This window comes from Schistocerca serialis, chromosome 4 (assembly GCF_023864345.2).
Source record: "Schistocerca serialis cubense isolate TAMUIC-IGC-003099 chromosome 4, iqSchSeri2.2, whole genome shotgun sequence".
NCBI lineage: Eukaryota > Metazoa > Arthropoda > Insecta > Orthoptera > Acrididae > Schistocerca > Schistocerca serialis.
In genome coordinates, this window is record NC_064641.1 from 456436727 (window position 1) to 456580905 (window position 144179).

The following is a 144179-nucleotide window of genomic DNA, read 5'->3' on the forward strand; positions in this document are numbered from 1 at the left end:
ATAAGTGTTACTTCTGAAAGTAAAATACACTCCTGGAAATTGAAATAAGAACACCGTGAATTCATTGTCCCAGGAAGGGGAAACTTTATTGACACATTCCTGGGGTCAGATACATCACATGATCACACTGACAGAACCACAGGCACATAGACACAGGCAACAGAGCATGCACAATGTCGGCACTAGTACAGTGTATATCCACCTTTCGCAGCAATGCTGGCTGCTATTCTCCCATGGATCGTAGAGATGCTGGATGTAGTCCTGTGGAACGGCTTGCCATGCCATTTCCACCTGGCGCCTCAGTTGGACCAGCGTTCGTGCTGGACGTGCAGACCGCGTGAGACGACGCTTCATCCAGTCCCAAACATGCTCAATGGGGGACAGATCCGGAGATCTTGCTGGCCAGGGTAGTTGACTTACACCTTCTAGAGCACGTTGGGTGGCACGGGATACATGCGGACGTGCATTGTCCTGTTGGAACAGCAAGTTCCCTTGCCGGTCTAGGAATGGTAGAACGATGGGTTCGATGACGGTTTGGATGTACCGTGCACTATTCAGTGTTCCCTCGACGATCACCAGTGGTGTCCGGCCAGTGTAGGAGATCGCTCCCCACACCATGATGCCGGGTGTTGGCCCTGTGTGCCTCGGTCGTATGCAGTCCTGACTGTGGCGCTCACCTGCACGGCGCCAAACACGCATACGACCATCATTGGCACCAAGGCAGAAGCGACTCTCATCGCTGAAGACGACACGTCTCCATTCGTCCCTCCATTCACGCCTGTCGCGACACCACTGGAGGTGGGCTGCACGATGTTGGGGCGTGAGCGGAAGACGGCCTAACGGTGTGCGGGACCGTAGCCCAGCTTCATGGAGACGGTTGCGAATGGTCCTCGCCGATACCCCAGGAGCAACAGTGTCCCTAATTTGCTGGGAAGTGGCGGTGCGGTCCCCTACGGCACTGCGTAGGATCCTACGGTCTTGGCGTGCATCCGTGCGTCGCTGCGGTCCGGTCCCAGGTCGACGGGCACGTGCAGCTTCCGCCGACCACTGGCGACAACATCGATGAACTGTGGAGACCTCACGCCCCACGTGTTGAGTAATTCGGCGGTACGTCCACCCGGCCTCCCGCATGCCCACTATACGCCCTCGCTCAAAGTCCGTCAATTGCACGTACGGTTCACGTCCACGCTGTCGCGGCATGCTACCAGTGTTAAAGACTGCGATGGAGCTCCGTATGCCACGGCAAACTGGCTGACACTGACGGCGGCGGTGCACAAATGCTGCGCAGCTAGCGCCATTCGACGGCCAACACCGCGGTTCCTGGTGTGTCCGCTGTGCCGTGCGTGTGATCATTGCTTGTACAGCCCTCTCGCAGTGTCCGGAGCAAGTATGGTGGGTCTGACACACCGGTGTCAATGTGTTCTTTTTTCCATTTCCAGGAGTGTATAAGGAATTACACATGGCAGTAGAAATTCGTCACAGACCATAAAACTGTAGTACTCTTCTTTTCAGTTGTACTGCTATTCCTCTCTTCTGTTGTAGCGTCTCATTAGTCTAAACCAGTGTTTCACAACCTGGAGGAAATTATTATCTGAGGGTAAAACGAAATTTTATGAGGGGTAAAATCAAAAGGTTCAACTGTCATTGGGTCACTAAATCACTTTGAACTGAAAAGATCATTATTATTATCATTGTATCATAAGACTGTAGTACTGATCACGAAAGTCACCAACAACCACTTTTTTTGTTTCTAATACCAGCATTACCCGCGATACAATGTCATGGACCTTATAGCTTGTGAGACGAATGTATGAACATCTTTCTCAGATAGTCTATCCACGAGACACATACTTTGTACCATGTATCTATGACAGTAAAACTGAAGCGCGCACACACACACACACACACACACACACACACACACACACATATATATATATATATATATATATATATATATATATATATATATATATATATATATATATATATATTGATATGGCGCGCGCCGCTACCCTGTGATCTTGTTCAGAGCGCGCACTGTAATCGATTATAGTTCGTTGTCCTGGTGCGGGTGGCGCTCCGGCGGCGATTTGCTATGACGTCGCTGGCGGAAAGCGAGAGGGTAGTTGGTTTTCCGGGTAGTGCACGGAACGTGAAGTTCGCTCTGCCTGACCGGTTAGTGACCAGCGCTCAGGTTGTTGTGCCTCGCAATATGAGCAGAGTGGTCTGGGGCGGAGGTGACTCGCCGCTGTGCTGGCCATGCGGTGGTGGTTAATTGGAGTCGGCGTACTTCTTCTTCCTGCCTGTGTGATGTGGAGGTCCGGTGGGGTCCTGTGATACTCTGGCCCGGAGACAACTAGTTGCTGAATTTTGGAGTCGTCTGCGAGGTTAGGGTGTTAGCTCGGTTGGCTCTTCAGATTTTCCCCTGGAAGCTCCAGCAGCGGTTTCTGAACTTTTCTGATGTGGGACGGTGTTGTTGGAACTTTTTGCTGTGTGTGTGACTCGTTACGCTAATTGTTGGTACTAATTTATTTACTCAACTGGAGTCCAGCCCGGAGTTGCATTCATGTATGGTACATTTGGCAGTCGATGTGTTAGGTAAAGTCTGCCTAAGAAGGGCGGTTTTGTACAGTATATACATAGTGAATTACTGCTGCTTGGTATATGTGGTCTTCCGGGACCTGAACAACACGATATAGTCAATTTGGTTATGTAACAGCATTTAGTGGTATATTCTGTATTTTTTTACTGTGTTATTATTAACTTGGTGGAAGAGTCGCGTTTGGTGTCGTTAAGGCACTTCTAAGACTGTGGCTTGACTATTCATGTGCGCTTGGCATTTGTTTCGTTTTAGCAAGCGAGAATTGTTTGAGATTTGTGTGTGTTGGCTTCCGGCACTTATTAAGAGCGACCGAGTTAAAGGCGCTGTGGTTATCATGCGCTGTCGGGATGTTATACTGTATTTTTGAATTTTATCTTGTGTTATTATCTGTCGTGTGTTGTAAGTGATGGGCAGTTGTGGGAGGCATGTCAGGGAGCTCTCAGCGGTTTATTTCGGGGACCGTTTCTAGTGGGAAGGCTCCGAAGTGTTGACAGCTCGCTCGTCTGTGATTGCGTTGGGAGTTGCCCTCGCCCTTTGGTTGTATCAAATTATTATTTTGTTATTATATTTTTTGGTTGTGTTGCGCTTCTTTCATTTTATGGTGCCAAGCGCCATTATCTTTCTCAAAGTTTTTTTTATATAAATCATTTTAAATTCTAATGCCAAGTTAACTTATTATTGGATTTTGTCTTTTGGATAAACCCTAAAAGCACTATTGTAAAAGGTTCTTGATTTTATGGCGGAAAGCCGCCGTTATTGTTTCTAAAGCTCACTCTTTAACCATTTAAGTTTTGTAAGTTATACTGACCTTACGACTTATCTTAGAAGAAAGATTAAGGAAAGGCAAACCTACGTTTCTAGCATTTGTAGACTTAGAGAAAGCTTTTGACAATGTTGACTGGAATACTCTTCCAAATTCTAAAGGTGGCAGGGGTAAAATACAGGGAGCGAAAGGCTATTTACAATTTGTACAGAAACCAGATGGCAGTTATAAGAGTCGAGGGACATGAAAGGGAAGCAGTGGTTGGGAAGCGAGTGAGACAGGGTTGTAGCCTGTCCCCGATGTTATTCAATCTGTATATTGAGCAAGCAGTAAAGGAAACAAAAGAAAAATTCGGAGTAGGTATTAAAGTCCATGGAGAAGAAATAAAAACTTTGAGGTTTGCCGATGACATTGTAATCCTGTCAGAGACAGCCAAGGACTTGGAAGAGCAGTTGAATGGAATGGACAGTGTCTTGAAAGGAGGATATAAGATGAACATCAACAAAAGCAAAACAAGGATAATGGAATGTAGTCTAATTAAGTCGGGTGATGCTGAGGGAATTAGATTAGGAAATGAGGCACTTAAAGTAGTAAAGGAGTTTTGCTATTTGGGGAGCAAAATAACTGATGATGGTCGAAGTAGAGAGGATATAAAATGTAGGCTGGCAATGGCAAGGAAAGCGTTTCTGAAGAAGAGAAATTTGTTAACATCGAATATAGATTTAAGTGTCAGGAAGTCATTTCTGAAAGTATTTGTCTGGAGTGTGGCCATGTATGGAAGTGAAACATGGACGATAAATAGTTTGGACAAGAAGAGAATAGAAGCTTTCGAAATGTGGTGCTACAGAAGAATGCTGAAGATTAGATGGGTAGATCACATAACTAATGAGGAAGTATTGAATAGGATTGGGGAGAAGAGAAGTTTGTGGCACAACTTGACCAGAAGAAGGGATCGGTTGGTAGGACATGTTCTGAGGCATCAAGGGATCACCAATTTAGTATTGGAGGGCAGCGTGGAGGGTAAAAATCGTAGAGGGAGACCAAGAGATGAATACACTAAGCAGATTCAGAAGGATGTAGGTTGCAGTAGGTACTGGGAGATGAAAAAGCTTGCACAGGATAGAGTAGCATGGAGAGCTGCATCAAACCAGTCTCAGGACTGAAGACCACAACAACAAGTTATATGACTTTGTCGTTATTTAAAGAGATTAGTATTGGCAGTTTAATAAATTGTGTACAGAGTCTGCTGTTTGGATATTATTGGGTGGAACTCCTTGGATAGTTGTCCTATAAGAAAACACATTTCATATATATATCTTCTCCGAGTTGTGGGTAGTTCCCGCTATAGACCAGACATTGCTTCATTATTCACTTCGCAATAATAAAATAACTATTTGACAGCAGGACACTATAGCAACTACTTATTTTTAAAAACGTGTGAAGAAAGAAACACTGGTGACGATCTTGCTACTGTACTAAAGTTATGAAATTTATTCGTAATTTCGAAAGCTTTTTGACTTAACTGCATTAGGTACGAAGATATTACCTGTTGGTGACACATCAACGTTTGTGCGGACCGGGACTCGTATCCGGAAATATCGATGCGGCACAAATTTTCATGTGTCCACAACAGATAATATCTTCGTACACAACGCAACCAAGTCAGAAAGCTTTCGAAATAGCGAATAAATTTCATAACTGTAGTGCAGTAGGAAGATCCTCACCATTGTCTGTTTCTACAGACATTGTTAAAAATAAGTATTATAAGGTTCACGGGCAAACTGACAATCGTAATGCTAACGTTGAATACGTTTGTCTCCTTGAAACTCTGTGGCGGGAATCCAAGTATAGTTGCGAGCGATGGGGTTACAAAAAGTAAGACAGAGGAAGGTTTGGGTCAGTCCTGGAAGCTGCTCGGATAGACGGATAGGCAACCGCTGGTGACAAGTGAGAAATCCACGTCCGGGTCCCGGTCAGTCACAAATTTCCATGTGTCACCAATAAGTAAAATCTTTGTATCTGATGCAGCCAATGTCAGAAAAAACCATAGTTTCGAATAAATTTCACAGCTGTAACTATACAGTGGCTACTACACAGCTGTAGACCCTACATATTTATTATTATTACTACTATTATTATTGGTGACAGCAGTCATAGCCGGCCGGTGTGGCCGAGCGGTTCTAGGCGCTTCAGTCTGGAACCGAGCGACCGCTACGGTCGCAGTTCGAATCCTGCCTCGGGCGTGGATGTGTGTGATGTCCTTAGGTTAGTTAGGTTTAAGTAGTTCTAAGTTCTAGGGGACTGATGACCTAAGACGTTAAGTCCCATAGTGCTCAGAGCCATTTGAACCATTTGAACAGCGGTCATACACAAAACAATGGCGGCCTGAAGTCTTCCAGTTTCTGCTATTTCAGAAATAAGAAGACCAATAGTGAAGTGATTGACAAACAGCACGAGTGCTACACAGTGTGGGTGCAAGGTGAGGGTGAAGCAAGTGTCGCTAGGGGGAGGAGTGGTGCATAGGAAGAATGTTTTGTACAAGTCTCTCCCCCCCGATGTGGATTGTCAGCTATCATTTGTCTTTGTCCCTTTTAGAAATAAATCTTCAAAAAGGTACGCTTTTTTAAGTTCAATTAGGCGCTGATGCTGATGTTGTTTGTCGGTGAGGTGACAGAGCGGTGAGGGGCGGGGGAGGGGGGTGCGGGTAGGCGAGTGGGAGTTGAAGAACTAGCCAAAATTTCATTACATTCAGGGGCAATCGTCTCAAAAACGACCCCATCCTTTATATTATGGCTCAAGGTTTTTCTAACCCTGTTTTTCTAGCTTTTTCTAACGTCGTCCATGTTTCTGTTTCCGGTGATTTCTATTCGTAGAGACGTACAAGCGTTCTGATTTGACATGTATATCCACACATTTTAACTCAGGTCAGTATCATAACCCAGTCTTTATATGAGTGCATTTAGTTACGTCATAACCGAACATACCTTTGTCTTTATCGCATTTTACCGCTTGCGACTCTGATTAGTCTTCATCAGAAGTAAAAATACAGAAATGAAAGAAGTATTATTAAATATAAAAATTTAGTGTGTTATATACAGAAAAAAATAGAAATACACAAAGAACTTGCTAAAAAAAGTAACGTGTCGGACAGTCGCTCACCTCGGGCCTATGACATCAATCGTCGCGCTTATCTTGCGTCCTGTTTCTAACATGAATCAGTTATGTTCGTAGAGGGCACATGAGCATGTTTGCCTTGCATGTCTGGAAAGTACTTTTAAACAAAAATTATGTGAGAAATTGTAAAATGATTATTTTTTATTTGTTAAATATAATCAACCACAATTTTGAGTATTATAACAAACTGGGGCTCCATGCAATGGCCATCAAGCCAGGCGGCCATTGCTCTGGCTGGCGCCCTTGTCGAGAGCCTTCGTTCCGAATAGGCTCTCTCATGACGGATATCTGGGGCAGGGAGAAGACTAGTTACCAGCGGGTGGCTCTGAAGTGCCGGCAGAGTCATCAGGCAGACATAAATTTTTCTGTGCAGACCATTTTGAACCTAAGAACTTCGCCACCTTGCCTTATAGCCGAAGGAAAACGAATCAAATTAGCTGCAGAAACTTTCTCCTCTGTTCCTGGTTTGCACATGGACTGATGAATGGTTCTTTATATTCACTAAGTCGATGTTCTTCGTGGGAACATTAAAAATCTATTTGCAGAAATTTCTACATTCAGTAAATTACAAAGTTTTTTCGTCTTAATTACAACAGTGAATCCTACGGAGTTCAGAGTGTCATTCCCTTGTAAAAAACGCGTTGCTGTACCTTTTACCCTAACACGTCATATCAGCTGGCATGGTTCATTCTTTCTCCGGGACTTAACGCTGAATGTGGATAACAAATCATGCGAAAACTTGGGTAAATGACAGGTACACTTTGAAACTCGTCTATGTCGAGGCCCCTCAGACGATAAGGCTTAAATCGGAGTATTCATCCTCGGCTATTAGGGGGATACTTTTCCCAAGAATTTCAGAAACATAGTTTATCTTTCCGATTATGACGCCGTATTTCCCACCCTAGACGCGTCGCTTTAAATTCCAACACTTTGGACATATATTTACCCCTGTACGAACAACCGAATTTGTAAAGATCGTGGTTGGCTGCTTCATGAAAACTCGCTATGTGACCGATCACCGTTCTTTGTCAATTGGAGAGACTATCGACTCACCCGATCCTCAGAAAGTGCCACCCTAATTGCGGAACATAAAACCCAGAAACTTAAGGTCTCCGATCGCATCTCAGTTTTTGATGTTCTCAAAAAGTACTGTTGCTTGTATCCCGTCCCAGCTGTATTAACTTTCACCAGTACTGTGTCTGGGTCAGCAGTAGTACCTTGAGTAGTTAATCCCTCCATTCCTACAACGTAAATTCGTCCATGGAGCTGATAAGCACTCCGCCCTTATTCGTGCAGCAGCATCTTTGGAGACCTCTGCTTCTCATACCCTGCCACAAACGCAGCAGCCCCCTCCAGCGTCTACCAGTGAAAGAGCTGCAGAAATCTACACGTTAGTGATTCGATCCTAGCCAGTGACCGAAGGAGCCAAGAACTGCGTGTCCCCAGGTTGCCATCTCCTCTTCAATTTCTACCCTCAGAGCGAATAAGCCCTCAGAAGATTTCCATCCCTTTAAGGCAGTTCAAGACAAGAGAGGCGCCAGATCCTCCCCAGCCAGGGAACTCCGAACATATGTTTGGCGACACGGTGATCCTGGTGCATGACCTGACCTCCCGGTGGCTTCGCACCTGGCAGTTGCGCCCTTAATCTGATAATTCAGTGGAACTACAATTGGTATTACTGCCGTTTGCCAGGACTATCACAATTAGTGTTGTCCTTTCTGTGTTTTTCTTGCTCTCCAGAAAACACATTCCACTGATGATCGTTCTCCGAACTTTCAAAGTAGTCATGCATTCTTTTGAAAGTGTACTAGCCCTGAGAGAGCATATGCAAGCACTTTTAACTTGGTTTGCAAAGATGTCGTCGATGAGTGGATCCCTCTCCGTATGAAACTGGACCAATGGTAGTGAAAGTGCGAACAACCCCAGCGATCATCACTAGCAATGGTTATTTACCAGGACACTTGTGAAACTCGAGACGGCCACCTTAATCCGAAAATTCTCTCGTCACTTTCTGGTGACCCTTTCGCCTCCTTGTGACCACCCGACATACCACTCACGACACTGAGGTTACAAAAGACCATTTGGCAATTGGATACCTCTGCCGGATGTTACGTCCCTTCTCTATCAGACTGCATCGACGATGTTTTCAGAGACGGGATCATTTTCTATCTTCATTTCTATAGGTCCCCTACAGGGGCGGTGCGACAAAGACATTGTAACAGTCATTTAGGACCGTTGAATGGCCCTGCAGTGTTTCAAGCGACATTCTTCACAGACCACACTAATCACTTTTATGTAGCTCCATACAAATGCTTGCAACCTAATCAAATACAACAAAAAGGAATGCTTAATGCTCTACATCTCCTACTTGGAAACGCAAGCCGCTTGAACCCAGGTATATTCCAAACTCTGCTGTCTTCTGGCATTTCTTACCTAACTGCCTCTCGTGCGTATAAAAGATAAGATTGGCCCTGTAACACTGAATTATATAACGAACATTTCACTTGCAGCTGTTTCAGAACATTGGTTTGTCTTATGATATGGTTCCAGGCCCTGATTTGATTCATTACCTAATGACCTTCAACCGTATTTGCCTAGAAGGTGTTTCCCTCCGTAATGGAGAGATAGTGTCATCTTAAACCAGTCGAATACGCAATTTCATCAATAGCTATCGGCTGCTTAGCCAATGTGCTGTGCAAACTGTTTGAAAAGATGGAAGACCGAGTACAATGTTGGGTTTAAAATTGCAGGACGCTGTGTCCCACTGTCAATCTGGTTTCAGGGGAGGATGGGCCACAGCCAATAATCTGGTGAAGTTGGAAACAGTAATCCGAAATCTCATAACATTTTCTTTACGACACCGCTTGGTGATATTTTACTTACCATCCTTGACTGGGGTTTTCGAAGCTCACTACCGTTATTTATTCATCAAGTTTAATCCCATTAATTGTTTCGGGCTAGAGTTGGTACGTTGCTCAGCTCCTCCATGGGTTGTTACTCTCTTCTTCAGCACTATTAACGGGCTAGTGACCTCCATCGATTCCGGCACTGCATGTTGACCACCTTTGTATTTTCTATAGCTCCGAATCTGTAGCCTTGGCTGAACGTCATCTTCAGGGAGCCAACCGAAGGGCTTTTGACTGAACCATTCCCTATGGTTTCCAATTATATCCTGCTTGGAGCGCCAATTTTCCTGACTCAAAACTCGGAACAATTTCTCGGAACTCTATTAGGACGTTGCGTAGCCCCAATTTTTGGGATTCCTCTTGGATAGAAAGCTGACTAGGCTGACATGATTCACATTTGTTACCCCAAGAAGAGCTGCAAGCAAAATACTTTCCTCTTCCTCATCCACCTCGTGAGGTGCAGATCGCTTTTTTTTACTCCATATTTACTGGGCCTGGATTGCGGCTCAGCGTCACCTTGGAACCAGTACGTCTTCAGGTAGTGAGTGGGAATCATACCTTTTCACAACAACTCCAGCTCGCTTCCGAAATCTGGCAACTCCTGGTAGGAAAACGGACTGCGCTGCGAAAAAGGAATAAATGAATGCCCATTCTCCTTCACTATTGGCAGCGCGGTAAAGCAGCAGTGCCAAGAAAAATAAAAGTACTTAGCTGATGGCAACAAGTCGTCACGCAAATCGCACACGGAATCAACGAAAGCAGGACATACTGTCCCCTTTCAACTTTACACTCGACGTATATTTGTTTTGTGCAAATAACTGTAATCCAATACTTGGTTTTACCTCCATGTGATAAAATATCAGCATTCCTTCTAGACCTGTTTTAAAACTGTCATTTGTTACTTTAAGGAAGTTCTTATCGTCTGTAATTCCCTCCAAATTTTATTAGTGTGTTTGCTCAGTTAAATTTCTGGGCTAGTCTCTGAAATAATGTTATCAGCGAGGTCCGTTTTCTAAGCGGCTCGCATACAATTTCTTTGTCTCGTGTCAGATTTTATCAGCTTCTTGCTTTTCTACCTGGTGTCTATATTTAAACTGACGGTGTTCCGAGTGCTGCAGTGTGGTCTGTATACATCATCAGACGCTGAAAGATGGTAGGTATGTTTATTAATAGGTGCGTTCGTAGAGTATGCTGAAAAGAGTAATAGTTCAACTTTCTGCCAACCGGTGCAAATATGGCATTGTAAGCAGTCAGAATGTGAAATGTTTTCTGTTTTGACGTCAGCGTACTGTTTCTCGCTCGGCGACGCGTGTTAATTTCTTTTGTGAAGTGACTGTTGTTGTAATGAGTTAAAAAGGCTGATGTTTTCCGTACGAAATGCAATTGCTGTTAAGAAGACACACTGCTGTTAAAGATGCTTTATCAGAACGGCAGCAGTAGGAGCGCTACATTGCGGGAATATCGCCGACAAAAGCAGCTGCAAAGAGGCCCCATGTCAATAAATAGGCTCAAGAATATGATCAAGAAATTTGAAGAAACAGGTGAATTACTCGTAAGTGGTGCAGCAGGGAAGGGGAGACGGCCTATTCCGATGGCAGTTGTCGATGGAGTTGCTGTAGCTGTAACCAGCCGTGCAGCACAGACCTCAAATTCTACAGCCACTGCTCCAGCTGCGTCACGGCAATTGTCTCTTCCCCGGTCAACAATTCAAAAGATTTTGCAGCACATTGTACACTTGTTTGCCTACAAGATTCAGAACGTGCACCAATGATACCCCGAGAAAGACTACAGCCCAATGAGTCTGCTCTTCGTTTTTTGACATGATCGATGGCATGGGGCTGGGGAATATTCTTTGGATGAACGAGGCACATTTTACTCTGCACAGCGTCGTGAATGCAGAAAATTGTCGTATATGGCTTACTACTCCTTCACATATTGTGCAGAAGCATCCACTGCTCTCAGCTTGTTTGACTGAGTGGTGTTGTTTCACAAGCTCATTCATTCTCGGCCCGTTTATCTTTCGGTGAGATGATACATCGCCAGCCTCTTAGATGTACAGTGACGTCCACACGTTATAAGGACATCCTTGTGCAATACGTGATTGAAGCTTTGCGAGAACGCAACTGTGTCCGCAGCTCTATTTTCATGCCTCTCATGTCGCTTTCCAGGTCGAAGATTTGCTTCGATAAACCGTCGCGAACGACAACATCGTCTCTAGGCAATTTAAAGATGTATGGCCTTCCAGGTCACCTAACCTAAATCCTAGTGACTTCCGGTCGTGGGGATACCTGAAAGATCGTACCTGTTATGGATGTACCCAAACTCTTCCTGATCTGAAGGAAAGCATACGACAACTTATCGGTCTGATTACACCGAACATGTTGCAAGCAACTGTCGACCATGTTACCTATCTAGCTTGTTGTTGAATTGGGAGGTTGTATTGAATACATATTGTAACTTGTGCATGTATCCTAATCAACGTTCCAGATCATGTGTTCGATCGTTCCTCCCCTTTTCCTGCACCCACACTTCATCCTGACTATTTACAGCCTCATATTTGCACCCGGTGGCACAAAATGGAACTATTATTTTTTTCGGCTTACTTCGTGATCACACCGATTAATGAACACAGCTGTGACGTTTCAGCGTCCTGCAATGTATGCAGCCCACACTGCAGCACTCGCAACACCATCAGCTTAATTATAACCCCAGTATGTAATTCATATTCGAGCAATGAGTAAGTAATTTTACGTCCCTGTTTTCCTAATTCTGATATTTTGTTACTTTATATTGGTTAGCTCTGCGAAACTCATATGTGACTCATCTGCGTCTTTCTTGCCTTTAGATCTACATCTACGTCTACATTTATACTCCAAGCCACGTGTGTGGCGGAGGGCACTTTACGTGCCACTGTCATTATCTCCCTTTCCTGAAACTTCCTGGCAGATTAAAACTGTGCCGGACCGAGACTAGAACTCAGGACCGTTGCCTTTCGCGGACAAGTGCTCTACCAAGGCAAAGGTCCTGAGTTCGAGTCTCGGTCCGACACACAGTTAAAATCTGCCAGGAAGTTTCATATCAGCGCACACTCCCCTGCAGAGTGTAAATCTCATTCTGGCTACCTCCCTTTCCTGTTCCAGAAGAACGACTGCCGGAAAGCCTCCGTGCGAGCTCGAATCTCTCTAATTTTACATTCGTGATCTCCTCGGGAGGTATAAGTAGGGGGAAGCAATATATTCGTTACCTCATCCAGAAACGCACCCTCTCGAAACCTGGACAGCAAGCTACACCGGGATGCAGAGCGCCTCACTTGAGTTTGCTAAACATCTCCGTAACGCTATCACGGTTACCAAATAACCCTGTGACGAAACGTGCAGCTCTTCTTTGGATCTTTTCTATCTCTTCTGTCAACCCGACATGGTACGGATCCCATACTGATGAGCAATACTCAAGTATAGGTCGAACGAGCGTTTTGTAAGCCACCTCCTTTGTTGGACTACATTTTCTAAGGACTCTCCCAATGAATCTCAACCTGGCACCCACCTTACCATCAATTAATTTTATATGATCATTCCACTTCAAATCGTTCTGTACGCATACTCCCAGATATTTTACAGAAGTAACTGCTACCAGTGTTTGTTCCGCCAAAGATCCTTCTTTGTATGTATTCGCAATACATTACATTTGTCTATGTTAGGGGTCAGTTGCCACTCTCTGCACCAAGTGCCTATCCGCTGCAGATCTCCCTGCATTTTGCTGCAATTTTCTAGTGCTGCAACTTCTCTGTATACCACAGAGATGCGATGCTTGAACTGTGTGCTTCAATCTCTCAGCATTTAGCGGTCATCTGAAGTAGCAGAGAATGCAGTGACTACCACTCAAGATAATGACTTAGGGGCTTTGTTTTGCTCTCTAAATTTGCAATTTTTTTGTATGAGTAGTCGAATTCTTGTCAACGTCTAAAATGGAGCAGCAGCGTGGATCAGAGTCCACATTAAACCGAAGGTCCCCCTAGATGGCTAAATCACTTCAGTGGTTGGAGGAAGGTAATAGCATACAACTTAAAGTAGGATCATGCCCAATAAAGGGCTGTGGTGGTCAAATCTATATTCGGGTTGACGGCAGCATTACATTTTACATTCGATCAGTTATTTTTGCGTGCTATATTGCGCGGTGGACGAGTTTTTATTGTAACTCTAGCGTTTTTGCGGTTTTAAACTTCGCAGTTCTTCATAAACGAATTTTATTGTGTCTTTAAGTTTGTCTAACTCTACATGACTCAGCAATAAGAGCTCAGGAATTTCTCGTTTTGTATTTAGCTTCCTTTATGTTTCATACATGTGTGATATTGGATGAACGAGGGACGGAAAAATATGATTGGCTATATTCTGGATTCATGCTGAGTGTTTCACACTCTGCATATGAGTGTTAGGACTATATCTACAGAAATTGTGGTAATTGGTACGTTAATATGTACTCATTTCAGTGTGTTTTTCCTCTGCGTCTAACAGTCTTCCCACAAACACATCACAAATTTACTATCGGATGCTTTCTGCACCGTCTAACTGCGCCACGAAGTGGACTGTGTCTATCAGAATAGACTATCTGTTTTGCATCCATATGTCTACACTATAATACCTGACCTGCTGTCCAGAAAAAAAAGAAACTTCAATGACTTGCTTGTGCCATGGCTTCTTGGAGGTACTAACCAACCTGAAACCTTCCTACTCGTAACAGCTATAATTATAACTCTGGAAATGAAGTAAATATTGATCTAGTGTTGTTCAGTACACTGTTCTGTGAGTGGAAATTTCTGCACTTAAGCCCCAAATACCGTGTATATTTGTCGTCACTGCAGCGTAAGTCCTCAGCTGTCTGTGAGTGTCCCTTCATTTACAAAGCAGTGTTACTGACATCTCTGTCTACTTTTGCTGTAGCACAATTACTATGAATTACATAAACAGCACGTTTTCGTGAACTGCATTAACACTTATGAAAATTGCAACAGTAAGAACCATATAGGTAACACGGGTTAGGGTAACAGCAGAATATATTTTTATTATAATTACTATACTCTGATGGGAAGGAGAAGATTTGGGTTTGTGTCCCGTCGATGACGAGACTATTAAAGACAGAGCAAATCAAACGTTGATGTATCTCACATCAGCCCGTATTGAAGCCTACCAGTGAAGTTGTCCTGACCTGCAACTTCAGCCGCCAGTGTGGGAGGAGCCGAGAAGCCAAGCAGAATCGCCAACTGATTCGGATGACTAAACAGCAGAATCGCAAACATTCTTTCTGTGGGCTCCGCGGCCTAAAATACAATCCGTGGAACTACCCGGCTAAGTCGCTCAGCTGGAGCCGCTGGAGACAGCTGCTACTTCAGCCGGTAGGTCTCCGTTGGTCATATCAAGGTTTCCAGTGACACAGTAGGCCTGCTATAAGCACGTGGTTGCTAGAGTCCACTCGTGCGAACTCATAACCCAATAGTCTTCTAGGCTCGGGAACACTGAGCAAAGACCTTTAAGCAGTAGGGCCCCACTCTGTTAGACGAGAAATTACTACAGTCAGCCCCGCCTCCATCAGACGCCTTACAGGCAACAAATGTAAATATTATTTCTACGAAAAACGGCTAGGAACTCCCCCGCCCCTCCCCCCCCACCCAACACAAGGGAAAATGAGCACGTTTCCCTATGCTCTCAGAAATCTGGCTCGCAGAATTGCCCATCTGACCCCACGTCAGTGAAGAGTGGAGAAGAGAGATCCTAGCCTATAAACACCAGTGTTTTTTTGGACAGTTTTTTTCGCCGTTAGTTAAGGCGAACGAACCCAATGACATGTGACCACCAGCCCAACTCACAGAATAAGCCAGTGTAGGAGAAAAGACTGTTTTGTAGCATTCTGTGGAAGTCTATGCAGTGTTATGCGTTCCATCTGCGGCTTTAAACTATCAACACGAACAAGTCCGTATCTGTTGCAGTCCCATGCCAAGCTAATACTATATTTAGTTTCAGGGTGCGTTATAGCTCTACGTGTGGTATGGCAGTTATTCTGGAGTCTCACCACATGGTCCACTGCCCCCTCCTCACACCATTTATCTCTTATCCACAGGTCTACATAGGTATGAGTCTCGTAACAGCGTTTCCCAAAGTATTGCCACTGTCACGATATCACAAGCTCATTTCAAGGAGACCAATCATTCTGCTCCATCGAACTCATTCAGAAACTGATATTGCTCAAATGACACTGATGAGACATTTCAAAGAATTTCACAGAACTTCACAGAATGGGAACATGATTAGTGAAACTGAACAGTTCAAATTTCTAGGTGTTCAGATACATGGTAAGCTGTCGTGGAAAGTCCACGTTCTGGATCTTGTTTAAAGACTTAGTACTGCCACTTTTACTATTCGAACGGTATCTGAAGAGTGATCGTTCGACACGAAAATTAGTCTGCTTATTTTCATTCGCTTATGTCGTATGGTATTATATTTTGGGGTAACTCTTCCCATTCTAAAAGGATATTTTTGACTCAGAAACTGGCGGTTCGGGCAATAAGTGGTGTAAGTTCACGAACCTCTTGTCGGTCCTTGTTCACTAGTCTGAGTATTTTCACAGTGGCCTCTCCTCTCTCTCTCTCTCTCTCTCTCTCTCTCTCTCTCTCTCTCTCTCTCTCTCTCTCTATATATATATATATATATATATATATATATATATATATAATATTCCTTACTGTCATTTCTTGTTAACAATATTAGTTTACTCCAAAGAATAAGCAGCTTTCATTCAGGTAATACTCGGCAGAAATAAAACCTCCTTTTGGATCGAAGAACTTCCTTAACTCTTGTGCAGAAAGGTGTGCAGTGTACAGCTGCATCCATTTTCAATAAGCTACTACTCGAATTCAAAAATCTTAGCGGTAATCCACGCGCTTTCAAATCGAAATTGAAGAGTTTCCTCATGGGTCACTCCTATTCTGTCGAGGAGTTCCTTGAAAAATTTAGTTGATTCTTGTTGCATAGTTGATTGCGTTTACTTAAACTTATGGGCTGACTTTTTCGGGTTCATAAACATTTATCTTTATCTGTTATTATTTTTATGTTGTAACTTCATGTACTGACACGTTCCATGACCTTGGAGATTTGCTCCTCAATCTGGTCCTACAGAACTTGACGCGTAAATAAATAAATAAAAACATTCAGAAACTACCACATCGTTTTGCAGCCTTTAACTGACAACCCTTGGGCAAACACTGACCTTTCAGGTCACAAAAGACGGAGGACTCATTAAGTTTCTCCACATCCTCCGACTCCAGTTTCATTCCCGCGCTTTTCTTTCTAATAATACAATTGAAGGGCTTCTTGGAAAAACAGCATTGTCCGAAAACCAATTTTTTGGGAAACGAGACGAAACTCTCCACCATCATAATGCACCGATATATGTGGAATTTCGTGTTGCGTAGGGATACGTTCACCCATTAAGAAGCATCACATGCATTTATAAACACATAAAGTATTATATTTCACACATGAAAACGAAAAATACGATGGACATATATCAATTATACTTGAAAAACACCGATATAATAAACATTCTTTTTTTGCTGTGATGCATTCATAAGCGTAACAATGCATCACAAAAATACCAAAATGTCATTACACTTGAGTGCTTATTATATGTAATCATCTGTGGCACAATTAGACCGCACACTCTTAACCAAGAAGTCTTTAATACCATTTCGGCGAACTGAACCTGAAATACACACAGTTTACATTCTTAGAATAGCTGCTCATTCATCACACACACTGCTATTGTCATCAATGTCAGCCACTTCATTGTTACCTTCAGGTGCCATGCAAAGTTTGTTATAAAATGCTCTGTTGTGCTTGCTCAAATATTAAATAAAGGTGTGCAGGTCTGCAATGTTGGCTGGTGGTAATGGTACCTTACACTGTATGCTGCTTTTAGTCCAGTATCCGGTAAACATGGAACGCTACTGCGAATGACGCTAGTCCTCCACGAACCTTAATATGTATCTCTGAGTTTTACAGTTGGACGTCTCTGCTCTCTTTGGAACATTCTCACTCTTTTAATTTCCATTGGAGGTTTGTGATGATTCAGGAAGTATGGGGCCAAAGTTGCTGTGAAATCAATGAAATCGCTATATTGCGTTTCTTGTGCATGAAATGTTGATGGATTTTGTCATGATCTCGACATTACTTCCATCCAGTCATTAGAGATTCTACTGCATTCACTTTTCTTTTCAGTTTTTCAATGAGGACGAAGTTTTGGTGATTGGGAGGTAGTCATGTCCCCGTATTGGAAATAAGTACGTTATGCTACGAAACATTTTCAAGACATGCACTAGAAAATACAAGAAATACACCACTACATGGTTTCTGTCCTGTCCAGATGCACCGTCACTTATTACAACCAGATGTTCAGAATCGTAATTCAAATGTTTTGCGTAGGTAAATAGCGTCAACGTAACATCACTAGCTACCTTTTTCCCCGTCTGTTTCGTGATAAGTAAATATAGTAGCTCAGTCATAAGCTAGGGAGAGTACACCAAAAACATAATAGCAGAGTTGCCTGGAATAAAAGACAGCATTGGATTTAATGTGTGATAGTGGAAGGTTTTGAATATAATCGATGCTAATGCATGTCACTTCATTAGATTGGGCTTTTGCCTTGAACTTCCTTTTTTATGTGAATGCTTCTGCTTTGCGCAAGTGAAACCCCTTCTCTCTTCTCAACTTCTGTTTGTCTTCCAGGGTCAACTGTGGGTTGTTAAAGGTCTGTTGCAGCAAATCACAAAACATGCATATTTCCTACCGTGGAAAGCCGAACTTAATGTTATGATTGGAGAAGACGTGCCAATACAGTCTCTGAGGAATATTAATGTGATACTGTGGTAGGAACATTCTGTGCACCCTTTTCACTGACATACCTTCCGGTGACATTTCACGTTGAGACTGTGGGACTGGGTCGGAGCGAATAATGAGACTGCCGGAGAGAAAATGATTTGATGTGGAACGTGATAAGATCTGTTGCTACTTCCGGGTATGCATTAGGCTGGTTGTCATGCTTGCCGCCAATATCTTTGGGGAATGTGTCATGAACTGCCAAAGACATTTGAATTCTGCGCACATGCGTGTGAGTTACGCCATAAGGCTTATAAATGCTTTCAGACAAATTGGCATATCCTTACCATCCAACTTCACGTTGTATGTATAAGTAGCACAACGATCTTTGCCACTGGATTCTACACCACGTGGACGACTTTGAAATACACGATGCACATGAATCAGTCCAGACAAGTGAAAATCTAGATCATTTTTGTTTTTCAGTGTATTAAGCGTTTGCATGAATCAGTTTATTTATTTATTGTCCCGTGGGACCAAATTAAGGAGAAGTCTCCATGGTCATGGAACGAGTCAATACATGAAATTATAACACGATATTAGAAACAGATAAAATGAAATATAAAAAAACATTCAGGTGACAAGTCGTACGTTTAAATGAAGAAAATCAACAATTTAACACTGGAATTTGCTTAATTTTTTAGCTCTTCCAGGAGCTCCTCGACAGAATAGGAGTGAGCCATGAGGAAACTCTTCACTTTAGACTTAAAAGAGTTTGGGCTACTGCTAAGATTGAGTTCTTGTGGTAGCTTACTGAAAATGGATGCAGCCGAATACTGCACTCCTTTCTGCACAAGAGTCAAGGAAGTGCATTCCACATGCAGATTTGCTTTCTGCCTAGTATTAACTGAGTGAAAGCTGCTAACTCTTGGGAAGAGGCTAATACTGCTAACAACAAACGACATTAAAGAAAATATATACTGTGAGGGCAATGTCAGAATTCCCAGATTTTTGAATAGGGGTCGACAAGACGTTCTCGAACTTACACCACATATAGCTCGAACAGCCCGTTTTCGAGCCAAAAATACCCTTTTTGAATCAGAAGAATTACCCCAAAAAATAATACAATACGACATAAGCGTATGAAAATATGCGAAGTAGACTACTTTTCGTGTTGAAGTGTCACTTATTTCAGATACTGTTCTAATGGTAAATAAAGCAGCATTTAGCTTCTGAACAAGATCCTGGACATGGGCTTTCCACAACAGCTTACTATATATCCGAACGCCTAGGAACTTGAACTGTTCCGTCTCGCTTATAATATGCCCATTCTGTCTGATCAAAATATCGGTTCTTGTTGAATTGTGAGTTACAAACTGTAAAAACTGAGTCTTACTGTGATTTAGCATCAAATTATTTTCCACAAGCCACGAACTTATTTCATGAACTACATTATTTGTTACTGTTTCAATATTACACACAAGATCCTTCACTATCAAGCTGGTGTCATCAGCGAACAGAAATATTTTTGAATCACCTGTAATACTAGAAGGCATATCATTGATATAAATAAGAAACAGCAGTGGCCCCAGCACCGACCCTTGGGAACGCCCCACTTAACAGTGCCCCATTGGGACTGAACATCACTACCACTCTCAATATTGCGGAGAATTACCCTCTGCTTTCTGTTCTTAAAGTAAGAGGCGAACCAATTGTAAGCTACTCCCCTTACTCCATAATGGTCCAACTTCTGCAGTAAGATTTTGTGGTCAACACAGTCAAAAGCCTTCGTTAAATCAAAGAAAACACCTAGCGTTCGCAACCTTTTATTTAATCCGTCCAAAACCTCACAGAGAAAAGAGAATATAGCATTTTTAGTTGTTAAACCATTTCTAAAACCAAACATTTGACAGCAAATTATGTGAATTTAAATGCTCCAGTAACCTTGTATATACAACCTTCTCGATAACTTTAGCAAACACCGATGGCATAGAAATAGGTCTAAAATTGTCAACATTATCAATGTCTCCCTTTTTATAAAGTGGCTTCACTACCGAGTACTTTAATTGGTCATGAAACCGACCACTCCTAAAGGAAATGTTACAGATATGGCTGAGGACTGGGCTAACATACATTCTGCTAGATACCCCGTCATATCCATGAGAGTTCTTGGTCTTTAGTGATTTAATTATTAACTCAATCTCCCTCTTGTTAGTATCATGGAGGAGCATTTCAGGTAAGAGTCTCGGAACACTTTTTTCTAAGAGCGCTATATGATTCCCTGTTGGGACTAGGTTTCTATTTAGTTCACCTGCTATATTCAGAAAGTGATTATTAAATACTGTACATATATGCGACTTATCAGTAACACGGAAATTCCCACTACGCACTGATTCTATATCCTCAACCTGTCTCTGCAGACCAGCAACTTCTTTTACGACTGACAATATGGTTTTAATTTTATCCTGAGACTTAGCTATTCTATCTGCATACCACATACTTTTTGCCTTCCTAATAACATTTTTAAGCACCTTACAATACTGTTTGTAATGGGCTGCTGCATTTAGATTTTGTCTGTTTCTAACGTTTTGATATAATTGCCACTTTGTTCTACAAGATATTCTTATCCCTCTAGTCAGCCACCCAGACTGCCTGTTTGTGCTAGTACCCTGTTTTAAACGTTCTAATGGAAAGCAACTTTCAAAGAGCATGAGAAAAGTCTTGAGAAAAGCGTTATATTTATCGTCTACTGTATCAGCGCTATAAACATCTTGCCACTCTTGTTCCTTTATAAGGTTTACAAAGGTCTCTACAGCAACTGGATCAGCTTTCCTGAACAGCTGATGACTATATTTAACACATGTTGCAGCACAAAAATCTTTTAAAGTTAAAATTTGTGCATCATGATCTGAAAGGCCATTCACCTTTTTGCTAACAGTATGCCCTTCTAGTAATGAGGAATGAACAAAAATGTTGTCTATGGTTGTTCTAATGTTCCCTTGCACTCTCGTTGGAAAGAATACGGTTTGCATAAGATTATATGAATTAAAGAGGTCTACCAGCATCCTCTTCCTTGTACAATCACTTATACAATTAATATTGAAGTCACCACATATAACTAACTTTTTGTATTTCCTATAAAGTGAACCAAGAACCTCCTCTAGCTCTAACAAAAATGTTGTGAAATCGGAGTCTGGGTTTCTATAAATAACAACAGTTAGAAGTTTAGCTCCGTTAAATTTAAGCACACCTGCACAACATTCAACACCTTTTCAGTGCAGTACTTTGAAACATCAATTGACTCAAATGGGATGCCGTTTTTCACATACATGGCTACTCCCCCACACCGCAAAGAGCTCCTCGAAAAGCTGCCAGCCAACCTGTATCCTGGTAAAGGAAGCCTCTGAATTACCTCCTTATTTAAGAAGTGTTCAGATATACCAATCCCCCAAGGGGTCCACAACTCTTTTGTGGATACGTGCGTAGCGAGCACGGGACCCCGAGCTAATGTGGCCCTCCTTCCTTTCCGGGCTGCATACCTTCCTTTTCCGCATCCTTCCCTAGACCCCATCTTCGCCCCCCCCCCCCCCCTCCCCTCACCACTGGCTCTTTCCTTCCCTTTCTCCCCATCTGGGAGTATGGTTTGTGCCTACGTCCGGAGACGGATGCTCGTAAATTTAACGCATTCTTCGCCTTCCCAGCTTGTATGTCTTCATCCTTCCTTTGTCCTTCTCTTTTCCTTCCCTCTTCACTTTACCCTTTTCTCCACTGCGGCGTTTGAGACCTTCTTTCCTTTCGCTTTCTTTGTTTCTCCCTTTCCCTTTCTTCCTCCCTGTGCGTGTCTGAAGGCCGACCCACGCATTTTCGTGCGTAGCCGGTGACGGGGTAACGCGTAATTCCCCGCCCCGGGTAGACAGGTAGGACACGTACGTACCCCCTGGTAACGGCCAGGCCCAGGGAGGGGTGATTACCCGACCTGATACCTTCCGAAAGTGCCGATTGGTCCCTCCGTCCGTTTGTCGGGAGGTGTGACCTGAGGTGTGAACAATCACCTAAGGCGGGAGTGCCCTCAGAGAGCGCCCCCACAAGGGAGGAGCGCGCCATCGGAGACGCCGGTAATCATGGGGGATTCTTCTGCAATGGTTTCCTCACCTTCCACTATGTCTGCTCACAAGCGTAAGTTCACTGAGTCTCAGCCACAGACAGTTCTTCCATCGTTGCAACAGTTCCTTGTTGTTTCTCGGTCTGACGAAGGTCACGACTTCTCCACGGTCAACCCTTTCATTATTCAGAAAGGTGTCGACGCAATTGCAGGTCCTGTGAAGTCTTGTTCCAGATTACGGAATGGCACCTTGTTGGAAACAGTCACTGCCCTCCAGGCACAAAAATTGCTGCTTACTTCACTGCTCCACACCTTCCCTGTCCGGGTTGAAGTGCACCGCACTTTAAATTCCTCGCGTGGAGTCGTTTATACACGCTCCCTTGATGGATTGTCTGACGAAGAAATTCAGCACTACCTGTCTGACCAGGGCATAACGGCTGTTCATAGAGTTATGGAAAGGGTTGACAAGAACCTCATTCCAACCCGCACTGTCTTCTTGACATTTGACAAAGTTCAACTCCCATCGAAAATCAAAGCAGGCTATGAGATAATATCCATTCGCCCTTATGTCCCAAACCCTACGCGTTGCTATCGGTGTTAGCGGTTCAATCACACCAGCCAGTCCTGTTCCAATCCGGCCAAATGTGTTACATGTGGCAAGGATGCCCATGAGGGTGCTTGTCCACCTTCATCCCCTCGCTGCATCAACTGTATGGGTGACCACGCTGCTTCCTCTCGAGATTGCCCCGTTTTTAAAGACGAAAAGCTCATCCAGGAAATCAGAGTGAAGGAAAAGGTGTCGACCTTTGCTGCTCGAAAATTATTCGCCAGTCAACAGCCCACCGTGCCTCAGACAGGAAAATACAGCACTGTCCTTGCTTCTCCTCGGCCAACAAAAGAGGCGGCCATGCAGACTTGTGATCTCACCTTCAGTGCCACAATCGTCAGATCGGCCAGCGCAAAGATCACCCGTTCGACCTCACCACTTTCGCCTGCCCACTCTATGGCTCACCCTTCATCGGGTTCTGCTAAGTCTCGAGTCCAAAAGTCAGACATAAAGACTTCGAAAAAAGAGCATACTCGTGAAGATTTTTTACGTACCCCAACTTCACAACCATCGGTTCCTCCTCCATCTAAACATCATATTTCCAAGAAGGCTACTAAGAAACCCAGTTCATCTCTTTCTCCACCAAGGCGTGTCCCATCTACAGCACCACCTGGCGGATATCGCCCTTGGCCGTCTTCTGTGTCGCCGAGGTGCACTGCTGGCGGCCGATCAACTGGCCGATTGCTGGTGGCAGGAGCTGCTTCAGAACAACCTATGGACCAGGATCTCCTGCCTTCGGCTGAATGCTAATCCGTATTGTCGGTCGCAAGCTCTGAGCAGTCGTTGAGTTGACTGCAACCTTGATCACATTCCTCCATTTTCTGTTCACCCTATGTCCATTATCCACTGGAATATCCGCGGCATTCGAGCCAATCGGGATGAATTGTCGATCCTCTTACGTTCCTACTCGCCGGTCATCTTCTGTCTTCAGGAAACAAAGCTGTGTCCCCATGACTGCTTTGTTCTCCCCCATTTTCAGTCAGTCCGATTTGATCTCCCTTCTGTAGATGGCACTCCAGCCCATGGAGGACTCATGATTCTTCTCCATGATACTCTCCATTATCACCCAATCCACTAAACACTTCCTTCCAAGCTGTCGCTGTCAGTCTTTCCCTTTCTGGATATACCTTTTCTCTTTGTACTGTATACATTCCATCATCCACACCAATGGCACGAGCTGATCTCCTTCATCTTCTTGGTCAGCTTCCACCCCCCTATTTGCTGGTTGGGGACTTCAATGCCCACCACCCGCTTTGGGGATCTCCACATACTTGGCCACGTGGCTCACTATTGCTAGACGTTTTCCACCAGGCGGATCTAGTTTGCCTCAACACTGGGGTCCCTACATTTTTGTCTGCCTCCACGACAAATTTCTCTCACTTGGACCTTTCGGTCGGTACTGTTCCGCTAGCTCGGCGCTTCGAATGGTTTGCCCTTGACGATACACACTCGAGTGACCACTTTCCATGTGTCCTTAGATTGCAGCCTCAACTGCCATATATGCGCCCGCGACGCTGGAAGTTTGCCCAAGCCGATTGGACACTTTTCGTCTCTAGCGACATTCGATGATCGTCACTTTCCCAGCGTCGACGATGAGGTCACACATTACCGACGTTATTCTTACAGCTGCGGAACATTCAATACCACGCACCTCCGAATTGCCCCGGCACCCCCCCCCCCCCCCCCCCCCCCAGTTCCTTGGTGGACCGAGGCGTGCCGTGACGCAATACGTGAGCGGCGACGTGCTGTTCGCGTTTTCCGCCACCATCCTACTTTGGCCAACTGTATCCGCTATAAGCAGTTCCGAGCCCGATGCCGTCGCGCGATAGCAAGAAGGCAAGCTGGAAATTCTTCAGTAGCTCATTTAACACCTTCACTCCCTCCTCGGAAGTTTGGAGTCTGTTTCGACGCTGTTCTGGCGCGCCTAGTTTCTCCCCGGTCTCTGGGCTCACTGTCGCGCATGATACATTAGTGGACTCCGTCGCAATTTCTAACTCATTGTGTCAGCACTTTGCTGAGATTTCGAGCTCTTCAAATTACCCGCCAGCGTTTCTTCCAAAGAAACGTGCAGCGGAAGTGCGACCTCTTGCTTTCTCCTCTCCAAATCGCGAAAGCTACAATACTGTTTTCTCCATGCGGGAACTCCAACATGCTCTCTCTTCTCGCTCCTCCGCCCCAGGACAGGATGGTATCCACGTCCAAATGTTGCTGCATTTACCAACCCATAGTCTGCGTTACCTCCTTCGCGTTTATAATCGAATTTGGACTGAAAGTACTTTTCCCAGACGATGGCGGGAAGCTATCGTCGTTCCTGTTCCGAAACCTGGAAAGGACAAACATCTCCCCTCTAGCTATCGCCCCATTTCTCTCACGAGTAGTGTATGTAAGGTTTTGGAGCGTATGGTGAATTGCCGTTTAGCTTGGTGGCTGGAGTCCCGAAGTCTTTTAACACCTGCCCAATGCGGATTCCGAAAGCATCGTTCTGCAGTTGACCATCTTGTTGCTCTCTCCACTTATATCATGAACAAGTTTCTCCGGAAACGCCAAACAGTAGCAATATTTTTTGATCTGGAGAGAGCATACGATACCTGTTGGAGGACAGGCATCCTCCGCACACTGTTCTCTTGGGGCTTTCGAGGTCGGCTGCCCCTTTTTCTTCGCGAATTTATGGCAGAGCGCACATTTAGAGTGCGGGTGAACACTACTCCCGTACTTTCTCCCAAGAAAACGGGGTACCCCACGGCTCCGTGCTGAGTGTTGTACTGTTTGCCATATATCCAATTATGGATTGTCTCCTTCCTGATGTCTCAGGCTCCCTCTTTGTGGACGATTTTGCGATCTACTACAGCTCTCAACGGACCAGCCTTCTTGAACGACGTCTTAAAGGATGTCTCGATCGCCTCCACTCTTGGAGCATCGAAACCGGCTTCCGTTTTTCTCCCAGTAAGACCGTTTGTGTTAATTTTTGGCAACGTAAGGAGTTTATTCCACCCTCCGTACATCTAGGACCTGTCAACCTTCCGTTTTCGGACGTCGCTAAATTCTTGGGTCTTATGTTTGACAGAAAACTGTGCTGGTCATCCCACGTTTCCTATCTTTCGGCTCGCTGTCTGCGATCCCTCAACACCCTCCGTGTCCTGAATGGTACCTCCTGGGGAGCGGACCGAGTGGTCCTTCTCCGCCTCTATCGCGCCTTAGTGCGCTCGAAATTGGACTATGGAAGCATAGTTTACTCCTCTCCTCTGCTCGGCCGTCTATTCTTCGGCGTCTCGACTCTATCCACCACCGTGGATTACGTTTAGTGTCTGGAGCTTTTTACACCAGCCCTGTGGAAAGCCTTTATGCTGAGACTGCTGAACCTCCGCTGTCCAATCGGCGAGCAGTCCTTCTGAGTCGTTATGCTAGCCATTTGTCTTCCATGCCTGCTAATCCGGCCCATGACATTTTTTTCGACGCCTCCTTTGATGTAGGGTATGCAGGCCGCCCCTCCTCCCTCCTACCACCGGGAGTCCGCTTCCGTCAACTGCTCCATTCTCTTTCCTTCCGCTTTCCTAAAACCTTTTTGACAACTTGGGGTACAGCACCGCCTTGGCTCCGCCCCCGGATCTGCCTGCTCCGTGACCTTTGTCAGTTTCCCAAGGATGGTACCCCTTCACTTGTTTGTCGTCGGGCATTTTCTGCTCTATGTGTACAAATGACGGAAGCCACATTTATTTACACTGATGGCTCAAAAACATCGTTTGGTGTAGGGAGTGCCTATATTGTTGGCGACACCACAAATCAATTTCGGCTTCCCGACCTGTGTTCGGTGTATACTGCGGAGCTTTACGCTGTTCTCCAGGCTGTCCACTACATCCGCCGCCATCAGCGGATACAATATGTTATCTGCTCAGATTCTCTCAGCTCTCTCCTCAGTCTCCAAGCTCTTTACCCTGTCCACCCTCTGGTCCACCGGATTCAGGACTATCTGCGCTTGCTCCACCTGGGGGGCGTCTCGGTGGCGTTCCTCTGGCTCCCGGGACACGTTGGTATATGTGGAAATGAGGCGGCCGATATGGCGGCCAAGGCTGCAGTCTCTCTTCTTCGGCCAGCTATTCAATCGATTCCCTTCGCCGATCTACGGAGCGTTTTATGTCGTCGTGTTGTTCTTTCATGGCACGCACATTGGTCGACACTTCGCCATAATAAATTGCGGGACGTGAAAGCTATTCCTTGTGCTTGGACGTCTTCCTCCCGAACGCGTCGTCCCCCCAGGGGGTCCACAACTCTTTCGTGGATACGTGCGTGGCGAGCACGGGGCCCCGAGCCATTGCAGCCTTCTTTCTCTCCCGGGCTGCATTTCCTTTCCTTTCCCTTCCCCTCCTTTCCCCTCCATACCCCTTTCCCCTCGCCCTCTCCTCTCTCTCTATTGGTGTCCTTGCTTATGTTGGCCCCCGCTATCCTCCTGGTTCTGTTGGTTCTACACTCCGGCTTTTTTTGCGTAATCATCTCCTCCTTTTGTCGTTCCTTGGTCCCCCTCTGGGGTTTGACCTCCATTCCAAAATTTCTCTTCCGTAGTGTGAGCCATTTGGGGAAGAGCACCTTACCTAGTGTCTCCGACGTGTGCCCTCATAGTACATTCCACCTTTTCTTTTACGTCGTTGTCTGATGCTAGGGTGCATAGCCAGCACGGTAGCCAGCCCGTGTGGTGGGGTCGCTATGTACCCTTTTGGTTGAGCCCCCTGAACACACAGGGATCACACTTCTGATACCTGAGCTGTGACCTCCTCATGCATGCCTTGGAGTGGTTGCTCGTCATCCTGGAGCATCGGAACTCCCGGCAATGGCCGCCGTGCCAGACGGCCCTTGCTGTGGCTGGGTGGCGCCCGTGAGGAGAGCCCCTGATCGGAGTGGGTGGTATCAGGGCGGACGCTATGCAGATGAAACGCATACGGGTCCAAAACTCTGGCCGCTCTTCTGCGGCCGTCTCTCTGCGTGGTACTGATTCCTCAAGTGCTGCTTCTCTTGCGCCTTCGGCCTTCCCTTCCGTGGCTACCCCCTGGGAGGAGGGTCAGGCGCGTCGTCTAGGGGCAAAACCTTTCCCCCGTTATCTAGTTTGCACCAGGACTGATGGAGATACTTTCACCAGTGTCAAACCTTTATTCTTTGTGGAACACATTGAAGACAAGTTCGGCGAAGTGGACTCCCTGAGCAAGATGCGGTCGGGTTCGTTACTGATAAAAACTGCTTCGGCCGCCCAATCTGCGGCCCTTCGTGCCTGTACCCATCTTGGCACAATTCCCGTGTCCATTACCCCTCACCAGTCTCTAAATATGGTACAAGGTGTGATTTTTCACAGAGACCTCATCCTTCAAACTGATGAGGAACTTCGGGACAATCTCGGACGGCGGGGTGTTCACTTTGTTCGGCGTGTTCAGAAGGGTCCTAAAGATAATCGTATTGATACTGGTGCCTTTATCCTGGCCTTTGAAGGGGATACCCTTCCTGAGAAAGTTAAGATTATGGTCTATCGCTGTGATGTGAAGCCGTACATCCCACTTCCTATGCGGTGTTTTAAGTGCTTGCGTTTTGGCCACATGTCTTCTCGCTGTACCCAGGACCCTCTCTGTGGTGACTGTGGACGTCCCCTCCATGAGGGGAGTCCCTGTGTTCCCCCTCCTGTATGTGTAAATTGTCGTGGTAGTCATTCTCCTCGTTCTGCAGATTGCCCCGTCTATAAGAAAGAAAAAAAGATACAGGAGTATAAGTCTCTTGATCGTTTAAGCTACACAGAGGCCCGTAAGAAATACGCACGATTGCACCCTGTGTCCATGACATCTAGTTACGCCTTGGTTACATCTTCATCCCTTCCTCCCCCTTCCTTACCCCCATCCCGGACCCCTCTCCTTCCCCCCTCCCCTGCGGCTCCCACACCTTCTCCTCTGGGCGCTGCTCCCCCTCCCCAGCCGGAGAAGTGTCCCACTCCTTCGGCGTCTGCCGGTCAAGGGCGCCTCTCCCGGGATGCCCCTTCCCGGCACCTTCCAGGTCAAAGGTCTGCTGCAGCGCGGCGACCGCGAGAGCCGCGGTCTATCGGCCCCCCGGTCGCCCGGTCTCTTTCTGTTCCTGATCTTGCTGCAGCTGACTCCATTATGCCACACAGCCCTCCTCGATCTCAGCCTGAAAAGAAGAAGAAACATAAGTCCCGGGACAAAGAGCCTCTGGTGTCACCAGAGGTCCCTTCCCCGGCTTCACAACCGGATTCTGACCTGTCGTTTATGGATGTCGCCCCCTCCTTGTCGGTGACGGGTGGGGACCCGGCGGTATGACTGGATTTAGCGTGTTCAGCCCTCATTTAAACCATCGTTCTGTGGTTCTCCAGTGGAATTGTAATGGCTACTATCGTCACCTTCCGGAATTGAAATCCCTTCTTTCGTCCTACTCAGCAGCTTGTGTGGTTCTCCAGGAATCTCATTTTACTGATGCTCACTCACCGACCCTCCGTGGGTTCCGTGTTTTCTGTCGAAATCGGGTCGGACCCTTGCGGGCTTCTGGTGGCGTATGTACGTTAGTCCGTACAGACATTGCTAGCACGTGGATTCCTCTCCACACTACATTGGAAGCGGTTGCTGTTAGGGTCCACTTAGACTCTGCAGTCACAGTATGCAATCTTTATCTCCCTCCTGACAGGACTCTTACACCTGCTGCCTTAACCACCCTTCTTCAGCAACTTCCTCCTCCCTTCCTCTTCCTTGGGGATTTTAATGCTCATCATCCTTTGTGGGGCAGTGCCTTTCCATCTAGACGAGGTCTTCTTATAGACCAATTTATTGCAGACCACGACCTATGCCTTCTTAATGATGGCTCCCCTACTCATTTCAGTGCTGGTCATGGTACCTTTTCTGCCATTGATCTTTCTCTTTCTTCTCCCTCTCTCCTCCCTTCATTACACTGGTCGCCACACGACGACCTTTGTGATAGTGACCATTTCCCGTTGATTATCACGCTCCCTTCCCGCTCCCCGATGGACAGGTTACCTCGTTGGTCTTTCCACCGCGCCGATTGGCCTCTATATACTGCACAGGTCGAGTTTTCTCCCTCTTTGTTGGGTTGTATTGATGACGTCCTACGTGACGTGTCTGCCGCGATTGTTCGCGCTGCTAACCTTGCTGTCCCGCGCTCATCTGGACAATTTCGTCGTCGGCAAGTCCCGTGGTGGAGTACGGCCATTGCCATTGCCATCCGTGATCGCCGTCGAGCTTTGCAACACTTTAAGAGGCACCCATCTGTAGCCAGCCTTTCTACCTTTAAGCGCCTTCGCGCTAAAGCCCGTTATTTAATTAAACAGAGCAAACGGATATGTTGGGAACGATTCGTTTCTTCCCTTGGTTCCACTGTCCCTCTGTCACGGGTATGGGCTACACTTCGCTCTCTCCAAGGTTGCCATCGGCAGTCCACCCTCCCAGGCCTTCACCTCCCAGATGGCGTTTGTACGGACCCATTAGTTCTCGCAGAACATCTTGCGACCCATTTTGCAGTGGCATCAGCGTCGGCCTCCTATCCAGCTGCTTTCCTTCATCAAAAACAGCAGGCTGAAGCTGTCACCTTATGTTTCACCACTTGTGAGTCAGAATCTTACAACGAACCTTTCACTGAATGGGAATTTCTTTCTGCTCTATCTTCTTCTCATGATACGGCCCCTGGCCCAGATTCCATTCATAACCAGCTGCTTCAACATCTCAGTGCTCCACAACGGCACCATCTTCTTCGGGTGTTTAACCGTATCTGGCTCCAGGGTGACTTCCCTTCTCAGTGGAGGGATAGCATTGTGGTTCCTGTCCTTAAGCCTGGTCAGAACCCCCTATCTGTTGACAGCTATCGGCCAATTAGTTTGACCAATGTTGGTTGTAAGTTACTTGAACGGCTGGTAGCCCGTCGGCTCACTTGGGTCCTCGAATCTCGGGATCTATTGTCCCCTTACCAGTGTGGCTTTCGAGAGGGACGATCTCCAATCGATCATTTGCTTCGCTTGGAATCCGCAGTTCGGCAGGCTTTTTCCCAGCGCCGCCATTTGGTTGCAGTGTTTTTTGACCTTCGCAAGGCCTATGACACGGCCTGGCGCCATCACATCTTACTAACCCTTCATCAGTGGGGTCTTCGGGGCCCACTCCCGATTTTTATCCGCCAGTTCCTGATCCATCGGTCATTCAGAGTTCGAGTTGGTACTGCTTTTAGTTCTCCACGGACCCAGGAGACGGGCATCCCACAGGGTTCTGTCTTGAGTGTCCTTCTTTTCCTCATTGCTATCGATGGACTTGTGGCCTCTGTCGGTCCCTTGGTCGCCCCTGCCCTGTATGTGGATGATTTCTGCATTTGGGTTAGTTCCTCCTCGATGCCATCTGCAGAACGGCAGCTCCAGGTGGCTATACGGCGTGCCTCTGCGTGGACCCTCTCACACGGGTTTCAATTCTCTCCTTTAAAATCGCGGGTGGTCCACTTCTGTCGCCGTACTACGGTCCACCCTGATCCAGAGCTCTATCTCGCTGCACAAAGATTGCCTGTGGTTCCACAGTTTCGTTTCCTAGGTCTTCTTTTCGACAACAAGCTCACTTGGCTGCCCCATATCAGACTCCTGAAGGTAGGATGTTTCCGAAAACTCAATGTCCTTCGCTTCCTTGCCCACTCCTCTTGGGGTGCGGACCGTTCCCTCCTCCTCCGTCTTTATCGTGCTCTAGTTCTGTCACGTTTGGACTATGGTTGTCAAGTTTATGGTTCAGCTGCTCCTTCCACGCTGCACGTGCTGGATCCAGTCCACCATCGTGGTATCCGTTTGGCCACCGGTGCATTCCCTACGAGCCCTGTTGATAGTCTCTTGGTTGAAGCTGGGATCCCCCCCCCTTTCTGTTCGGCGGTCCCAGCTTCTGGTGTCTTATGCCCTTACTATCCGTTCTTCTCCCGCTCATCCTTCCTATTCTATCCTATTCCCAGACCATGGACGTCGCCCGCCTGACTCCCGCCCTCGAGCGGGTTTACCGGTTGGGCTGCGCCTTGCGTCTCTTACCCGTGATTTTCGGCTTCCTTCTTTGTCCTGTCTTCCTCGCTCCCTCCCCTCCACCCCTCCTTGGTTAGTTCCTCGGCCTCGAATTCGGATGGATCTCCGCCGCGGTCCGAAAGATTCCATCCCCCCGGTGGTGTTCCGTTCCTTTTTCCGCCAAATTTTATGGGAGTTTCGGGATGCTGTTGTTTTTTACACTGATGGCTCTAAATCTGCTGATCATGTTGGGTATGCCTTCACGTCCTTTGTTGGAACGGAAAATCATCTACTGCCACCCTCATGTGGGGTGTTTACTGCGGAATTGATGGCAATTTCCCGGGCCCTTACCTTTATTAAACAATCCCAACACAACCGCGTTTTGTTATGTACGGACTCGTTGAGTGGCCTTGTTGCTATTGACCGGTGTTTTTCGCGCCATCCCTTGGTCTCTGCCATCCATGACCATCTCGCTGATCTTCAACGTGCTGCTTGTTCCATTGATTTCCTATGGGTCCCGGGCCATGTGGGTATCCCGGGTAATGAGCTCGCTGATCGTTTGGCTGGGGGAGCAGTTACTTACCCCCCGTTTTCTGTAACCCCTCCTGCAGCGGATTTACGGCTTCACATCAAATCCCACTTTGCACAGTCATGGGCCAATTCTTGGGAGGCTACTCCACTGTCTAATAAACTTCGTGCCATTAAGGTGAATCCAGGCCCATGGCGTTCTTCCTTTAGCCTCTCCCGCAAGGACTCGACCACACTGTGTCGTCTCCGCATTGGCCATACCAGGCTGACCCATGGTTTCCTTTTGCGTGATGAGCCACCCCCGCTATGTGGTTGTGGAGCCTTCCAGTCAGTGGCCCACATTTTGGTTGAATGCCCCCTTCTTTTGGCTCTGCGTGCTAAGTACAGACTCCCCCACACTTTACCTTTGATGTTGGCTGACGATTCCCGGATGGTCTCTCTGGTTCTAGGTTTCCTCCGGGAGAGTGGTTTTTATTCTCAGTTTTAAAGTTTTTAATCTCCCTCTGGTGTTGGGGCGGGGCGGTGAGTGTTTGGGTGTCTCCCACTGTAGGCAGTGTTCAGAGATTCCCGATTCACCTCCCTGACCGGAATCCTCTTTTCTTTCCCTTTTACTCTGTTTTTACCCCTTCTTTTTAAGGCTTGGTTAGTTTTTCTATTCCCGTCCGTACTTTCTGCATTATAGCAGTTGTACCTTTTAAGACACAGGTGGTCTTGCTTATGCTGCTTCAGCATAGTGTTGGGTCCGTTCTCTTGCCAACTTCCTTCATTTGTTTTTACTAATGACAACGTGACTGCCCTTTTACGTTTCCCCTTTTTCTGTTTTATTTTCTGACTATACTGAGATGTCCCGTTAGCAGAATGGAGTCTATTTGAAACAAGGGACTGATGACCTTGCTGTTTGGTCCCTTTACCCTCAAACAACCAACCAACCAACCAACCGAACGCGTCGTCGGGAGGAGGTAATTTTAACTAGACTCCGGATAGGACACTGTCTTTTTAGCCATCGACATCTTTTAAGCGGCGATCCTCCCCCTCTGTCCCCACTGCTCTCAGCTGTGGGCGGTAAGACACCTTTTAATTGAGTGCCCCTATTTTACTCCGTTACGCGCCCGTCTACAGCTGTCGCCTGATATATCGTCAATTTTAGCAGATGACACGCGCTCGGCCGATCGCGTTCTCGAGTTTATTAGTGCCAGTGAAATGACATCAGTCATTTGAAGTTTTTTTTTTTTTGGGGGACAACCAACCCCTTTCTGTAGTGGATTTTTAAGCCTTCCTTCTGCTTTTAGTTTCTCCACTTTTTTGAGTTTCGTTCCCATTGCTGCCGGTTTCCATTTTCGGTTTTTTACTGTTTCCTAAGTCACGGACCGGGCGCTAATGACCATAGCAGTTTTGCGCCCTAAAACAAAAAAAAAGATATACCAATAATTTCAGAGTAAACATCTATAAGCAGTTCACTAACTATATCTCTAATACCTTGTATATTTTGATGAAATATACTAATTCCCTCATTACTCGGATACCTAAGCTTTGTCAAAAGTGATTCCCTTGTTAGAGAGACTTCCCTTAAGCAGGAATACCTATCAGCTATCTAAAAAAGGTGCAGCTCTAACACCCACTGCTGCAGGAATTTTCCCATGAGTGATCCCACCAACCCCACCTATGCTGTCACCTATAAGCTTTGCCAACCTCCCCTTCCCCTACCTGTTGAGGTGCAGGCCATGTCTAGTGAAACCCGTCCTGCTGATAGACTCCACCGACACCACTGAAATGTGACCCATGCTTTCTGTCATCAGCGCACCCCCAAGTCTCATGTTATTACGCCTGACGGCTGTATTAAGATGAGGCAGATCGTGACGCTGAAACAGTTCTACGAAATGCACATTCGTGTTGCCAGTCTGAGTGGCTATCTTTTCCAGGTCACGATCTATGTTATACTCCCCATCCCTACCAATACTATTACCAGCCCCACCCACAATCACTACCTGATCCTCTTTAGTAAAATCCCTACATAACCCCCCTATGTTAACAATCACCTGAGCCAACCCTGCATTAGGCTTCACAATGCTGGTGACCTGGTACTCACTCCCCAGCACTTCCTGCAACTGCTGTCCTACACCTCTGCCAAGAGAACTACCTAACAGCAGAACCTTCTTCTTCCTCTTCGACTTTGCAACTGTTCTAGGCACAGTAACTACTGAGGTCTGCTGCATACTTCCTACATCTACAGCTACTAGAGATTCCTCTCCACTAGACTCTAACAGTTGGTCATATCTATTGTAAACACCAATAGTAAAACTATCTGAAAATCTTCTTCTCCTAGCAGATCTCTTGCCAACAGCCAGCTCCCATTCCCCAACCCCCTTCTCCCTCCTCATCCTATCTAGCTCCTCCTGTGCGTTTTTCAACTGCACCTGAAGGGCACAGATCTTACGCTCCTGCTCCTCCATCAACTTACTCTTGCTACATAACCTGCAGTTCCAGGAGAGGATCTCACCAGAATGCCCACTGGCTTCCCCACTGCATCCCCCCCCAGTGAAAATACTTCGAACAAGTCTCAAACCGCAATCCACTACTCACGAACCTACGGCAAAGCCCACACTTCTCACTCATGGTAAAATTTTACTTTTTCTAAGTTCCGCTACTACAATAAGAAGATGTTAAAAACCTGACTACAATAATCACAAACTTACTCTACAAGGGAAGTAACTACTATTATTAACAGTATTAATAAAAAACAAATGTGAATATAACAAAAGAGTAATACAGGAGAAGAATCAAACGTCTAATGACACAGTAACGAAGCTGAAAACAGCCAAGTGAAAATCAAGATCATTTTTGTTTTTCAGTATATTAAGCTTTTGAAGGATATGCCCTCTTCCTTCATGTCCTACCTTCTGAAAACAGTGAAAGGGCGCACACCTGAAAATGAAATCATATTCAATGTGAAGTTATGTAATTCTAATACTACTGTGAAGTGCAACAAACCACACACATTTTCCAAATGAATCAATACTTAAACACAAACAATAGGACGCAAACTGCGCAATAAATGTGTGCGAAATCGTCGTATTTCTTACCTACAGTCGCGCGGTTGGTATGTTCTATCCGAGCCACTGTCTTCTGACGTATCAGCTCGCTAGTATGTCTCTTCCATTTCTTAGGTAAACGACAGTCATAAGCTTCAGTCTCTACATCTGGGTTCATAATTAAACACCCTCTCACACGCAATGTAACCTCGAAGGGCAGCACGCCTTTACGGAAAACACGTCTCTGTTGGCGAGATTAGTTTCAGGGCTTGCCACTATACTGCAGCACTATGCGCCAAACCTTCATGCAAAAGCGTCAGTTGTCCACGACCAGTGCTGTTTTTGCTGGAATCATGCTGGACATAAGCTGTTTTTCCAGAACCGCCTATATTACAACCATCGTTTTCTGTGGGACTAATGCCCTTCTGCAAGACAGAACATTATCATCAGATGCATTCAAATACACACTGCAAGACGGTAGAGTTAACTCAATTTACAAGATTTTGGACTGATATTGTTTTACCGAGACGCCCTTTAATTTTCAGGAGCCTTTTTTAACCCTCTGCATACTGCTCGGTATGGATCGTTGACTATATAGTCCTTTACTTTGGATGTGTAGGAAATATTGTTTCTACCATATGATGTCCCCTGTAGTGGAAAACAGAGTTTGGGCAGGAACTGTGTACTGAAAACTTAGTATTACTTTAATGTAGTTGACGCTTCTGTTACGTGATATAGGACAACTCACCGCTCAATGTGCTGACTCTCTCGCAAGTAAGGAGTAACATACACAAAATGTGTGCTGTTTAAATAGCAACATTATGTCTACGTTAAAATGAACTTGAAGCTATCCTAGGGAAATCCATTTTCGATCACAATGTACGTATTTCTCGTTTCCTCTAACCGATACCACCCACTGAAAAATATTGGGAAAACAGAGGGTATGTATATGGATAACAGGTCATTTACTGGCCATTTACGGTGTCTCTTTGAGACGATCTCAAAGTGATGTAACTTTGCATAGTTCATGCTCTCATATCTGAAACGATTTTGCGAACGGTGATTGCTGCCCTATCTCTTTCCTTCCTTTTACGTCTCTTTTTCTCAGTTGTTTTGTTCGCGGACACACACACACACACACACACACACACACACACACACACAGAGAGAGAGAGAGACGGAGGGGCTGCCCGCTGAACGTGTGCCATGTTCGCCGGCTGGTCTGTTTTATTTATTGCCTGCAGTGGATATCCCCGCCTTCGGAGCTCCAGTTCCTCACGAGAGCTACAGCGCCGACAAAAAACAACAAAGTTGTGAACTCACCGCTCTGGGAGTAGAATTTCAGTGCTTCAAAAACTCAGCTCCGAGAACAGTGTCGTGTGAGAGAATCCCTGCATCGCTGCATTGCAAAACTATTCCACCACGTATTTTATTTTCACTCAGTAGATTTCAGGGCGCGAGGATACACACCAGTACACTAAACTAACACTTTTTTTACGTGTAAGTTGCTCAGTTCCTACTTAGAGAATTCTTCCGTCCTTCCAGAATTTTTCTTTCTGGAATTAAACTCCATGATGGAAGTCATGGGTTTTCGAGATATCTTGTCACATATCACATTAAATGTTCTCAGGGGCACTAGAATATGTAGATCACAGTATCCTGTTTTGTTGCCGCGTCCTACTGAATAAGCACTTCATAAATGAAGACATTATAACAGTGAGTAGCATAATTACGGCAGATTTGTTTAGTTTAGTGTTGAAAAAAATCTCTAAATTCACTCTGGAAATTGTAAGTAACTACAACACAGCGTCTCCTATACAACATATAAATCTTCTAACTGGAACGTAATCCTTCACAGAAGGAATTTCAGTTGACTGAAACTTTTTGCCTTCTGAACGGAATTTTGAGTCAGTAGAGTAAGCTTACACAGATGGTCGAAGTATTGTTGAAATAAACCTAGTGATTTCTATGTAGAGTTATTACACCTCTTTTTCTTGGAAACGAATAATGCAACATATCACAATGAAAGATTTTATACACAAGATCTTTTCAGTTCTGTGAAGAGTTACTAATCATATTTCCCCATGTGCATGTGCATAAATGCAAGGTAGATAATGTAGGATGGATGTGACACCTTAGTTCCTAAGTATTTGCCCGATCTGTCGGTCGAGTCACGTGCTCCTCCGCCCCCTCAACCCCCACCCCCCTCGAATTCCCCTTCCACTAAAGGGTGGATATAATTTTACTCCACCTTCACTTTTAGTCCATTCAGTGCACCGAAAACGAATGATTCCCTTCATTTATTCCTTATTGCTTACCGGCAGTGGCGTATTCGTAATAAAATGCTCTGAAATCAATCCGAATACATATATTCACTGAACCAACACAGCTAACGCACAAGGAGAACAGAGGTTAAGGCATGTCAAAGCTGAGTTGGTGCTGCCGTTCTATGAAGCAAAGAGGAGACACTCAAAGGTTTGCGGAAATGTTGCTGCTGCGTCAGGCTGGTCTGTAAGGCCAGTGCAGATAACTTATTTAAGCGCGTAGTCACCACGGCTGACGGAGTCGTTATGACTCCGACACAAATGGAGAAAGCAAACATTTGAAACGTGTGCACTGACTACGCCGAAACAGGTGAAGACCTATCCATCATCGGGCAAGGTGATGTTGGGAGTTCTTTGAACTACACTGTCCACTCACATTAATGTGACCACCTGTCAGAAGCCTGAATAAACACCTTTTGCAGCGCGGAACGGGCAGGCTGAGAGTCAGTGGGGTTCTGTAAGGTACCAACAGGGATGTCGAGCGCTGCTGACTAATGCCTCGGCCAGCTGTGCTGTGTTCCTCGCTTGGGGATCTGTGGCGCATAAAAACCGATGACGGTTGTCAAACAGATTCTCGATTGGGTTTAAATCTGGGAGTTTGGTGGCCACAGGAGTGCGGTAAACTCATCTTGATGCCCTTCGAACCATGCACGTACACTGCAAACTGTGTGACACCTTGCATGTGCTGGAAGATGCCATCCTACATGTAGAGGTGGACATAATCCCCAGGGATAGATGCAAACTTGTGTTGATCCATTGTGCTCTCCAGAATAACGAGAACACCCAGAGAATGCCAAAAAAAACATTCCCCAGATCATAACACTCCTTCCTCCTTCCTCCGTCCTCAAACCTTCTGACGATTGTTGCAGGTTGTTTATGCTCCATCTGTCTGATGGAGCATAAAACGACATTCAGCTGTAAAGGTCGCCTGTCACCACACAGAGGACGTCCAGTTGCGGTGCTGGCGTGCAAATTCCAGTCTCGTCGCTGATGAACAGGAGTCAGCGTGGGTGCATGAACCAGGTGCTTACGCAGGCCTATACGCAAGAACGTTCCCTGAACGATCGTTGAGAAGACAATGTTGGTAGCCTTTTGGCCCATCTGAGCAGTCAGTTGCTCTGCACGTCTATTCGCCCTTGCTCATATCCACAGCCGTCGTTCACCGCTGCCATCTACAGCCTGTCGTGCAGTATAGTTGCCTCCGCGCCGGTTGTGCATAGCGCCATTTAACCAAGGCGGCACGCAAACAATTTACGAACGTAGATCTTTCAGAAATGCTGTCCACACCTGACCCGAAAGGCAGTTATGATGACCTTTTGGATGTCAGGTAAGTTGCTCCGTGTCCGACAACGATTGCACTGCTTTCCACATCCTGACCTCCCCCCTCCCCGCCCCCGACCACCCACCACCAGCACGCTTTATGTGTATCCTCCAGTGTTAGTGCTGCCCCCTACCGTCTATGAGTGGTTATTGCACGTTGACGGCGCACAGAGGCGGTGACCACATTAATGTAAATGGACTGTGTACCTCACTGTGGTGTTAACAGATCATTCTTGTAATGGGCAAATCCTCAGATGAGCATCATATGGATATCGTCTGACCAGGTTGTGGGGGGCTGTCAAGTCAGGGGTTTCTGGAAGATATTCAAGGATGCGTTTTGCACTATGAAGATGCCCCAGTCATTCTACAAAGGATACAGTCATACGTGCTGCTTCTTTGTTCTATCAAAAATTTGCATCACCCTTGTATTCACCTGGCATGGCACCCAGCGACTTCCTTTTCTTTTTTTGGATGAAAAATCCATCACGTAGCAGGCATTTCTAGAGTGTCAACGAGGTGACGTTCGACGTGAAACTCCTAAATACCCAAACTGTACACTTCTACACAACCAAGGTAACTGTGAAGTCTTCCATTCTTAAGAAACATGCGTCGCCGTGAAAGGTTAACATATAGAGAAGGATTAATACCATCACTAAGATTCATAATGGCTGACTGATTTTTTTCAGGGAGATAATTAAAATTTTAGGACTATCATTCATGTTGTTTGTAGTGCTGATAGGATTTTTATGTCCACACTAATAATGACTTACGTATATTTTCGATTAAAAACAACTGCTAGCTGGTAACATAAGGAGTGCACACTCACTATAATTTAATAAAAAATCGACTCCACTCAGAAAAAGGAGAACTTTATCATAATAAACAACAGAAAATGGGATTCTGCAAATATGTACAAAATGATATGCGGATTAAATATTACGAGATTTATTACACATCAGAGTAAAATGCACATGGTTGTCGATACACACAGTAGGTTAAAGGATAGGGTATACTGAAATATTATGAGAATAAGAGCTGGTTCAAGAACAAGGGGCTCCTACTCTCTGTGATGCAATAGACTGACGATAACGACTGGAGGTCATCATCATCATCTAAGACTGATTATGCCTTTCAGCGTTCAGTCTGGAGCATAGCCCCCCTTATACAGTTCCTCCATGATCCACTATTCAGTGCAAACATTGGTGCCTCTTCTGATGTTAAACCTATTACTTCAAAATCATTCTTAACCGAATCCAGGTACCTTCTCCTCGGTCTGCCCCGACTCCTCCTACCCTCTACAGCTGAATCCATGAGTCTCTTGGGTAACCTTGCTTCTCTCATGCGTGTAACATGACCCCACCATCTAAGCCTGTTCGCCCTGACTGCTACATCTATAGGTTCATTCCCAGTTTTTCTTTGATTTCCTCATTGTGGACACCCTCCTGCCATTGTTCCCATCTACTAGTACCTGCAATCATCCTAGCTACTTTCATATCCGTAACCTCAACCTTGTTGATAAGGTAACCTGAATCCACCGAACTTTCGCTCCCATACAACAAAGTTGGTCGAAAAATTGAACGGTGCACAGATAACTTAGTCTTGGTACTTACTTCCTTCTTGCAGAAGAGAGTAGATCGTAGCTGAGCGCTCACTGCATTAGCTTTGCTACATCTCGCTTCCAGTTATTTCACTATGTTGCCGTCCTGTGAGAATATGCATCCTAAGTACTTGAAACCGTCCACCTGTTCCAACTTTGTTTCTCCTATTTGGCACTCAATCCGTTTATATTTCTTTCCCACTGACATTACTTTCGTTTTGGAGATGCTAATCTTCATACCATAGTCCTTACATTTCTGATGTAGCTCTGAAATATTACTTTGCAAACTTTCAATCGAATCTGCCATCACAACTAAGTCATCCGCATATGCAAGACTGCTTATTTTGTGTTCACATACCCCCCATGAACCATGGACCTTGCCGTTGGTGGGGAGGCTTGCGTGCCTCAGCGATACAGATAGCCGTACCGTAGGTGCAACCACAACGGAGGGGTATCTGTTGAGAGGCCAGACAAACGTGTGGTTCCTGAAGAGGGGCAGCAGCCTTTTCAGTAGTTGCAAGGGCAACAGTCTGGATGATTGACTGATCTGGCCTTGTAACAATAACCAAAACGGCCTTGCTGTGCTGGTACTGCGAACGGCTGAAAGCAAGGAGAAACTACAGCCGTAATTTTTCCCGAGGGCATGCAGCTTTACTGTATGATTACATGATGATGGCGTCCTCTTGGGTAACATATTCCGGAGGTAAAATAGTCCCCCATTCGGATCTCCGGGCGGGGACTACTCAAGAGGATGTCGTTATCAGGAGAAAGAAAACTGGCGTTCTACGGATCGGAGCGTGGAATGTCAGATCCCTTAATCGGGCAGGTAGGTTAGAAAATTTAAAAAGGGAAATGGATAGGTTGAAGTTAGATATAGTGGGAATTAGTGAAGTTCGGTGGCAGGAGGAACAAGACTTCTGGTCAGGTGACTACAGGGTTATAAACACAAAATCAAATAGGGGTAATGCAGGTGTAGGTTTAATAATGAATAGGAAAATAGGAATGCGGGTAAGCTACTACAAACAGCATAGTGAACGCATTATTGTGGCCAAGATAGATACGAAGCCCACACCTACTACAGTAGTACAAGTTTATATGCCAACTACCTCTGCAGATGACGAAGAAATTGAAGAAATGTATGATGAAATAAAAGAAATTATTCAGATTGTGAAGGGAGACGAAAATTTAAGTCATGGGTGACTGGAATTCGAGTGTAGGAAAAGGGAGAGAAGGAAACATAGTAGGTGAATATGGATTGGGGGACAGAAATGAAAGAGGAAGCCGCCTGGTAGAATTTTGCACAGAGCACAACATAATAATAGCTAACACTTGGTTTAAGAATCATGAAAGAAGGTTGTATACATGGAAGAACCCTGGAGATACTAAAAGGTATCAGATAGATTATATAATGGTAAGACAGAGATTTAGGAACCAGGTTTTAAATTGTAAGACATTTCCAGGGGCAGATGTGGACTCTGACCACAATCTATTGGTTATGACCTGTAGATTAAAACTGAAGAAACTGCAAAAAGGTGGGAATTTAAGGAGATGGGACCTGGATAAACTAAAAGAACCAGAGGTTGTACAGAGATTCAGGGAGAGCATAAGGGAGCAATTGACAGGAATGGGGGAAATAAATACAGTAGAAGAAGAATGGGCAGCTTTGAGGGATGAAGTAGTGAAGGCAGCAGAGGATCAAGTAGGTAAAAAGACGAGGGCTAGTAGAAATCCTTGGGTAACAGAAGAAATATTGAATTTAATTGATGAAAGGAGAAAATATAAAAATGCAGTAAGTGAAACAGGCAAAAAGGAATACAAACGTCTCAAAAATGAGATCGACAGGAAGTGCAAAATGGCTAAGCAGGGATGGCTACAGGACAAATGTAAGGATGTAGAGGCCTATCTCACTAGGGGTAAGATAGATACCGCCTACAGGAAAATTAAAGAGACCTTTGGAGATAAGAGAACGACTTGTATGAATATCAAGGGCTCAGATGGAAACCCAGTTCTAAGCAAAGAAGGGAAAGCAGAAAGGTGGAAGGAGTATATAGAGGGTCTATACAAGGGCGATGTACTTGAGGACAATATTATGGAAATGGAAGAAGATGTAGATGAAGATGAAATGGGAGATACGATACTGCGTGAAGAGTTTGACAGAGCACTGAAAGACCTGAGTCGAAACAAGGCCCCCGGAGTAGACAATATTCCATTGGAACTACTGACGGCCGTGGGAGAGCCAGTCCTGACAAAACTCTACCATCTGGTGAGCAAGATGTATGAAACAGGCGAAATACCCTCAGACTTCAAGAATATAATAATTCCAATCCCAAAGAAAGCAGGTGTTGACAGATGTGAAAATTACCGAACTATCAGCTTAATAAGTCACAGCTGCAAAATACTAACACGAATTCTTTACAAACGAATGGAAAAACTAGTAGAAGCCAACCTCGGGGAAGATCAGTTTGGATTCCGTAGAAACACTGGAACACGTGAGGCAATACTGACCTTACGACTTATCTTAGAAGAAAGATTAAGGAAAGGCAAACCTACGTTTCTAGCATTTGTAGACTTAGAGAAAGCTTTTGACAATGTTGACTGGAATACTCTTTCAAATTCTAAAGGTGGCAGGGGTAAAATACAGGGAGCGAAAGGCTATTTACAATTTGTACAGAAACCAGATGGCAGTTATAAGAGTCGAGGGACATGAAAGGGAAGCAGTGGTTGGGAAGGGAGTAAGACAGGGTTGTAGCCTGTCCCCGATGTTGTTCAATCTGTATATTGAGCAAGCAGTAAAGGAAACAAAAGAAAAATTCGGAGTAGGTATTAAAATTCATGGAGAAGAAATAAAAACTTTGAGGTTCGCCGATGACATTGTAATTCTGTCAGAGACAGCAAAGGACTTGGAAGAGCAGTTGAATGGAATGGACAGTGTCTTGAAAGGAGGATATAAGATGAACATCAACAAAAGCAAAACAAGGATAATGGAATGTAGTCTAAGTCGGGTGATGCAGAGGGAATTAGATTAGTAAATGAGGCACTTAAAGTAGTAAAGGAGTTTTGCTATTTGGGGAGCAAAATAACTGATGATGGTCGAAGTAGAGAGGATATAAAATGTAGGCTGGCAATGGCAAGGAAAGCGTTTCTGAAGAAGAGAAATTTGTTAACATCCAGTATAGATTTAAGTGTCAGGAAGTCATTTCTGAAAGTATTCGTATGGAGTGTAGCCATGTATGGAAGTGAAACATGGACGATAAATAGTTTGGACAAGAAGAGAATAGAAGCTTTCGAAATGTGGTGCTACAGAAGAATGCTGAAGATTAGATGGGTAGATCACATAACTAATGAGGAAGTATTGAATAGGATTGGGGAGAAGAGAAGTTTGTGGCACAACTTGACCAGAAGAAGGGATCGGTTGGTAGGACATGTTCTGAGGGATCAAGGGATCACCAATTTAGTATTGGAGGGCAGCGTGGAGGGTAAAAATCGTAGGGGGAGACCAAGAGATGACTACACTAAGCAGATTCAGAAGGATGTAGGTTGCAGTAGGTACTGGGAGATGAAAAAGCTTGCACAGGATAGAGTAGCATGGAGAGCTGCATCAAACCAGTCTCAGGACTGCAGACCACAACAACAACATCTTAATCTCACCCAGCCAGTCTATTGTTTTCAGCATATGATCCATAAATAATATGAACAACAGTGGAGACAGGTTGCAGCCTTGTCTTACCCCTGAAACTACTCTGAACTATGAACTCAATTTGCCGTCAACTCTAACTGCTGCCTGACTATCCGTGTAAAACCTTTAATTGCTTGCAAAAGTTTGCCTCCTATTCCATAATCTTGTAGAACAGACAATAACTACCTCCTAGGAACACGGTCATATGCCTTTTCTAGATCTATAAAGCATAGATACAATTCCCTGTTCCACTCATAACACTTCTCCATTATTTGCCGTAAGCTAAAGATCTGGTCTTGACAACCTCTAAGAGGCCTAAACCCACACTGATTTTCATCCAATTGGTCCTCAACTAATACTCGCGCTTTCCTTTCAACAATACCTGAGAAGATTTTACCCACAACGCTGATTAAAGAGATACCTCTGTAGTTGTTACAATCTTTTCTGTTTCCATGTTTAAAGATTGGTGTGATTACTGCTTTTGTCCAGTCTCATGGAAACTGTCCCGACTCCCAGGCCATTTCAATTATCCTGTGTAGCCATTTAAGACCTGACATTCCACTGTATTTGATGAGTTCCGACTTAATTTCATCCACCCCAGCCGCTTTATTGCACTGCAATCTATTGACCATTTTCTCCACTTCCTCAAATGTGATCCTATTTCCATCATCATTCCTATCCCATTCTACCTCGAAATCTGAAACATTACTGATCGCATTTTCACCTACATTGAGCAACTCTTCAAAATATTCCCTCCATCTGCCCAAGGTATCCACAGGATTCACCAGCAGTTTTCCTGACCTGTCCAAAATACTTGTCATTTCCTTCTTACCTCCCTTTCGAAGACTGCTAATTACACTCCAGAATGGTTTTCCAGCAGCTTGACCCATAGTCTCCAACCTGTTTCCAAAGTCTTCCCACGATTTCTTCTTGTATTCTGCAATTATCTGTTTGGCTTTGTTTCTTTCTTCAACATAACTTTCTCTGTCTACCTGGGTTCTGGTATGTAGCCATTTTTGATACGCCTTTTTCCTTTTGCAGGCTGCCTCGACTGTATCATTCCACCAAGCTGTTTGCTTCATCCTACTTTTACACACTACTGTTCCAAGACATTCTTTAGCCACTTCTAGTACTGTGTCCCTGTACCTTGTCCATTCCTTTTCCAATGACTGTAATTGACTACATTCAACTAACTGGTACCTTTCTGAGATCGCTGTTATGTACTTGTGCCTGATTTCCTTATCCTGAAGTTCCTCCACTCTTATCCTACATATGGACCTGACCTCCTGCACTTTCGGCCTCACAATCCCAATTTCACTGCCGATTAAATAATGATCAGTGTCATCAAAGAACCCCCTGAATACACGTGTGTCCCTCACAGCCTTCCTGAATTCCTGATCTGTTATTATATAGTCAATGACAGATCTGGTTCCCCTGCCTTCCCAAGTATAACGGTGAATGTTCTTATGTTTAAAAAAGGAGTTTGTGATTACTAAGCCCATACTGGCACAGAAATCCAAGAGTTGTTTCCCGTTCCTGTTGGCCTCCATGTCCTCTCCAAATTTACCCATAACCTTTTCATACCCTTCTGTTCGATTTCCAATCCTGGCGTTAAAATCACCCATGAGCAGAACGCTGTCCTTGTCCTTTACTCTAACATCACTGATTGCCTCATAAAAACTATCCATCTTATCTTGATCTGTCCCTTCACAATGCGAATATAATGACACAATCCTAATTTTCTTGCTAGACACTGTCAAATCTATCCACATCAGTCGTTCGTTTACATACCTTATTGCAACTACGCTGGGTTCCATTTCTTTCCTGATGTAAAGCACTACACCCCATTATGCTATTCCTGCTTTGACTCCTGACAGGTAGACCTTGTATTCTCCCACTTCATCTTCTTTCTCACCCCTTACCCGAATGTCACTAACAGCTAAAACGTCCAACCCCATCTTACTTGCAGCCTCTGCCAGCTCTACCTTCTTCCCAGAGTAGCCCCCATTTATATTAATAGCTCCCCATCTCATTACCATTTGTTTGCCAAGTCGTATCTTAGGAGTCCCTGGTTTTTCAGTTAGTGGTGGGACTCTGTCACCTCCAAAGGTCCGAGGCATTTTGCTCTGATTGTTGCCAGCATCATATTTAAAGTACCAGGGAAGCAGGTTGCTAGCCTTACTTGCCCCATTGGGTTTTACCCCTAACGGCTGAGGGACTAACCGGTGGATTTGGTAGTCTTTGCCGTATGAGCACAAAGGTGACCACGACTCAGAATATGTCCGAGATGCCCAGCCTTATTCCAAAGTAACTGGTATCCCGACTGTCGGGACCACTTACTTGGCCACTCATACGTTGCCCGTGGTTCATGAACTAGGACATGACTACAGGAACCCACACCATGAACCACTCTGGAGGTCCTAATGAATCAAATATTAATCTTCCGACTATGTAGCAGTATCGCAATTAGTAGTGAGGGCTCAAACGGGATCACATGGAGAAAGAAGCAAGGTGGACTTGTAGCAAAGCGAGCGCGCGTGCTGCTGAGGGATTCAGTGTAAAATTGCTAAAGTCCTACAATGCCTGAGCCGCAAAATACTGTACCAGTACTGAAATCTCCAGCATGTCGTCGGTAGGCCGGGTCCTGTTGATGTAGGCGCCGTCTTCAGCCGTGCAGCATCTGTGTGTCAACCCCTGGCCTTGAAGGCTGTCCGAGAATTCTAAGTTCTTCCGAAAAAGAGCGACCAAGTCGCAAAACCGTCAGACTCCGACGAAGATCAGACTCCGAATCCCCCTGCCCGTGCAATGCAAGAGCGAAGTCAACAATGCTCTACTCCCTACTCTTCTCTGCGAATCAGCTTTCAGTGCTGATCCCAAAACTCCCCCACACTGTCTTGGAACATCATTCGCGCCAATAGCGACCATTCCCTCCAGTTTCGAGCAGGGTTTTATGACGTCAACTAGCCTCAGTTTAAGTTGACCAATCATGCCTCTGCTATTCAGCTGAGGGCACTGAACTTGCCGTTTGACCGGCTACAGAAACAGCCTGCCTAGACCACCGGCCATCTGGCGCCAAACAGTCGCACCCAGCAGGGCACAGTCCACAAGTATTCTCAGAATCATCAGTCAGTCTGTGCCAGGAATCTTCGTTCCGGACGCGCCGAAACGGTACACACATAAACTGCGGTGACACTCAGACGTCTCGCAGGTCGTTTCGCCCTGCATACAATAGGCGAAACTCGACCGACGTCAGTCGTTCCGTCAGGCGCTTAAGCCTATTGTACGAACCCCTCAGAATTCAGGGAATTACAGTCCCCAACCAGAAACGCAGTGTGCCGCGTCCTCCGATGCTCGCCTCGCACCGGCCACCTGAGGAAGTAAAACAAAATGTTTAGGGTTAAAGGGTACAGTACCGCCCGACATTGAAAATAGGTACAACATACTTCATTATTTTTGTCAGAACAACACATTTTTTTTTGTAAAATAACTCAATTTCAATTAATACAGCGAAGCCGGACGCCAGTGTGGGAAAGAATGACAATTTATTTAATTGATCACATGTGCACTCCCACAAAGTAAATCCCTACATCCAGTTTGGTGAGATCTGTGAAATGAATGAATGTATGGTCGTCTGCTAACTGCAGATAGTGAATGTGAATATAGGATCATCTTTGAGTTGATCCTTTGGCCACCTTTGGTGGGACCAAAGAGATGAAATTTACCTGAGCTTTGAGCGCCTGAAATGTGGCTGACCAATACGGTAGCAAGGTGCTCCCCCACTTCGACAGAGGTGTGAGAGGACCTAAAGAACGGCCATGTTTTGGCACTCTGCCGCTGGATCTTGTGCTGTTAAGACCTGTTTTAGTTGTGCTCTGTAAAGACAAAAGAGTGGAGACATGGTATGCATGTGGAATATTTAAGAGTAGTTTGAAATAATAATTTCTCTATTTCAGGAACTTTTGTGGGGAGAATTAAATGTCAGGCAGGTAATATTAATGGGATTGTAGTAATCTTCGGAAGTGACCAACGGTCACAATGAAACCACGTGTAACAATAAGTTGAAATACTTCCGTGTGCTTAAGTTAAGCTGATTTACTAGCGTGTGTACAATAAGTTGAAATATTTAAGAAATAGCGTGTGTACCATAAGTGGAAATATTTAAGGAATGGCGTGTGCAGGACTTGAAATTAGAGACGAGTACTTCCACGTGGTGAGTACTGTGTGAGTATCAATCTGTGTATGAGACAAAGAATAAAGAGAAGTACTCGTCCATGGTATCAGTTGAGGACTCGCGTGTGTGATGAATATGTTCTTAATATTACTTTGCGTGATATGATTCCGTGTGACGCTAGATTCAAACTCTGAGAGAGAAGTAAGGTGAGTCGGCCGTCTATCCAGCAACGCCACTTGGCTTGCATTGCACAGGAAGACGTGCATGTATCTCCAGAGTTCATAGTAGGAAAGTAGAATTACGAAGTGGGGCAGTGTCGTATGAAACTGGGATAAATATTAATTGAAGTGGGAAAGCTGAAAGTGATAATGTTGTCACTATTCCCTGTGTAGTATTTCATATTGCAGTGTGGTGTATGTCATGTAATTTGGGTATGTGTGGTTTGCATGGGAGAGTAGCGAGGTAGTTTCAAAAGATTAGTGGGTTATGCGTGTTCCTTTTGTACTGCTCGGTCTGGAGGATAGTTTCGTGATGATGATTGTGAGAGTCGAAGTGTGAGATATAACAAAAGATCCACCATCCTACCCAGAAAGTGCGCTGTAGCGTTAAATAATTACGAAACCATAAGGTAGAGAATCACGAATGTAAAGCCATGTCCACTGGGCGGAATTTCTCATGTGTTATTGTTGTAAGTTATAGAATTTGTGTGTTAGGTTATAGAATTTATCGGAATAAATAAGATAGTGAAAAGAAAAACATTGGTGGCCTTTTCCTTCGAATTGTATGTTGTCATGATATCCAGAATTTATAATGTGTGCGCCACTCATATTCAGTGCGATGGCCACGTGTCGATAAAAGCCGTTAAATAAAAAGGAAAGAAAATGTGGTATTGCCAGTGCGTAGTGAACAGTCAGAGTTCTGTAAATTACTGATAGTCAGATGCGTATTTCTGTTGCGTATTATTCATACAGGAGGTTGATTAGTGACTTAATTGTGCGTACAAGAGTTCATATTACTCGATAAATAAGAATGAATCCACTCGCTTGGCAGACCACTCATCTTGCAGGCCTGACTGCTTGATGCCACAGTATGAGCAAGGCATGTGGGTGCCTCTCAAGGAATCAAGTGAAAAGTATATTTTTGAGCTCTCAGTACAAATACTCTAATTACAATAACTTTATTCGGTCTGTTACTACCATGCAATGAAAGAGAACATTAATAAAATTGATGAAAATGAGAGGAGACATGCAAAAGAGAGCATGGAACCTCTCAATGCCTCCGAATGTTTTATGTGTTTTTTAAATATAACAGACTTTGTAATATTGTATACCTTTCAAACAGTGTAAAGCACAGATGAAAACCTAGTAAAAACCTAGCTGGTAAACAAAACGTGAACGAAGCGAAAAGAGCATAAGAAGAGCAATGAGAGAAGCATTCAATGACTTTGAAAGCAAAACTTTGTCAACCGATCTAAGTAAAAACCCTAACTCAGTGACCATACTGGAACCGAAACGGAAGATAACAGAGAGAAGGCCGAAGTACTGCATTCGGTCTTCCGAAATTATTTCACTGCGAAAGACTGTAATACGGTCCCTCCTTTCAATCATCGTACGGATGTCGAAATGGCAGATATTGAGATAACCGATCACATAATAGAAAAGCAACTACAGTCGCTTAGTAGTGGAAAGGCGTCAGGACCAGATGAGATACCTATGACATTCTACAAAGATTATGCCAAGGAACTTGCTCCCCTCCTAGCAGTAATTTATCGTTGATCGCTTGAGCAACGAATGGTACCTGGCGAATAGAAGAAAGCGCAGGTCATTCCCGTTTTAAGGAAAGGCCGTAGGACAGATCCACACAACTATGGACCTATACCGTTGACGACAATGTGTTACAAAATTATGAAACGTGTTTTATGTCAAACGTGTTTTATGTCAAGAATTATGACGTTCTTGTAGAAGGAAAATCTCCGCTGTTAAAATCAACATGGATTCTGCAAACAGATGTCCTGCGAAACTCATCTCGCTCTGTTCCTCCATGACAATGGAAGACGCCGTAGACAATAGCGCTCAGGTTCATGCCGTGTTCTTTGAATTCAGGATGGCATTTGGCACCGTCCCACACAACCGTTTAGTGAAAAAACTACGAGTTTATCGAGTGTCGGAGCAGATATGCGACCGGATTGAGGACTTCCTTGCAGTCGGGGTTCAACAGGTCGCTCTTAACGAAACAAAATCGACAGATTTAAAAGTAATTTCCGGAGTACCCCAAAGAAGTGTGATAGAACCGTTACTGTTTATAATATATATAAATGATCTAGTAGAAAGTGTCGGATGCTTTCTAAGGCTGTTCGCAGATAATGCGGTTGTCTATAACAAAGAAGCAACGCCAGAACGAAGTAACAATCTGCAGAATGACTTCCAGAGAAATGATGAATGGTGCAGGCTCTGGCAGTTGACGCTGAACGTAAATAACTGTAATACATTACTCATACATAGGAAAAAAATCACTACTGTATAGCTACACTATTGATGACAAACCTCTGGAAACAGTATTTGCCATAAAATATCAAGGAGTAAATATCCAGAGCGGCCGTAAGTGGAAGGGCCGCATTAAGCAAATAGTGGAAAAAGCAAGTGCCAGACCCAGATTCATAGGAAGAATCGTAAGGAAACGTAACTCATCAACGAAGGTAGTGGCTTATAAGTTGCTTGTTCGCACGATTCTTGAATATTGTTCGTCTATCTGTTTCCTACCAGATAGGACTGTTAGAAGCGACAGAGAAAATACAACGAAGAGCGGCACGTTTCGTCATAGGATCATTTAGTCGGTGCGAGAGCATTACAGAGGCGCTCAACAAACGCTAATGACAGACTTTGCAAGAGAGGCGTTCCATATCATGGAGAGATTTACTACTTTTTTCTGGGACGAGTCAACTAACCCCCCCCCCCCCCCCCACATACGTCACGCGTAATGATAATGAGGAGAAAATTCGAGAAATTGGAGCCAATGCAGAGGCTTACCGGCAACCATCTTCCCACGCGCTATTCGCGAGTGGAGCAGTGTTGGAGGGCTCAGTTAGTGGTATAAAAAGGATCCTCCGTCACACAGCATTAGGTGGATTGCGGAATATGATGTAGACGTTGGAATATCAACAATTACGAAAAGGATAAATTTGAACTCACCATAAGGACAACACATTATGTTGCAGACAGGCACAACGACAAGCCTTTTACACATTGAACTTTTGGCCAAAGCCTTCTTCAGAAAAGAAAGGAAAACACACACACACATTCTCACAAGCAGACACACCTCGCACGTACATTACCGCTGCACTCAGCCATTTTATCTGGATTGAGAAATGAGGAATGAGACAGAGGCGGGGAAGTACAGATAGTGTTGAGGATCAGTGAACAAAGTTCAAAACCATCGTACAATATGCATTAGATGAGTATGTGCCAAGCAAGATCGTAAGAGATGGAAAAGAGCCACCGTAGTACGACAACCGAGTTAGAAAACTGCTACGGAAGCAAAGGGAACTTCACTACAAACATAAACATAGCCAAAGCCTTACAGACAAACAAAAATCACGCGAAGCGAAATGTAATGTGACGAGGGCCATGCGAGAGGCGTTCAATGAATTCGAAAGTAAAGTTCTATGTGCTGACTTGGCAGAAAATCCTAAGAAATTTTGGTATTATGTCAAAGCGGTAGGTGGATCAAAACAAAATGTCCAGACACTCTATGACCAAAATGGTACTGAAACAGAGGATGACAGACTAAAGGCCGAAATACTAAATGTCTTTTTCCAAAGCTGTTTCACGGACGAAGACAGCACTGTAGTTCCTTCTCTAGATTGTCGCACAGATGACAAAATGGTAGATGTCGAAATAGATGACAGACGGATAGGAAAGCAATTAAAATGGCTCTAAAGAGGAAAGGCCGCTGGACATGATGGGATACCTGTTAGATTTTACACAGAGTACACGAGGGAACTTGCCCCCGTTCTTGCAGCGGTGTACCGTAGGTCTCTAGAAGAGCGTAGCGTTCCAAAGGATTGGAAAAAGCCACAGGTCATCCCCGTTTTCAAGAAGGGACGTCGAACAGTTGTGCAGAGCTATAGACCTATATCTCTAACGTCGATCAGTAAGAAGAATTTTGGAACACGTATTATGTTAGAGTATAATGACTTTTCTGGAGACTATAAATTTACTCTGTAGGAATCAGCGTGGGTTTCGATATAGACGATCGTGTGAAACCCAGCTCGCGCTATTCGTCCACGAGACTCAGAGGACCATAGACACGGGTTCCCAGGTAGATGCCGTGTTTCTTGACTTCCGCAAGGCGTTTGATACAGTTACCCACAGTTGTTTAATGAACAAAATAAGAGCATGTGGAATATCAGACCAATTTTGTGATCGGATTGAAGAGTTCCTATATAACAGGACGCAGCATATCATTCTCAATGGAGGCAAGTCTTCCGAAGTAAGAGTGATTTCAGGTGTGTCGCATGGGAGTGTCGTAGGACCGTTGCTATTCACAATATATATAAGTGACCTTGTGGATAGCATCGGAAGTTCACTGAGGCTTTTTGCAGATGATGCTGTAGTACATCGAGAGGTTGTAACAATGGAAAATTGTACTGAGATGCAGGATGATCTGCAACGAATTGACGCATGTTGCAGGGAATGGCAATTGAATCTCAATGTAGACAAGTGTAATGTGCTGCGAATACATAGAAATAAAGATCCTTTATCATTTAGCTACAATATAGCAGGTAAGCAACTGGAAGCAGTTAATTCCGTAAATTATCTGGGAGCAGGCATTAGGAGTGATTTAAAATGGAATGACCATATAAAAATAATCCTCGGTAAAGCAGATGCCAGACAGATTCATTGGAAGAACCTAAGGAAATGCAGTCCGAAAACAAAGGAAGTAGGTTACAGTACACTTGTTCGCCCAGTGCTTGAATACTGCACAGCAGTGTGGGATCCGTACCAGATAGAGTTGGTGGAAAAGATAGAGAAGATCCGACGTAGAGCAGCGCGCTTCGTTATAGGATCATTTAGTAATCGCGAAAGCGTTACGGAAATGGTAGATAAAGTCCAATGGAAGACTCTGCAAGAGAGACGCTCAGTGGCTCGGTACGGGCTTTTGTTGAAGTTTCGAGAACATACCTTCACCGAAGAGTCAAGCAGTATATTGCTCCCTCCTACGCATACCTCGCGAAGAGACCATGAGGATAAAATCAGAGAGAGATTAGAGCCCACACAGAGGCATACCGACAATCTTTCTTTCCACGAACAATACGAGACTGGAATGGGAGAACCGATAAAGGTACTCAAGGTACCCTCCACCACACACTGTCAGGTGGCTTGCGGAGTATGGATGTAAATGCAGATGTAGAAGCTACAGGAGTGGAGGGCAGGGGAGAGAGAAGCAGCCCTGTGTGGTGAAAAGTGTAGGCATTATACTGTAGTAGGCGGCAGGACAAGGCAAGAACAGTGTTGGGAGGCTGTGGGGGCAAGTGGGATGTGACGGACAGGAAAGGAGAGTAGCAGAGAAGAGAAAAGACTGGTGGGTATGTTGGCAGAAATCGAGGACAATGAGGGTGATGGTTATAGGACAGGGGCAGAAACTGTTGAGTGGAGGGCGTGGAAAGATCGGTTATCGTAGTATGAGGCTGGAATGATTTTGTGATTGGAGACTGTGTTGTAAGAATAGCTCCCATCTGCACAGTTCAGAGAAGCTGGTGATGGAGATGAGGATGCAGATGGCTTGGGTTATGAAGTAGTCATTAAAATCAAGCATGTTATTTTGAACTGCGTTTTGTGGCACAGGGTGGTCCACTTTGTTCTTGGCGACAGTTTGGCAGTGTCTGTTCATCCTGGTGGGCAGCTGGTTGGTAGTCTTTTCAATACAGAAAGTTGTTCAATGACTGCAGCAGAGATGGTGTATGACATGATTGGTTACAGCATATTCTCTGCTCATGAAATCATCCCCTGCCTCAAACCTACTCTCCCCACACACCCCTAACCAACATTTTCTGTCGTATGTCTAATAATCACCTCCCAATTCACGTCCGCTCACCCTTACTGTGCTCGCCCTCTGCAAATGCACCAACCAGTCTTTTCCTCTCTCTCCTTTTCCGCCGCCTCCCATCCTTCCCAACCTCCCGACACTGCTGGAGCCTTGTCCTGTCTGCCCCACCATACAGCTCTCTTCTCTTTCCCCCCCCCCCCCCCCCAACCCTTTCTCTGCTATCCCGCCATCTTCCCTGCCGCCTTCACGATTGCTGCTTTCATTCAGCTCAACAGTTACGGTATGTCTGAATTGGCGGAAGATAGCTATCATATGTGCATAAAGTGAGCCTGCTTGTGGGAATGGGTGTGTATCTTCCTTTCTTTCGTGGAGAAGACTTTGTGAAGGCTGGCTACAAGTCGAAGTGTCGTTCTACATCTCCATTGTTCATGTCTACATATTTATTTCTGAAGATAGTCACCTTGGCGATGAACACATTTCTTCCAACGAAAGATCAGTTGCTACTGTCACTGTAGAATGTTTCACTTTGATGATGGAACCACAACCTCACATCTGCTTGCACCACTTCATCACTATCGACAAGTCGTCAAAAGTGTTCTTTGAGTTTCGGAAAGAGATGAAATTGGGATGGGGCGAAATATGGGCTGTAGGAAGAATGATCGATGACAGTGAACACAAGGCGTCGGACTGTTGCAGATGTCACAGCGCTCGTGTTTGGTCTGGCAGTCTCAAGCTGAAGGAGAGGGTGCTGCAAGTGTGGACGAACTCTTCGAACTCGAAATCAGACTGCAGCATGCCGTTTCTCACGTACCGACAAATAGTTACGTTACACACTGCCATGCAGTGCCTTCTAGCGGCAGAGGGCTGTAGATATGACGTATGAAGAATAAAGATGTAGAATATTACAACGTTTGTTCCGTTTGAGTACCTTTAAGATCTTGCACATAAAAAATTCGCAACCGTTACTCTTCAGCAAGGCTTCGTAGTTTTCGCGCGTTAAACTGCCTAGATGTCACTTTACTGCCAACGTTGCCAACAGTGCAGTTATATAAAGTATGGGGATACGTAAAAACACTCGAGACAAGCAGACGTTACTGGTGGGAGTGCCGCAGGCGAGAGAGGGATTACGTAACAGTCGGTTTAACCGGCGCTGCGGGTGAGGAAGTGCGAGATCTGGGCGAGACTGGCGACATGCAGGGCGGCAGCCAGTGGCGGGCGGGCGGCGCGCAGCACGTGCGGCTGAGCGATTTACGTGGCCGCGGGGCGACCGCCCAGCCGCTGCGCACGCCCCCGCAGTATTTCACAGCACGCGCGGCCGCGGGACGTGCCGGTGGCTCGACACACAGGAAATTATTTCTAACCGAGGACGACACGTGTAACTCGACAAAGTGGTATGGAGTGTAGTGATGGCAGTGATAATGTCTAGCCACGGACGCACAGCTCCAACGTCCTTGGCCCCGTGCTACAATTTTATGATAAATGTGGATAAAAGTGGCACAGTAGTGAGACTTTAACAACAATATAAGTAGGAGAGAGAGAGAGAGAGATAGAGAGAGAACTGCAGCAACAAACTCACACAGAAAGCAATAATTCCAAGAAAGTATCACATGCAGAGGGCCATAGCACGCACGTGTGCTGAAATGTAATGTCCCCGAATTTTTTATGTCAAAACTCTTAAAGATTTTTAAACAAAACAAACGTTATTAACACTGTGGTTCTTCCTTCTTCACGTCATCTGCCATTAGCACTCCGTCTTCAGGCCACAAGTGGCCCATCGGGACCATCCGACAGCCGCGTCGTCCTCAGTTGAGCATGCTGATAGGAGGGGCGTGTGGTCAGCAGAGCGCTCTCCCGGTCGTTATGATGGTTTTCTCATGTGCCACTAGGGGGCCGCGAATTGTAGCGCGTGACGTGGAAATGTGTTAATGTCGGTAAGTGGGAAATAGCGTGCTGTAATCGTGTTTCGAATTTGTACAGTTAGTCCACGCATGGAGCACCCTCTCCTTCAGCATGACAACAGCGTACCACACACGAGAGCTGCGCCATCTGCAACAAACCGACGCCTTGGGTTCGCTGTCATCGACCATCCTCCATCCAGTCCCGATTTGGCCCCATCCGATTTTCATCTCTTTCCAGAACTTAATGCCCTACAGAGGACTTCACTTTGATAGTGATGAAGTGGTGAAGGCAGAAGCGAAGTTGTGACTCCGTCAAACATTCTACAGTGATCGTATCAACAAACTGCTCTCTCATTCCGAGGATCGTGGTCGTCGCCAAGGTGACTACATTGAAAAATAAATATGCATCTAGATATAAAGAATAAAGATGTATAATGTTAATAATATTTGTTTCATTTCAAATGCTTGAAGAGTTATCACATAAGAAATTGTCAGGCACTACTTTCTCTGCTCCTTTGTAGAAGGAAAAGAAATAATAAACCAATGCAGCGCTCACCAATAGAACTCTATTCTCTGCTCTCAAAGAACTCTGATGAGAAGCCTTTCTCTCTCTCTCTCTCTCTCTCTCTCTCTCTCTCTCTCTCTCTCACACACACACACACACACACACACACACACACACACACACACACGTACACTCGCAAATGTATTGTTTCATTATTTCTCATAGAATAAAATAGCCTAAACCGCAATATTTATAATTCCAGTCGTAATTTTCGATTTGTGTAAGATCTCTATATTAAGTTGTTTACGGTTCTAGATGATAAACTAAAAAAGAATAATAGCTGCACTGCAAAGTACAGAAATCTACCAAAATCACAGCATGTGTAAACAACGTATATATCTTTATTTGTTTTCAGTTAGTGAAAAGCAACTTTTCTTATTATTTGATGGAAAGCAAATAAAGAAACTCCGAACCTGCTGTAACTTCATTCAAACATGTCTATGTAAAAAGAAGAAAAGCTGTATTTTGTATCAAAGGGAATTTCAGTTCTATATTTTACACATTATTTGACTTTCCAAAGAAAAAAGCTTTACGGAAATACAAAAATCATAATTGCCATGTAAAACATAGGACTTCTTAAATGCTTAAATTACATGTTACATGTGAAGAAATCTCTACGGGAGGTTGTAGCTTTTACCGTGCTGAAGTAGCAATGTGTTTCTTGTTATGACAGATCGTGGGTGAAACTGGATTCCAGTTAGGTGGGGACTGAATCGAAATATTTACGTTTCAAACGGATTTATACTAGCTAGGAGAATATTTGATACTGGAGTCAGCATTGGTTCGTAATAACCCATCCGCAGTTATCTCGCAAACGGCTACTTTGCAGATACATATCTAGTGAAACGTTTTTGCTTCTGTGATGTTATACTTTCACCCATATCAGTTTACCGACCATGCGCGCATACACACACACAGATTACGCATTTATTCAGCACAGAGATCTACGGACAAAAATTAATCTCATCGGCAAGAGTTAAAATATTGCAGTATATTCCTGTGGCTAGATGATCGCTGCAATCGAATGAATGAGTCGCCACTAGCTAACACACTTTAATATCCGGCTTAAAAACTTGTAGGCTGGAGTCCACAGACTATTCAAAATTTCAAAAGTTTACCACACTTATTTTGTCATCAACGTAATGAGAGGGCAGATCCCCACGTAAATTGGTTATTCCGTTCCATCACAATATAAAATGCACACAGTTAAAATGTCTTGTACAATGACCTGTATGTCACAAGCATTGCATCCGGGTCTCCTCTCTACAGAGTATGAAGCCGTGTGTTACGGGATATTGCCCTATTCGGAGGTGGATCAGGATTACTTAATCCCGTCGAAGTGATCATTATAAGGTGCGATGGGGCCGGATGGCTGACTTCACTGACTGAAGCGTATTGTTCCTCGCTGCCAGCCACTCCTCCATCCACAGCTGCATAACTCTCCGTCTTGACAGCGAAACACAGCTTGCAGGGAATGACGTATTCTGTCAATTCGTGTTCCTTGCTAGCCTCCTTGGCTGTTTTATCTGATTTCCTGTTCCCCAAATTCCCACTTGCTCTGACACCCGACAGAATGAAACATGTTTCCCTTCCCGCTGAAGAACTAGATGGGCGTCCAGTAAGTTTTGAGTAATTTTCCATGCTGGTTACATTTCCTGCAGGACACAGTGGGAGTCGGAGCAGATGAGAAACTCTGAGGATTCCTCATGTGCTCTAAAAGTGAAGTGTAGACCATACGGTTAGCGTAAGTAAGCGTAGTCATAAGTGGTGTGAATAAAAACGAGGTATAGTTAAATCTTGCACGATTTTAAGATGTATCTACACTGTATGTGAATAAACTTTGTACATTCTAATGCGCGAAGATGTATCTTAGCTTTTCCGAGCGGGCTGGATTTAAGCTGTGAAAAAAGAGTGGAATCTACTTTTCACGCAGACAAACATCTAGGTTGTTTGTAAGACGGTGTAAGGCAGTGTCTGCCAGTCTGCATCATAGCGAGTTCCTGCCGGTCAACCACGGAAAAGCGTTATCGTATTCGGTGAGATGTTACTAAGCAGTTACGATTTTAAACTGAAAGTGTGGACTTTTTAACTGAGGAATTTATGCGAATACGTGATGACACACGTGGAGGAGTCTTGATTTTCCGGAAACGGATGGAGGTACTTCATTTTTGTGTGGACGATCCTGGATTCCAGACCGGTATGGCCGAGGATTTTAGAGTCGACCGGACAACAGGATGTAAAACAGTGTACGATTTAGCGATCAGACTAATTTAAAAACTCACTACCGGTTTCGATTCCCGTCTAAACTGCAGGAAATTAATATGTCTATGCTAGAATCGCAAAAATATCTCCCTGCTAACTGTTTAGGTACTTCAGTCTGCACTCAAATAGAAATCATAAAACCGGGGTTATATGGTGATGAATACATCAGTCGCAAATGTTATACCTCTATTAATGTGCAGACCGCCGTAGCGTGCAAGATGCTGGGATACGGAAACGTAGGCAAATTAAAAATATTGTTTCTGGGTACAAGGGGGATACGTGCTTACTTGGTGGTATAGAATATCTCTAAGGTTAGTCACTCCATTTAAGCCAGCAAGAAATGGTGATCAGCGACGATTCAATTTGGTCCAGAGAAAGAGCGATAGTGGAGGCAGCCTTTTGTCAATTGAAGCAACGATTTCCTATCATCGGTTACCGTGTAAGACATTCTTTCAAGAGTGTCCTCAAACTAACAGTAGCGTTTGCAGTACTGCACAACACCTCTGAGCACCTAAAAGATTATTTTCAGTATTATTTGGAGGAGAAGAAAGATACAGAAGAAGAACACGAAACTGAGAGTCCTGATAAAGACGACTATCGACAGACAGTGGAAAAGCAATTGAACCAAGGTTCGTGGTGAACAGAACTGGCAGCACATGCTCTGACTTTTTCAGATGTGATAAGCAACATATAAGCAATACAATTGTAACTGAAAGTCAAGGAATTACAAGAGAACAAGAAAAATATACAAATGCTATTCGAAACAGAAGCTCTCTTGTGATAGCAGGCATAGTTGTTTGTCGGTCGTTGTCGAGAGCAGTCGGATAATTTTGAAATTTTATCAAAAAGACACTCAGGCGTCTGCCAGAGTTGAGAGCGGTTGCGTGTATGAGCAATATTGTGTTGATACACTGCTCTTCAAAACTTAAGGAGGAAATAGATAAAGTAACATTACATATTAACTACATAGTGCAAATGTATGAAAATGCAGGAGCGTGTTGCCGGAGGTCTCCCAGTCATGTGCAGAAATTTGGACGTCATATGCCATGAGCTCAGCGTGAATACAGCACCAGAAGGGGATGGTCCCGTAACACGAGGCAGTTGAAGGAACGGGAAAAGACAGTACGTGTCAATCGCGGAGTCGTTACGGTGCTCTGTCATGGTGTCCTTCATTAAAACACGGCCCGGAGACAACGTCACGACATGTTAATGACTTCACGCAGGGAAGACGCATTGGGATACTGAAAGACGGATGAAATGCGACACTGTAGCCTAGAAGTTTGGTACTGATCACAACATTGCCTCACGTGCGTGGGGAGCATTCCAAATCACAGGCAATGCTGCGCGAAAGAAAGAATTGTTGACCTTGGTCAACACTTCAAACAGCGGTTGCAAAAAAATGGTTCAAATGGCTCTGAGCACAATGGGACTTAACATCTGAGGTCGTCAGTCCCCTAGAACTTAGAAATACTTAAACCTAACTAACCTAAGGACATCACAAACATCCATTCCCCAGGCTGGATTCGAACCTGCGACCGTAGCGGTCACGCGGTTCCAGACTGAAGCGCCTAGAATCGCACGGCCACACCGGCCGGCCAGCGGTTGGAACTGCAACTATGTATGTTTCACAGAACTGCCAAGCAGACAGTCTCGCGCTCCACAGGGCACAGCAACAGCACAGACGTGGTTTCATTACCCGAAGAACAGCACGTTGTGTTCTGTTGACATCCACACTTCGGCGGCACTGTATGCGACGGTAAAGAAGAGGAAGGAAGATTAGGATTTAGCGTCACGTTGACACTGAAGTCGTTAGGGATGGAGCACCAGTTCGGACTGTTTGAAGGATGGGGAAATAAATTAGTCGTGCCCATTCGAAGGAACCATCCCAGTATTCGCCTGGAGCGAATTAGCGAAACCATGTAAAACCTAAATCTGGATGGCCGTACGCGGATTTTCAGTGTGCTGTTTACTGCGTCAAATCTCTCAGTGTTTCGATGGTGTCAAAACATAGCGACTTGACCAAAGAGGTGTGCGGTCGTGTGCTACCCTCAAATGATGGCAGTGTTGCACAGCAAATTCAATTCCCGGGTGTGCATATAAATTTTTAAAGTTATTACTTGGCACAGACGGAAGGTAATCATATCCGACTCATACCGTGGGTCAAAACGAGTATCTGTGACTCAAAGAGTATAATGTTGCAGAGGGCAGGGCGTAGTTCCTAAACATGTCCACATCGAGCCAAGCCGTAATTCATCTGCTCCAGGGCATCCTGGCACTGACGTAACGTGAGAAGGCAAGGGGAACTGACAATAATTAAGACACTACAGTGGTGCCACCGATCGGAGTAGTAATACTGGATGTACCCTCATATGGTGACAGGTAAGAACACGTAATTCATCCATGAATGTTGTCGAACATGACTGTTTTGTTAGTCCAGATGTTATGGTGTGGGGAGTCATAGTGTTGCTTTGGAGTACTGAACCCTAGTTCTTTTGTAAGTAGGCTGTTTATATTTTCTCTATGTAAGTAGGCTGTTTATGTTTTCTTATTGGCAACGTTACGTAGCGCTCAATATGAAAATCACTGGCTGTGCTGTGTGCAGTCTGCGGCTAGTTTGTATTGTTGTCTGCCATTGTAGTGTTGGGCAGCGGCAGCTGGATGTGAACAGCGCGTAGCGTTGGGCAGTTGGAGGTGAGCCGCCAGCAGTGGTGGATGTGGGGAGAGAGATGGCGGAGTTTTGAAATTTGTCATGAACTGCTATATTTATATATGATGATATCAAGGTAAATACATTGTTTGTTCTCTATTAATATCTTTCATTTGCTAACTATCCCTATCAGTAGTTAGTGCCTTCCGACGATGTGTATTATGCTGCTGAGGTATGTTTATGATTAATAGGCTGATGCTATATGAGTTATTTGATTAAGCCACATATCTGTTATGATGAAATATTGAAGAAGTGTCGACGAATAAGGTAAGGAATAATGAGTAGTGATTAGGGACTCTGATTTGTGAAAAAGGTTGTTGGAAACCAAGATTCGCACTTTAAGAGTTATGAAATGTGTGTAAATGCGTGAATATATCACAATGCCGGCGAAAATTTTTTGGACACTGTTATATTTATAGGGTTTTGTTTCTACACATTTGCAACGCAAATTCTCGACCCGTGAAATTTTGTATATGAGACTGTCACAGTAGCGGAAAATGCTGTCGTAAATATTTCCGTAAGAAAGTTAAGTGACCACCTGCACGTAATGCGTCGTGGGCACGCAGCTGTGTCAGACGCCGGGAGAACAAGTCATTAGTGAGTGCCTCATCAGAAGCACAGGTAGAAAAAAAAAAGGGGAGGCCATTTCCTCGCTATTGACATTTCCTTGTTGAAAGCATACTGTGCAGCTCGTAATTTATGATATTTACTAAAATGCCTAATGAAATGATTAGAAACATTTTACATCTATTGTCTTTGTAGTTAAGAGATTACTCATTTTGTTTAATATCTGGTTTCCAGCTGTGTTGCAGCACTGGTTTTATAAAATAAACTTAAATGCATCTGCTAATGTGAACACTTTCTGTCAACAGATTTATTAAATAATTATTTTCTGATCCACATTCTTCGAAAAAGGAGCTCTTGGAATGGAGAGAACAATAAGAAGGGACTAATAACAGTAACTGCATCTAAAATTTTCTTTTCAAGTACATGGTAATATTTTTTTTACAATAAGTTGTTGTGGTGCACCACTTAAATTACTTAGACATTAAGATGTGATTATACATTTCCCTTATCTGCATTGTTATCTTTACTGTAATATTTTTTCTGCTTGAGCTATGTCATGTTTAGATATAAGCTGCTGTTTGCCAGGCATAGTGCTACTGAACTTTAATTTGTGTTACTCTGCTAAGCCAGATTTATTTTTTTGTTGCTGCACATTGGCTCATATTAGTTGTAATGTTGCATTGCTTGGTAATTTAGATTTACTGTAGCTTGCTTTGCGATTTTCCATTTTTTGTATTGCTGTTTATATTAATTGTTTTATGTGCTGCTGCATTGCCTCGTCCCTCAGTTTAGCATCTGAGCTCAGTAGATTTAAGTTAGCTTAAGAGGGGGTAGCCTCTAAGAGAATGAGTTGCGATGAATTGGAAGAAATGCATTGAGAAAACAGGTTTAGGTAGGATTTTCTTGGAAATAAATGTTGAGGTAAGAAATGTGTGAACATATAAATACAGAAAGCATGCTTAGATAGAATTTTTTTGGTGGAAACAAAGGATGAAATAAGAGGAAAGATATATGAAGTTTTGGGTTGGACTGCAGTACCAAATGTTACACTGAAAACGAACCCTGTCCTTTCCTATTGGTGTTATCCCACTATATGTTTGTGTACCCTTGTGTATTTGTTTTCTTCCTGTCTCTGTGTAGTTTCATAGGATTTTTTCTTCTTCTAATACTAAGCTACATTCACTATGATGAGGAATACTGTTATCCTCAAATATAATTGGCATTAATAATATGTTATTTACCTTGTAAATATGCTTAGACATTATTTATTCTGTTTTGTTTTAATACTCATGTGTAAAGTTGATGTTCCAAAAGTTATTCTGATCTTTTATGTATCTACTTATCTCATAATTCCTGTAACACTGATGTATATGTTTATTTCTATTCTTTTGTAAAGCCTGTGTTACTACAATTGTTATCTATATTGCTATGTTCTTTAATGATGTATTTTGTACCTTTGTAATTGTATTCTTATGTTATAAAATTGTAATTGTCACCAGTTCATGATATTATTAACTTGTTAGTTACATTTCACTGCACACGTTTCTGTTGGTCATAGTATATGGACAATATGTGAGAAGTTGGGACTGTTAGTGTTTGCAGGTGTGTTACTAATTCAGCAAGGGACTGGATAACAGCATTGCTGGTTCTAAGGACAATTCCAAAAACTTTGTGAATGCACAAGTGGTGGTTATGGACTTGCTATATTATTCGCAAGACTCTTCGATGGTGATTGTGCACCTGCACAGTCGCAACAGATCGCAACAGATGGCTGCTGGCCATCTCTACAAGGACTACAGTGGGTCTGCATCTTTGATGACCCACCAATACCATCATCTCTACAAGGACTACAGTGGGTCTACATCTTTGATGACCCACCATGCCATTATTTCTACAAGGACTGCAGTGGGTCTGCACCTCCGGTGGCCCACCAATACCACAATCTCTACCAGGACTCCAGTGGGTCTGCTCTGTGATGACCTACCTACCAATATTCTTCAAAACTTCGAATGACTCTGCTGTGGGTTTGCTCCATTGTGGCCCATTGCCTGTCAGCATGTCAAGAGTCAGCACTGTCTTTCCGTTGGAAGGACAACACTACTTCTTCAAGACGGCATGGAAATCCACTACTTCCGTGTGCATTGTCTTTTACTGCTCAGACTTTGAGAAAAGAAACGGCAGTTTCACTGTGATGAATGATCAGGACTGTCTTTATAGACTGTGAGAAAATTTGAGCTTTTGACCAACATAATATCAATAAGTGTGTGCATTTGATTTCTTTGTTATTGTAATTATGAAAAATTTTATCAAATCATTATTGGCCACTGCCCAAAAAAAATTTGTAAAATTTTTTGTGGGGAGCATGGGGGCTATGTAAGTAGGCTGTTTATATTTTCTCTATGTAAGTAGGCTGTTTATATTTTCTCTATGTAAGTAGGCTGTTTATATTTTCTCTATGTAAGTAGGCTGTTTACGTTTTCTTATTGGCAACATTACGTAGCGCTCAATATGAAAATCACTGGCTGTGCTGTGTGCAGTCTGCGGCTAGTTTGCATTGTTGTCTGCCATTGTAGTGTTGGGCAGCGGCAGCTGGATGTGAACAGCGCGTAGCGTTGGGCAGTTGGAGGTGAGCCGCCAGCAGTGGTGGATGTGGGGAGAGAGATGGCGGAGTTTTGAAATTTGTCATGAACTGCTATATTTATATATGATGATATCAAGGTAAATACATTGTTTGTTCTCTATTAATATCTTTCATTTGCTAACTATCCCTATCAGTAGTTAGTGCCTTCCATAGTTTGAATCTTATATTTAGCTGGCAGTAGTGGCGCTCGCTGTATTGCAGCAGCTTGAGCAGCGAAGATTTTTGTGAGGTAAGTGATTTGTGAAAGGTATAGTTTAATGTTAGTCAGGGCCATTCTTTTGTAGGGAATTTTGAAAGTCAGATTGCGTTGCGCTAACAAAATATTGTGTGTCAGTTTAAGCACAGTCATGTATAATTGTTCAAAGGGGACGTTTCATATGCCGACCCTGCCAGGATACGAACCTGGAATCTTCTGATACGCAGTCAGAAGCGTTATCCATTGCGCAACAGGGCCACTAACTACTGATAGGGATAGTTAGCAAATGAAAGATATTAATAGAGAACAAACAATGTATTTACCTTGATATCATCATATATAAATATAGCAGTTCATGACAAATTTCAAAACTCCGCCATCTCTCTCCCCACATCCACCACTGCTGGCGGCTCACCTCCAACTGCCCAACGCTACGCGCTGTTCACATCCAGCTGCCGCTGCCCAACACTACAATGGCAGACAACAATGCAAACTAGCCGCAGACTGCACACAGCACAGCCAGTGATTTTCATATTGAGCGCTACGTAACGTTGCCAATAAGAAAACATAAACAGCCTACTTACATAGAGAAAATATAAACAGCCTACTTACACTTTGAACACGGTACACTCACCCGTCAACATTATTGTGACTCTGTGCTACTCCCCATGTGTATCAGGAATGTTGTCGAACATGACTCTTTTGTTAGTCCAGGTGTTATGGTGTGGGGAGGCATAGTGTTGCTAGGGAGAACTGATCCTAATCCTCTGAACACAGTAACTCACCAGTCACTGTTATTGTGACTCTATATGCCATCCCCATGTCCGTCTTTTCTGGTGCATTCGGCTCTGAAGTCATTTTTATGGATGACAAAGTGTGATCTCAGCAAACAGCACAGGTGAAAAAACTCTTCGAACAAGAGGATATTCGTCCAGTGCACTAGCCTGCCCCTTGAGCAACTTAAATTCCATCGAGAACATGTGGATCACATTGGGGACACTTATGGCAGAATGTCCACTTGTACAAACACCCACCCAGCAGCTGTCACCTGCGCTGTTGAAAGATTGGAACACCCTACCAAAAGAGCTCCATACCTGGCTTCTAGCCAGAAGGGGTGTCCCTCCTTTCGTCCAGGGGACTATAAGAAAACGCCATCCATTTAGTGCAGGGGAAGCCAATATTTAGGCTCATGGGCCATGCTCGGTCCCGAGTGCCAAGGCACTCAGCCTCGCTTCACGTTTCTCCCGCCGCCACACCAGTGCTGTCTGAGCGCAAGGGGGGGGGGGGGGGGGGGGAAGAGGGGAAAACAGCGAATGCATCGCATTTAAATGGCAGTACAGTCATACTGCAGTCGACTTGGTTGTATGTTTCACATTTCTCAACATCATATATCACAAACAAAAACAACGAAACGAAACGTACTATGGACCGTGTGCAGTCCACTTAAAATGCGAAATCTACAATCTATTCCGAATGTTCTAATTTTCTTTCCTGTACTCTATTTTCTTTCATAGATTCTACAATAGTGAGATTTAAATCTAAAAATCTTTCCAGACATGCCCTTGACTTAACCAACGTATTTTGCAGTAATATATGAAGTCTCCGTATCATTCGCTCATTTACAATGAAAACAATTGCAACTGAAAACGGAATAATGGGTGCAACTTCAGAAATTTTACTATTCGTACCACCAATCCCTTCAAGTGCTCCATGCCTGCAAATTTAGCACAAAATGCTTCTTGATGCATAGAACAATGAATCCTGTCTGTCAGTCTTTCAAATTTTTTGCTCTTTCATTGTCATCCAAACGTTTAAATTCTTTCTGCATGGTACTGTAATGTCATTTCGTAGCAAGTGAGCAGTACCCATCGCTTAACTGAATTCAGAATTCTCATCCCTTTCTTCTGTCATTCCCATTCCTTTTAAAAAATTGTGACAGTAGATCGCTAGACTGTCTCTTTTTGTGTAAATACTGACTGGACCTGTGAACATCCTTCACACCACGAATAGGACAGATAAACAGCACTGACACCACGATTCTGCCTAACTCAGAGAGTTGTATCTAGCGCAAAATACCACACCGCAATGCTAAATGAAATGTCGCGCTGTTATGGGTACTTCCGAGAAGGACTGAGCAAAGCCGAGTGTCAGGCCGGCCCTTGCTCCACATGTGGCCCGCACACGCGGCCCGCGACCGCTGCACGCGTGAAGTTTGGCCCACTGTGGCCGGGCTTGCTTTGGTGCAATTATTGCCTTTGAATAAGAGTTTCGTTTCTGTTCCTCTCAGTTCGTATTTCTTTGTTACCTACTATACTACACTGCACAACAGAAGAAAAAGATCACTTTTTGCAAACCCCCATAATTGTATCCCATTGCAATGTATAAGTTTGAAATTTGGCTCAAAAGTGCCTACAACTTTCCTCTGCAATTTGTGCAAGGCCACGCTTCTTGTGGATGTGGGAAAGTGTCTGACAATATAGGTAGTGGAAAGGGAACACCACAGCCATATTTTCAAAGTCTGTATTATTCAGACGACTAGTTTGAACGCTACATTTGCGTCGTCTACCGGTCCTACTATTATCCTCTGTAATGGTGCAAAACAGTAGCGTCCCACGACGTCAGTAATGGGCCAATTGGGTTATGAGAACAAATAATTTATTTAAATGGCGGCTGGGTTTTCCTCATCTCCTATGATGTCCACCCCCTTTCACCCCCTAGAAATAGCGGGAAATTTTGGACTCTTACCATGTCACCCACTACCCGTCCTATGATGTTACCTATGAAAATGATGGGAAACGGTCAGTCTGCGCTTAGCTGTCAGAGAGGAAGGTTATGTTAGCGTACATTACACATTTTGGTGGGAAACGTAAGTAAATATCGCTCCTAATTACATATCTATATGCATAGTGATACATAACGATTGCCTAAAATCGCAAATGGCTCAAAATTGACGATTTCATACGACTAGTGTTATTGTCCTCGGAAAAAAATTCACAAGACCGCTCGAAACTAGTAGCAGGCTGACTCAAAATAAATAGTAACTCTACACAGGACGCTCCCTTCACCTAAAAGTCGAAATAAATTGTTCTGTCCCACTTGTGATTATGGGAAAAGGCTCGGTCTAAAGAGATAACTGAAACTACCCCCGTAACTGATATATGCGTGGACACCATGGAGTGCTGAAAAACGAGAACTGCAGTGATGTTAAAAAAATCGGAGTACACACATAGCTGGTTCTGTGTCGTACATCATTTTTCTGAAACACTGAGTGGGCTCAGTTCATATTTGGTGCTGGCATCAGGGATGTTAAGGCACTTTCTTTTATTTTCCTCACATTTTGAAGCACAGCTCTACAATGAGAAGTTTACACTGGTGTCTAAGCACAGAGGGGGAAATTAAACCAATTAATTATCTAGAAGGTCATTATATATTTCGAAAGCCACATCACGTGACTTTCTGATGTCATGGAACTTTCCTCAGATGCCTTGTTCTGCCTCTGCCTTGTTCGAACAGTCTGTAGAGACTCCTATGCCGCCCACAAAGGATTTCTTGTGATTCTCTGACGTCTGGGAACTGCAATTCTCGGCAGCATGTGGCGTCGTGGTTACTTTGGTCCTTTTACGTACACCTACCTGTGAACTCTTTGCAGCAGATCGCCGGTAGGAAAGCCGAGCAGAAAGCTACCGTACTGCAACTCGCACCAGGCTGCATACAACGTAACTATCCTAAGAATCAGGAAAAATGTCTTAATTTTGAATGAAAGGTGAAAATACTGGCAAAACTTCGGCATATTATTGAGTCGAGAATTACACGTTCACTGCCAAGCCCATGCTAATCCTAAAACAGTCATACATAAACCCTTTCATTAACTTAGCAAGTTTATGGTAACGTATTTCTCGAAATCTGAACTGCTACTAAGCACGGATTGTTCTTAAATGAAAATGCTCGCCACACTACTAAGTTTATTGGTATCTATTGCATTCAAGTTTTTAGTCACCGATCTGCTCAATATGCCATGCGGAATTGCTGTTTTTCTCATACACAAAATTACTTAAAAAACACCGGAATAAACATGCCTTCACTTTGAAGCACTTTTAAGGCACATGGCAAAACTAAAACCGGCAAACTACAACTTTCTTCGGAGTTCATACTACACACGGCCGTACCATTGAAAGGCTGGCCTCCGACTACCTAGACTGCTGTAAGCATTCTATATCCCCAAGAGAAAAGACTCGCCAAGAATACTCCATTCTGATTGGTCAGTTTCCTTTAAGGCCAATAGTAGAACGTTGTTCTTCAGCATTAGTCCGCGCTTTTCATGACTAACCAATCAGCAACTTACGAACTGTACTTTCTTCCGAAATAAATATTTAACATTCTGATATTTCGTTTATACTTTACATTATTAACTATTTTCATTTGCACTCGAATTAGCAATTAGCTTTCCTTTTACCATAAAGTACTTAACATATTATGAAACAAAATTTCCTCCGTCTACGTTCACGATGTCTTAAAATTTGCCGCGCGGGGTAACCCCGCGGCTTGAGGCTTCTTGTCGCGGACCGCGCAGCTCCCCCCGTCAGAGGTTCGAGTCCTCCCTCGGGCATGGGTGTGTGTGTGTTGTCCTTAGCGTAAGTTAGTTTAAGTTAGGTTAAGTAGCGTGCTACCTTAGGGACCGATGACCTAAGCAGTTTGGTCCCATAAGATCTTACCACAAAATTTTAAAATTTTTTTTAAAGTTTCCTCACGCTAGTTCGTAGAGCGTTTATCAGTAGAACAAAGATATACATGTTTACTTTAGACCACATTCACGCATAATTCACAGTACTAAAAGCATATACAATACTGTACAAAGATAAATAAACAAATAAGCCTGCAAGAAATAAACAGAACAATTCACAAAAACATTCTCTTGTCCTGTTTCATGAATGTCTCTCTGCACTATTGTCCTCTAGACCTTCTACGTACTCGAATGAACACGATTCAGACCATCTGTCACTGTGCACGAATGAGTCATTCTCCCGATACACAGGCTCTAGACAGAAGCGATATAAGACGCCACGCTTCAAGCAGTTATATTACAGTGACAGTTAAACCCTGAAAAAGTGGCCTACAGATCGTGAAATACGCAAACTTTTGGCAGAGACGCTTTGTCAGTTACACTGCTCTGTTACTGTCGAGGAAAGCTTGAATTTTTCAACGTCATACCGATCTCCAGCCATGCTATATCACCACAAACTATTGTACCACTGTGCCATATCACTACGTCGCTGTAGTAAACAAGTTCATTTCCTGCTCCATACAAAATCAAAGTGTCAACGTCCTGCATATAGTTAATAATCACCCGGCACTGTTACATTTAGTGCAAAAACAAAAAAAAGAAGCACATACGGCATATATACTTGCAGTGCTAGATATACTCCCCCACCCCGCTACACACCCACTAGTCCTATGAGTGATCGGGCACCCTCTCCTCGGCAGACAGCGGCCTTTTTCCAAACTGACGTACAAGGGCTAGACTGGTTCCTTCAGCACAAAGGCGTCCACTAATAGCAATGTTTCCGGACGGGTCTGTCTGCTGCCATGGTTTCTGCAACGAGCTGAGACCATTCCCAGACTCTCGGATTGCAAGAATATTTACTTTCCGAGCTCTGTCGATGAGAAATCTTTGTCAATCGCGAATTAATTTACCGATCTCGTAACAGATATCAGCTGCAATGTCAGATTTTATACGCAAAAAAGAGATGTTATTTGCGACACTTTTATGCTGAAATCATGGAGTAGCAAATGAAAGTTTTTCATTTCATGTATTTTCAAATGGTTGCTGGAATATCATACCATTTACGCGAATGTTCTCGACTACAACCACATAGCAGTATGATAACGATCTCCTGCTCACTGTATATCATTAAGCAAATGGTGGAAATTATATATGTTTAGAGAGCCGAAACTTCAGTTTAGGACGTGCTGCAAACCATTGAGTAACTAAAAACTTATCTTTGAATATTTTTAAGTGAAAATTCGAAAATAGAGGAACTGGTAGTTCCACACGTATTTTTCTTTAACGAATACCGATGTCAATGATATAACAGATTCTAGATAAAAATTGTACTTTAAAAAGTCAATTAAAGTTTTAAGACTCATGATCATAGGTGTTTCTTATGTCTAGAGAACCAGAGAACCATTAAACGACTCTTCCACCGGTAGTTCACCATCTCTAAGCTACCACAAGAACTCAAAAATCTTAGCAGTAGCCCAAACTTTTTAAGTCTAAACTGAAAAGTTTCCTCATGGCTCACTCCTATTCTGTCGAGGAGCTCCTGGAAGAGCTAAAAAATTAAGCAAATTCCAGTGTTACATTGTTGATTTTCTTTATTTAAACTTACGACTTGTCACCTGAATGTTTTTTTATATTTCATTTTATCTGTTTCTAATATCGTGTTATAATTTCATGTATTGACTCGTTCCATGATCATGGAGACTTCTCCTTAATTTGGTCCCACGGAACAATAAATAAATAAATAAATAAAACAACACGTCACATCCGATGTTCTCTCAACTAAATAAAAACGGAAAATCTGTAGGACGGCAGTACACCTCACATTCAAACAAGAGACTCCCTGTAAGCCGTTAAATGTATTTCTCGGAAAGACTGACTCCCCTGTAGCAACAGCGAAGTACCTGACTGTTTTCCATGGTTGAGGAACTCATCGGTGAACTGCGGTGTGCTTTCAAACATTTCGATGTACCGGCACTGTCTGAATGTGGTCCTCGACTAAATAAAGTCAGGCCCATGTAGGAAAAACATTAGGCTGGTCAGAGCTACTCTGTGTTGCTTCTCGCTGCTGATACCTCTATTCCTCCTTCATACCTATACTTGCCGACAACTTTTAGCACGGAAATATGGCTGCCTGTGCTTATTCCCGGTCGTCAGGTTTAGTTTTTGGCATTAAACGAGTGTTATTCCGTGATAAGGTTTTCCAGAACTACTACTCTGCATCCCTTCATCTAGTGTGTTGGATTAGCAAAAGCTACTCTTCGACGCTTTTCACTTCTGGCGCCTTAATATTTATTCCCGCTGGAAACTTTTATGGTTTGTCGCTCGTTGGATTTAGTATCAGGTGAGAGATATTCACAATCCCTCTTTCGAAAAAATTGACTGGAACGCTGCATTGCTGTATAACTTAGTCCACTTGAATTTGACGATGGGGTTCACTCAAAAATTCTTCGTAATCGCGGTTACAGATCAAGCGCAAAGATTGCACAGAGAACGCATGCGGAGCTGCCCAGCCCAAGACCATGGTGACGGCCAGTGAGCGTGGCCTCGACTTCCTGGTGAGACGGCATACAGAGTCCTGTCATGATTTAGCACGAGTAACACGGTCCATTCTGCAGGATCCAAACACAATATGCACTCAGCCTCACTTGTGTAGATGGGTGAGTGCAAACATAAGCTGTCGCCAACCTAGAACAATAGCACACTTCAGCAATGTGTGTGTGTGTGTGTGTGTGTGTGTGTGTGTGTGTGTGTGTGTGTGTGTGTGGTATGGAGCCAACGGTCCTCTCCATTAATAAATAACGGACTCTATCAATCATTTTTACAGGCCAACTCCTTTCTGAGACACAGCTCTCTATGCTCCCCAGTGCCAAAACTTTCAACAGCAGCCTCCAATAATACGTTTATTTCCAGAGCATTCTGTTGTTAATGTTAGAAGCTTTCTCTGCAGAGAGAGACAGGTAATACCTGTCGAAAGCAAGCAGTTCATTGTAAACAAAATTCCTGTCTAGAAATATCTCCTGACTTCAAAGACATTCCAGAGCGCTGAGGGGAAATGCTTTCTGCAAAAAGAAACATGCCTGCCTTGTGAACAGTAGCAAAACAACTGTCTGCTGACCACCAATTCACAAATTCCTGTCACCGCCTTGTATTCATGGTGATTGAGCAAACACAAGTTTTCATGTTGCTAATGTACCGTGAAAACCATGCACAACATTATATCATAGACCTTATCTTATTTCTACGATTACTGCGCTTGATATACACTATTGGCCATTAAAATTGCAGCACCACGAAGATGACGTGCTACAGACGCGAAATTTAACCGACTGGAAGAAGATGCTGTGATATGCAAATGATAAGCTTTTCAGACCATTCACACAAGGTTGGCTGACATGAGGAAAGATTCCAACCGATTTCTCATAGACAGACAGCAGTTAACCGGCGTTGCCTGGTGAAACGTTGTTGTGATGCCTCGTGTAAGAACGAGAAATGCGTACCATCACTTTGATAAAGGTCGGATTGTAGCCTATCGCGATTGCGGTTTATCGTATCGCGACATTGCTGCTCGTGTTGGTCGAGATCAAATGACCATTAGCAGAACATGGAATCGGTGGGTTCAGGAGGGTAATACGGATTGCCGTGCTGGATCCCAACAGCCTCGTATCACTAGCAGTCGAGATGACAGGCATCTTATCCGCATGGCTGTAACGGATCGTGGAGCCACGTCTCGATCCCTGAGTCAAAAGATGGGGACGTTTGCAAGACAACAACCATCTGCACGAACAGTTCGACGACGTTTGCATTAGCATGGACTATCAGCTCGGAGACCATGGCTGCGGTTACCCTTGATGCTGCATCACAGACAGGAGCGCCTGCGGTGGTGTACTCAACGACGAACCTGAGTGCACGAATGGCATTTTTTCGGATGAATCCAGGTTCTGTTTACAGCATCATGATGTTCGCATCCGTGTTTGGCGACATCGCGGTGAACGCACATTGAAAGCGGGTATTCGTCATCGCCATATTGTCGTATCACCCGGCGTGATGGTATGGGGTGCCACTGTTTACACGTCTCGGTCACCTCTTGTTCGTATTGACGGAACTTTGAACATTTCAGATGTGTTACGACCCGTGGCTCTATCCTTCATTCGATTCCTGCGAAACCCTACATTTTAGCAGGATAATGCACGACCGCATGTTGCAGGTCCTGTACGGGCCTTTCTGGATACAGAAAATGTTCGACTGCTGCCCTGGCCAGCACATTCTCCAGATCTCTCACCAATTGAAAACGTCTGGTCAATGGTGGCCGAGCAACTGGCTCGTCACAATACGCCAGTCACTACTCTTAATGAACTGTGGTATCGTGTTGAAGCTGCATGGGCAGCTGTACCTGTACACGCCATCCAAGCTCTGTTTGACTCAATACCCAGGATATCAAAGCCGTTATTATGGCCAGAGGTGGTTGTTCTGGGTACTGATTTCTCAGGATCTATGCACCCAAATTGCGTGAAAATGTAATCATATGTCAGTTCTAGTATAATATATTTGTCCAATGAATACCCGTTTATCATCTGCATTTCTTCTTGGTGTAGCAATTTTAATGACTAGTAGTGTACAACAGTGAAATAGTGTCAGTCTTCATTGACAGCATAATGTTTCTTAAGAAACACTTCCCCTTCTTTCCAAATGGAACGTACGTTCTTAATACGAATTCAGCAGTATCACAGAGTTTCCAATGCACTATGGATTTAATCATTTACCTTGATGCGACAACCTCACACCTCCGCGGGTAATTCGGAGCTACTGCAGGAGTGGGGGAGATTCGGGACTTAATCATGGCATTGCTCACTTTTTACCACTACGTACTGTTTGACAATGAACCGATCGTGATACCGTAATTTGTCTAGAGCAGAGTATATCCATATGGGTAGTACGCATATGCGCAATGGTAATTATTTATTTAGAAGCACACCCAGAACTTACACGCTTATCGTATTATCGGACTTCAAGAGCCAATTAACAATCAAGCACAAGCCGGAACAAACCAATGTCAACGTTTCCTCCAGCAACATCAGTCATCTTACTGTCTCTTACACTTCGATCTGGATTGTAGCGCTAATCTCTAGGTTGCATGCTGACGGAATTTGCGGTTACTCACCTCCTAGACAGTCACTTCATTTTGAACCTGACATATTCTTCTACTTTAGCTTACCGGCTTATCAGTTCCTAGTGCTTGGGCTGCTTTCCTTAAGATTCCAGCAAATGAATTCGAACCCAACATTGTACTTCATCTCGCTTCGGTATTTCTAGTCCCATTAATGTGGAATGCATTTAGGTGCGTTCAGGTCAACAACCATCTCCACCCCAAGTCTTTCCAGATACTTACAGAAACTCCATCATCTACGAACAACCCACATCTAAAACAAATACACTGCAAGCGTTTGTGCAGTGGACTGGCTCTGAGCACTGCAGCGCCTACAACCGCACGACCACCGCGGCCGGCTGCAGTGGATTGTGCAGGCTACATCACATCAGTACCATCGATTACCCTTCTATCCCAACCTCACACGCTGATCGAGAAAAAAATAGCCTATATTCATCCATATATACTGTAATCGACCTCAGTATTTCTGGGAGAAATACGGAGTATTTCCCAGAGATTTTTTTCCATCACTTGTTCGAATAGAGTATGCACACCTATACGATCTGCCATTCCATACTATCCTAGTAGCACCCATATGATGCTTTTGATTCACAAATCAATCACGTAACATGAACAGATATGGGCTCACAGGATTGGTAGACAGCGACTATGCAGCGTCGAACTGCCGTATCGATGTAGCTGTTCGGCTGTACATATCAGGTCTATGCGTGTTAATGTCGGGATAGCAGCTGACAATGACCTTAAAGTTGTAGTGCAAATTGAGAATGTATAGTGAGGTACGACGGTGGGGATCCTTCAAATAGAATGGGAGAAGCTGTGAGGGAAACTGACGTAAATATCGATCGGCAGTTGATGGCTGAGTACGACACATTCCGTCTCGGAGCTCCCATCTTTCAGTGCAGTAGTGGTTCAAATGGTTCAAATGGCTCTGAGTACTATGTGACTTAACATCTGAGGTCATCAGTCCCCTAGAACTTAGAACTACTTAAACCTAACTAACCTAAGGACATCACAAACATCCATGCCCACGGCAGGATTCGAACCTGCGACCATAGCGGTAGCGCGGTTCCAGACAGTAGCGCCTAGAACCGCTCTGCCACTTCAGCCGGCAGTGCAGTAGTGTTACTGCAGCAATTACTCACTGTGCTTGGGGTTGCTACGTTAAAATTAACGGTTCGAGTGGCATCACAGGAAGTATTTCTAAAGCAACAAAGTCCCGTAAACGCACATTGTTTGCAGGAAGTGGTATGCACTGCACTGGCGCGAGAGTAATTTGTGGTATTGTTATACTTAAGATAGTGGGAACATTGAGATGAAAATATGCTGTTCGCAATTTTAGCCGCTAATGCAACCCTGTAAGTTCAATTTCACCGTCAGCTAAAGAATTTGATAAGAAAAACTTTCAAAATTACTCTTATCTCGTCAAGAGAGAAATACAAATCCCATTCCGAGAAGACTACACCAAAGTACATCTCATGTCGCCAATATATGGCAAAGCGGAGCATTGCTTGGTGTTTGCTGTCAGCCTGTGCGATGACGAAGAACGTTTTAAAAATGTAAACAAAGTTTGGTTTTGTATAGAAACTTTAAAACAAACATTGCGTTTCTAACGTGTGCAAGATACCAAGAAAGTTACTATTTCCCCTGTGTCTACGATGAATATTATCCTAGCACGTGGAAATCATCACGTGCAAACGAAGTTCTCGTACACGCCTTACAATCCCTTCCTGGACATGTAAAAATAATTTCACTTTACGTTACTATTATGAAAAGATTAATAAACGCAATATATTCAGTATTGTTCGGTTCGTTTCAAAAGCAAGTAACATAAAAATAAAAAAAAGATCCGGTTGGGGATGCGACTCCAGCTTCCTTAATAACTGGTATGTATTTCGGTACTCTTTCCACTGCGCCAATCACTGCCTGGAAACTACGCTAACAACAATGGTCACGTCTCGCCCGACCCGCGCCAAAAACGCTATTTTTCTGAACTTTCGTCCTTCTAGAGCTCGCGCTTTTGTCACTTTCATTTCTGGCCAAGACTCGCATATACCATAAATTTGGCCGAAATCGGTGATGACGAGTAGGCGCGGTCACCTTGTGGGTTGTGGCAGAAAGTGTTGAGCGGGAGGAGATCAGATATGCAGGACGAACAACGCGATGAGGAAAATCCACGCGATCATTTATCGGGACAGACGGACACAGGTAACTTTGCCATTCAAAGTTACGAACAGCGTAATGGGAGTTCCGTTCAGATGCACTGAATTTTATATGTAAACAGGCCACGACATGCAGAATTAGGAATTCTTATTACATTTTCATAAGATGTAATTTGTAGGACATCTGCAACTGAGGGGCTTGGTTAATTACTTTAAAGACATCCGCTTCAGTTGCACTAATGATTTATTCAATCCACGACTGGTTTCGGGATAATAAAATCCTATCCTCCGTTGTATAAAACTAACATACACAGGGGAGGGGGGAAGAAATACCATACGAAGGAATTCTTTTTGATAATTCTGGCAGTTGGTTATAAAAGACCGGTATAAAACTTGCGTTTTACATACCGTACCAAGTGGGCCTGCAGTTTAGACGGCACGAAACCCGTAACCTCAAACCACGCGCACCGTCAGGTGCGTATCAGATTAATTGTAATGATTGCCAATGCCTTTCTATTGGACAAACGGGGCATACTTTCACGATTCGGTTCAGAGAACACGAGGACTCCAGTAATTCGAGATCTGGTTGAACTCATCACCTAAAAGCAGACAAGTGCTGTATTCTCGACATAAACTATAACTTAACTATCTTAATCCATTATCTTCACTGAATGAGCAAAACACGTTGAAACCAACGGTTCCGTTGAATAACTATATGTTCCGTAAACCATACATCACAGGTTCTCTAATCTCTCATTATTTTATTTATTTCGCCTTTAATCGTCTTTCCATATTAGAATTTGTTTACATAATGCAGGGCGCTCATCCCGGTAATGTTATTTTGTCATTTCGCTGTTTCTCTAACCCCCCACCCTTTTATTTGTTTCGCCTTTAATAATCTTTTCACATTAAAATTGGTTTATGTAATGCAGGCGCTCAGCCCTGTAATGATATTTTGACATTTCGCTGTTTCGCAGTTTATAGTGCTATACTTACATCTTAGATTTTTGTGATGGATTTTATATATTTTATTTTACGTCAGTTGAGCTCATGAAGTATGCTCTTTCGAGCAGGCGTGTATGTTTACTCATTGCGCTCGTAAATATAGGTGTTTACTCGTGGAAAAACAATTTATTAAGGCAATATTGTAGCTTAAATAAGTAAATTAGTATCTACTGTGATCTATATTTTGAAGGTTTCGAGTTTACTTGCTTAGTTTTCGTGAAAAGATAGCTGTTCCAAAGTTAAGCCGTTGGCGTGGGTTTGTTTTCGTTATCGACTGCAGTAAGTTATGTGATTATAGAATAATTTCCGGGTAGTGTCTGTGTAGCTTTATTGTGAAAAGTATCGTGCGTGTATAGTTTGCATTCGGTTCGTGTTTTCTGTGTTTCTACATTTCCGTACATTCAATTTTCCATATTGTGCAGTTAAGTCGTGTTTCTGTTTACATTAGAGTATTTATACGTAATTCAGTGATAGCGCCTGTTCAAATTTGTCGTTAGAAAATATCGAGCCTCTTCAGTTTCTCACTCGTTTCGTGATTTCCGCCACTATAACTTACTCCAGCAAATAACTTTGCGCTGTTTACATTCGCCTGCTGCTACATTCGTCTGACGTCCAGAAGTTCTCTGCTCATCTCACCGTAAGCTAAGTTACTTTCAACTAATTATTAATTGGTGTAGCGGAATTGTTTGTAGTGTAATCTGTATTGTTTGTATTTGTGTTGTTTGCTTGTAGTGTAATTTGTATTGTTTAATCTGCCGTCATGAGTGACAAATGTGGATGTCGTCGTAAATTAGTGAGGACGGGAGTGAAATGTCAGGATTGTGGGTTGGTGTTTCCCTGGGGTGATTATAGCGGGGAAGCTGTTATAGTGCCAGTTGAGGCTCGCCAGTGGAGTTGTAGATTATGCAGCCGTGAAAAGAAAATCGTGGTACAGGGAAAAAAGATTTGTGCCCTTCAGGTTGAATTAGAAATGGTATACTTCGAATTAGACAGGTTGAAGGGGGAAAGAGACAACGGGAACTGGGAACAGGTAACATGTCGTAGTTAGAAGGAGAAAACCCCAGAAATCACTCTTTAGATTCCAGTGAGCAATCAGTTTGATTTGTTACCTGAAGTAGAAGAGCTTCAAACAGTTTTTGAGCAAAGTAGGGTGCAGTGGAGTCGTAGTAACAATTGTAATGATAGGTCGGGAGCAAAGTCAAGCAGAAAGAAAAGAGTCCTGCTGCTAGGTAGCAGTCATGGGAGAGGTGTAGGCCAGTTGGTACAGGATAGGCTAGGAGTCGAGTACCAAGTCACAAGCATTGTGAAACCTAGTGCTAAGCTTATCCAGGTTACAGAAAATATAGGGGCTTTGTGCAAAGATTTTAATGGTGAGGACCATGTTCTTATAGTAGGAGGAGCAGGAAACAGCCTGGCTAGCAATTCGGAGTGTAGTATTAGGTGTAACCTTGATGTAATAGGAGCAGCAATAGCTCACACTCGTGTGATATTTGTCGATGTTCTGCAGCACCATGACCAGCCCTGGGTTAATACGGCTGTCAACCGTGTTAACAGAAAGCTGGGGGGTGGGGGGTGGGAACGGGGGGGGTACTGTTGGCAGAAACTAAACCTCATACCTGTGCTGTGCCTGTTGATGCAATTGGGAGGTGGGGTTACACTAGCCATGGCCTGCACCCGAATAGGAGGGGGAAGGATAGATTAGTTGATCATCTTGCAGAAAATGTAAGGGGGGCCACATGCACACAAGACAAAATACCTGTGATTACTGGAGTCAGAGGGACACATTTTTTAGGTCAGAGTCAGGTTACAGACAGAGAGTATTGAAAGAGATTAAAACAGAACAGTGCCATAATGTCTGTAGCAGTATCCAAGGAAATAAAATTTGTGTGTTTCAACACAACATTAGAGGATTGAAAAATAAGATAGATGAGCTTCTTGTATGCCTAGAAAATGGGGTAAATTCTGAAGGTATGGATGTTTTGTGTCTCTCTGAACACCATGTAACCGCAGGGATAGAAAAGTTAAATTTAAGGGATTACAGATTAGCATCTTATTCATGTAGTGTCAACACGGAAAAAGGAGAAGTTGCTACTTACATAAAACCCGTATATAAAGTCAAAAATATTGAAACAAATAGTTTTTGTGTAGATCAGATTCTTGAAACATGTGCTTGTGAGTTGCTACTGCAATATACTTCTATAGTAATTGTAACAATGTACAGATCCCCTCAAGGTAACTTTCAGCTATTCATGAAAAATTTAGAGGCATTATTGAGCTACCTGTCAGACAAAAAGAAGCAGTTAATGGTTTGTGCTGATTCTAGGATCTGTTGTAAATTTTCCAACTCGTGTGCAGCAGCACAGTAGGTCACTTATCGATAACATTTTCATAGACAGTGCTCAGGCAGAAACAATTAGTGTGTACCAGTTGTTAATGGGCTATCTGATCATGATGCACAGTTAATGGAAACAACACATATTGCACCTCACAGGCTTCAGGCAAGGAGGCTTATTGATGCGAACAGGGTACAGAGTTTTAAGAGCAGTCTTGAAGAGGTAGAATGGGATGAAGAATACACAGAAAATGATGCTGATGCCAGATTCAGTTTAGTCCACCGTAAATTTGTCTCAATATTTGAGAGTTGCTTTCCTGAAACGCTATCCAAAAGCGCCATTACAAAGTCAAGTAAGTCATGGATTACTAAGGGAATTAAGATACCGTGTAAGAGGAAGAGGGCAATATATGGACAGGCCAGAATAAGTCAGGATATGGCATTATTTGCTTACTACAAAAGATACTGTAATATTACAAGGAAAGTAATTAAGAAGTCGAGAAGCTTATGTGTTCTGACAGAAATTAATAATGCGGATAATAAGATTAAAACTATATGGAATATTGTCAAACTGGAGACGGGGCAGCCTGACAGTGCACAGCATACCATAGCAATAAAGCTAAATGATGATGTTGTGAGTGATAATTCACAAGTTGAAAGTATTTTTAACAATCACTTTCTGAATGTAGCAGCAAAAATAGGGTTAAAGGGTTCAGTTGAAGAAGCAAAAAGCTATGTTAAAATGTCATTTCCCAGGACTTTAGGCCTTCAGGAATAGCACCAACATCCCCCACTGAAATTAAGGTAATTATAAATATACTGAAAAACAAGAGCTAATGTGGTGTTGATGGAGTCTCTAACTGAATTTTGAAGTGTTGTTCTAATTTAGTAAGTGGAGTCCTTAGTGATATATGCAATACTTCGTTGGAACAGGGAATTATACCAGACAGATTGAAATACGCAATTGTCAAACATCTTCATAAGAAAGGGGACAAGAGTGACTTAAATAATTACAGACCAATCTCACTGCTGACTTCATCTTTTAAAATATTCGAAAAAGCTATGTATTCAAGGGTAGTCTCGCATTTAAGTGAAAATAATTTACTCAGCATGTCACAGTTCGGATTCTAGTAGGGTTACTCGACTGAGAATGCTATCCACACATTTACCCATCACATAGTACAAGCCCTAAATAACAAATTATTGCCAGATGGTATTTTCTGTGATCTTTCCAAGGCATTTGACAGCGTCGATCATGTCACACTCTTAGAAAAAATCAGGTTTTATGGAACTGAAGGCTATACATTCAGCTGGTTTGAATCATACTTAACGAACAGAAAGCAAGGAGTTGTGCTGAATAACACAAATAATGTTGGGAAGGTGGTAAATTCTAGTTAATGGGAGCTATCACAAAGGTAGTCCCACAGGGTTCAATTTAGGGTCCTCTACTGTTCCTTATTCATGTGAATGACCTCTCACTTAACGTTCAGCAAGCAGAACTAGTACTTTTTGCAGATGACACGAGTGTTATAATAAATCCCATTCCAGAAAAAGCAGCGAAGATATTGCTAAGAATGTCTTTCAAAGAATTATTAATTGGTTCTCAGAAAATGGACTCTCCCTTAATTTTGAATGTTGTGGACTGGCCAGACAGCCAATCCACAGTGACGGGTAACTGAAAGGCACGCGTTTAAACTCACGCAGGCTGGCGTGAGGTCTGAAACAGGATACGTAATGAATGCTATAAAGAAAAGTACGTAGCTGCTGGAATACTTACTTTAATCCACAATTGGTGAACATTGGTCTTGTTGATACAGTATAGGCGTCATTAGATACATAGCAAAGGATAATGGGCACCTTGCTAGGTCGTAGCAATTGACTTAGCTGAAGGCTGTGCTAACTATCTTCTCGGCAATAGAGAGCGTAATTGTCAGTGAACCTTTCCTAGCAACGTCGGCTGTACAACTGGGGCGAGTGCTAGTCAGTCTCTATAGACCTGCCGTGTGGCGGCGCTCGGTCTGGATTCACTGATAGTGGCGACACGCGGGTCCGTCGTATACTAGCAGACCGCGGCCGATTTAAAAGGCTACCACCTAGCAAGTGTGGTGTCTGGCGGTGACACCACATTCCTCCCCCGCAAATCGACGAACGGTTGTGTTATAAGGCTTCCGCCCGCCGTGGAGAGGACCCCATGTTGGCGTATGCGACGAGGTGGGGAGCCTAACAACAGGCGAGGCTGTGCCACCCGCACCCGGCCATTCGGTCCGAGGGGAGCTAGGAAACGCCTGAAAACCTAGTCCAGGGTGCACGCCAACATGCGGGTTACGCGCCCTAAGATAGTCAGGAGGGGCCGAAGGGTCGACCTCCATCGAGTCGGAGCACCGGACGGGCGAAGACATCTGGTCCGGAGCGGGCAAGAGTGCCATGTCGGAGGACAGCTGGTCACGGGAAGCGATCGGCGGCGCGTGACCCAGGGAGGCGCTTGGCGGGAGAACAGGCGGCGGCGGCGGCGGCGGCGGCGGCGCGTCGCCATGGGGCAAAATGGAAGGCAGCGTCGGTAACACCTGGGGATGAGGCGAGCCAGTAGATGGGTCCCCAGGGCGCTGACCGGACGGCACCGTCGCTGAAAGCAGACGGGGAGCGGCAGAACCCGTGCGACGACAGAGGCGCAACTGATTGAGATGCCGACGCACCTCACCAGAGGCCCCCAAAACCAAATACATAGCGCGGCCGAGGCAGCGAAGAATGCGCCCTGCGAGCCAACGCTGTGAACCGCGATAGTTGCGATAATAGATAGCGTCGCCTGGAGCCAAAGCAGGTGGCTGCCGCTGCACAGGAACCTGATGCGGCGGATGTAGCAAAGACATCAAGTTTCGATGAGGACGACCGTGGAGCAGCTCAGCCGGCGATCGACCATCTCGGGGCTGAGAGCGATACGAAGGCAAAAAGAGCAATAACGCGTCCTCCCGAGAATGCGACTCTTTCAACTTCAACATCTGTGACTTGAAAGTCCGGACCAATCGTTCAGCGGCACCGTTTGACTGAGGCGAAAACGGCGCGGATGTCAGATGTTGAATACCATTGGCCTTGCAGAATGACTGAAATTCCGCGGACATGAATTGTGGGCCATTGTCGGAAACAATAGTCTGTGGAAGACCTTCAATGCAAAAGATAGCGGATAACGCTTGGATGGTGGCAGATGACGTCGTGGAAGACAGCCGGACAACAAAAGGAAAATTACTGAAGGAATCGACCACAACCAACCATCGAGCATTCCAGAATGGACCAGCAAAATCGATGTGTAAGCGTTGCCAAGGGGAAGTGGCTTTCGGCCATGCAAAGAATTTCCGCGGCGGTGCGGATTGTTGTTCGGCACACGCCATGCAAGAAGAGCACATATTCCTAATCGCAGCATCGATTCCGAACCAAGTACAGTGCTGACGAGCAAGTTGTTTCGTTCTCACGATACCCCAATGTCCTTGGTGGAGAAGTCGTAAGACAGAGGACTGTAACGAACGTGGGACCACGACTCTGGACTGATCATTATCAGAACGCAACAGCAAAACACCAAGTCGAACAAAAAGTCTCTCCTTGTGAGCAAAAAATCGGCGAACTAACGGATCCTCGATCCGTGACTTTGACAAGGGCCATTGCGTAGCAACAAAACGCGAAACGGTAGCAAGGACAGGGTCAGCAGCTGTGGCTGTAGCTACACGACGAAAATCAATCGGAAACGAATCGACCACGTCATCGGTTTCCGAATCAATGAACAGGCAAGCAAGTTCGGAGGAATCGAATGCTCTATCCTCAGCAACAGGCAAACGGGACAACGCATCGGCGTTTCCGTGCTTAGCAGTGGACCGATACAAGATATCGTAGCGGTACTGCGAGAAGAAAATAGACCAGCGAATGAATTTCTGCGCTGTACGTGGAGGTACAGGCTTGTTCGGATGAAAAAGTGACGTCAGAGGTTTGTGGTCTGTGATGATGGTAAACTGACGACCATACAAGAAATCATGACACTGAGTAACACCAAATACGAGAGCCAAAGCTTCTTTCTCGATCTGTGAATAATGTCTTTGCGCTGACGAGAGCAATTTGGACGCAAAGGCAATAGGGCGATCATGCGAACCATCTTTGTGCGCAAGCACAGCACCGATCCCGAAATCCGATGCATCTACCATCAACAAAAGGGGTTTCTGGGGATCTAATGGCGTAAGGCAAGTATTAGAAAGCAACGCCGATGTCAACTGGCGAAAGGCGCGTTCGCATTCCGTCGTCCAGACGAACGGAACACCTTTACGGCGTAAGCGATGAAGCGGAGCTGAAATGGAAGAGGCATTGCGCAAAAAGCGATGATAGTAATTTATTTTACCCAGCACACTCTGTATCTGCTTCAAATTCTGCGGCGAAGGCAAGTCTTGTATGGCACGGAGGTGCTCTGGACTCGGATGTATGCCTTGGGCATTGATTACATGTCCCAAATATGGTAAGTCACGAGCAAAAAACACACATTTGTCCTTCCGCAAGCGAAGACCATTTTGTCGCAAGACCTGAAATAATGTTCGGAGGTTGGCTAAATGTTCTTCTTCCGTCCTTCCGGAGATCACAATATCGTCCAGATAGTTTGCTGCAGTAGGGACCGACGCACAAACAGTTTGTAAATATTGCTGGAACAATGCAGGGGCGGATGCACACCCGAATGGCAGTCTTTTGAATCGATACAAACCAAGATGCGTGTTAACCACCAATACGCGCTGGGATTCTTCGTCCACCGGTATTTGCAAGTACGCATCTGCTAGGTCCAACTTAGAAAAATATTTACCCGGGCACAGTTTGTCAAAAAGATCTTCCGGGCGGGGTAAAGGATAAGTTGCAATCACTAGTTGTGGATTCACTGTTGCCTTGAAGTCCACACAAAGTCTCAATTTTCCGGAAGGTTTTGGCAAAATTACTAAGGGTGAAGCCCAGAGAGAAACCTGCACACGTTCAATTACACCTTGCGATTCCAAATCGTGTAATGTTCTTGCGACCTCATCACTCAATGCGTGGGGAACATTGCGCGCTCTGAAAAATTTCGGTTGCGCGTTTACTTTCAGTTCCAAATGTGCTTCATAGTTCTTAGCGCAACCAAGGCCCGGTGCAAAAATGTCTGCAAATTCTTCACATAGACGAGAAACACTGGCTGAAGGCACAGTCTGATTCACTGATAGGACCTGATTGACTATAGACAAGTTAAACAACTGAAATAAATCCAAACCAAACAAGTTCACTGCAGAAGAAGAACGAAGGACGTAAAATGACACAAGTTTTGTTTGTCCCTTGTATGTTGCAAGAAGGCTGCACTGTCCTAACACAGGGATATGCTGTCCTGAATAACTAGTGAGCTTAACATTTGCGGCACGCAACACAGGGTTGCCCAGTTGTTTGTACGTGTCTTTATTGATTAGTGAAACTGCATGTTGTGGGTGCGGTAGCGGTGGAGCGGCGGCTGCAGCATCGTTTTGCATTGCACGTTGACCCTGGACGAGCTGTCCAAGGGCATCCAATAAGGCCTGCGTCTGCTGATTCTGCAAGCGATAAAATTTGGACAGTACATCTGGCGAAGCCATGACACAAGTAAATTAGGGCAATACGAACGCTAAATCCTCTTTTGAGACTCGTCGCCAAAAATGTTGTGGACTGGCCAGACAGCCAATCCACAGTGACGGGTAACCGAAAGCCACGCGTTTAAACTCACGCAGGCTGGCGTGAGGTCTGAAACAGGATACGTAATGAATGCTATGAAGAAAAGTACGTAGCTGCTGGAATACTTAACTTTAATCCACAATTGGTGAACATTGGTCTTGTTGATACAGTATATGCGTCATTAGATACATAGCAAAGGATAATGGGCGCCTTGCTAGGTCGTAGCAATTGACTTAGCTGAAGGCTATGCTAACCATCTTCTCGGCAATTGAGAGCGTAATTGTCAGTGAACATTTCCTAGCAACGTCGGCTGTACAACTGGGCGAGTGCTAGTCAGTCTCTATAGACCTGCCGTGTAGCGGCGCTCGGTCTGGATTCACTGATAGTGGCGACACGCGGGTCCGTCGTATACTAGCGGACCGCGACTGATTTAAAAGGCTACCACCTAGCAAGTGTGGTGTCTGGCGGTGACACCACACTGAAAAATCTCACTATATCTACATCCATACTCCGCAAGCCACCTGACAGTGTGTGGCGGAGGGTACCTTGAGTACCTCTATCGGTTCTCCCTTCTATTCCAGTCTCGTATTGTTCGTGGAAAGAAAGATTGTCGGTATGCCTCTGTGTGAGCTCTAATCTCTCTGATTTTATCCTCACGGTCTCTTCGCGTGATATACGTAGGAGGGAGCAATATACTGTTTGACTCCTCGGTGAAGGCATGTTCTCGAAACTTCAACAAAAGACCGTACCGAGCTACTGAGCGTCTCTCCTGCAGAGTCTTCCACTGGACTTTATCTATCATCTCCGTAACGCTTTCGCGATTACTAAATGATCCTGTAACGAAGCGCGCTGCCCTCCGTTGGATCTTCTCTATCTCTTCTATTAACCCTATCTGGTAGGGATCCCACACTGGTGAGCAATATTCAAGCAGTGGGCGAACAGGTGTACTGTAACCTACTTCCTTTGTTTTCAGATTGCATTTCCTTAGGATTCTTCCAATGAATGTCAGTCTGGCATCTGCTTTACCGACGATCAACTTTATATGATCATACCATTTTAAATCACTCCTAATGCGTACTCCCAGATAATTTATGGAATTAACTGCTTCCAGTTGCTTACCTGCTATGTTGTAGCTAAATGATAAAGGATCTTTCTTTCTATGTATTCGCAGCACATTACACTTGTCTACATTGAGATACAATTGCCATTCCTTGCACCATGCGTCAAGTACCATGCAGCGAATAGAGTCATATCGACAGTTGCCGTAGCATATGAACAGGGCTCAGTTAACAGGGTATATCTCTCCAAATTTTTGGGTGTTCCCATTGATGACAACTTGAACTGGAAAAAGCATATTACTGAGCTTTTCAAACAATTAAGTTCAGCTTCTTTCGCTCTTCGTATAATCGCTAATCTTGGCAATAAACAGATCTGCCTCCTAACGTACTTTGCATATTTCCACTCATTAATATCTTATGGAATAGTTTTCTCGGGTAACTCACTACTTAGACATAAAGTATTGATTTCACAAAAGAGAGCAGTGAGAATAATTAGTGGTGTTCACCCAAGGACGTCATGTAGCCACCTATTCAAGGAGTTAGCTATCTTAACTGCATCATCAGAGTACATATACATGCTAATGAAATTCGTTATAAATAATCCATCTCAATTCGCGGAGAACAGTGATGTTCATACGTGCAACACTAGAGGGAAAAAATGACCTTTCCTACCCGTATTGAAGCTGTCTGTTGCTCAAAAAGGAGTACACTGTTCAGCAACAAAAATCTTTGATCATTTGCCGAACAACATAAAGTGTCTGGCAGGTAGCAGATCAAGTTTTAAATCTAACTCAAAATCATTTCATTTGGACAACTCCTATTCCATGGACGAGTTTCTGTTTCAGAACTGGTAAATAAAATTAATTTGTACCTCTAAATGTAGTTGCATGTGTAGAACTAAAAATTTCACTAATATTAATATCAGTACTATATATATATCTTGTAATCTGACTTGTTCCACATCATATCGATAAAATAATCGTGAAAATTATCTACGGAACATTACACATCTAAACTAAGCCTACATATATGATGATTTCCTTGGTTCAAAATGGTTCAAATGGCTCTGAGCATTATGGGACTTAACATCTATAGTCATCAGTCCCCTAGAACTTAGAACTACTTAAACGTAACTAACCTAAGGACATCACACGACACCCAGTCCTCACGAGGCAGAGAAAATCCCTGACCCTGCCGGGAATCGAACCCGCGAACCCGGGCGCGGGAAGCGTGAACGCTACCGCACGACCACGTGCTGCGGACATTTACTTGGCAGAGTAAATATTGCCATTACTTCTTGCCACTGTTTTTTACTGTGTTTTACGCTCTGTTCATTCAATCTGACATTGTGCCAGTGCGTTGTTGTTTAATACGGCACTTATTTTTACGGTTTTATGAGGTTCACGTTTATTTTTCTCCAGTTCAAATGGTTCAAATGGCTCTGAGCACTATGGGACTTAACATCTATAGTCATCAGTCCCCTAGAACTTAGAACTAGCTAAACCTAACTAACCTAAGGACATCACACACATCCATGCCCGAGGCAGGATTCGAACCTGCGACCGTAGCGGTCGCGCGGTTCCAGACTGAAGCGCCTAGAACTGCCGGCACGGTAGCTCAGCGTGTTCGGTCAGACAGCCCGCAGGCCTCTGTAATAAAAAAACTGAGTGGAAGGATGAACCACCGAACTTGAACAGGATGTCTTGCGACGTCTGCAACGACCAAACACAACGATCAATAACGAACAAAATTAAAAAAAAAAAAAGCGCTCGGCTACTCCGGCCGGTTTCTCCAGTTCGTTTAGTTGTTTCAACCATCTATCCATAATATTAGTGTATTGTATAATATAGCGCGCTGAGCCAGATCTTGTTTCGTCATTTCGCTGTTTACACTGATTCACTCACGTTTTAGATCTGTGATGGTTTTTATATTTTCTCTTTTACTTCACTTGAGTCCATAATTCATCATACATATATTATGAATGTTTACTTAGCATGGCTTATGTTACCATTAAGTAACAAACTGTTTCCTATGCCTTGTTCATCCATTCTGCATATGCGCTACTGCCTTCTTGCCTAAAACGTCACACATTGTTACATATCTGATGGTTATCCTGGTCGTTTGCATTCTATTATCCTTTTTAAACGAAGTATTGTAAGTGCTCGGATCAGTCAGTCCAGACTTATCATATATTCGCTAACGACGACGTCAGTTTACTTGGTTGTACACTGTTGGAGCCTGCGCCACGGCGCCCCTTCGGATCTCCGGCGTGACATCCCACTCAGCTGTGATTGGCGTTCGTAGGGTACTGCTGACCGACGGCGTACAGCGTGAGTACAGTGTTTGGTTTCGGTTCCTTTCCCCTTCGCCCTACCCGCCAGGACGTTAGAGTTTCAGGGCCGTTTGATTATTAAGCCCTGTCCTCATTCTTCTATTTATCAAGCTAATCCATTACGGATATTTAAGAACCCGTAACTGATAATTGAACGTAAATACAGAAAACTGCAACCAGTGACTGGTTTTGAATAATTGTTTATTATCGATGAATCGGTTTTCGAACCTCTTCAGAAGCCATCTGATGATGAACCTGAAAAGGTTCGAAAACCGGTTCATGGAATAATAAATAACTATTCAAAAAAGTGACTGGTTGTAGTTTTATGTACTTACACTCTTTCTTCTAGTTCCACCTAAAATGTACTGACTCGCCTGATCGCATGTTATGCATGACTAAATAAAATAAGAGAGTCGCTTTGTTTCATTAGTCTGCTACATCTACACCTATGTGATTACTCTGCTATTCACAATAAACTGCCTGGCAGAGGGTTCAATGAACCACCTTCAAGCTGTCTTTCTACCGTTCCACTCTCGAACGGCGGGCTGGAAAAATGAGCACTTAAGTTCTTATGGGCGAGGCCTGATTGCTATTATTTTATCGTGATGATCATTTTCCCTATGTAGGTGGGTGCCAACAGAATGTTCCGCAGTTGCAAGAGAAAACTGGTGACTGAAATTTCATGAGAAGATCCCGTCGCAACGGAAAACGCCTTTGTTTTAATGATTGCCACTCCAATTCACGTATCATGTCAGTGGCACTATCTCCCCTATTTCGCGATAGTACAAAACGAGCCGCCCTTCTTTGAACTTTTTGATGTCAGTCCCACCTGATACGGACCCCACGCCACAAAGCAATACTCCAGAAAATGGCGGACAAGCGCGGTGTAAGCAGTTTCTTTTGCAGACCTGTTGCACCTTCTAAGCATTCTGCCAACGAATCGCAGTCTTTGGTTTGCTCTACCCACAACATTATCTATGTGATCATTCCAATTTATGTTATTAATAATTATAACCTATAAATATTTTGTAGAATTTACAACCTTCAGGTTTGTGTGACTTATTGCGAAATCGAAATTTAGCGGATTTGTTTTAGTACTCATGTGAATAACTTCACACTTTTCTTTATTCAGGGTCAACTGTCGCTTTTCTCACCATAGAGATATCTTATCTGAATCATTTTGCAATTCGTTTTAGTCATCTGATGACTTTACAAGACGGTAAATGACAGCATCATCTGCAAACAATCTAGTAGGGCTACTCAGAATGTCTCCTATATCGTTAATATAGATCAGGAACAATAGAGGACCTATAACACTTCCTTGTGGAACACTGGATATTACTTCTGTTTTACTCGATGACTTTCCGTTTATTACTACGAACTGTGATCTTTCCGACAGGAAATCACGAATCCAGTCGCACAACTGAGGCGATACTCCGTAGGCACGCAGTTTGATTAGAAGACGCCCGTGAGGAACGGTGTCGAAAGCCTTCTGGAAATCTAAAAATATGGAATCATATGGTTCAAATGGCTTTGAGCACTATGGGACTTAACTTCTGAGGTCATCAGTCCCCTAGAACTTAGAACTACTTAAACATAACTAACCTAAGGACATCACACACATCCATGCCCGAGGCAGGATTCGAACCTGCGACGCGGTTCCAGGCTGTAGCGCCTAGAACCGCTCGGCCACCCCGGCCGGCAATATGGAATCAATTTGACATCCCCTGTCGATAGCACTTATTACTTCATGAGTATAAAGTGCTAGTTGTGTTTCACAAGAACGATATTTTCTGTAACCGTGCTGACTATGTGTCAATAAATCGTTTTCTTCGAAGCAATTCATAATGTTCGAACACAGTATATGTTCCAAAACCCTACTGCAAATCGACGTTACTGATATGGGCCTGTAATTCAGCGGATTAGTATTTCCCTTTTAGGGTATTGGTGTGACATGAGCAATTTTCTAGTTTTTAGGTACGGAATTCTGTGTGAGCGAGCGGTTGTATATAATTGCTAAATATGGAGCTCTGGTATCAGCATACTCTGAGAGGAACCTGACTGGTATACAATCTGGACCGGAGGCCTTGCCTTTATTAAGTGATTTAATCTGCTTTGCGACACCGAGGGTATCTACTTCTATGTTTTTCATCTTAGCAGTTGTTCTTGATTGGAGTTCAGAAATATTTACTTCGTCTTCTTTGGTGAAGGAGTATCGGAAAACCGTGTTTAATAACTCTGCTAAGGCACTGTCATCAGTGACCTCACCGTTATTATCGCGCATTGAAGGTATTGATTGCGTCTTGCCACTGGTGTGCTTAACGTATGACCAAAATCTCTTTGGGTTTTCTGCCAGATTCCGAGAGAGAGTATCGTTGTGGAAATTATTAAAAGCATCTCGCATTGATGTACGCGCTATATTTCGAGCTTCGGCAAAACTTCGCCAACCTTGATGATTTTGCTTTCTTTTAAATTTGGCATGCTTTTTTCGCTGCTTCTGCAACAGCAACATGACCCGTTTTGTGTACCATGGGGGATCAGTACCATCTCTTATTAATTTACGTTATATATATCTCTCAATTGCCGTTGATATTATCTCTTTGAAATCATTCCACATATTTTCTTCGCTTACGTGATCAGACCAGTAGGAGTGGAGACTGTCTCTTAAAAAGGCGAGGTTAACGACTTCTGACAGTAATAAATAATCCACCACCAACTGTATTTAATCTGTCCTTTCTGAAAACTGTTAGGTTGTTTGAAAAAATTTCGGCTGAACTTATTTCCGGCTTTTGACAGATTTCCATTCCTATAACTATTTGAGCTTCAGTGCTTTGTATTAGGGCTTGGACCTCTGGTTCATTCCCAACACAGCTACGAAAATTTACATCTACAATACAGATCGTTTCTGCAACTACCTTAGACGGACGCCGTTTCTGTGGGTTCCTGAGACCCTCTAAACTAAAAAAAAAAACAAAAAAAAACCACACCCAGTCCCTTCCACACAGCCCCCGCTACCCACGAAGCCACCTCCTATGTGTAGTGGGCTCCTGACCTACCACGCGATGGCGCAAGGCAAGGAATCTGCAGCCTACACGGCCATGGAACCGCCTGAGCCTCTGATTCACACCCAACACTATGTACTGCATCAAAGGACCACAGTCGGTTCTGTCAACGATGTGGCAGATGGTGAGCTCCACCTTAATCTCGCAAGCAAGACTAGCAGTCTTTACCATTTCATCTAACCGCCCGAAACGAGAGAGAACTCCTCCGAACCAAAGCGACACACGTCATTGGTACCGACATGGGACACCACCTACAGTTGGCTGCACCCTGTACTCTTCATGGCATCCGGAAGCAGCCTTTCCACATCCAGACTGACTCCCCCCGGTATGCACCCGGAGTGCACACTGGCTTCCTTCCCCTTGTAACGCCGGAAATGCATATCCTCCTATTTCCATCTATTGTACTATTATTTTTTTTCCTTGTTTTGTTACCTCAAGATATGACATTTCTGTCTCTTTATATATTGTAATTGTTTTACTGTTTGTATATACATATTTATGCACTCATGTCGATGTATAATTGGTTTGTTTCGTAAATATTATTTGTATTTTTACGCTGGGTCTTGCCTAGGGAAAACTGCTATCGAACGATTACATCGATGGGTCGTGTGAAGAATCAAAGTGTGTAGGATCTTTGGTAGTGTTAACTCTGCCGCGTGGAGCGCGGGCAGAACAGTCGGAGTCTGGCTGGAGTAGCGAGTGGAGCAGGTGTGTTGTGTGACGCTCCCGCGAGTTGCCGCGCTTTCGGGGTTTGGCAGCATGTAATTGCGCTCGACTTGCGATGATAGTTTCTGACATGGTGTCGCGGACGGGAAGCATTAGCTGGCGCACGTCAAGAGCCCGTTTCGCCTGGTGACCGTGTCGAGAAGAAGGCGCGCCAACATCCAGCTTCTGCAACAGCGACGGCCGACAATGAGTGACGGTCGCCACCTCCTCGATCGACGGCTTCAAACCTTCAATCAACCAACAAGGAAGATTAAAAGCACGTAAAATTTCAGAACTGTATGGCAGACCTCAGCTTTTCAAATTGTTCCATTTGCCTCGCAAAATTACAGCAACTTAGCATGAACCTTTGTTGCTCATTGTCCCAATTGCATTGCCAAGCAGGGTCCCTTCCTTTTCCGAAATGAACCCGAGTGTCGTTGAAATTCAAACGCCAGCATTAAAATAATACAATTAGATTTCACTGCTTTAATTTCAAAGTTCAGTAGCTGGCTACAATATTTAGGTTACACGAGCACAAATTTAGAGTGCGAGTTTTGTTAGCATATTCTAGCTTACCTGTGACTGCAGCTCAGCTTGGTACGTACTAAATTTTTCTATTGTTGATAGTTCAGAATCATTTAATTCAAGTTCAAAGTAAAATCTCTTGTTTCTAAATTGCGTAGAGTCAAGTTGCTTTTGAAATGATTGTTGAGGTAGTCCAAGACTAACCGTATTTTACTGGATTTCGATGTGCTTCAGAAAGAAAGCTCACTATTAACTTCAGTCACTAAATTAACTTTCGATTTTCCGGTTTTATTAATTCTTTTGCTAAATTAAGTCAGAGTGTAGCGAAATTTATTACTTCTGACAAACTTTCAGTTTTCACACTACACGTGTCAACCTTCAGTTGCCACGCTTCTACTGTTAATTATATGTGTAATAACCTTACTTTTTCAGTTACTATAGTAATTGTCCTTAGGACTGGCGACCGTGATTTCCTCCAAAACTCAAATATCTAATTACCGCTAGTTAATTGTTAACGTAACGGCCGCACATTTACTTTCTTTATTAACTTTACCCCTTTTCAAAATTAATTTCCACCAGTTTCATTTGCATTTTTCCTTTCATTTAGATGTAACCCTTTCCTCCCTCTTTACCGATAGATTAACTTCGGTGACGATTGCTTTTCCCAAATTTCCATTAGGTACACGCGGTTTAATTTTTCACTGTCATTAAGGTCGATAAGTGAGGGGGGAGGTTACACCCTTCTTCAGATTTTTCCAGATAATTTATGTCATATTTCTTCCCTCCTCTTCTTTGTGTGTTACAGTTTTATACACTTGAAGATGGAAATTGAACAGGGTGAAACCTTTTGTGGATTGAATAAATTATTAGTACAATTGAAGCGGAGCTCTTTAAATTAATTAACTTATTACGTTTATCCCATTCCATGGTATAAAAGTGTGATTTGTTCAGAATTCTTGGGAAAATGTCGAGCTTTAGTTCTAATATATGGGAATGGTACAGGCGAAATAAATGTTCAGTGCTACCGTATGCGGCACATTAGTAATAAGTTGTATTTACAATCTGTTGTGATTTGATTTACTAGTTATGAAAAAACTAACTCAATGGTGTTACGAACTATTATTTTAATATTATATAAGAAATAACAAAATGTTTATACGTTGTGTAAGATCAAACCATCAAGCATTTTGGCACGCTTCATATTAGGTGACACTCAGGGGATAGAAAACTTCATGCTGGAATATGGTTAAGTGAAGACTTCATGTAGGAATACTATACAGACTAGTTGGTCTTCGTTTCCTGGACAGTGTACAGCCGCGTAATAAAAAGTTACAAATTTTGCGAGAGAAGCCAATGTGGGACTTATGTGTTTTCGGGAAGTACTTTTATTTTGTGACCCCTAAAGTTTTCGTCTAGTGCTGTGACGAAAAAAGCAGCGAGCGTTGGAATGAACCTTGATATTCATTTACTGAGATACTTGTCAAGCACTGTGTGAATAAACTGTCAGCTCGAGTTGATACGCCAACCGATTTTAGCCGGTACAAGATTTTTTTTTAAATTTGAAATTATAAGCTACAGGGTCGTTTAGTTAATCAGTCATACTGACTCCACCTACTTATGTTCATTTTACGCTGCAGTTAACAGACGTTACAAATAAACTTGATGATCTTCGATCTAAAGAATGGAGCTATTTTACAGCTGTTGTGGTCAGCCCCAGGTAGTTATTTTCGTACCAAAGTAATCATTTCAAATCCTATTGTAAGTTCAAATTTCGCAGCCAAGGTGTCATGTCACAAATTAAATTATCATTTACTTGCTTAACAAAGGGAGTTAGGCCGCAAAGTGCACTAACGTCCAAGTGAGGTCTCTAACAAGCTGTGTGTGTGGAGGCTATTGTTCAAGACGGAGATAGTTCCCGTGACGTTTTGGAAGGGTTTTTCGTACTAAAGAGTGAGCTCACTCGTTCAGTACCGCAGAATGAACCAGCACGTTTATTTCAGCATTATCGGTGATCAAGTTTTGTCCTTTCTTCTACATCCTCACAGTGAATTCGTTGTGGACTTTCCCACCTCCGAAGACGACACTAGCCTTTTTAACTGCGCTGAACGTGTACACTAGTGGCTTGGCAAACACACAGGCGCTAATCGCACCTCGATCTGTCCGCTAAATCACACGACCATTGTCCCACAGCAAATGTATGAGACTATCCGTATCGGCGGTTGAAACGTAACAATCAGCCTCCCTGCAATGCGATATCTCTGTAGGATCCGATTATCAAAGAATGTCTTCAGCTGGATACAGCATACCTGAAAAACTTGTGGATTCTTTTCCGTACCGAATTGATTTCATTTATCAAAGTGTTGCATGGTATTAATATGTTGATCCCTGAGGGTGACTAATTGTTGCCCGGTCTGTTTGTGTCGTGTAGAGGTGATGGAGAAGAACAGTACCCCGTGCTTTAGGACATCCACAACGTAGTGACTGCTGTACAAACAGCTCCCATCGCACAGGAACCGAGATCGCACACTGTATTCAGTGACGCTTCATACTCACACTTAATGTTCAGCCTCGTCTCGCACCAATCGACACAAAAAGGCCCACACCCTCCAGTGTCAAGCCAACTCTTAGGATGAAACTGCATGTCCCGCTACGGCGATGTGATGAAGCTGAGGTTGAAGGGACGCAAACAACTGCTATGATCACACAGCTTGGTTCAATGTCCAGTCGTCGCTGCTGACGACCATTTTCCATCCACAAGTCCCAAACACGCAGTGTGGTAGCAATATGAACGCATGAATGCATATTTCACGTACTGATCGCTCTGTAACGTTTGATCTCACGATGACCCCCATATTGAACATTTCGACGTGGCATAATAACTTCGTTTATTGTTCTATGGTTTTTCAGTGACTAAGTTTGGCATAAAACTATTTTTCAATTTCATACAAGAGAAGATACTGCTAAATCTACGGATACACCGTTAATCTTCAGTCTGAATGAGTTATCATTGGTACACTGTTTTACACACTCTCCATCTCTCGATTTCTCGAGTCATTACGTTAGTGTTTCTAATTTTCACTAACGCTAATGCAGATGCATTCCATAGTAACTCAACAGGGAGCTGGAATTTGCTAAATGCTCAACGCTCAAATTTCGGGCTTTACGTGGATCTGGTCATAGGTTGAGTTCCAGGTCTAAATTTTAAGAACCTCAGTGTAAGTATCCTCTGCCGTTAGCCCCTCTAAGCAGGACGATTCCAATGGGAAGGTCCTGAATTCTGTAAACTGTAGAACGATTACTTCAGATTGAGTGGAAAAGATTAATCGTAGTTCCTAAGTTACTGTTTAATAACAATAATACCACTAATAATATTGATAGCAGTAAGTTCTTAGAATAATATACAACTAAAATAGGTGCATTCGAAATTTCTTTCCATATCTTGAAGGGACATGCACTAATTTCCCTCTAGCATAGTGTTTCTACTTGCAAGAAACATGCTGCGTTTTAGATGCAACCTTATCAAGGATAAAATGTAATTTCGATTCTTTTAATTGTCCTTTGGCGAGGGAAACAATTACCATCATTGACAGACTTCAGATTTCCGACGCAATTTTTTTATTTTCCCTGTGGCCATTGGCGATATCCTGGGAAAGAATATAGAGCGCAAAAAATGGTTCAAATGACTCTGAGCACTATGGGACTTAACTGCTGAGGTCATCAGTCCCCTAGAACTTAGAACTACTTAAACCTAAATAACCTAAGAACATCACACACATCCATGCCCGAGGCAGGATTCGAACCTGCGACCGTATCAGCAGCGCAGTTACGGACTGTAGCGCCTAGAACCGCACGGCCACTCCGGCCGGCAAAATGTAGGTTTAGCACAGTGAACGGCGCAAGATAATTGATGTCGTCGCATGCCAAGAATCCGATCCAGCTTTTGAGAAGGCATTCCAGGTGCCTCTTAGAAAATCGTAAGAAATGATTGGTTTGCTGCTTGCTTAGCTGATAGACTCTCTTCCTCCTAATATTAAAACCAAAAGTCTGCGTAAGAGATGCTCAGTGCTGAAGAAACCACCTTCTCTTTCTTTTTAACGGTCCTAAAATACTCTAATATAAAGTGTTTTCAGTTTCGTCTGTCATTTTCGTATTTTATACAGGTAAAAAATATAAGCAATGTATGTATACTGAATGGTTATAATTAAAGTTCCAGTTTCAAAACACTGAGAAAAAAATGAACGCCACTCAGAATGACGCCAAATTTGAATGGAATATTATCGAAAAAGAGAGAAACATTATGTAAACAAAAAATTAATTAAAATTTTACCACTACATGGCTACAGAATATGGAAAATTAAAGGCGCTGGGTATACGGCCGTTCCACAGTTTGCGTCTGAGACTCTCGGCGTGACTGTCTCAATGCAAGATCGCGCGCTGCTGGTAAAGCTCTTTCACAGGAAAGGTGACTCTGCTTTAGTTGTTCTACGTGGTGTGAAAAGAGGCGTTGGTCTGAGTCAGCCGAGGGTCTGGAGAAAATGATTACGAAGTTCGAAAAGACAGGTTCTTTTAATGTGCAGTATGGCAGAGGGAGGAAAACAGCTGATGTGATGTCAGTAGAAGATGTGGCTACAGCATTGATGGAGGGTTCGAGCGATGGTATGCAAACATTAAGTGCACGGGGAATTGCCCAAACTTTCGACGTGCCTGTGAGTATGGTGGATAAAATTCTACGAAACATCCTACTTTGCTTACGCTTATTCAGGAGTTCCTTCATACTGGCCTGCCAGTAAGATAGACATTTGTTCTAGAATTTTTTGCTCGCGTACAAGTGGACAGTGGATGGCCATGCAACATTCTGTGGACAGATGAAGCCCATTTACATTTCTAAGGACATGTCAATACACAGAATTGCAGAATTTGGCCGGCCGCGGTGGTCTAGCGGTTCTGGCGCTGCAGTCCGGAGCCGCGGGACTGCTACGGTCGCAGGTTCGAATCCTGCCTCGGGCATGGGTGTGTGTGATGTCCTTAGGTTAGTTAGGTTTAAGTAGTTCTAAGTTCTAGGGGACTTGTGACCTAAGATGTTGAGTCCCATAGTGCTCAGAACCATTTGAACCATTTTTTTTGCAGAATTTGGGCAACGGAAAATCCGTTCACGCATCAACCGCAGACCGATCTGTTGTGGAACATGCTCTGTTTCGATCTCAACTGGTGGCAGAAAACGGTGGGCAACATCTTGAACATATCTTACGCCAGTCTTTTGACAGTTAAAAACCGATTTCCTTTGATGAGGTGTTTGGTCTCAGGACACGTGATACGACCGATGTGATACGACCGTGCCGTGGTGGATGGGATTATCTAACGAATAGTGCTACAACTGTCGAATGCTTTTTTCCAATAACGTTTCCCCTGGTTCGATAAAATTCCGTTCAAATTTGACGTCATATTGAGCAGCCTTTTTTTAAAATTTTTATGTAGCGGTTTGAAACTGAAACTTTGGTAATAATCACCCTGTATATTTAAGTCTGCGCACGTATCAAACATCAAGTTTCAAACTTTTAATCATGTCACTGAAGTACTAACACGTCACTGCCTCCTTATATCCAGATACTTCTCGTCTGTATTCCTTCCTTGATTCCACTTCAAGTAATCTCATTCATATTTCTGGTGTGTAGTCTTATAACGCTGACGGCGCAAGTTCTCTTATGTGTTTTTAGATAAGCCGTCATTAAGGATAAATATGAATGAATTTCACTGCTTCAATAATTCAATTAGAAGAGTTCCTTACCTATACGAGCAATGCTACACACAATGTAATGTGATTATCTCTTGCGTAAAATGGGAGGGTACTCATATTACAGCCGTATCAAATTTTCGTATTGTCACGTGTACATTTCCTTGAAATACATATTAATTTAAAACTACGTACATGTTTCCAAAGGTAATCCTCGATTTTACAGAGAAATATGCAAATTTGAAAACGGCAATGGTACCTGGTACGACTGATCAATGCAAGAAACGCAAACACAAAAATTAGCGAGATTTCCACGCCGTCCTGAATCCTGGTGAAGTCAGTTCAGAGTTTTAAATCATATTTACAGACGTGAAGGAAATAGCGTTGCAAATCACGTCATCCCAAAAACTAGTTCCCTGTGCCGTGTCCCTACTATTAATCTCCCCATTTCATTTCCTGTTCGCTCAGTAATTTAGAGGAAATTGGAAACAATTCGCTGCTGGCGAACAGATGTGAACTGGCAGATATGATATTATTGCATGGCACACTTCTTTGGTATTACGTGTAACAGTTTTTTAAGGCAGCGACTGATATTATATCTCCTAGAAGCTGGCTGGCAATGAAAAATTGAGAAAACACTAGATAATTCAGAATTAAGAGTAAGATGAACTGTTAGAATACTATGCTTCAGCCTCTATCAGGACGTGAGTATTAGCAGTTACGTACCCAGGTAAACTGACGAAAAATGGACATAGTTATTTTGCCAGATGTGCAAATAACTTCACGTGTATTCCAGGAAAGTGTATTGGGTCCGTTGTTGTTCATGTATTGTATTAATAACCTATCAGGCAATATTAATAGGACCATCAGATTATTCGCAGATGATGCACTTACCTGTGATGAAGTTGAAAGGTGGCTACACTGGGCCACAGCGCCAGAGATTGCGCGAAAGAGTATTATTCAGCCGCCTCCACTGGCAGTTCTTGTCGAGAAGTCGTGGTGGAGAGTGCTTATTGTGAAGTAGCAGTAGGCAGTGCTTGTTGAGATGTAGCAGTGGTGAGTCGTCGTTGAGAAGTTCCCGTAGAGAGTGCTTGTTCAGATGTTGTCATATTGTTTTGATGGGCTAGACACCAGATATTGTTGGATTGGGGATGCTGTAATGATCAGAGTGTGCTTTTCGTCAATATATATGAAGGTAAAAAATTCCTTTTTTTTTATTATTTCAATGTCTTAAGCAATAATGTCTCTTGGTCACAGGTTCAGCCAACAAAGCATCTGGCTCGTGTTCTTGTATTAGACTGTATTTCTGGTTTCTATGTGCAATTATAGTATTTTTGGTTTTTTTTAATTACTTCAGTATAAATGGTGTTTAAAATATCTGGTCTTATTGAGGAAGAACCGTGCCAGATGTGTACGTTGAATCACACTTCCACACACAGAACAGCTACACTTATGTTTTGTTGTTTCGTAGGTTTTATAGTTGCTGGGGACTTAATTAATTAATTGTGTTAACGGAAGTTTTCTTTCATTCTTTGTTTTTATTCTATGCAGTCAGATTGCGTACTAATACCAGTCAGGGCCAACCGGTTACGAGACTGCGCAACCGGACAGACAGCTACTAAAATTAAAAATTATTTCCATATTAAAATTTAACTAAGCCCCCATGCAAAGTATTGTCTGATAAAAGCTGCAGAAATATTCAAACGGGTCTTGAAAATATTTCCAAGTGGTCCAAAGATAGACAACTTGCAAGGAAGTGAAATTGTGCACTTCTCAATACTAAAAGTGGTAGTATCCTGTGACCACATTGTCCCAATTGGAATTAGTTAACTTAAAGGCCTACAAATACCTGAATGCAGCTATTTGTAGGTACATGAAATGGAGAGATCACCTAGGGTTAGGTGAAGTTTGTAGGATACTGGGAAGATGCGACTAGTCTGCAAATGAGATTGCTTACAAACAATTTACGCGACGCATCCTAGAATATTAATAAGTTCCTTCGGAACCATACTAAATAGGATTAACAAGAGACGCTGAACATATATAAGGGAGGACAGCACAAATGGTCACAAGTTTGCTGGACCTACGGGAGAGCATCACTGAAATGCCGAAACAACTTGTGCTAGCAGATACTTGAATATCGCTGCAAAGTATCCCGCGAAGGCTTACTTACAGAGTTTCAAGAACCACTAATAAATGAGGAATCAATATTTAGGTGTATACATATACTGGCAAACAGAAGTTTTACTGCTGCAGTTATAAAGAAACTATACTGCGCGAAAAAACGCAACAATTTCAGGCATAGCTGTTGATATTAAAAAAAATGGTGAACGCGATATATGGATATTTAAAAAACATCAATACCTGCTCTCGATATAACGAAAGAAAGAAACAATATATTGATATATCGCCGGGAGAAATACCGACCTACCTGCCTATAAAAATATCGGCTGCACATTATAAATATATTGCCGATTTTAGAACTGCATATTTAAATATTGATTTACTATTAAATATTCTGTACATAACAAGGTAGTAGAGTGCCTGTCACCCTTAGAGCAAGAATTAAAAGGAAAACGATGCACATTCACTCTTGGCGATAACCACCTTGCCAACAATGGTAACTGCATGTAAGTGGTACAGTTAAAAGGTGTCCGATGGGTCCGTTATTTGGTTTCGTCACATATCGGATTTGCCTGGAACACTTCAGTCGACTTCCCTGTTTTACCGTTTCTGCCAACGCCAGCGACCTAGCAGTTGTAGTGCCGAAATTGCGTGGTGAAGCTAAACGTTGCGGTTTCTGCTGGTAGTGCCGAGCGCCGATTACGTCAGCAGTTCCCCTCAAGCGTCTACGCCCACCGTAAAGACCAATTTTATCATTTAGATTTTTGTTCATTTTCAGGAAGTTTTTGAAGAATGCTGATATGAAGAAATAGCACAAAAGTAGCTTTAAATTTGTACTTTAACGCAACTGGTGAGCTACTTCTACACATTAGAAATGTTTTTATTCCATTATCATCGCCATCCCCAGCACAATCAGACTTCTTTCTTTGTGCCACATATACTTGCTTCACACAGTCAAAGAGAAAGATTTGACGTGATGTGACCTCAAAAAGTAGGGGACTCCACACAGTGATAGCAAAATTATGATCTACTACAGTTTCAGAACAACTACTTCAAATATTTACCAAAAATTGTGAAAAAAATATAAAGTAACATATAAATATGGGCACTCGATATTGCCATATGGATGTCGATGTATCGACATGTCGGTGGAGGATTTGTCGCGGATGTACATGGACATATTTTGGAAATACTTCGATATACTGATACTATATCAACAGCCCTACCCTCAAGTACTGTGGAGAATGGCGCCAGAGTATAATGTGTGATTAAAAGTAACCGGACGCCACCCAAAACATACGTTTTTCATATTAGGTGCGTTGTGCTGCCACCTACTGCCAGGTACTCCATATCAACGACCTCAGTAGTCATTAGTCATCGTGAGAGAGCAGAATGGGACGCTCCGCGAAACTCGAGGGTTTCGAACGGGAACATGTGATTGGGTGTAGGCCCTAACGCCTGCACGCGACGTTTCCACACTCGTAAACATCCCTAGGTGCACTGTTTCCGATGTGATAGTGAAGTGGAAACGTGGAGGGACACGTACAGCACAAAAGCGTACAGGCCGACCTCGTCTGTTGACTGACAGACTGCCGACAGTTGAAGAGGGTCGTAATGTGTAATAGGCAAACATCTATCCAGACCATCACACAGGAATTCCAAACTGCATCAGGATCCACTGCAAGTACTATGATATGCGGGATGTGAGAAGACTTGGATTTCATGGTCTAGCGGCTGCTCATAAGCCACACATCACGTCGGCAAATGCCAAACGACGCCTCGCTTGTTGTAAGGACCGTAAACATTAGGCGATTGAACAGTGGACAAACGTTGTGTGGAGTGACAAATCACAGTAAACAATGTGGCGACCCAACGGCAGGGTGTGGGTATGGCGAATGCCCGGTGGCGTCATCTGACAGCGTGTGTAGTGGCAATGTAAGTAGGCTGTTTAGGTTTTTTTATTGGTAACGCCATGTAGCGCTCTGTGTGAGAATCACTGGCTGTGCTGTGTGCAGTCTGTGGCTAGTTTGCATTGTTGTCTGCCATTGTAGTGTTGGGCAGCGGCAGCTGGATGTGAACAGCGCGTAGCGCTGCGCAGTTGGAGGTGAGCCGCCAGCAGTGGTGGATGTGGGGAGAGAGATAGCGGAGTTTTGAAATTTGTCATGAACTGCTATATATATATATATATATATATATATATATATATATATATATATATATATATATATATATATGGCGAAAATTTTTTGGACACTGTTATATTCATAAGATTTTGTATCTACACATTTGCAACGCAAATTCTCGGCAAGAAAGTGACCTTCACGTAGTGCGTCGTGGGCACGCCGCATCACGTAGGTAGCTGCGCGACAGATGCCTGGAAAAAAGCCTTTCAGAGGAACAGGGGAAAAAAAGGGGAGGCCATTATCCTCGCTATTGACATTCCTTTGTAGAAAGCACCACAAATACAACACGCTCATTACTTGGAAAGATACTTACATCTGCACACCTGATTATGACAAGCGTCTTTCTCGAGAATTGAGAGAATTTTTACTGCCTTATGAAATGCCATATGGCTAATGAATGATGTTTCATGCCATCCTCTGTACATATTTGCTCATTTTGTTTAATATCTAGTTTCTAGTGGCACTGCAGCATTGGTTAAAATAAAATTTTATATATGTACTAATATAAATATTTTCTGTCTACAGATCGAGTAAATAATAATTTTTTCAAAAAAATGAGGGAGCACAAAAAGACATTTACCTTCACATGAACTGCATTCATAATTTTCTTTTCAAGTACTAGGTAACTTTTTTGGTAGAATAACTTCTTGTGGTGCACCACTTTGATTACTTAGACATTAAGATGTGATTATACATTTCCCTTATCTGCATTGTTATCTTTAGTGTATTATTTTTTCTGCTTGAGCTATGTCATGTTTAGGTATAAGTTATTTCATTTTCTGCTGCTGTTTGCCAGGCATAATGTTACTGAATTTGACTTTGTACTACGCTGTTAAGCCAGTTTACTACGCATTTATTTTTCTTGTTTGCTGCACAGTGCCTGATATTTGTTGTAATATTGCAATTGCTTTGCCAGTTTGAATTTTTTGTCATTGATGTTTGTGTTACTTGTTTTGTGCTGCTGCATTGCCTCGTCCCTTAGTTTAGCATCTGAGCTCAGTAGATTTAACTCAGCTTAAGAGGGGGTAGACTATATAAGAAACTAACTATCATGAATTGGAAGAAATGCATTGAGAAGATATAAGAAAATGGTTTGGCCAAAAAAAAAAGTAGTGTACAGTGGAGAAAAACTATTTTGAAAGAGGATGTGAACAGAATACAGAAAGCAGGCTTAGATAGTACTTTTGGGAATAATGATGAACAAAGGGAGATCTCCATGCAAAATACTGCAGTAAAACAAACCCTGTCCTTTCCTTTTGTATTATTATGCTATGTGTTTGTGTACCCTTGTGTATTTATTTTCTTCCTGTCTCTGTGTACTGTTTCATAGAAATTTTTTTTCTGTTCTAGTACTAAGCTACATTCACTATGATGAGGAATACTGTTATCCTCAAATATAATTTGCATTTACAATATGTTATTTTCTTTGTAAAGATGTTTAGACATTATTTATTCTGTTCTGTTTTAATGCTTAGGTGTGAAGTTGATGTTTCAAAAGTTATTTTGATCTTTTATGTAGGTACTCATAATTCCTGTAACAATGATGTATATGTTTATTTTTATTCTTTTGTGAAGCCTGTACTACAAATGTTATCTGTATTGTTATGTTCTTTAATGATGTATTTTGTACCTTTGTTATTGTATTCTCATGTTATAAAATTGTAATTGACACCAGGTCATCGAATTAAGTACCTTGTAAGGTACATTTCATTGCACACGTTTCTGTTGGTCATAGTATATGGATAATATGTGAGAAGTAGTGACTGATAGTGTTTGCCCGTGTGTTCATAATTCAGCAAGGGACTGGATAACAGCATTGCTGGTTCGAAGGACATTTCAAAAAAAATCTTTGTGAGTGCACAAGTGGTGGTTATGGACTTGCTACATTGTCCGCAAGACTCTTCGATGGTGATTGTGCACCTGCACATTTGCAACAGATGGCTGCTGGCCGTCTCTACAAGGACTACAGTGGGTCTGCGTCTTTGCTGACTCACCAGTACCATTATTTCTACAAGGACTGCAGTGGGTCTGCGCCTCTGGTGGCCCACCAATATCGTAATCTCTACCAGCACTACTGTGGGTCTGCTCTGTGATGACCTACCTACCAATACTCTTCAAAATTTCGACTGACCCTGCTGTGGGTTTGCTCTGTTGTGGACCAATACCTGTCTGCATGTCAAGAGTCAGCACTGTCTTTCCGTTGGAAGGACAACACTACTTCTTCAAGACTGCATGGAAACCCACTACTTCCGTATGCATTGTCTTTTACTGCTCAGGCTTTGAGAAAAGAAACGGCAGTTTTACTGTGGTGAATGATCAGGACTGTCTTTATGGACTGTGAGAAAATTTTAGCTTTTGACCAACATTGTATCAATAAGTGTGTGCATTTGATATCTTTGTTACTGTAATTATGAAAAATTTATCAAATCGTTATTGGCCACTGTCCAAAACAATTTGTAAAATTTTTTGTGGGGAGCATGGGGGCTATGTAAGTAGGCTGTTTAGATTTTCTTATTGGTTAACGCCACGTAGCGCTCTGTGTGAGAATCACTGGCTGTGCTGTGTGCAGTCTGTGGCTAGTTTGCATTGTTGTCTGCCATTGTAGTGTTGGGCAGCGGCAGCTGGATGTGAACAGCGCGTAGCGTTGCGCAGTTGGAGGTGAGCCGCCAGCAGTGGTGGATGTGGGGAGAGAGATAGCGGAGTTTTGAAATTTGTCATGAACTGCTATATATATATATATATATATATATATATATATATATATATATATATATATATATATATATGGCGAAAATTTTTTGGACACTGTTATATTCATAAGATTTTGTATCTACACATTTGCAACGCAAATTCTCGGCAAGAAAGTGACCTTCACGTAGTGCATCGTGGGCACGACGCATCACGTAGTTTGAATCTTTTATTTAGCTGGCAGTAGTGGCGCTTGCTCTATTGCAGTAGTTCGAGTAACCAAGATTTTTGTGAGGTAAGCGATTTGCGAAACGCATAGGTTAATGTTAGTCAGGGCCATTTTTTTTGTAGGGATTTTTCAAAGTCAGATTGCGTTGCGCTAAAAATATTGTGTGTCAGGTTAAGGACAGTCATGTATAATTGTTCAAAGGGGACGTTTAAGCAACAGTAAAATTCGGAGGCGGTGATGTTATGGTGTTGTCGTGTTTTTCATGGAGGGATCTTGCACCCCTTGTTTTGGATGGCACTATCACAGTACAGACCTACATTGATGTTTTAAGCACCTTCTTGCTTTCGACTGTGGATGGCGACTGCATCTTTCAACACGATCGAGCACCTGTTAATAATGCACGGCCTGAGACGGAGAAGACGGAGACGCTACACGACGATAACATCCCTTGTAATGGACTGGGCTGCACAGAGTCCTGACCTGAATCCAATAGAACACCTTTGGAACGTTTGGGAACGCCGAGTTCGTGCCAGGTCTCAGCGACCGACATCGATACCTCTTCTCAGTGTAGCACTCCGTGAAGAATGGACTGCCATTCCCCAAGAAACCTTCCAGCATCTGATTGAACGTATGCCTGCGAGAGTGGAAGCTGTCATCAAGATTAAAGGTGGGCCAACACCATATTTAATTCCAGTATTACCGATGGCGGGTGCCACGAACTTGTAAGTCATTTTCAGCCAGGTGTCCGGATACTTTCGATTAAATAGTGTATGTGTATACAGAGAGGTTGTAGTCTACGTCACTCGCTTGTCACGGTTATCGGCGACCAGTTGTCACTCGGGAGGCCTGTCTGTGCGCCCTATGTTTTAACTCTACAGGCAGTAATTGTGCTGAATTCAGTGCTGAATAGCGTGCGTAACATTCATCCTAGGGTACAACCATGCCAAATCGAAGAGCACATACTCCTGTTGAACAATTTCGGCCATTTTTACAGCCTCAAATTGAGAGCCTGCAGTAAGATGGATGGATATATCGATGAATGCCGCACATGCTGGGGGTAATGTATTGGTGGTGTGTCGCTGCTTTCAGTGGTCTGCGGAACATTCCCACACCCGTAGACCAGGTTCTGGAGATGCACGAATTACAAACGCACATCATGATCGACGAATTGGCCGACCGAACATCATCCAGGAAAGAAGTCTGGGCTCACGGTGCACCCGCTGTGTCACCAAGGACCGTTGGGAACCCTTTGCTTACAGCAGGACTAAGATCACGTGTGCCTCTGTCCAGACTTCTATTCCCGGGTTCGATTCCCGGCGGGGTCAGGGATTTTCTCTACCTCGTGATGGCTGGGTGTTGTGTGCTGTCCTTAGGTTAGTTAGGTTTAAGTAGTTCTAAGTTCTAGGGGACTTATGACCACAGCAGTTGAGTCCCATAGTGCTCAGAGCCATTTTGAACCAGACTTCTATTGACATCACGACGCCATCAACCTCGGCTCGCTGGTCTCGTCAAAGAGGCAACCGGAGGGTGGAGGGCCACTCTGTGGTCGCCAGTGTTGAGAGTAGGTTCTCTCTGCACGCGAGTGATTGACGAACAGGTGGACGGTGTAGACCTGGTGAGCGCCTCATTCCGGAGTGTATTCGCCCACAGCTCACTGGACCCAATCCAGGCTTCATGGTGTGAGTACCATCAGTTCAAATGTTCAAATGTGTGTGAGATGTTAAGGGACTTAACTGCTAAGGTCATCAGTCCCAAAGCTTACACACTACTTAACCTAAATTATCCTAAGGACAAACACACACACCCATGCCCGAGGGAGGACTCGAACCTCCGCCGGGACCAGCCGCACAGTCCATGACTGCAGCCCCATAGATCGCTCGGCTAATCCCGCGCGGCAGTACCATCAGTCACAACTCCCGGTTACATTTGGTGTTTTTCAGGGTAGGGCAACCAACGCTTGCTAAATTTCGCAGCTTGCTGTCCCCATACTACTACTACTATTTCTCTTACGGGAAGGTGAAGTGATTTGTAACAGGACAACGCAAATTCACGTGAGCTCTTGATGTGCTCTTGATGGTGTTCGACAAGTGGTCCTCGCCAGCAAGCTCACCTGATCTCCCGCCATTGAACACGTATGGAACAAGGTGACGCGGGAACTTGTTCGTTCTTCAGAGCTTACAAGAACGACTGCCGAACTGCAACAAAAGGTTCAAGGTGTTTGAAACAGTTCATCGCAGGATGCTGTTCCACATCTATATGATCGTTTGCATTCGAGAATACCACCTAAGTTGCCGCGGGAGGGGAGGTTCACCGTGTACTGAAGTGACTGCTCGGACACCCTTTACTGTGATATGTATTTCATTTTATCTGATCTTGTTACCTTGTTCTCCTACAACAATGAACTACCTGTCACTTCACTTGTCAAGAAAATCGCCTTGTTGTTGACAGTACTGCATGTTTTCTTTCCGTTAATCTATTTGTCGTGTTGTATTAGTTTACGTATATTTTCCGACCTTGAACTGTGTCCTTATACTGTGACAAAATTTATGAAAATCGATAAACATAGTGGCTGTAGTTTTACACGTGTGTGATCTTTCATTCCACTGGAAGGTACATCTACTCCTGCGAAGTCTCAAGGAAACGTAATGCACAAATGTTCTGAGCAGTGAAAAGAATGAAATCACACGCACGACGACTCACTTGGTTCTAATTTGAGGGTGACCATCGCTAACGGAACATATTCGGCAACTTGCCGCGCCAATTCAAACACTTTTTGCATGTGGCCTCTGCATGACATTTTCAGGATGAGCGAAGAACGTGATTATCCTGGATGGTTATAATGAAAATACAGCTGCTCACGGAGGTCCAGTGTGGACTAATTATCATATGGCAGCGCTTGATAAAAATGCTTAGCGACAATGCGGTACCGATTTATGCTGGAAAATATTAATTAATTCCAATTCTGGACAACAGGTGCAAATCTGGCACTCTATGCTATTTAGTCGACGTCTCCAGTGCTCATACTGAACAAATTTGTGTAAGCGGCGGTTAGTAATAAAAACATTTTACCTTTTCCGCCCACATCCTGTTATTACTAATCCATTACGTTAAAACTCAGTGCACAAACTATGTAACATGAAAATAGAAATGAGAACTCTTATATAGTAGTAGTGTCAGTGTCGTCGTAACTGCCGTCTGCTTCACGTCTGCTGTGCAGCGAGCTACGTTAATTTAAGTATTAACTGTATTTTTCTTACTTGTCACTTCTTCTTCCGTGTGTTTTTGCTTTTAGGAAGCTTTAATTGTCGAGTGCTAGTAATAGTGTTCCATATATTTCGTGTTTGTTTTGAATACAGTCAGAGTCCCTTTAGTCAACCATAGTTCCAGTAGTGCTAGTGTTTGTTTTCAATACAGTCCAGAGACAGGTAGTGCTATTTTCATTGTTTTCTACAAGAAGTGTCTAGTAACCAATTTAGTCAACTATCAGTCGCCTTTAGTGAATTAGCAGTCTAGTTAAAAGTTGATTAACTCTCTACAGTAAATTGATTTCTTAGGATGGAGGAGCTGGCCACTGTTCGCGAACAGCCGAACGTGTTGATGGCCGCGGTCAGCCGTCTACAGGCTGCTGCCTCGGAGTGTAGCGGCAGTGGTGAATCTGGTGCGTCGCATGGTACACCCCAGGCGTTACATGCTTCACCCACTGTCCCTGCTGTCGAGACATCTTCGCGGGTACCGGACGCGGTTGGGCCTCCCTCTCCCCAAGGGGAGTGGCGGGTTCAGCAGCGTCCGTGGCGCACGAGGCGGAGGGTCAATGTGGATGCTGGCCGTGTGGCATCGCCCGCTCTGCCTGTGAGTGGACATGTGGCTGCTCCTTCAGCAAGGTCCGAGCAGGCACATGGGGGGAGGGGTTTATTAGTTATTGGGAGCTCCAACGTGTTGGGGTGATGGGGTGATGGAGCCCCTTAGGGAAATAGCGGAAAGGTCGGGGAAGAAGGCCAGTGTTCGCTCTGTCTGCTTGCCGGGGGGTCTCATCCGAGATGTGAAGGAGGCCCTGCCGGCGGCGATAGAGAGCACTGGGTGCACCCGACTGCAAATTGTTGCTCATGTCGGCACCAATGACTCCTGCCGTCTGGGTTCAGAGGTCGTCCTCAGTTCGTACAGGCGGTTGGCGGAATTGGTGAAGACGGAAAGCCTCGCTCGCGGGGTGGAATCTGAGCTAACTATTTGTAGTATCATTCCCAGAACCGATCGCGATCCTCTGGTTTGGAGCCGAGTAGAAGGCTTAAACCAGAGGCTCAGACGATTCTGCGGAGATCTGGGGTTCAAATTTCTCGACCTACGCTATCGGGTGGAGAAATGTATGGTCCGCCTGAATAGGTCAGGCGTGCACTCTACGCCGAAAGCGGCTACAAGGATAACGGAGTACGTGTGGAGTGCACATGTGGGTTTTTTAGGTTAGAGAATTCCCTCCCTAGGCTCGACAAGATGCCTCCTGAGACGCGGCAAGGTAGGTGTAGGCAAAATGCAACAGGGAATAACAGTATTAATGTGCCAATAGTTAAGTGCAGGAGCGTCTGTAGAAAGGTCCCAGAACTGCTCTCATTAATAAACGGTCACAGTGCCCATATAGTACTAGGGACAGAAAGTTGGCTGAAACCAGACGTAAACAGTAATGAAATCCTAAACTCAGATTGGAATGTATACCGCAGAGACAGGCTGGACAGTGAAGGGGCAGGCGTGTTTATAGCTATAAGGAGTGCAATAGTATCGAAGGAAATTGACGGAGATCCGAAATGTGAAATAATTTGGGTGAAGGTCTCGGTTTAAGCAGGCTCAGACATGGTAATTGGGTGTCTCTATAGGCCCCCTGGCTCAGCAGCTGTTGTGGCTGAGCACCTGAAGGATAATTTGGAAAATATTTCGTGTAGATTTCCCCTCCATGTTATAGTTCTGGGTGGAGATTTTAATTTGCCGGATATAGACTGGGAGACTCAAACGTTCATAACGGGTGGCAGGGACAAAGAGTCCAGTGAAATTTTTTTAATTGCTGTATCTGAAAAACTATCTTGAGCAGTTAAACAGAGAACCGACTCGTGGCGATAACATATTAGACCTCCTGGCGACAAACAGACCCGAACTATTTGAAACAGTTAACGCAGAACAGGGAATCAGCGATCATAAAGCAGTTACTGCACCGATGATTTCAGCCGTAAATAGAGATATTAAGAAAGGTAGGAAGATTTTTCTGTTTAGCAAAAGTGACAAAAAGCAGATTACAGAGTACCTAATGGCTCAACACAAAAGTTTTGTCTCAAGTACAGATAGTGTTGACGATCAGTGGACAAAGTTCAAAACCAACGTACAATATGTGTTAGCTCAGTATGTGCCAAGCAAGATCGTAAGAGATGGAAAAGAGCCACCGTGGTACAACAATCGAGTTAGAAAATTGCTGCGGAAGCAAAGGGAACTTCACAGCAAACATAAACATAGCCAAAGCCTTGCAGACAAACAAAAATTACGCGAAGCGAAATTTAGTGTAAGGAGGGCTATGCGAGAGGTGTTCAATGAATTCGAAAGTAAAGTTCTATGTACCGACTTGGCGGAAAATCCTAAGAAATTCTGGTCTTCTGTCAAAGCGGTAGGTGGATCAAAACAAAATGTCCAGACACTCTGTGACCAAAATAGTACTGAAACAGAGGATAACAGACTAAAGGCCGAAATACTAAATGTCTTTTTCCAAAGCTGTTTCACAGAGGAAGACTGCACTGTAGTTCCTTCTCTAGATTGTCGCACAGATGAAAAAAATGGTAGATATCGATATAGAAGACAGAGGGATAGCGAAACAATTAAAATCGCTCAAAAGAGGAAACGCCGCTGGACCTGATGGGATACCCGTTCGATTTTACACAGAGTACGCAAAGGAACTTGCCCCCCTTCTTGCAGCGGTGTACCGTAGGTCTCTAGAAGAGCGTAGCGTTCCAAAGGATTGGAAAAGGGCACAGGTCATCCACGTTTTCAAGAAGGGACGTCGAACAGATGTGCAGAACTATAGACCTATATCTCTAACGTCGATCAGTTGTAGAATTTTGGAACACGTATTATGTTCGAGTATAATGACTTTTCTGGAGACTAGAAATCTACTCTGTAGGAATCAGCATGGGTTTCGAAAAAGACGGTCGTGTGAAACCCAGCTCGCGCTATTCATCCACGAGACTCAGAGGGCCATAGACACGGGCTCCCAGGTAGATGCCGTGTTTCTTGACTTCCGCAAGGCGTTCGATACAGTTCCCAACAGTCGTTTGATGAACAAAGTAAGAGCATATGGACTGTCAGACCAACTGTGTGATTGGGTTGAAGAGTTCCTAGATAACAGAACGCAGCAAGTCATTCTCAATGGAGAGAAGTCTTCCGAAGTAAGAGTGATGTCAGGTGTGCCGCAGGGGAGTGTCGTAGGGCCGTTGCTATTCAAAATATACGTAAATGACCTTGTGGATGACATCGGAAGTTCACTGAGGCTTTTGCGGATGATGCTGTGGTATATCGAGAGGTTGTAACAATGGAAAATTGTACTGAAATGCAGGAGGATCTGCAGCGAATTGACGCATGGTGCAGGGAATGCCAATTGAATCTTAATATAGACGAGTGTAATGTGCTGCGAATACATAGAAAGATAGATCCTTTATCATTTAGCTACAATATAGCAGGTCAGCAATTGGAAGCAGTTAATTCCGTAAATTATCTGAGAGTACACATTAGGTGTGATTTAAAATGGAATGATCATATAAAGTTGATCGTTGGTTAAGCAGATGCCAAACATATTCATTGGAAGAATCCTAAGGAAATGCAATCCGAAAACAAAGGAAGTAGGTTCAAATGGCTCTGAGCACTATGGGACTTAACATCTATGGTCATCAGTCCCCTAGAACTTAGAACTACTTAAACCTAACTAACCTAAGGACAGCACACAACACCCAGCCATCACGAGGCAGAGAAAATCCCTGACCCCGCCGGGAATCGAACCCGGGAACCCGGGAAGGAAGTAGGTTACAGTACACTTGTTCGCCCACTGCTTGAATACTGCTCAGCAGTGTGGGATCCGTAACAGATAGGGTTGATAGAAGAGATAGAGAAGATCCAACGGAGAGCAGCGCGCTTGGTTACAGAATCATTTAGTAATCGCGAAAGCTTTACGGAGATGGTAGATAAACTCCAGTGGAAGACGCTGCAGGAGAGACGCTCAGTAGCTCGATACGAGCTTTTGTTGAAGTTTCGAGGACATACCTTCACCGAAGAGTCAAGCAGTATATTGCTCCCTCCTACGTATATCTCGCGAAGAGACCATGAGGATAAAATCAGAGAGATTAGAGCACACACAGAAGCATACCGACAATTCTTCTTTCCACGAACAATACGAGACTGGAATAGAAGGGAGAACCGATAGAGGTACTCAAGGTACCCTCCGCCACACACCGTCAGGTGGCTTGCGGAGTATGGATGTAGATGTAGATGTAGATGTAATTAGTACCAATTACAGAACCCTTTTCTGTACTTACCTGCAAGGATTAAGACAATGGAAACTAATATGTTTCACGGTAAGCGACGTAATTAAATATTCGTAGTTAATGACAACACGCAAATAAACGTCCATTAACCGTGGGCATGATCGAGCATCCAACATAACAAACATAATGTAATGGTATAAGGTGCGTCCACCTGTACATCTGGTCTATCTCGTAATCAGCAATAAAAATGAAACTGCATTCCCATATACAGTACAGAAGCTCAAATAAAATACCTAAAGAACGAAGCAGATATGAAGGCAAAAGTAATCATAAGCCTATAGACGCTTATCTGAAGACAAGTTAGGGAGAAGACAACCAACTAATGAAACCAAAAACTCACCAAAACTGTCGCTCTGTCAGGTCATTAGCTATAAGTGAATCATGTAGGCATGACCTTATAACTAAAGTGTCAACACTATTGGAACCCAGTTGCGTATGAACAATGTGAAAATACACATTAATATGCAGTAATGAAAACACATACGAGTATACGAAATATACATGTCATAAAATGAGAACACGTATGAGTGTACCAAATATACGAGTCGCAAAAAGGGATCGAATCTGATCAGGTAAAACAATAAAAAGGTGGTGGCTGCATATTGTGACGCATAAAGTGTTAGCAAGGAAACTAACGTCCTAAGACTCATCAAAAATATATAAAGAAACAACGCATATCAAGACTGGTTCAACATATTACGCACTTAAAACATTAACCCTGCAAAGCGGCCATATATTGGAATGTCATCACAAGCTTTCGGACGTATATGAAAATAGTCGACAAACTACTCAAAGCACTACCCAGTGAAGTGGACTATATGTCGGAGCTCATTACTGACAGTATGAGATACCTGAATAAGGCCTTTTGATCAGAAGCATGAGATGAATCATCGTGGTATACCTGAAGATAGTAAACTGCATGAGATTAGACCGAACCTATGTTGCAAATAGGACGCAGCAGAAAAAATCAGGAACAAACTCGTGCTGCCTGCGCTTTTGTGTATCACGATTATTAGACACAAACCAAAACTGGTGTCTCTCACACACTGACTATACCAAAAAGCAACTGCCCTGAAGCAGAACAAGTAACTTCAGTGGGTACGAACGTAGCGAATAACAACATACGCCAAAATTAGAAAAAAATATAAAAAATAGAAACATTTTTCCGAAAAGGAAGAGAATAGTGGAGAGAGTATCCATTACATAAATGCAGCGTATGGACACTAATACCCAAAGAGGAAGAGCTGGGGAAGGGGAGAAACCCATCACACAAATGAATCATAAATACGAGTACGATAACGAATCTACCATATGGGCCACTAATATCTTAAATCATGTATATGTAATGGGGCAACGTAATAAGAAAAGCTGATCTACATATAAGGGTACAGTGACCTAACTACATTCGTCTATCGTGTACAGCCGGCCGAAGTGGCCGTGCGGTTCTAGGCGCTGCAGTGTGGAACCGCGAGACCGCTACGGTCGCAGGTTCGAATCCTGCCTCGGGCTTAGATTTGTGTGATGTCCTTAGGTTAGTTAGGCTTAACTAGTTCTAAGTTCTAGGGGACTAATGACCTCAGAAGTTGAGTCCCATAGTGCTCAGAGCCATTTGAACCATTTTATAATGTACAATTATGTCGACTGAATAAACATTGAGGTATAACGTAAGAGAGGCGATAGCATAGAAACCGTAACACAAGACGGAAAACTCACCTCTAGCTAGTTTACTGTATCCTTATCTTTAGATCAGCATCTCTTATTATGTTGACCAGCTATATATTCGTAAAATGTGATATTAGTGGCTTAGGTGGTAATTTTGTAGTCTTGGTTATTTTGAACTGCATTCAGGCATTATTTTTTAGTGGTTTTTCCTCCCCCTACCCCATCCTCCTCCCCTTTTTCTCTGATTTTGATACAGGCAGTTATTTCCTTTATTTTTACCCACTAAAGTCATGAGTTGTTTTGTCACTCATTTGATAAATTTTCCACGATAAATTACGATACGCTACAATACCCCTGTACTGGGTGACTTCCCTTACTATCTTGACCTTCTACATTCCGGGAAATGTTCGGATATTAATAGCCCATACAGTATATATGTATTGTATCTCATCCCGCCACCCCCTTCCCACCTTTTTTCAATTTGGATACGGGCTGTTATTCCCTATATTCACATACACTGAATTCAGTTGCTCTACTTCAGCGCAGTTGCTTTTTGGCATGGTCTGTGCGTGAGAGTCATCGATTTCGCTTTCTTTCTAATAATACTGATACACGAACGCGCAAGCAACACACGTTTGTTTTTAATTTTCCAGTCGCCTGCTGTGTGTGACATAGGTTCGGCCTATTCTCATGGCGCTTACTAACGTCTTCGGTTAGTAGGTATATTACGAGGATTTCATATCGCGCCTCTGATCTACAATTTTTATTCCGGTATCTCAAACTGTTACTAATGATCTCCGACATAAATCCACTTTATTGCGTAGTGTTTGGAGTACTAAGTGCACTATTCTCATATCCGTCCGCAAGGTTGTGTCAGGATTCCACTAAATGGCTGTTTTACACGGCTAATGATTTAAGTGATTAATATGTCTAATCAGTATTGAGATGCCCTTCTTTCTTGCTATACTGTTGGGGTGCGTCGTACGATTCTAGTTGCATTGTTAACACTTTATAGGTTACATAATATGCAACAACTCCAGTTTTGTTTTACCTGATCTAACCGCATACCATTTTGTGACTTGTACACTACATCTACATCTACATCTACATCTATACTCCGCGAGCCACCTTACGGTGTGTGGCGGAGGGTACTTATTGTACCACTATCTGATCCCCCCTTCCCTGTTCCATTCACGAATTGTGCGTGGGAAGAACGACTGCTTGTAAGTCTCCGTATTTGCTCTAATTTCTCGGATCTTTTCGTTGTGATCATTACGCGAGATATATGTGGGCGGTAGTAATATGTTGCCCATCTCTTCCCGGAATGTGCTCTCTCGTAATTTCGATAATAAACCTCTCCGTATTGCGTAACGCCTTTCTTGAAGTGTCCGCCACTGGAGCTTGTTCAGCATCTCCGTAACGCTCTCGCGCTGACTAAATGTCCCCATGACGAATCGCGCTGCTTTTCGCTGGATCATGTCTATCTCTTCTATTAATCCAACCTGGTAAGGGTCCCATACTGATGAGCAATACTCAAGAATCGGACGAACAAGCGTTTTGTAAGCTACTTCTTTCGTCGATGAGTCACATTTTCTTAGAATTCTTCCTATGAATCTCAACCTGGCGCCTGCTTTTCCCACTATTTGTTTTATGTGATCATTCCACTTCAGATCGCTCCGGATAGTAACTCCTAAGTATTTTACGGTCGTTACCGCTTCCAATGATTTACCACCTATGGCATAATCGTACTGGAATGGATTTCTGCCCCTATGTATGCGCATTACTGGCCATTAAAATTGCTACACCACGAAGATGGCGTGCTACAGACGCGAAATTTAACCGGCAGGAAGAAGATGCTATGATATGCAAATGATCAGCTTTTCAGAGCATTCACATACGGTTGGCGCCGGTGGCAACACCTACAACGTGCTGACATGAGGAAAGTTTCAAACCGATTTCTCATACACAAACAGCAGTTAACCGTCGTTGCCTGGATAAACGTTGTTGTCATGCCTCGTCTATGGAGGAGAAACACGTACCATTACGTTTCCGACTTTGATAAAGGTCGGATTTTAGCCTATCGCGATTGCGGTTTATCGTATCGCGACATTGCTGCTCGAGATCCAATGACTGTTAGCAGAATATGGAATCAGTGGGTTCAGGAGGGTAATACGGAACGCCGTGCTGAATCCCAACACCGCGTATCACTAGCAGTCGAGATGACAGGCATCTTATCCACATGACTGTAACGGATCGTGTAGCCACGTCTCGATCCCTGAGTCAACAGATGGAGACGTTTGTAAGACAACAACCATCTGTGCGAACAGTTCGACAACGTTTTCAGCAGCATGGACCATCAACTCGGAGACCATGGCTGCGGTTACCCTTGACGCTGCATCACAGACAGGAGCGCCTGCGGTGGTGTACTCAACGACGAACCTGAGTGCACGAATGGCATTTTTTCGGGTGAATCCAGGTTCTGTTTACAGCATCATGATGTTCGCATCCGTGTTTGGCGACATCGCGGTGATCGCACATTGGAAGCGGGTATTCGTCATCGCCATAATGGCGTATCGCCCGGCGTGATGGTATGGGGTGCCATTGGTTACACGTCTCGTTCACCTCTTGTACGCATTGACGGCACTTTGAACAGTGGACGTTACATTTCAGATGTGTTGCGACCCTTCATTCGATCCCTGCGAAACCCTACATTTCAGCAGGATAATGCACGACTGCATGTTTCAGGTCCTGTATGGGCCTTTCTGGATACAGAAAATGTTCGACTGCTGCCCTGGCCAGCACATTCTCCAGATCTCTCACCAACTGAAAACGTCTGGTCAATGGTGGCCGAGCAACTGGCTTGTCACAATACGCCAGTCACTACTCTTGATGAACCGTGACATCGTGTTGAAGCTGCATGGGCAGCTCTACCAGTAAACGCCATCCAAGCTCTGTTTGACTCAATGCCCAGGCGTATCAAGGCCGTTACTACGGCCAGAAGTGGTTGTTCTGGGTACTGATTTCTCAGGATACATGCACCCAAATTTCGTGAAAATATAATCACATGTCAGTTCTAGTATAATATGTTTGTCCAATGAATACTCGTTTATCATCTGCATTTCTTCTTGGTGTACCCATTTTAATGGCCAGTAGTGTATATTTCGCATAATATTAATCTGTATTTTCAAGTTGTAGAGTTCATACGTTACTGTGTTCCAATAGTGTTGACACTTTACTTTTGTCACGCTTACATGGTCCACTTATAGATCATTATGGTGGTGATGATGATTTATGGCTGAGGGCGCTAGACGGCGATATCATCAGCTCACTTAAAGTTTGTGAACCAACAGAGTTATGATGAGTGCCTCTTCGTTTCATTAGTTGGTCCTCTTCTCCCTATCTTGTCCTCAGACGTCTCTAGGCCTATGATTGCTTTTGGTATCTATATTTGTTTAGTTCTTTAGGTGGTTTATTTTAGCTTCCGTACTGTACATGCATTTTCATTTTTATTCCTAGTTTCGATATAAACCAGTTATACCATTAAATTATGTTTGTAATTATGTTATATGCACGATCATTTCCAAGATTAGTGGATATTTATTTGCGCGAGGTCATTATTCACGTATTTTTAATTATATCGTTTATTGTGATGTACACTGGTTTTCAATGTTTTAGCCTTGGAAGTAAGTATACGAGTGAATCTATAGTGTGTCTTAAACGTATAAAAGTACTCATTTCTATTTTCACGTTTCAATGTTTGTACAGTGATTGGGTTTTACTACAGGTGACCGTGCACATAGCAGTACTGGCACGGAATACGACATGATGATTACACCCCAAACACAGGGTGACACTTACTGAACTACAGGAAATACAATCGTCATAACTTCTGAACGGTTTGGGTTGGGACGTTCAAACTGCACAGTTGGCCGAGGGGCAAGATGTGAATTAATGTTTGGATGCATGGTTTGGTTTAGCGACAAAGTCCACTTTTATTTGTATGGGTTCGTCAAATCACAAAACTGGCGCATTTGGGGGAATGAGAATCCGCATTTCGCGATAGAGAAGTCTCTTCATCCTCAACGGGTGACTGTGTGGTGTGCAATGTGCAGACACGGAATAATCGGTGCGACATTCCTTGATGGCATTGTGACTACCGAACGGTACTTGAAAGTTTCGGCAGATAATTTCATCCCCTATCCAAAGTGAACCTAATTTCGACAAGCTGTGGTTCATGCAAGACGGAACTCGACCACATCGAAGCAGGAGAGTGTTCAATGCCCTGGAGGAGAAGTTTGGGGCTGCATTCTCGCTCTGAGGTACTCAGAGGCCTCTGGCATGGGCCTCGATTGGCTGCCATATTCTCCGGATTTGAACGCGTGCCACTCCTTTTAGGGGGCTATATTAAAGACAGGGTGTACAGCAGTTACCCCAAAACCACTGCTGAACTGAAAACAGCCATTCAGGAGATCATCGACAGCGTCGATCTCTACTCATCCACTGCCACTGATTGTTAGATTTTGGTGAAACGTGTAACGCCGTAAGACGTAAGTTGTTCCTGCTATGGTCAGTCCGACGACTGGTTTCATAGAGCTACGATAGTCTCTTCATCTCAACATAACTACTGCTGCCTACATCCATAAGAACCTGCTTACTGTAGTCATGTCTTCGTGTATCTCTACAGTTTTTATCCCTAAACGCATACCTCCACTACCAGATTGACAGGATGCGACCTGTCAACAGATCCCTTATTTTAGTCAAGATCTGCCATATGTTTCTATTCACTACAGTTCGATTCATTATCTCTTCTTTAAATATAAGACCTACCCACCTAATATTCAACTTTCTTCTGTAGTACCATATTCGAAAAGCTTCTATTTTCTTCTTCTCTCGGTTATTTACTGTCGACATTTCATCTTCTCACAAGGCTACAGCGGACTTAATGTTTGATGTTAACTACTTTCTTTTTCATTTTATTTATGTGTTTGTTTATGTGATCTGATTAGGGTCATCAACCTCTCACTGACTCGGGACCAGGGTATCAGACATACAGTACTTTTTTGCTATAAAGTTAGCTAACGACAAAAAATTTTAATATGACAAATAATATTAAAGTAATTAGAGTGTCAAAGAAGACAATATGAGTAACTAATACTACGAACTAATAAAGTAATGCTGGCAGTACTTCTGCTACTACTGCGGATGCTATCACTAATAATGATAATACGATATTGCTTTATTTTTGCTGTTATTGCTGTACATTTCATATCCTTTTACTCCATCCATCGCTATTTGTTTTGCGCAGGAAATAGCAAAACTTGTCTATTAGTTTTAGAGTCTTCTATCGGGCATGGTGGTGCAGTGGTACAGCACGCTCCTGAAGATCGAGAGGTCGGGCCACGCAAACTCTCAGCTTGCATTTAATCTAGCCTTCACCTTTCCACGATGTGATGAGTCGTCAGAAACGACACATGGTTCTTATTCCACGTTTAATTGTATATACCCTTTCTCCGGTTGCATAACTGTGGTAGGTTGGTAACACCAGGTCGCCGAAGTTGCGCCCAATAACAACAACAACAATAATAACAATAATAATAATTATTATAATTATTATTATTCTTTCTTTTCTCAGACGTTATGTCTGGTAATGGAAAGTGACGCAGACCTTGATCAAGCGTCACTTCCTTTTAACTGTACAGTATATGTTACATTGCATTTACGAACTTTCGGGTAATTGAACATGTATCAATAATTACAGATTTCTGTAGTTGTATATATAAGTTTGGATGTAGCTGTATTGCGTTGAAGTACTGGTGGATATTGTGTGGTATGACTCCTGTAGTTGATAGTGTAATTGGTATAGTGTCAACTTTATCCTGATGCCACATGTCCTTGACTTCGTCAGCCAGTTGGATGTATTTATCAATTTTTCTCCTGTTTTCTTTTGTATATTTGTTGTATTGGGTATGGATATTTCAATTAGTTGTGTTAATTTCTTCTTTTTATTGGTGAGTATGATGTCAGGTTTGTTATGTGGTGTTGTTTTATCTGTTATAATGGTTCTGTTCCAGTATAATTTGTATTCATCATTCTCCAGTACATTTTGTGGTGCATACTTGTATGTGGGAACGTGTTGTTTTATAAGTTTATGTTGTAAGGCAAGCTGTTGATGTATTATTTTTGCTACAGTGTCATGTCTTCTGGTGTATTCTGTATTTGCTAGTATTGTACATCCGCTTGTGATGTGATCTACTGTTTCTATTTGTTGTTTGCAAAGTCTGCATTTATCTGTTGTGGTATTGGGATCTTTAATAATATGCTTGCTGTAATATCTGGTGTTTATTGTTTGAACCTGTATTCCAATCATGAATCCTTCCGTCTCACTGTATATATTGCCTTTTCTTAGCCATGCGTTGGATGCATATTGATCGATGTGTGGCTGTGTTAGATGATATGGGTGCTTGCCATGAAGTGCTTTCTTTTTCTTTCCAATTTACTTTCTTCGTTTCTGTTGATGTTATGTGATCTAAAGGGTTGTAGAAGTGGTTATGAAATTGCAGTGGTGTGGCCGATGTATTTATATGAGTGATTGCTTGGTGTATTTTGCTAGTTTCTGCTTGTTCTATAAAGAATTTTCTTAAATTGTCTACCTGTCCATAATATAGGTTTTTTATGTCGATAAATCCCCTTCCCCCTTCCTTTCTGCTTAATGTGAATCTTTCTGTTGCTGGATGTATGTGATGTATTCTATATTTGTGGCATTGTGATCGTGTAAGTGTATTGAGTGCTTCTAGGTCTGTGTTACTCCATTTCACTACTCCAAATGAGAAGGTGAATATTAGTATAGCATAAATATTTATAGCTTTTGTCTTGTTTCTTGCTGTCAATTCTGTTTTCAGTATTTTTGTTAGTCTTTGTCTATATTTTTCTTTTAGTTCTTCTTTAATATTTGTGTTATCTATTCCTATTTTTTGTCTGTATCCTAGATATTTATAGGCATCTGTTTTTTCCATCGCTTCTATGCAGTCACTGTGGTTATCCAATATGTAATCTTCTCGTTTAGTGTGTTTTCCCTTGACTCTGCTATTTTTCTTACATTTGTCTGTTCCAAAAGCCATATTTATATCATTGCTGAATACTTCTGTTATCTTTAGTAATTGGTTGAGTTGTTGATTTGTTGCTGCCAGTAGTTTTAGATCATCCATGTATAGCAAATGTGTGATTTTGTGGGTATGTTCCAGTAATATTGTATCCATAATTTGTATTATTTAGCATGTTGGATAGTGGGTTCAGAGCAAGGCAGAACCAGAAAGGACTTAATGAGTCTCCTTGGTATATTCCACGCTTAATCTGTATTGGCTGTGATGTGATATTATTTGAATTTGTTTGGACATTAAGTGTGGTTTTCCAATTTTTCATTACTATGTTTAGGAACTGTATCAATTTATGATCTACTCTCTATATTTCCAATATTTGTAGTAACCATGAGTGGGGTACACTATCAAAAGCTTTTTGGTAATCAATGTATGCGTAGTGTAGCGACCTTTGTTTAGTTTTAGCTTGACATGTCACCTCTGCATCTATTATCAGTTGCTCTTTACGTCCTCGTGCTCCTTTGCAACAGCCTTTTTGTTCTTCATTTATAATTTTGTTCTGTGTTGTATGTGTCATTAATTTCTGTGTAATGACTGAAGTTAATATTTTGTATATTGTTGGTAGGCATGTTATGGGGCGATATTTAGCTGGGTTTGCTGTGTCTGCTTGATCTTTAGGTTTGAGATAAGTTATTCCATGTGTAAGTGTATCAGGGAATGTGTATGGGTCTGCAATGTAACTGTTAAATAATTTAGCTAGATGTGAATGTGTTGAGGTGAACTTCTTTAGCCAGAAATTTGCTATTTTATATTTTCCAGGGGCTTTCCAATTGTGAGTAGAATTAATTGCTTGGATGACTTCGTGTTGCAAAATTATCACTTCAGGCATTTGTGGTATCATCTTGTATGTGTCTGTTTCTGCTTGTATCCACCGTGCATGCCTGTTATGTTGTACTGGGTTTGACCATACGTTGCTCCAGAAGAGTTCCATGTCTGTTATGTTTGGTGGATTGTCTATTTTAATGTGTGTGTTATCTATTGTCTGGTAAAATTTCTTTTGGTTTGTGTTGAATGTTTGGTTTTGTTTCCTTCTATTTTCACTTTTTTTGTATCTTCTAAGTCGTTTGGCCAATGCTTGTAATTTCTGCTTCTTTTCATCTAATTGCTCTATCGCTTCTTGTTGTGAGATTTTACGTAACCTTTTTCATTTTTTCTTTGACATTTCATTTCTTATAAATTGCTTTAGCTGACCGATGTCTTTTCTCAGTTTTTCTATTCTGATCTGTAGCCTGTGTTGCCATGCTGGTTTTGTGGGTTTCTTCTGTGTATTGGTTGGTTCTGATCTCTGCCTGGTGTGTATATTTAGTGTAGTGAGTGCTCCTATATAAACCAGTAGTTGTAACGCTTCCATAGTTGTATTTTCATTTATTTTGTTGTGTATGATTGTGTTGATAGTTGTTATTGTTGTTTCGACTTGTGGGTTATTTGGTGGTCTATGCAAGAATGGTCTAATGTCTGTATTTGTGTCTTTGTATTCTATATATGTCAGCTGAAATTTTTCTTCTATATCTAACATGTGTGTCACTTCGTGTTCTATTTGTGCTTGTTCTGGTGGCTGTCTTAAGATTTCGTTTTCCTCTGATTGTCTGACTGAAGCGTGTTGTTCTTTGTTTGTTTGCTGTGGGGTGTTTGAGACCATTACAGTATTTTCTTCTTCTTCCGATTGCACATTATTTTCTTCTAGTATTTGTTGTACTTGTTGTTTGATGTTTTCTAATTCTGACTGGGGTATCCTGTTATTTTTGATTATTACACGGATCTGATCAGCTAGTCGTTGTTCTGTTAAAAATTTTAATTCTAGGTATCTGGTAATAAACGTTGTTTGTACTTGTGATCTGTATCCAGTTGTGTTGGTTCCTAAGCTTGTTGCTTGGTAATAACAGAACATGAGGTGTCCGTTAACTTCATCTGACCATCTCATCCTCTGTCATTGTTTTCCTTCTAGGGGCAGGAAGCATTTTTTGTAAAGCACCGCTTGTGCGGCCAAGTATCGGGCAGTTATAATTAAGCTTTCCCTGTTTAACACGTTATAACATGGAAACTAATAGCCGTATGAGTACCAAACGTGGCAGCATTAATGTCAAGAACATGGGGAAGAGAAATTATGCAGAATCAATTCAACTGAAACGCTTTTGAAGTGCAGCTATGGTACATTATGTTTTCCTATCCGCTGGTGGAACAGCGAGGCGTATTCAAAACATAAAAACGACCCTACGGGGATGCGTGTATGGTGTGGGAGCAATAACGCCCATTCAACAAAAACTTCAGCTAACAAAAAGGGATGCTTCAGAGTGAAAGGAGACTTATTTGTCTCAATTTTTTTCTTTGATTACTAGACCTTAGTTGCCTAAACTATTAAAAATAAAAATTTTCCAGTTCTGTGAAGGATCTCAGCAGATAACAGTAATAAAACTGAAATTTTTCGGAGTTCTAATTTCATTTTATCTTTAACGTTTTACAATGGACGTAGTTTTGAGTACAGCGTGGACCTGCAGTGGCTTACTGGCAAACAGTTCTCAATAAAGCCTTTTCCTAAGTAACGAATCAAAATGTATTAGAATGGTCTAAGGCTGTAAATCAGTGAATATAAATATTGTAATTACACAGTTACTAAACGGAATTCAGAAAAAATATTTTTTTTATCACAGAAGAGAAAAACTCCACAAAATACACATTATGAGTGTGGTCTAAATTAAACCTTTCTTTCGCTACATGCCTCACATCTTCCCCTGTTTGCCGCAAAAAAGACAATATGAATTTCTTCATTTCGTAATCTTACATTATTTAACGATTAGTTCTTTTTTCCTTTTACTGCTTATACTGTTTTCTGTCGGAACTTGCCTTGCAGCTTTGGGACTGCATGTCTTGCAGCTTTGGGACTGAAGTGCTTTGCATTGGAACCATTAGCCCGGTAGCAACATTCTTCTGAAACACACAAGTGGAAATTTCCGACATACAGTTCATTAGGATTTACTAATACTTTTTGGATCTTCTTCCCAGCTCATGAACAGATCGAAACTGTCGGCCTGGGTCACATCTTCAATATTACAATTGTAATGAATGTTGATTTTGGTGCTCTTCTTCTGATCTCTGGACACACGCACGACATCTCTTCCACGACAGTTGAAGCTAGACGTACAATTTTATTACTTTTCCACAAAAAATCCCAGTTCCAATGTACGACACCCTATAATCCAAGTCTTCTATTTCATTAGGAAGTGTAAGGACTGACAGGAAACTTTTTCTATTTACCCTCATTATGCTAAACGTGAAAAGTTTCGCTACTTTTGGCCTCTTAGGCAGGACAAAGTAAGTGAAAAACTTATCAACGTCCAGTCTCCAGTTTTTGCTCCAAAACTTTGATAAACCTAAAACTATCCTTTTTCTCAACCCATAACTTCAAATATACTCACCAGAGCTTCGTATTTCCATTGTTAAATATCAAAGGCAATAATGTTGCATTTCTATTCTGCAAAATGCCACACTTTGTAACTCCATTGTAAACGCTTCAATGAGTTGTACTATTTGAATAAATTTATCACTTTTGAAATGCATTGTGGAGGCTCCATTGGGTTGTACTACTTCATTAACTATCTCGCTCTGAAGAAAATTACTGGTCATCTACGTTTTCTCCTCCTTCTGTCTATTTTGGTCTCAGATACGTTTCCACTTCTGTGTAGATTTTCATCTAAGCAATCATTTATCTCTGGTTTTCTCATTTTTTACAATTTCAAACAAACTGATTTCGAGTTCCATTGGAGAACATCCAATCGAGCCTCTTTCAGATACTGCAACGAAACCTAGATCTGTTTCAAAAATTGCTTCAAAACCTAAGACTGCAGGTTTATTAGTATAACTTGCATCAGTAGCATCGTATTCATCATTCTCTACTTTTGTAGCATCGTCATCATTCGGTAAATCTTAGACAAGGGCCGCAACAATTTCATAACCTTTTAGTATTATCGGCGCATGAAAAGTAGTACTCCTCTATTAAACATCATTTACAATAATGAGAAGCATGTTAAGACTAAAAGGAATTTATCATTTTGGAAAAAGATCGACGAAACTCGTCAAAGGCAACAAAAACATCAAGAAATTCATAAATTATACTTGTGTAGAACTACGCAAAAAAACGCACACACTTTGAGTCGGTACTCTAATGTTCCACGCGTTATTGTAAATTAAAACTACATATTTAACAAAACAAGTGCACTTGAAGAAAATACTACCTAACCTGCATCATATCTACGACATCAAACTAAACATTGTTAACGGTTATAAGACAGTAAAAAGAACAAATACGGTCCACACAGAGCAAACTTTCAGCTGCCACCAAAGATTGTACAAACATCCTTTTTAAATAGTAAACGAAATCTTGAAGGCAGTGATAAACACGTACTTAAACGTACCATCAGCCAAGGATGCTTGAAATATTTGTGCAATTCGAATCAACAGGGACTGAAAGAGGTGGTACTTAGAAATACGAACAGACTAGTTGAGGGAGGAGGGAAGCTTTCTGTACACATAAAGGGCTGCAATATATAGGTGATACACTGAAATGTACGAAGCACTGCTGGTGGAAACTGCCACATCTTATCAAACCAAACCGTTGCAGAAAGCGAAAGTTCTTGGAGAATATCCAGTTGTTACCAAATTACACTAAACACTTAATTCTAGCAAGTTTGTTGTAACATGCAGGGATCTAATGGATATACAGATTATAGACGAACCGAAAATGTGAAAGGAACGATTAGGGGTGATATATCAGAAACCAAACCAAACGAGTGGATGCCGAACTTGAAACAAACCTGCAGTTCTCCATTGTCACCTGAGCAGGATTCATTCGCCTAAAAATGAGACCATACATCCATAACCCAGTGATCCGTTTCATGTGTCGTACTACGGACACACCAACATGCAATAGAAGAGTACTTGCGGAAAACTTGGCCAAGTTGCACACGAAGATGGGAACCCTTATACACCTCCCCTGTTCTGTGTGAACTGAAAAGACAATCATACTGTCTGGGCACGTGACAACCAAATATTCTTAAATGAAATAACTTTTCGGGACATACGTCATAAAAAGAATAATCTACTTGGAAGAAAAAAGGAAGAGAGTCGCTCAGAAACCACCTTCCTTTCTAACTTTATTTTCTTCGATGCAGAAAGCATTACAAAAAAAGTGAGTCTCCAGCACATGTTTCGCGATGGTGGAATTTCCATAATGACACTTACTTCTCTCCCTCCCTCCCCCCCCCCCCCCCCCCTCCCGAAGGACATCGACAGAATGCCATTGAGAAACGAACGCGTAACACTACAAATTTGTCTCTACTAGCATAAAAGACAGTCAGAAGTTGGGCGTTGCCTCCACAATGGGGAAATCACCTCCCACTCAATCTAAGCATAAAAACATAATGAAGAACTCTAGATCGAAATGAAGCACCCAAAAGTACCAGATCACGTTGCACTCATGTTGTCTGGTGTATGATTAGAGTATATTCCAGACGGAAAGGTCATTTAAATCTACCTGAGCGAACCAATGGTTGTTTCCAGCAAAACCCATTCTCTCACAACCTTTCTTGGCTGTAGCTATAGGGCAAAGAAACAATAAACATCACCGTCAAGATGGTTCCTATTTTACAATGGAACGTAAATGGGTTCAGGAAACATGAAGAGAAAGTCAGATTCCAAGAGCAAGGTTTATCTTCGTATTGGTGGATACAAGAAACATTTTAAAGCATCATAAGTCCCTATGCTAGAGGTTATAGCCTCCACAAGAAGAATGACCTAATTGGGAAGATGTATATATGCAGGCTGAAGTGATGAATGAAAATTTGTGCCAAGGCCTGGATTCGAACCCGGGTCTCCTGCTCACTAGACACATACGCTAATCGCTACACCACCATGGCACGGTGGTTTTGCACAGCTGCACAGACTACCCTAGCACTCCTCCCTCCTCAGTCCAAATTCCCATTAATGTCTCAGCCAACTTGATATTCCCCCTAAACTCGAACAGCATTCCAGCGTCTCTTCAGCTGTATTGGTATAGCACGTCAGTATCGAATGAAATGAGGGATCCTGCCTGAAACCCAGGCATAGCTACTTTAATCAGATGAAATGATATGGTGCCAGAGATCTGTTCAAGTCTCAAATATCTATGATTTATGTATGCAGATTAAGGGGATGAATGAGAATTTCTGCCAAGGCTGGGATTCGAAACCTGGATCTGTTCACTAGGCAGATGCACTAACCACTAAGCCACCATGACACAGTGGCTATGCACAATTACACACGTAGCTGGTGTTCCCAGCGTTGGTACAAATTTTCATTCATCACTTCAGTCTGCATACATACGTCATAAACGTCTGAGACTTGGAATGGTCTCCAGCACTACATAATTCTATTTAATTAAAGCACCTGTGCCTGGGTTTCAGGAAGAATCCCTCGTTTAGTTGATGCTGAGGGACTTTTCCAATACAGTTGGAGAGAATATGGAATGTAGCTCGAGTTTAGGGGGAATACCAAGTGGGCTGAGGCGTGAATGGGAATTTGGATCGAGGTGCGAGGCATGCTAGGGTAGTCTGGGCAGAAACGCAAAGCCACTGTGCCAGGGTGGTATAGTGGTTAAAAGCATCTGCCTAGCAAGCAGGGATCTTGGTTCGAATCTCGGTCTTTGTACCAATTTTAATTCATCGCTTCTGGTCAGCATACATACATCATAAATGATCGAGACTTGGAAAGGTTTCTGGAACCAAACGGCATCATTTGATTTAGTGGGAAGAGACCTAAGGGTGGAGTTGCCTTCTGCATAGGTATACATACCACTCCATCTCAACACCAGCGTCCAAGCAGCTGCCATACAGTGCACGTGCAACGTATACTTACTGTATGTTCTCTGTACCTGCCACCCCTCCACGCTTCATAAGCCTACTGACCGAGAGAGACGTGCCAGTCTTCTCATGTTAAATCCCTCGGCCTGTTCTCCTCTTCAGCATTTTAATGCTCACCACGTGCTATGGGGCTCTTCTATTAGCTGCCCACAGCGCAGAGTTTTTGAGAGTCTTTTTTTTCAGCAGCATATTTTTGTGTTCTGGATATGGACCAGAGCACGCCCTCCAGTGATGCTACGTGGCCTTTCTCTGTCATCGACCATTCATAATGCCCCCCATTCCAGCTCTCATACACACTACTCTGTGTGAGATTGTCGATGATCTACACTCCAGTGATGACATCCTGATCTGTTCCTTGCTTGGCAACATGGCGGATACGGCACTGTTTTTGAGCGACTTACAAAGAAAACGTCCTTGTGCCACCATTATAAATACGGAAAATTTCGAGCAACAACTAATAGAATAGGAAGGCAGCTGCTGCATCCAAATTTCACTCGATGTTTTAACTGTGTGCTAATTGACGATTTAAATGTATAGTACGTTAACTGAAGCTGGACAAAAGTCCGAAACACGTATTGGTATAAATAACGTACATAAAAAGTGGCTGTTTTTTTATTCATTAAGGTGATAAAGTAGTGAATAATGTGAAAGCAGGAATCTTGCACACTCTGTAAGTGAGAACAGTCAGCGATCTGTGATAGATCTGACGACAGAGTGCAAAGCTGGTATCTGTTCTTATGTCCGAAAGAACATCTTCACATAGATAAGGCTAACCGGCCAATGATCTTCAGTGTGGATGCACTCACATTGTCCGATGTCTTACGGGAATCGGTAGATTGACTGCCGCGAGTAATGAGCATAGTGGGCAGGGGCACTACAAATGAAGCGTGTGGAGAGTAAGTTGGGAATGTGGGTCTCATGGGGAGCGTGCCAGAGATAAGTTCCTGCAGTCGCACTATCCTCTGTGTACTCGGTGGCTGAGACGGATAGAGCGTCTGCCATGTAAGCAGGCGATCCGTATTTCGAGTCCCGGTCCGAGCATACATTTTCAACTGTCTCCGTTGATATTTATTCACGCCTGTAAACAGCTAAAGGTCTGGATTTCATTATAATTTCATTTTTCGAGAGCTGCAAGACCACCAATGGTATATGTTCTTTCGGATAGACACCTTGCATTCATATAATTGATTGGCCTCAATGGGCAATGTATCCACTACCTAGACTGCAGGTGCACAATAATGTTCGACCTCCTGCGGGAATATCAAAGCAGTGACCACGGAGGTCATGGATGAGGACTGCAGACAGGTGGGGCTAGGTGGGAATGTGAGTCAGTCGGACAGCGTGCCAAGATAGTCGGCACAATTGTAATAAACAGTGTGTCTGGGTGGTGAAGTGTTTAACATAACTGCCTAGCCAGCAGGAAATCCTTGGTTCGAAACCTGGTCCGCTAATTCTACATGAAGTTCCGATGACATCAATAGTATCTTTCCTTTCTCCCCCTTCAGCTTCAATTTACATAATAAGGACTTAACACTTCCTTCAGTAAATGGCAGTGACATCCTAGGACAAAGAATGCCATCAATATAACGTCAACATGTCTGTCAGTTTTCTCCAAGGTTCCCTACATAAAACATAATGTAATTTCTTTATAAAAGCTGTCGCAAGTCTACTTCAAATTGGTAGCACCTGCCTCCATTCAAGAAAGCAGTATACTGCCTACTCTTCTTGGCTAAGGGAATTTGCCAGAATCCAGAAGTTAGGTCAACACTCGATGTTATTTCAGTATACAGGAAAGCAGTATACTCCCTACTCTTCTTGGCTAAGGGAATTTGCAAGAAGCCAGAAATCAGTTGAACACTCGATGTTTTTTCAGCATGGTGGAACTGATAGAATAGATCATCTACATTTTATGGATAGTCAGTTTCATTACAGATTAATGTATTTAGCTTTCTAACATCCAACACTAGCCTCACTGATTTATCGCCCTTCTTAAAAACAACTAGTGGATTGTTGCTCCTCTCTATTATCCCTGCTTCCATTATTCCTTCCAGTTCAGTCTCATTTGTCTTCCCCAATGCAGTAGCTATATAGTACGGTCTCTGCAAGGATGGTTCATGTGTCTTAACATTCATAACACATTCAAAGTCTCTCACACTTCCTGGCACATCAGATGAGACATCATTATATTCACTAAACATATCATGCAGCTCCTCTCTTTATCTTTCATTTGTCCCTTCTATGGCATCAACTTTGAGTTTAATATTTGAATTGTTCACTTTATATCTCTGTAGCTCTCCCTCCACTGTTCACTATTTTCTTTTTCCTTTTTATGCACTACAAGTGACGTCATTATCATTTTCCCAGTTAATTCCCTGTTATAATCTATGAGTAAACTTGCATTTTTTTCTTCTGTTTCTAATTGTTTTGTTTTCAAACTAGCACATAAAATAAAATTCACGCAATCTTCAGGTATAACCACAGAGTTGCGACAAAACTGTGCATCACCTATCTTAAAACATAGCTTTACTTGTGTTCTAACAGGATTGATTAATTTGTTGGTTGCACCTCTAATTCACATCCCAACCACTGGCATTTTCGTAACTTGTGTATCATTTCAAATGTTCATAAAACATTCTGGAGATTCCAATGAAAATTAAATGATCGCATGGCATTGATGGCCAGGAGTTCAACTGATGGGTTGCAAGTCTTTTCAGTTGACGCCACATTGAGAGACTTGCTTGTCGATATTGGTGAAATGATGATGAGGAAACATAACACCCAGTCCCTGAGTTGAGAAAGTCTGATATGACTGGGAATCGAACCCAGAGCAATTGGATGACAATCAGACACACTGACTACTCAACTGGGAGGGCAGGGGACATAGATTCTGCTGACCTCAATGCATGAATCCAGAAGTGTTTGGTCGTAATTTTACCGCGCTATTACTTCTAAAAGGTTCTTCCTTAAGCAGAATCTTTCTCAATGCTTTAAAACTCATTTTAGCGCCCTCCATGGTTGTACTACTGAATTATACTTCAGTATGTTTCATTGCCTTATTGCCATTTCCAGCAACAACGATACATTTTTATTCAATACACTTTGCACCCACATTTACATCTCTGCTGCTTGTATCCCCTGCTGTATTGACACACAGCAAATAGTTGCCCTTCTTCATAACAGTTTCATCAAAAATTTCCTCAGTAGTTGCAAATAATTTCATATTTATTTCATTTCCCACTTAAGAAATTATTTCTCCACTGTGCTTTATTATCGGTGTCTGCCAATTCTATACTTGTTGCTGTAAACAGATGATTAAGTTTACAAATTCCGCACCAGTCTCATCTATCCCTGACTTTGGTAGCCAGAAGAATGAAAGATCATTCAGTTTACTATTTTCACTTGTATCCTTACCAATTGCCACCTCTACATAGCCATTTTCATTAGATAAATCTGCTAGTGCCTCTTCTTCACAATAAAATTCTATACACAGTGCCTGAAACGACAGTTACACCAATAACATCTATATTACACTCAGTATCTGCCCCTGCAGTTCTACTGGTTACAACAAAAAAACCTGAAGCATTTTTCCCAGTAATGTCCTGTAATACCTCTTATACCATTAACATTATCATGCAGATCCACTCCAATTATCCCATTTACTTTAACCTCTATATTAGACTCAACATCAGCAGTTGTTGTTGTTGTGGTCTTCAGTCCTGAGACTGGTTTGATGCAGCTCTCCATGCTACTCTATCCTGTGCAAGCTTTTTCATCTCCCAGTACCTACTGCAACCTACATCCTTCTGAATCTGCTTAGTGTATTCATCTCTTGGTCTCCCTCTACGATTTTTACCCTCCACGCTGCCCTCCAATACTAAATTGGTGATCCCTTGATGCCTCAGAACATGGCCTACCAACCGATCCCTTCTTCTGGTCAAGTTATGCCACAAACTTCTCTTCTCCCCAATCCTATTCAATACCTCCTCATTAGTTATGTGATCTACCCATCTAATCTTCAGCATTCTTCTGTAGCACCACATTTCGAAAGCTTCTATTCTCTTCTTGTCCAAACTATTTATCGTCCATGTTTCACTTCCATACATGGCTACACTCCATACAAATGCTTTCAGAAATGACTTCCTGAGCAGTAGCATATGGAATATCAGCAACTTTCTTGACACAAGGTTCAAAATTAACATCAGCTCAACACTTGAAATGCCACATACGGAATTAGCACATTCTTCAGCGTAGGAACTATTAGAACATAATGCACCCTGCCAACCTCCCTGTGTAAAGCAACACCATTGCCAACAACTTCACTTACAATATTCTTCCTGTTGCTCACTAGTATGAATACACAAACTCGTAACATTTGTATAATCAGCTGCAGTATCATACAAAACTATCATACCTCAAAATTTTCAAACTGTAATTTTCAGTATCATGCACTTTTGAATTTTCCCCATTCGTGCCATCACTTTATTCACACTGTTGAAATAAATCATACACATTTATTTACAATAATTTATTTGAATTTTCTCTCTTTTCCTTTTCCTCGCAGCAGTTTCAAAAAATTCTATCCGAAATTTACCTTCCTCAAAATTCTCTGCATATAGAATGAATTAAATTACCTACTCATTGGTTCCTTAGACAGTTTTTCTCTCCCGGTCTTTTTCCAAGCATTGTCAGTCTTTATCACAGCTCTGACCTCAGGTGGATACCTACTTGTTTCGTCAGTTGCAAGGTCTGTCAGATCCCTATCTGGCCTTTCAACATGTCATACTGTGACTTTATCATTTGGTCCTGAATTTCTCCTACCATCGTTACCGAAGTCTGTTTGAAAGTGTCTGTTGTCTTCCCTGTAATACCTTATGTCTCACCCCCTTCCCCGAAAAACATCATGATTGGTGTCATTTTGGAATTCGTTTCTGTTTCCAAATTTTAAAGCACTATCCATATCCTATACATGATCAATGAATGAGTCTACATTATCTCCTGGAGCGTTTATGAAATCCCATTGTACATTTTCAGGCAGTCTCCTCTTTAAAGTTTAAATGATAATTAATAGCCCAACTGGCTTGTGCAAATGTGCAAACTTTCTAATTTACATCATACAAAATATCTCATATTGCCCTTTCCTGGTCTCTATACATTCCAGATTAAAAAATAATTTTGACTTCTGAATTACTTCACATCTCCCTCAATGTTTATTTAATAACGCCTTCTCAGAGTCTTCATAGATAACAAAATTGTTCTTTTTTTTTTTTTCCCATGACACACCCTCCCATTCCAATACCCCTTTTGTATACGTAATCTTTTGCACATCAGTCCCATCCACGAATCTATCCCTACAATATGCAACAAAATCAACAGGATGGCATTTTCCATCATTATTAAATTACTTAAAATTCTGAACATTTTTATGTGCATCATATTAACAATAATGCCCACATTTCCGCGTTCAATCATAGCAAACTTTAACTCCATGTTTTCTGATTATTTTGCTAATATCAACTCTTAATTCACTCACTTTACTATGTCACTAACGTTCTTCATTATCTAACATGGCCCGTTTCCAATTACGCTTTCAGCCTTTCTTCTAACTTGGAATTTTCAGCTGTACGTTTTTCATCCAGCTTCACAATTTCATCCCTCACCTCAGCATTTAAACCGACACATTACTGTTCATTTCTATCTATTTCTAATCTTAGCTTGCGTCCTATTTCTGACAGCCCTTCACTTCATCTCTCCTCCACAGACTGACTACTGTTTTTTTTTTTTATTTCACTCATGCTACTCTGTAGCATTTCTTTGAACGTACCAATGTCAGTAATGTCTATTCGAACAATAATATTCTAGTCTGTCGATTCCACATCGCTTAGAACATTAACTGTTCTTTCATTTGGTTCAAAAATGGCTCTGAGCACTATGGGACTTAACTGTTCTTTCATTTGGTTCAAAAATGGCTCTGAGCACCATGGGACTTAACTTCTGAGGTCATCAGTCCCCTAGAACTTAGAACTACTTAAACCTAACTAACCTAAGGACATCCCACACATCCATGCCCGAGGCAGGATTCGAACCTGCCACCGTAGCGGTCGCGTGGTTCCAGACTGAAGCGCCTAGAACCGCTCGGCCACATCGGCCGGCTCATTTGGTTCCTTAGGGTTTGAATTGCACGTCTTGTGCCTGAACACTGTTTTTGAACCTCATTTACACTTTGCTGCAATTCAGCCAGAGGCCTTAAAATTTCTTTGAACGTACCAACGTCAGTAATGTCTATTGAAACAATAATATTCTAGTCTGTCGATTCCACATCGCTTAGAACATTATTTTCAGATGTTGGTTCTCTCATTATGGCAAATAAAGGAAAACACAAAAGTTTGCAGCACACAAGAATCAATTCTATCCGTAGCATGCATTTGCAGATATACAGACCTTTGGCAGTCTTCGTTTCCGCCGTGGCAATTGTAGCGACGGAAGATGCTGCTGTGCCCTATTGTCGTAGTCTTGTGTCGTACCGCACTGCCACTAGCCATTGATGTTGTTATAACGTTATAACAGGAGGATCCACAGCAAACGACCCCTTCGTGTCTCTACGTTGAACCACTGGCATCACCAATTTCCATTTCAGCGGGCAGGGAATCATCGTAATTGAACTGTGGGTCGATGTAAACGTGTTCCTTTGTTGGATGAATCACATTTCTTGTTATAACAGATCGCTGGTTGTATCTAGATTCGCCGTCTTTCAAGGTAATAGCTATACGAACACAGGCCAAAGGGGCTGTATTACGCTGAGGGGTTCCATGGGATCCTGTGGATTAATCAACGTTTTTTGGATCAATTACATCCCTTCAAGACTGATAGCTTCCCCGACAACAATGACATCGGCCAGAAGGGTAACTGTCCATGTCACAAAGCCAGAATGGTTGATCTGATCTCGATGGAACACATCTGAGATGCTATCGGCCGAGAGCTCCACGTCCAAAAAATATCAGCCACCTACCAAGGACTTGCCAGATCCATGCCACATTGTATCTCTCCTTTATTGCATTCTGCTGTTTAGCATGTGGCTAATTAGTGTACGTTTATACGGTATTTTTTTTCTTGTGTTTTGGTGTGAGGAATCCTCCTCCAAACCAAATCCAAATATCATGAAATGCACTGTATATACGCAGATACCCGTAAACTGGGGAACTTGCTTGAAATATTTAAAAGTAATGTTTAGTGTTACACCTTTGACATTAGTGCTTTGAGAAATTGCTTGTTGGGTACCGTTTCGTTACACAGTAAATGAAAAAATTTGCTGTTTGGTGATCTTTTAGAATTGTATTCTCAAGTAAGAAGCAATTTGAAATTCATTTGTAGATAAGAAAGTAGTGCCTCTTACACGTTAACATGAGTCTTGATTATACACTCCTGGAAATTGAAATAAGAACACCGTGAATTCATTGTCCCAGGAAGGGGAAACTTTATTGACACATTCCTGGGGTCAGGTACATCACATGATCACACTGACAGAACCACAGGCACATAGACACAGGCAACAGAACATGCACAATGTCGGCACTAGTACAGTGTATATCCACCTTTCGCAGCAATGCAGGCTGCTATTCTCCCATGGAGACGATCGTAGAGATGCTGGATGTAGTCCTGTGGAACGGCTTGCCATGCCATTTCCACCTGGCGCCTCAGTTGGACCAGCGTTCGTGCTGGACGTGCAGACCGCGTGAGACGACGCTTCATCCAGTCCCAAACATGCTCAATGGGGGACAGATCCGGAGATCTTGCTGGCCAGGGTAGTTGACTTACACCTTCTAGAGCACGTTGGGTGGCACGGGATACATGCGGACGTGCATTGTCCTGTTGGAACAGCAAGTTCCCTTGCCGGTCTAGGAATGGTAGAACGATGGGTTCGATGACGGTTTGGATGTACCGTGCACTATTCAGTGTCCCCTCGACGATCACCAGTGGTGTACGGCCAGTGTAGGAGATCGCTCCCCACACCATGATGCTGGGTGTTGGCCCTGTGTGCCTCGGTCGTATGCAGTCCTGATTGTGGCGCTCACCTGCACGGCGCCAAACACGCATACGACCATCATTGGCACCAAGGCAGAAGCGACTCTCATCGCTGAAGACGACACGTCTCCATTCGTCCCTCCATTCACGCCTGTCGCGACACCACTGGAGGCGGGCTGCACGATGTTGGGGCGTGAGCGGAAGACGGCCTAACGGTGTGCGGGACCGTAGCCCAGCTTCATGGAGACGGTTGCGAATGGTCCTCGCCGATACCCCAGGAGTAACAGTGTCCCTAATTTGCTGGGAAGTGGCGGTGCGGTCCCCTACGGCACTGCGTAGGATCCTACGGTCTTGGCGTGCATCCGTGCGTCGCTGCAGTCCGGTCCCAGGTCAACGGGCACGTGCACCTTCCGCCGACCACTGGCGACAACATGGATGTACTGTGGAGACCTCACGCCCTACATGTTGAGCAATTCGGCGGTACGTCCACCCGGCCTCCCGCATGCCCACTATACGCCCTCGCTCAAAGTCCGTCAACTGCACATACGGTTCACGTCCGCACTGTCGCGGCATGCTACCAGTGTTAAAGACTGCTATGGAGCTCCGTATGCCACGGCAAACTGGCTGACACTGACGGCGGCGGTGCACAAATGCTGCGCAGCTAGCGCCATTCGACGGCCAACACCGCTGTACCTGGTGTGTCCACTGTGCCGTGCGTGTGATCATTGCTTGTACAGCCCTCTCGCAGTGTCCGGAGCAAGTATGGTGGGTCTGACACACCGGTGTCAATGTGTTCTTTTTTCCATTTCCAGGAGTGTATGTCAACAGGAACATTAAGTTTAAATTATCAATAAAATATTGTTCTTAGCGAAGTCTCACATGACCTTTTTCCCACAACTGTCCCATATCTGATATAAAACTACAGTTAAAAAGATCAATCAAATCAGAATAATTAATCCCCACTGATGAGATATGAATCTGTACCAGTGATTCCCCGTACTTAGTTAACATAGACTACATTTTCATACTGAACTGCATAGTTTACCTAAGAGGCCACTAAGAAGGTGCATTAAGCTGGGCCACATGCGCATGGGGGCACAGCAGGTCATGTTATCCGGACCGGGGAGGCCCACCCTGAAACAACTCACAGCGGCTGAGGATGTCAGTGCCACTTGGTTAGATCCGGCCTTTCCTATGAAGAACTGCCCCTTAGTGCTGCTCGCAGAAGTCAAAATTCAGTGCAGAGGCACTAGCAGAGTCTGTTTTAACAACTTGATTGTGGAAGAAGAAATTTTTGGAAAGTCCCAGGACGGCAATTTTGTGAGCAAGAACATAGAAAGTATAGGTTTCTAAAAACACACCCCAGCAATAGACAACATTGGAAGTGGGGTGAGAACCTGCGAGGCAGCACACCTTTGAAGGTGTTGTGAGATGCCGCCGAGTGCAAGCACTGCAAAAACCGAATGTTTAAAACCATATAAGCCGGGACAGGTTGACATAAATAATGTAAAAGTTAGAGAGAGAGAGAAACTCGACTGTGTAACTGTGGTCCAACTTCCTTGTACATAGAGAAAGACAGAAAGACAGGACGACACAGTTATTCAGCACCAAGTGTTAGGTTATATTTTACAGGCTAACCGCCTGAAACAAGAGTCAGTTACCGAGACCAGGTTCGTTTAAGGCACCTTTTTACTGGTCAGCACTTGCAATATTGACATTTCAACGAATCGAAATGATATGATGAACGAAGAACGCCAAAACATGGGTCAACCTACATCTGAGTAAGATTCCAGATAGAAAATCGTAATTGTAAAAATTTTTTTAATATATTTCAAACATAGAAGCAAAGAAAATCGTATGAACGAAGTATGACACACTTCATTATCAATAAATCCAAGAAAGCGGGCGGATTATGAAGAGACACCACTTAATTTTTGGGGTAAATAATGATCAGTTATGGGGATGGGAGGTCAATCACTGGAATGTCAGTAAAGGCACAAAGAAAACATACAGTATCAATGCTAACAAATACAGTATAAAATCTCAATTTTTTTAGTGTAAAAATCAAGCAATTTTCGTGTTGTTTTAAGACAATTAGTGGTATTTGAAGTCAAGCCGACACTGTAGCTCAGCGTGTTCGGTCAGAGGGTTACGTGCCCTCTGTAATAAAAAAAACTGAGTTAATCGATCAACAACGAACTTCAATGGATGTCTTACGACGTCCGCCCCGAGCAGATGCAACGAACAAAAGCAAACAAAAATGAGATTAAAAAAAAAAAAAAAAGAAGTCCCAATAGCTGCATTCATGCCGAAATTCCACCTATTATAAACATCTAAAATTGTTATTATAAACTGAAATACATTGTATCGATGTTCCACGATATATATATTATCCGCTTTCTGCTTTATAGCCCATGCTCATATAATTTAATAGACAGTATGCACATCATCAGCGAGGGCTGAGGATTTATACCTGTACAAAGATTGTTTTTCCATAGATATGTAACCTCCTATGATCATACATGTACCCAAAAACAAAAGCATATTGAAAGTCACAACGAAGCTATGAACAAATAAATATTGTACTACTTTACACTCAAAGATTAAAAGTACCAGAATGTGCAGGCCAAAAACGATACACAAGTGAATACTGGCACAGGCTACTCTGTGTTAATATGGACAAAATAACTGGTGAATGTGATGGACCGATTTGGCGGGAAGGGGTGGGGGGGGGGGGTGAGGGGTGGAATGAGTCAATGGAATGTGAGTAAGGAACAGTTAAGCTATTTACAAGAAGCCTACTGCCTTTTGGTGACAAAAATGTTAATTGGCTGCTGCCACTGAACAACTGAAATGCATTTGATTATTAAGAATCAAGTCAGAATTATGTGACTGATGTTTATTGATATCCAGAATTTCAAGTGATGTTAATGTTCTGCCTTTTGTTCGTTTATGGAGAACTTACCATTTTATATGATAAAAATGACTTTTAACGAGAACACCTTCAGCAACGATTGAATCTTTAGCTTCTATACACAAAAATGTTATGGAACATACTATTCAAATTTTCTTAATGGTTTAAATTTCTTTGAAACAAGGTAGCTGCCAGATTCATTAGTATCTACTGATGCGATAAAAGCACAATTTACCGTTTTCAAATCGTATTTCTGAGCACATTTTGCGTTAGTTACTAGTCGGACAGGCACAATTCAGGCCTAAAATTTGGGACTTATGAACGTTTAAAAACCTAAGCAAGTAATCTTACTGATGTGAATTGTCTCAGAGTGACTGCTAGTTCATTCTTCTGTCATTATATCCCCAAACTGGTACAAAAACAAAGACAACAGCGAGAAATAAGTTAGTGTCGTTTGCGGTTACATACATCCAAACTCGCGTCCTTGGCAAACCACATTTTTCATGTTATCTTAATCCGTCTTCCTAAATTACTTCGACCACGAGTGAGAAATGTAAGTGTGATACAGGGTAGCGGGTAGGGAGATTTGATGTCAGTCGTGTAGGAAATATTTACTCTGTGGAGTGGGCGTGGGGACACATGGAGGAGAACATTGGGAAAGCCAGAGAGGCTTTCTCCTGAAACTGTCTGGTACGCAGCAGGAACATTTTGACTGAAGAGGGAGTAGAGGGGATGGAAGAGGCAGGAAAGGAAAATCTGCGTCGTTCAGGCGCAGCTGGAGGAAGCTGGAAAGAAACTGATCAGTATCAAGGTAGTCAGAGGGAAGGAAGGTGAGCGGCAAATGACAGTTGGTAGGAAGGCTGAAAAACAAGAGAACGTGATCCGATAGATTCATTATAAACATTAAATATAGTTCTGAACCATCGACAGACGTAAGTAGAGAAGAGCCTCATGTAGTTCTAGAAGCAGGAAATTTGCAGCCATGAAAAGGAAGCCTAGAAAACTGAAAAATGTTAGGAAGAACAAGTGCAACTGCCAAGTAGTACTATGGATGACGTGTAGGAGCTCAGTTTAAGAAAAGGTTTGTGGCAGCGTAGCAGGCAACAGCATATTCAAACAAAATGCAAGGTGACGTCATGTGCTAGAGGACTCAGGATCTTTATGTAAGAATTTTTCAAAAAACAACCATATAATGGTAGTGCATGGGGAAGGGAAAGAGTTGGGACAGTGAGTGGGATGTTTGACACAGGTGGTGACCTGAACACAGCTTCCCTGTCTCATGGCACCAACGTACACTTTATTGAGCTGTTGTAGAAACATGCTCGGCTACGCCATAGAGGAATTGTAAGACGGGTTGATGGAAGGAGGGGGATTAAAATGGATCTGATGGCAGCCGATTATGCGCACGTTGCTGTGGTACCAGTCGGGACTATTGACAAATATGGTTTCACTATGCATGGTCTACATCTAAACAGGACCGGGATGGCAAGATTGGTACACTTGATTCAAGAAAATATAATGTGTGGATCTCGTGCCACAAACGGTCGACCGAGCGGGGTGGCGCAGTGGTTAGACACTGGACTCGCATTCGGGAGGACGACGGTTCAATCCCGCGTCCGGCCATCCTGATTTAGGTTTTCCGTGATTTCCCTAAATCACTCCAGGCAAATGCCGGGATGGTTCCTCTGAAAGGGCACGGCCGACTTCCTTCCCAATCCTTCCCTAATCCGATGAGACCGATGACCACGCTGTCTGGTCTCCTTCCCCAAACCAACCAACCAACCAACAAACGGTCGAAAGCCTATTGTCATGGGTAGGAGAAGTAGGTCTTTCGCAGTGTAAATCCATACAAGTTCCCCCTGTCTAAAGATTACCTCCTTCAGTTTAAAATACTCTGATATAAGTACCCACAAGATATATTCTGACGCGCCAAATGGCATATTTACTACATGTCTTAAAAATAAGGAAAAATTGGAAAAAGTAACATGGAACATTTAAGAGACTTCACTAAACTTTGCTATCATTAAAAAAATAAAGTACAGAAATCTGAAGCTGAGTTCCAGTCTTTCAACTGCGCAGCAGTATCTGTCACTGGTTTAGAGGCACACAAATCAAACACGTAGTATTATCACAGTAAGACAGGATGGACTCTTACGGTAGAAGTACTTCAAATGGGGGATGATCACACATTAATATCCGACAAGAAATACAGCTTGAATCAAGATAAAACTTTAGTAGAGCAAGAGAAAATAAACGCTCTAAAATATCAACTATTGTGTTAACAGAGCTTGTCACCAACAAGAAAGTAATCATTTTGTGTCTATATAGATCACTCAGTCGCATTGAGGACACTATTTTCAATCAATTAAGCTATAGTTGAACTCAGCTCAGCTACAAAAGTTAACACAATTTTGTGTGGAGAGAAACATACGAGGGCGTGCTGAAAAGCATTGTCTCCGAATTTTTTTATTCTGTACTCAGTATCGGTTGAGGTACTACGTGTCATGCATATTACTCGGTCAGCTTTCCCACTTCTCTGATGCAAGTTGCAACCCTTTGCAGCTCGCGTGCTTGGAATTGTAGCGTGTAACATGGCGGTGTGTAACGTAGCTACGTCGGTGCGTGATAGATCTTCAGGAAACTGGAAGCATGAATTCGA